This window comes from Eptesicus fuscus, chromosome 19 (genome assembly GCF_027574615.1).
Source record: "Eptesicus fuscus isolate TK198812 chromosome 19, DD_ASM_mEF_20220401, whole genome shotgun sequence".
Classification (NCBI taxonomy): Eukaryota; Metazoa; Chordata; class Mammalia; order Chiroptera; family Vespertilionidae; genus Eptesicus; species Eptesicus fuscus.
Window position 1 is genome coordinate 18,081,788 of NC_072491.1, and position 144,179 is coordinate 18,225,966.

Here is a 144,179-nt window from a genome sequence, read left to right on the forward strand (position 1 = left end):
AGTAGTGAGTGTTAGAACAAAAGGAATAGAAACTTTAATATATTCAATTTAGTTATTCCATGCTGATTTACAAAGGTATAGTCATAGCAATAGCATTAACAGAAACAGCTATTGCCCTAGCTGGTTTGGCTCAGTGGATAGAGCATCTGCCTGCAGACTCAGGGGTGCCGGATTCAATTCTAGTCAAGGGCACGTGCCCAGGTTGTGGGCTCGATCCCCAGTGGGGGGTTTGCAGGAGGCAGCCGATCAATGGTTCTCTCTCATGATTGATGTTTCTATCTCTCTTTCCCTCTTCTTTCCTCTCTGAAATCAATAAAATAAAAAAAATAGTAACAGCTATTACTTGTTGAGTACCTTTAAGAGTGAATATTAAATTCAGCTACCTACATGATCTCATTCATTCTCCCAATAATTCATTATGATAGGTACTGTATTTCCAACTTAAAATCCTCCAAAAATTTCACCTTTTGCAAGTATCACTTCATCCCATCTTTTTGATACTTTGATATCTGGAGATGCTTATATTTATCTAAGCTCTTCTATCTAGATACTTAAGTCTGGGCCTTTCTTACAATATAGCGCTTTTCTCTCTCTCTCTCTCTCTCTCTCTCTCTCTCTCTCTCTCTCTCTCTCTCTCTCTCTGTCAACTCAGCTGCATGAGTGTGGATTCAACTCATCCCCAAAGCCTGCTCTGCCCCTAAGAATCCAATTGTAGGGAACCTTCACATGAGCCTGAAGAAAACTATGCATCCTTGCTAATGACACCTGGGACACTCCACTTGGAGACTGTCTCTCCTTTTTCTTCCTCCATAGATTTGCTTATTCAGGACAGCCTTGATTCTTCCACCAGTCCCAGTATAATACTACCCTCTTCTGTGGCAAACAGGAGAGTGAAGAGGAAGAATTAAGTTAGTGTCAAGAAGCTGATCAGAACTGTCTTCTCACAGACCCAGCTCTGTGTACTCAGAAATTTCAGAGATAGAAATATCTCAGCCTTCAGCAGATGCAAGCACTTTCCAACATCCTGAACCTTAGCTACAGATTAAGACCTGGTTCCAGAACCAGAAAATGAAATGTAAGAGGTGGCAGAAATACAACTGGCCAAAGAATAGCAACTGTGTGACTCAGCTGAGCTCAGCAATGACAGAGGAGCTGGGCCTCTCTTCCCGTCACCAGTCAGGCTTCTGGAAACCCTTCAAGGTGGAGCAACCAGATCTGCAGTAACCTAACTTGGGACCATTCCTGGAACAGCCCATCTTGTAACTATCATTCCTGGAGTAGTTGGGCCTTGGAACAATCAGGCCTGGAACAATCAGTTCTACAGTTATGAAGAGAAATCCCTGCAGCAAAATCCTGCCAGTGATTTGGAGGCCACCTTAGAAACTGCTGGGGAAAGCTAAGCAGGACTGCAAACCCCTCTGAGTATTGTAGTACCCAGCAAACCATGGATTTATTCCCAGGTTACTCCATGAACATACAGTGAGATGATGGGTATGTTATTCAATCTCAGTTTTGGCAGTGGCCATATTACCTCTCCTAGGATTTTCTATGTAGGTATCTCTGCCTTGATATGCTGCTTCTCATGCCCGTGTTCCAATTTGGAGTAGTGGGGTGGGTATGACTGGAGTCTACTCAGAGGTTTCTGTAGCCTTGCTGCTATAGACAAATGATAAAAGATGTCTCTGGCTATACATAATTAGATACAATACTATTTTGGATAACTCTAGGATATAGAATCTTAACCTCAAAAATAGAAAGTGGAAGTACAAAAATGTGTGAAAGGATTATTCGTATTTTCTGGGATTGGGAAGCTTGTTAAAAACCTCACTTCAGGTGATGATTAAGCTATAATATGCTTCGCTGATCTCCTCGGCCCCTTTTGCTAATTTGTTTATTTATAAAGTATTCATAAAAGATGTTTTGTATTTTGCTGTACGTGATAATACCAGTTTGGCTGATTGGTTTATAAATTTAAATACAAAAAAAAACACAAGTCTATTTTAACAAATAAAATAAAATAAAAGCAAGGAAACTGAGGGTTAAGTAACTTGCCTAAATAGCTAGTAAGTGACAGGCTGGGATTTGAACCTAAATAAGTCTGACCTCAGCATCTATGCTCTGCCACCTCTCTGTAGATTTCACCAACCCTTTGATATTGATGCTTTTCCTTGTTAAATAATACACACACACACACACACACACACACACACACACACACACACACATTCTGCTTCTGGTTATAGGATGTTATGGGAAATTTTTCTTCAAACTACAAAGTTCAAGCTTCCAACTTGCAATGATATCCAGGGAAGAGCGGTCATCACTAGTTTGAGTAACAGTATTAGATGCTCCATGGCCATTTTTATCCCTACTGTTTTGCTCTCTATGTAGGTCACCATAAATGACTGTCTGTAGAACAGGAGGGAAAAAATAACATGACCATCACCTCTGCTCATTAAGACTCTGGTAAGTGTCAAGACGTTCTCTTCTGCCACCTGTCCCTCCGATGAGTCACTGGATCCTTGTTTCCTGAGGGTGGAAGCTACCAACTGGCTCTTCTCCTTGTTGTTTATCCTATATCCATTGCTCAGATTAGTGAAAGTTAAACACCACACAATGCTCTTAGAACCATTGTGAGAGAAATACAATTATATTATAAACTATAAAAATAAATTTTTATAGTTTATACTATCTATATAAAACCCTAATATGCAAATCGACCGAATGGTGGAACAACTGACAGAATGACTGGCCTCTATGACACACACTAACCACCAGGGGGCAGACGCTCAACGCAGGAGCTGCCCCTAGCCCGCAGGCAGCGGTGGCAGAGGGTGGGGCCGGCAAGTGGGCAGTGCCAGGCCAGCCAAGGCAGTTGCAAGCTGGGGCCCAGATTACCCTGCCAGTTGCCCCACAAATTGGCCCTGATCGCTGGCCAGGCCTAGGGATCCTATCCATGCACAAATTTCTTGCATTGGGCTTCTAGTAGTTTAAATAATAGTTAAAACTTTATACTTTTAGTAAAAAGTACCATATGTCACTCAGTCTTGGTCCCCTAAATGGTATTTAGCTATCTTATTACTTATATAACTACAAAGCAATTTATAAACTGAAATTGTAGAGGTGCCCCTTAAGAAGCTACTTTCTGAATCAGCCAGGGAGGAGTTTAGAAAGTTAGTATGCAGAGAAATGACCAGGAGATAGTACAAATGATAAAATCCAGAGGTGTAGATGCATTTTTTATTTTAATTTACAAGCAATAAAATGCACTCTTTTCAACATACGGTTCCATGAGTTTTGACAAATGCAGACTTGTGTAACAATCACCACAAACAAAATGCAAAACAGTTCCATTGAATTACCCCCAACCCCCAAATACCTTAGGTTACTACTTTGGAGTCAGACTTTCCCACTAGCCTTACTGCCTGGCTACCACTGATCTGCACTCTTTCCCTAGTTTTGCCTTTTCCAGAACATCATATAAATGGAATCACATGTTATATAGACTTTGAATCCAGCTTCTTTCACTTAGCATAGTGCATTTGAGATTAATCCATGTTGTTGCATGAATCAGTAGTTCATTCCTTTTTATTGATGCACAATATTCCATTGTATGAATATTTGATTATCAAATTCCCCAGTTGAGGGACATTGGATTATTGACAGGTTTTGGTAATTAGGAATAAAACTGTTATAATATTCACATAAAGGTTTTTATGTAACATCGTTTTTTATTTCACTTAAATGCCTATAAAGTGGGATTGCAGGGTTGTAATTTAAGTGTATGCTTTTCAGTAAAAAACAAAAACACACCTACAAAACTGTTTTCCAAAGTACCAGTTTGCATTCTCACCAACTTAGTAGAAAAGTTTCAGCTGCTCAACACCTTTTTGCATATGTGGTACAGTTTTTGATTTTAGCCGTTAGAATCTATGAGTAGTAATATCACATTGTAGTTTTAATTTGTGAAATCCTAATGATCAATGATGTTGAGCATGTTTTCATGTACATACTTACTATCTGCATACCTCCTTTGGTAAACTCTAGTATCTGTTCAAGTTTTTGGACCATGTTTTTAAAAATATATTTTATTGATTTTTTTACAGAGAGGAAGAGAGAGGGATAGAGAGTTAGAAACATCGATGATAGAGAAACATTGATCAGCTGCCTCTTGCACAACCCCCACTGGGGATGTGCCCGCAACCAAGGTACATGCCCCTGACCGGAATCGAACCTGGGACCTTTCAGTCCTCAGGCCGACGCTCTATCCACTGAGCCAAACTGGTTTCAGCAAGGACCATTTTTAAATTAGATTGTTTTCTTATTTTTGAATTTTCATTATATGTCTGGATCCTAGGTCTTTGTCAGATATGGTGTTTCCAAATATTTTCTCTAAGTCTATGGTTTCTATTTTAATTTTCTTATCAGTGTCATTTGCAGAGTAAAAATGTTTTTTGAAGTCCAATTTGTCAATAGTTTTCTTTTATAAATTGTGATTTTGATGTTGTATCTAAGAATTCCTGCCCTAATTTAAGGTAACAATGATTTTCTCATTTTCTAGTTTTACCATTTATATTTATGCCTATGATAAACTTGGTATAAGGTGTGGATTATAGTCCAGATGCATTGTTTTTGCATATTTCAATTGTTACAGCAAGATTTGTTGAAAAGACTATCTTTTTTCATTGATTTGCCTTCATACATTTGGCAAAAATCAATTTACCATCTACATATGGGTCTATTTTTGGACTCTGTATTCTGTTCCACTGATCTATGTGCCTGTTTTTTCATAAGTACCATACTCTCTTGATTACTGTACCTTTAAAATAAGCCTTGGAATCAGGTAGTGTTAATTCTCCAATTTTGTTTTTTTCCAAATGTTGGTGATTCTAGCTCCTTTGTCTTTTCATATACATTTTATAATCAACGTGTCAATATCTATAAAATATCCTATTAAAATTTAGATAGAAAAATGCATTAATCTATAAGTCAATTTGGGAAGAATTAATGTCTTAGTAAGATTGAATTTTCTAATCCACACACAATATATATCTTTATTGATTTGGATTATCTTTGACTCCTTTCATCAAAAAATTGTAATTTGCAGCATACAGATACTGCATATATTTTGCTAGATTTAAACCTAAACGTTTTTGTTTTTAATGTTGTAAGTAGTAGCTTTAAATTTTTCCATGTCCAATTGTTAATTGCTAGTAAATAGAAATAACTATTTTTTGCATATTGACCATGTATCCTATAACCTTGATTAATTCATTTAAATAGACAGTTTACTATCCAGTCTGTATGCATTTTATTTCTTTTTTCTTATTTTATTGCGCTGGCAAGGACTCCACAACAATGTTTAGTAGGATTGATGAGAGCAGACATCCTTACTTGTTGCTAACCCTAGGGGGCAAGGATTCAGTCTTTTGCTATTATGATGTTAGCTGTAGTATTTTTTTTTTTAATGCCCTTTATCAAGTTAAGAAAGTTTCCTTCCATTTCTAGTTTGCTGTTACTTTTTATCATGAGTAGTTGTTGAATTTCAACAAGTCTTTTTTTTTTTTTTTTGCATCTATTAAGAGGATCGTGGAGTTTTTCTTCCTTAGACTGTCAATATTGTGAATTATATTGATTCACTAGGGGCCCAGTGCATGAATTTGTGCACCTCGAAAGGAACTGTGGGCTGCGAGGCTTCAATGGGCACAGGGATGGGTCTCGGCCCATCCTCCAAGCCCCTGCCTGGCCCCTCCCACCGTGGCCCCAGTCTCCTGTCTGCCAGCATCCCTGCTCCCGCCCCTGCTGCTCCAATGCGCTGATGGTGTGGAGTGGTTGGGGCTGGTGCCAGCAGCAGGTGCAAGTGGTGGTTGCTGCCCCGATCGCCCCTCAGGAGCAGGGGAAGGTGGAGAAGCCCTCAGGGGTGATCAGGGCCGGCAGCACCTGCTGACAGCACTGAGTGATCGGGACTGGCACCAGGCACCAGCAGCAGGTGTGAGCAGGGTCATCATTGGCAGCGGGTGTGAGAGGAGGCTGCTGGCCCTTATCGCCCCTCAGGAGCAGGGAGAGGTGGAGAAGCCCTGAGGGGCAATCAGGGCCAGCAGCTGCCACTTGCACCCAATGACGGTGCTGAGTGATTGGGGTTAGCGCTGGGTCCCGGCAGCAGGTGTGAGTAGTGGCTCCGGCACTGGCAATGAGTGCGAGCGGGGCTGGCGCCGGCAGCAGGTGCAAGCACCAGGCGGGACTGTGGAGCATGGGAGCAAAGAATTACCAGAGGCTTGCCCCAATGACAGCAACTGGTGCCCCGCCTTGGTCTGGTGCCCCTGCTCACCCGCTCCACCATCCCACCGCAGCCAATGCCCGCCATGTTCTACACCCTGCTGCCTGCTGCTGACACCTGCCATGTTCCTCGCGTGCCCCCTGGTGGTCAGTGCATGTTATAGCAACCGGTTGTTCGGTCTATTTGCATATTAGCCTTTTATTATATAGAATTATTGCATGTCCAACTGGCCCTACATTCCTTGGATAAGCCCCATTTGGTCATGATGTATTATTCTTTTATATGTTGCTGCATTTGATAATTGAGGATTTTTGTTATCATGTTCATGAGATATATTGGCCTGTTGGGTTCTTTTCTTATCTTTGTCTAGTTTTGGTATTAGAATAATGCTGAGCTCATTAAAAATGTCGAGAAATGTTTCTTCCTCTTCTTTCTTCTGAAACAATTTGTGTGGAATTCATATCACTTCTTCCTTAATGTTTTGTATAATTTGCCAATGGTACAAGTTTTCTTTATTGGAAAGCATCTAACATATAAGTTCAATTTCTTTAATAGCTATAGGACAGTTAAGGTGATCTATTTCTGGAATGAGTTTTGGGAATTTGTGTCTTTCAAAAATTTTTCAACTTAACCTGTTGTAGGATTTGTACGTGTAGAGATATTCATCGTACATTTAATTCTTTAAATTTCCTTAGGGTCTGTAGAGGTATCTCCCATTTCATTCCTAATACTGGTAAATTGGGTTTTCTCTTTTCTTTGTTTTGGTCAGTCTTGCTAAAGATTGATCAGTTAGAATGATGTATTCCAACTGGATGCATTTTAAACAAGAATCCCCAATTATTCTGATATTAATAGCTGTAGATGTTTTGAAGAAATCCCAATCTATATCATAGGAGATACTCAGTAAGAGGCAGCAAATCCCAAATAGATTTATGTTTAAATAGAGCTCATGAATTGCCTCACTCTAACCCAGTGGTTCTCAACATTTCTAATGCCGTGACCCTTTAATACAGTTCCTTATGTTGTGGTGACCCCCAATCATAAAATTACTTTCGTTGCTACTTCATAACTGTAATTTTGCTACTGTTATGGTTGAGAACCGCTAGCAGGGTCGCCTAAGACCATCGGAAAACACAGATATTTACATTACATTACGATTCATAACAGTAGCAAAATTACAGTTATAAAGTAGCAACGAAAATAATTTTATGGTTGGGGGTCACCACAACATGAGGAACTGTATTAAAGGGTCGCGGCATTAGAAAGGTTGAGAACCACTGCTCTAACCTGTCTCACAACCTATGGCATCATTTTACTGTTACCTTAAAAACTCAATCATTAGAACAAGATTTACCTGGGAAACTCAGTAACCACTTCAAACGAGTCAATGGTGGGTTTTCATCTTCCCCAAACACATCTTTGTAAAGCGGTTTATATTTCAAATGGTTATTGACATTTTTAAGAGAATATATTAAATATCTTATTAATTTTCTTACTCAAAAGAAGTTACTATGGTTCATGTGATTCTGAATTTAAAATAAAATTATGGGAATTTCAGATGATATTAAATGTTTTCCAGATGTCTTTAAAATTGATTCATATACTCATGCTGACTTGAGAAAAACAAAATAGGGCTCAAGAAATGACTCAAGACTCTAAAGCTATTAAAATTCAAATGCTTTTTTGACCCCCGTATGGTAAATGCCAAGAGAAATGAGTTGGAAAATGCCCAATGCCCATCTTCTTTTGGAGGTTCCAAAACTTATGACTAAGTTATTTCAGTAAGTCTAGGACCAATTATTGCTGTTTCCATAATTTTTAAAGCCATTCTGACACTGAACTGGACTCAAAAGGATTAATCTGCATTTTATGCTATGGCTGTAATTGTCAAAATCTGACTTAATAAAATAAAGATGGTAAAATAAAAGCGGTCCTAATAAATATTTATCCAACTTTCACTTTTTACTTTAATAAAATTTTTTCCTATAAGTTCAAATTTACTTGAAGTCCTCTAAAATCAGATTTATTTTTCTACTCTTATCAATATCCCCAAAGAACCTGTATGCCTCTTTGGAAAACCCTTTCTCTAAAACACTACATGAAGTTAGGGCAATCATATATTTGAGTTTAGATGATACATTATAATGTCACCTACCTAAAATGAGTTTGAATCAAAGCTATCAATATGAAATCAAACATTCATTAGAGCAAGTACTAACTGACCAACACTATATGCATAGCAGTTGAGAGATAAAAGCAATCAATGCCTTCTGCTTTTAAAGTAATGGCACTATCCTAAGGTGGTGTATGCAAGCACTATCAAGTAACAAGACAGAGTTTCTAAAAGTACCATTACTTATCCTATATAATAAAAGCCTAATATGCTAAGTGTCCAGTCGTCCATTCAACCAATCAAAGCATAATATGCTAATGATATGCTAAGGCTGCTCAACCACTCGCTATGACGTGCACTGACCACCAGGGGGCAGACACTCCAACTGGTAGGTTAGCATGCTGCTAGGGTCCAGCCGATTGGGACTGAGCGAGATAGGCCAGACACACCTTGGAGCCCTCCTGCAGTCCCTCTCCGCCTGGCCAACCTCCCACGTCCCTCCCTAGCCCCGATTGTGTACTGGTGGGGTTCCTCGGCCTGGCCTGCACCCTCTTGCAATCTGGGACTCCTCAGGGGATGCCGGAGAGCTGGTTTCGGCCCAATCCCACAGGCCAGGCCGAGGGACCACACTGGTGCACAAATTCGTGCACCAGTAGGGTCCCTGGCACCTCCCTTCCCCCGGCCACCTGCCACTGCTGCCGCTGGCCAGGGCAGGGCCAGAATGGGGGGAGGGGCCATTGGCGGTTGGCCAGCCAGCCCCACCCCCTGGTTGAACTCTCGGTCAAAGGGACAATTTGCATATGAGGCTTTTATTATATAGGATAAGTGAAAGAAGAAAGCTGGGTATAAGCTAGACTCTTAGCAGCATAAGAACCAAAAGAGGTGAATGTGGGGGGTTCCAGTCAAGATGGTGGTGCAGGTAAATGCAGTTCTTGAAAACTCCCATGACTGCATCAAAATTATAGCTAAACTGCAGAACAACCTTCATTCAGAACCACCTGGAATGTAGCTGAACAGAAGTCCTACAACTAAGAACAAAAAGAAGAAGCCACATCAAGACTGGTAGGAAGGAAAAAATAAAAGTCTGTAGGAAAGGTGGAAATGCGGACCTAGCTGGCCCCCTACCCATGTATGGTGGTTAAAAATTGGGAGGGAGCCATAGCCTGTTCATTGGTTAGAGCATGGACCTGCAGACTGAAGGATTCCGGGTTCAATTCCAATCAAGGGCATTGTACCTCGATTTCAGGCTCAATCCCTGGCCCCAGTCAGGGCACCTGAGGGGGCAACCAATCAATGTGTCTCTCTCAGATTGATGTTTCTCTCTCTGTCTCTCCCCCTCTCTTCTACTCTCTCTAAAAATCAATGGAAAAAATATCCTCGGGTGAGGAATAATAAAAAAAAAATTATTATTATTATTATTATTATTATTATTATTATAATGGGAGGGAGCCCTAGCCGGTTTGGCTCACTGAATAGAGTGTAGGCTGCAGACTGAAAGGTCCCAGGTTTGATTCTGGTCAAGGGCACATGCCTGGGTTGCGGGCTTGATCCCCAGTGGTGTGCAGGAGGCAGCCAATCAGTGATTCTCTCTCATCATTGATGTTTCTATCTCTCTCTCCCTCTCCCTTTCTCTCTGAAATCAATAAAATATATATTTTTTTAAAAATTGGGAGGGATATCTTGGCTGCAGAAGTCCCCCTTGAGGAGTGAGGGGTCCCAGACCCACACCGGTCAGCCCAGGGTTCCGGTACCAGAAAGAGAAGGCCCGTAACTTTTGGCTGTAAAACCCAGTGAGAATTGTAGCTGAGGGAGATGGAGGGCTATTGATGTTATTAGATGTCAAATGGCATTCCATACAGATTCCTGATTTTAGACATCAACAGACAAGCAAAAATGGAAATAGCTGTTCAAAATTAAAACTATATATAGTAAAATCAGGAAACTGAAAAGATGCCCACTCTCATCATTGTTGGTTAACAGTGCATCCATCAGGGATTCCAGAACAATGAGATGAAGTGAAAATAGAGTTAGAAAGTATTAAATGCTATTGTTGTATAGATAATACAATTATATACTTAGAAAACTAGTGAAAATCAACTTCACAAAGTTCTAAAATTAATAGGTTTTTAGCAAAGCAACAGAATAAAAGATAAATATACTAAAACTAGAGGCCTGGTGCACAAAATTCGTGCACGAGAGGGGGTGTCCCTCAGCCCAGCCTGCACCCTCTCCAATCTGGGACCCCTTGAGGAATGTCCAATTGCCCATTTAGGCCCGAACCCAGTGGGATCAGGCCTAAATGGACAGTCAGAAATCCCTCTCACAATCCAGGACTGCTGGCTCCCAACTGCTCGCCTGCCTGTCTGCCTGATTGCCCCTAACCACTTCCGCCTGCCAGCCTGATCACCCCCTAACTACTCCCCTACCAGCCTGATCAACACCTAACTGCTCCCCTGCCGGCCTGATTGCCCCTAACTGCCCTCCCCTGCTGGCCTGGTCACCCCTAACTGCCCTCTCCTTCCAGCCTGGTCACCCCTAACAGCCGTCTCCTGCCGGCCTGGTTACCTCCAACTGCCCTCCCCTGCAGGCCTAGTCACCCCTAACTGCCCTCCCATGCTAGCCTGGTCGTCTTCAACTGCCCTCGCCTGCAGGTCTGGTTCCCCCAACTACCCTCCCCTGCAGGCCTGGTCTCCCCGCAACTGCCCTCCCTTGCAGGCCTGGTCCCCCCCAACTGCCCTTCCCTGACAGCTCGATTGCCCCTAACTGCCCTCCCCTGCTGGCCTTATCACCCACAACTGCCCTCCCCTACCAGCCATCTTGTGGTGGCCATCTTGTGTCCACATGGGGGTGACCATCTTGTGTGTTGGAGTGGTGGTCAATTTGCATATTACTCTTTTATTAGATAGGATTCCTGGAAGTGGGGGTGGGGAGGTGAAGTGGGGGCTGGGCAGTATAGACTAGTGTTTAAAAACAAAGGCTCTGGAATTAGACCATCTGGGTTCAAATCCTTCTCTACTATTTATAACTATATGACCTTAAGCATAACTGTTTCCTTCTCTGTAAAATGGATGGTAATAATAGGGCATATTACATAGGTTACTGCGAATTAAATAGGATAATGTATGTATAGCACTTAAATTATAGTACCTAGCACATGATAAACTCTTTTCAAGTAAAACAGTTTATATACGTTCTCAAAGTCATTTAAAAATCTTCAAAATAAGTCTATATGAAGACAGAATATGATCAGAAAACAAAAGCATAGTAGTTATTAACAGTGTTTTTTTTTTCCATATTTCATTTCCCAATACCAAATGTATGATTGGAAATAAAAACCATGCTGGCTGGTGTGGCTCAGTTGGTTGGTGTTGTCCTGTGCACCAAAATGTCACTGGTTCCTGGTCAGGGCACTGCCCAGGTTGTGAGCTCAATCTCAGGTGCAAGGCCTTTGGGAGGTGGCCAATGTTCTGCTCTCACATTGATGTTTCTCTCCCTTCCTCTCTCTACAAATCAATAAAAAATAGTTTTAAAAAACTTATAAATTCAAGTCGATAGATATTTGAATTTATAACCGTTTTTTAAAACTATTTTTAATGTGAAGGACAGAGATAAATAAGATGTGGCAGGCCAATTAATAAATTCCGTATTCCAGGGGGAAAATGGTGAGTGTCTGATTCCTGGAGAGGAGGAGGCAGTTTGAAAAGGACCATTTTATTGTTTACCTTGTGTCAAGCACGCACTCAAAGAGGAGGGAAAGAAAGAAGGGCAGGAGGAGAAGGAAGAAAGAGGAGGGTGGGGAGAGGAGTCCTGGGGGGACAAGAAGGGAAGGGTGAGGAGGGGAAAAGTGGTAGCTAGTATGTATTGAGTGCAGGCCCTATGCTAACTGCTTCATGTGAACTGTTTCATTTAATCCTATTAACCTTCAAAACAGAGGTTAAGTAACTTGTCCAAGAGCACAAAATTTGCAACTGGCAAAAAATTCAAGCCTAGTTCTTAACTACTAAGTTATTAATTATTTGGAGGAGATACTGATTAGATAGTGGAAGCTAAAGGGAAGAAAAAGATGGTCTTAACCCTGGCTGGTTTGGCTCAGTGGATAGAGCGTCAGCCTGCAGCCTGAAGGGTCCCAAGTTCGATTCCGATCAAGGGCGCATGCCTGGGTAGCGGGCTCGATCCCCAGTAGAGGGTATGCAGGAGGCAGCGGATCAATGATTCTCTCTCATCATTAATGTTTCTCTCTCTTTCTCTCCCTTTCCCTTCCTCTCTGAAATCAATAAAATATATTAAAAAAAAGAAAAGAAAAGAATCGTCTTGTGTCTAAAGGACAGAATCAGTAGTGATAAGAAATATGGATTTGAGTGGAGAAGTGGAATAAAATGAGGATACCCCTTTGTTTTTTGCAGTTGTGAAAGCACTATCCAAGACACTCTAAGTAAAAAAAAAAAAAGTCATTTAGATTACACTAAATCAATTTCACATTACAAAGGAATTGACCACTGATGGTCAATAACAACACTTAAAAGACAAGGTAACATTCTCAATCCTTTTACTCCATTGTCATTTCTGGGAAAGTAAAGTGAAACATGGGAGAAAACAAAAACACTTCCTTTTTTTAAAAATCAAGCTTTTTACTTTGGTAACTTTAGGAAGGTCCATGTTTGCCTCGGTTTGATAAGATCAAGTTTAGTAATGGGAAATAGCTTTAACCAATCAATATTTCCTTAGATTCATACACCAAGGAAAACCTTTCAGGACCCAGCAGCATGTTTTAGTCATGCCATGTTCAATTCGCTTTCAGAGATGCAGAGTCTGGCTGGTGATATTGCCAAGTCAATGCTTTCCTCTGGATACACACCTGATTAAAGGCTGCAGGATCAAAGAGCAAGCCACTTACAGCAAAGTGCTGTGGACTCAAAGCTCATCTGTGAATGGAATTACTTAAAACTATTTTAAAGGGTCATCACAAAGAGGGTGCTTATTTTTAGAAATGAGTTTTCTTTTGATACAAGGAAAAATGTTGTCCATTTCCCTTATGTTTATAACAACATTCCAATTTAATCTTCAGTTTAAAAATTCCTTAATTATTGCACAACAGTGTTTTGTTGATTGCACAACACCCACATCTCTGTTAGATACTAAAAATTTAGACTTTTCTATGTGTGTGTGCGTGCACACATGCCGTTATGTGTGTGTGCATGTACACACATTATTTTCCTTTATGGTAATAATATACATTAATTAATATACATTAAGCTATGGTTTACAATTTTAATTCTGCTCTCAGAGAAAAACTATAAACATGAAACAAATATAAAAACACTGTATTTTTACTAATTTCATTTTTACTTACCCAAATCTTTTTCTAGTAACAGCAGTGGGGCTTGTACTGTGCAGGTATCTATTCCATAACTTTATTCTTTGGAATTCCATGTCCCTTGTTGTCGACCTCTTAGAGTCACTGGCATGCATATATACATTGGTCTCCAAGTAAAAGTAACTAATAGGTGTTGGAATTATTCTTAGGGTGATGACTAGAATCTCCTACAGAAAAGCCTTTCAATCTAAATTTCCTTTGTTGGTTATCATAACTATCACAGAAAAATCTGGAAGAACATATGCCAAAACACACAACCACATGTTTTTTTGTCCAGTCAGACATAAGAACCCAGCATAATTATTCTTGAATTAAAATCAAAAGCAAGTTTATAAGAAGAGATCTATGTTCTTTTAAATACTGAGACCTCATCTAGTATTCAGTTGATAACAATCATTGTATTTACTTCACTTTTGTTTATACTGAAATTAAATGTTGAGAGACAAAAAAGTCTTACCAATTTAAATAAATAATGTGGGGGAAAACACTGCATACCATTTTATATCTTTATATGCCTTCGGCATTTCTATTTTGAGGAAATACATTGTTCCAATGTAGTGTAACTTTAATTTTCCTTGTCTTATATTGTTTTATAAAATTCAAGAGTGAACTTTTAAAAATAAACAAGCAAACAAACAAAACACAAAAGAAGTTTGTCTGCTCCTAGAAGACAGAACCAGAAAAACATTGGATAAATTTAAAAAAACACACACACATTAGTTTTGCTTCTCTACAATTTAGTCATTATAGTAGAATATAAGTTTCAAACACACAAAACCTCGAGTCTCCTGGTGCATCTTGTGTTACCATCTCTTATTCCACTGGAATTCCTATGTTGGAGAAGAGTGTTCTTAGGATAATTTAGCTGAAAAAAAAAAGAAAGAAAGAAAGAAGAAAGCTACAGTTCTTCCTTGCTGTCTATTCAAATATCCAGAGATGCCAAAGGAAAAGTTTTTTCACCTTTTTCCTCAGATGCTCTAGAAGAGAGCAATCTGTTTTGGTAATTTTCTTTTAACTCGATGAATGCTGTTTCCCCTAAATGTTCATTCTGTTTTCTAAGAGAATGCAGCAGCTTCTAAAAGAAATAATTTTGTCAGTATGGGGCATTATATACTTTCTAGTCAACTGTTGTTCCTGGAGTTCCTTAAGTCACATTGATGTTCAGATAAGAAAAGGTTGCTGGATGATCAAGTGGTAAACCTGAAAAGTAATGTCCAACTTGCAAGATTGTTTTGAGACTCACTTGAAATGATGTAAAAAATTACAGGTGAATGTTAAGGAAAAGTGGAAATGCTAAGCAAAAAAGAGGCATTATTACTGATTGTTAGTGAAACTTCATTTAAGTACCACAAGTCTTCAAAGAACAAAGTCCCCAAGTTAGACAACCAATAATGTTCTGTAATTGTGTCCTCTATGAAAACATAAACCAGGCTGATCATGTAGAGCTCTGGACCATTTCTGAATCAATTTGACTACTCACCTCCACCCAATATTTTCTAGGGCTGGTTATACTAACACCCCAAGAAATTTAATTTTTTTAAGTAAAAATAACAAAGTTCCAATACTCATGTGTCACAGCTTCTTAAGTTTAGTCCCTATCAGTGTAGTGTTTATAGTGATAGCAATACATATGCCACCACCGTGCTTACCTTTGATACACAAAGATAAAGCTCCTGGTCTGCCATGATAGGATTCATACTTCAAGCTGTTTTGTTTTGTTTTGAAGAGCAGTGATGATTTTAAGCTGATCTATGTGCACTCTTTTGTTGGTCTCCCTCACATTCAAAGGCATGCACTTAGGAAACGGCTGGCAAAGGTTCAAGGTGCAAATCTGTGGCTAGGAGTGGTGAAACACTGACTGGTGTATTCACAGATGGACCAACAGCTCTGACCTGATTAGCCAACTGAACAAAGACACAGCTAATCATGTGCTTCCTCTACGCAGACCATTTGTCTTTAAAACGAAGTGAAAAGCTGCAAACTCCCTAGTAGAGGAAGCCAGAGAGAATCATGGCAATGCCCTCTTTGCTAGACTGCTGCTTTTACTATTTCCCAAACATCACCTGTGGACCTGAATGTACAAATGGGTAATGAGAGTGGCTATCTCTTAGTATCGACAATCATGCCTACTATTTGGGGAGTACAAAGTTGAACAAATCATGGTTTCTGTGCTTAAAGGGCAATGCAGAAGGCAAGAAAAAAATGTCCACAAATAAATGCAATCCAATGGTATTTTATTCCCCTAGGAAAGCTGCCAGATTTCAAGTCCTGAGTAAGAGTGTCTTTCTGTGATCCAGTTTTGCTTCCCCTGCCATTCTGCACATCCGCTGCTGCATAGCACTGATCACATGGGATCTTAGATGTATACCTTTAAGCAATCGGACTTAATATACACAACCAAGTATACTTAGCTTATTTACCTGGAATTGTGCCTAAGTGCCCAAGCTGTTTGCCAGTTCAAAATGTCAACTTCTTCTCATGGCTCAATTGTCTTCACAACACTTAAAAACAAAATTAATCAATCTGGCACTGTTCTTCCAATCGCATCAGACTAAATGGAAGTCAGAACAAGAGTCACAATTTTAGAACCAAAATAGGAAATGGCCTTAATGTTATTTCTTACAGATTCTAACAGTCAAACAGTTTACTAAATCCATGAGATGAAAAATTAACAAAACCTAACAGTGTTTGTGCTACCTCTCCAGGAAGTTAACACTTTTCCAGGGGGATTGTTTGATCTCCGAGAGAATTAAAAATGCAGTGGAGTAAATTATGCATGGAAAACACACAAAACAGTTTAACAGCAGCCTATTTTCTAAGAGTCTAATTAATGACTCATTGGAAGTTTTAAACATTTAGCTCTAGCAGTTTGGCCCTGACCTTGATTACTTTTCTTACTGATGATCTTGACTGCTCAGTATTTTACTGACATTTACTGCTGAGGCAAATCTGATTTAGGATTTCAATTGCTCCTGTGTTAACAGTAGCACTAGAACCAAAGGGTTTACTTCCCAACTGACCTCTGCAAGATGCTTGAGGGTATTTGACTGTACTGTGTCTATACATCCACCAGCTGGAGAACAAGAGTGGTCATATTTAATTAAAAATTAATTATGTGGGGATCAACAGTAGGCTGGCAAACAACACAAGTTCAAAATATTGTGAATTGAGTCAATAATTTTGTATACTGTCCGGCTGTTTTCCTGACCACTGGAAGTAAAAAGGAAGAAAAACATCGGAAATCATTGGTATATGTCTCTGCCTCTCTCTGTTTACTTCCATTACCAAGAAAGAGCCAAGACCAAGAGGAAGACAAGGTTTGAGACTTTTCATAAATTGCAGTAACACGTTTTTAACAAATATTCAACTGACCTCACCATAATAAAGTATCTTATAACAGCACTTCATACTTATAAGTCTGTTTTCACATACAGTAGTACTTCTATTGTATTATGTTTGCGTGTCTGCATCTCAGACATCAACTGTGAACTCATGGAGGGAAGGACTGCGGCAGTCTTTTGTTTGTGTCTAATCTCAAGAAGTCAGGCACACAAAACAGTTAATATTGCCATTAGACAGATTCGGAATCAGAGAATAAGAAACACATAATTTTGTTCAAGATCACCTGATAATAACAGGATCAAAATTAAGGTTTTTGGACAAATACATTTACTTATCAACCTTTCCCCTTCAAGTCCACATTTTTTCCATTATACCATTTTGAACAAGATTCATTTATTCAATTATTTAATCTAATATGAGCCAGGCATTAGGAATTCAATAATAAATAAACCAGATGTCATTCATAAACAAATGAAAATGACAGTCTAGGATAGATATTAGTCAACTAATTATAAAATTAACAATGCAATTACAAGTGGGTGAATAATACAAAAGAGACTGACACTGTAATAGAGGAATATAGCCCAGTCTAGAGGTAAGGAAAACTTTTCCTTCAGGAAGAAAATATCAAGATTTCCTTGGTATCTGAGTTGAGTTCTGGAGTATAAATAAATAAACTAGAAGTACATCTATGCATGGGAAGTGGGATTAAAGGGAGAAAAAATTAATTCTCAGGAATTGGAAACAGAATTGTAAATATCAAAGCAGAGGATAGATTGTGGCTCTTTAAGGCAGTTTTCAAATGTGGATTGATACCAATTAATGGTATCAATTACAATTACATAGAATAATAAAAAATAATCACATATAGTAAGAGTGAATATTGTTTACAAACTTTTGTAACAGTTAAATGTATTTATTTTTATAGTATTGGGTCATGATGCAAAACATTTTTCTTACTCTGTAGCAGTCAAAATAGCTTAAAGCCACTGTTTTAAAGGACTTAGAGGCCATTGGGGCTCCAGGCTGGCATAAATTGAAGCTGATGCTGCAAGCTGATAACAGATAATGAGAATCATGTTAAGGATTTAGTCTTTAGGCTAAGAATAATGAAAAGCCATCTAAAGATTTTAAACAGGGGAGAAAAAATGGTAAAATTTAAACTTGAAATGATTAACTCTGTAATATGGAAAATAGGTGAGAATAAGGGGTCAAGAATAGTTAAAATGAGAATAATTCAAAAGCTATTGTACACATTAGGTGATGGGTAATAATTTGGGCAAGAATGATGCAGGATAGATTCAAAACACAAAATATAAAATAAGTTTAAAGAATACAAGTGCACACTGAAAATTTAATCTATATATATAAAAGTCTAATATGCAATTTGTCCCTGTGGGAGTCTGACCAGGAGACCAATCGCTTGCTATGACGTGCGCTGACCACCAAGGGGCGGCACGGAATGAAGGAAGGCCCCAGCTGGCAGCCAGGTAAGGGAGGCCCTGGCCAGCAGCCAGAAGGCGCCTACCCATGCCCCAATTTCGTACACCTGGCCTCTACTAATAGCATAAGTGACTAACAAGATGAAAAATATTATTAAAATAAGAAATTCAGGGAGAAACCAAGATGGCGGCATAAACACCTGAAATTGCTGCCTTGCACAACCACTTCAAAACTACAACTAAAAGACAAAATGGACATCATCCAGAACCACAAGAAGGCTGGCTGAGTGGAAATTCTACAACTAGAAGAAAAGAGAAAAGCACACTGAGACTCAGAGGAGCTGCGGAAGTAAAGTGCGGAGGTACGGAGGCGTGCACGAAAAGGGCTGGCAACTGAGTACATGGTTGTCTTTTTCAATCGGAGGGAGACACAAGCTCCCGACTGCTCTGAACTCCAGTTCTGGGCGAGACTCTGGGGGCTCAGACTCATACCAGGAGAAACTGGACTGTATGGCATTGGGTGGAACTCGAGGGCGGCTTTCTCTTAGAGGTGCTTGCAGCGATTACCGAGGGACACTGAGACCCAGGGACATCATAGGGCAGGGCTGAGGATCAGCCATAGCTGTTTGCTTCAACCTGTTGATTGCCTGAGACCCCACCCCACCCAATTTACAATCCCACCCCAGGTGTGTGCAGAGGCTTTTGCATATGAATGGCCTGGTCCTTTGAAATCTAAAATTACCTAACAAACTGCAGCTGAGTCAGAGAGACCCAGAACATCCAAAAGAAGGCCCAAGGCCCCACAGCAACTTGCATTGCTTCACAGCTGGGCCTCATCTGGGCACCTCCAAACCCCAAACAAAGAGGAATCTGCAGATCTCTCCATAGCTCCTACTGGGTGGCCTCAGGAGAGGCTAAATTAGCACCTCCTTGGAGATCCAAAAGCCAGTGTACCCAGTGGTCAGAGTGGGACCATCCAGATTACAACTCCTCAGATGCATAAGGGACACACTCAGGGGCAGACTCAGTGAGCACCAAAGTCCCACTGAAGCAAGTCTTGTCTCATAAGGGTGTCTCCAGCACAGAAGTTCTCCCATTGTAGACACAGCTGATTCTCACAGTCAATTGGCCTTGAGGTCAATTCCTCCCAGTGATACCAACAACAATCAAGGCTTACCTATAAGACTGTGCACACAGCCCACAAAGGGGTGCACCAAGAGTGTCCACCTCAGGTAACTGGGGAGGCTGAGCCACTGGGCCCTATAGGACACCTAGCACACAAAGCCACTCTATCAACACAGGGAAGCAGCCAAAATGCAGAGACAAAGAAACAGGTCACAAATGACAGAAATAGAGGAAAGCAAACTACTGGATATAGAGTTCAAAACCACGGTTATAAGGTTTTTCAAGAATTTTCTAGAAACTGCTGATAAATTTAGTGAGACCCTCAAGGATATGAAAAAGGACCAACTAGAAATTAAGCATACACTAACTGAAATAAAGAATAATACACAGAGATCAAACAGCAGACTAGAGGATTGTAAGAATCAAGTCAAAGATTTGAAATACAAAGAAGCAAAAAACACCCAACCAGAAAAGAAAAAAGAATCCAAAAATATGAAGATAGTGTAAGGAGCCTCTGGGACAACTTCAAGAATACCAACTTCCAAATGATGGGGGTGCCAGAAGAAGAGAGAGCAAGTTATTGAAAACCTATTTGAAGAAATAATGACAGAAAACTTCCCCCACCTGGTGAAAGAAATAGACTTACAAGTCCAGGAAGCGCACAGAACCCCAAACAAAAGGAATCCAAAGAGGACCATACCAAGACACATCATAATTAAAATGCCATGAGCAAAAGACAAAGAGAGAATATTAAAAGCATCAAGAGAAAAACAGTTAGTTACCTACAAGGGAGCACCCATATGATTGTCAGCTGATTTCTCAACAGAAACTATGCAGGCCAGAAAGGATTGGTAAGAAATATTCAAAGTGATGAATAGCAAGAACCTACAACCAAGATTACTCTCCCCAGCAAAGCTATCATTCAGACTTGAAGGTCAGATAAAGAGCTTCACAGATAAGAAAAAGCTAAAGGAGTTCATCACCACCAAACCAGTATTATATGAAATGCTGAAAGGTATTCTTTAAGAAGAGGAAGAAAAAGGTAAAGATAAAAATTATGAACAACAAACACATATCTATCAACAAGTGAATCTAAAAATCAAGTGAATAAAAAATCTGATGAACAGAATAAACTGGTTAATATAATAGAATCAGGGGCACAGAAAGGGAGTGGACTGACAATCCTCGGGAGGAAAGGGGTGTGGGGGGTGCAGGAAGAGACTGGACAAAAAATCATTCACCTATGGATGAGGACAGTGGAGGGCAGGTAAGGGCAGAGGGTGGAGTGGGAACTGGGTGGAGGGGAGGTATGGGGGGGAAAAAAGAGGAACAACTGTAATAATCTGAACAATAAAGATTTATTAAAAAAATAAAATAAGAAATTCAATGGACATTTAATAGCAAATTAAGACACAGAAGAGATCTTTAATGAACTAGAAGACAGGTATCAAGAGATTACCCCAAATGAAATGCAGCACAGATGACAGAGATAACAAACATATGACAAGGAGTAAGGTTTTTCTGGAATAGAAACTCAAAAACCTGAGAACCAAGAAGAAATATCCAAAGAAATGATTTTCCAGAATTGCTGAGACAAAAGCTATTTTTGGACACAGGAGGTCCAGTGAATTCCAAGCAGTACTCATTTTTTGAAAATTCACTTAGATATATATTGTAGTGACACTGCAGAACACCAATGTAAGGAAATCCTAAAAGCAACCTGAGAAAAAAAGTCTAATTACAAAAGGAATAAACAAGAAAAAATTATACAAAATGTCAAAATGTTAAGGTTGCAATATAAAGGAAGGACAGATTATGGACAAAAATAACTGTCTAGGAAGATGATAGCAGTAAAAGCCTTCCTCATATTATTGGCAGAGATATTAATTTTAAGACTTCAAAATATACATGTTGAAATTTGTAGAGTGACCTCTATAAGAATAAAAATACAATGTTTAGATGCCTAACTAGTCAGAGAGAAAAATGGAACCATAAGGGGTAAAAACCCAAATTGGAAAAGTAGAAAACTCATGATAATAGAAATAAACCCATATGTTAGTAATCATAATAAAAGAAAATAAATTTATCTCTCTAGTTACAGAAACATGACCATCAGACTGGTTCCTAAAACTCCAGACAAGCAAGAAGATAAAAACAATGTATTCATAAACACTTAAATGAATTAATTATGGTATAAGTCAGACAATGTTAATATTATGAAGAAGTGAAAAAGAATTAACTAAAGCCAAATACACCAACATGAATAAGTCAACATGGATGAATCTCAGTGTCTAGAAAAGCAAGGCAGAATATCAAGTACGATTTCAACTAAATACATGTCAAAAACATGCAAAATTAAACATTTTTTTAGGAATACATATATAGGATAAAACCACAATTACAAGGGAAAGAATTAACACAAAAATCATGGTAGTGGTTAAAAGCATAAACAACAAATGCTTGTGAATGCATAAAATCTTTTAAAAAAGAGACAACTCTTTAATGTAATGTTCATGAACTCTTCTTCTTAGATGTGTCCCAGACCCTGTAAAAAGCTGCTGTCATTTAGGAGGTTCTCACTATTTAATGGGAAAAAAACACACAAAAGAAAATTCATCAGTACATAATCTATGCTCTCTATATTTTACTGGGACAGTTTACCTGTTATCAAACTTTAAAAATGCATATTAATGGTGAACAAAATGTTGGCAAAGTGTAAAAATGGCCATTCTTCTTCTTCTTCTTTTTTTTTGTAATCCTCACCAAAAATATGACCCTATTGATTTCAGAAAGGGCGAGAAACACTGATGTGAGAAATATCCATCGGTTGCCTTCCATATGAGCTGGACCGGGAATCGAACCTGCAACCCAGGTATATGCCCTGACTAGGATTTGAACCTGTAACCTTTTGGTATACACGATGTAGCCCCAACTAATTGAGCCACCCGGCTAGGGCTGACCATTAATTTATATAGTTTTTTTCTGATTGATACTAGTAATTCATGCTGCATTATCTTTCAAAGACCAGCAGTATGTGAAAAGCTCAAGTGGTAGAAAGAGCAAACATTAATTATGCATATAATGGATAACCTTGAAGGAGCAGAGCATAAATAGAAAAACAATCAGATAGTCATCAGTTTTGTGTTTCAATACTTTGGTGTTTTTTATTTTTTTTTGTGTGTGAAGCAACTAGTATCCAATGGTAGATACTGATAGACTTAGTTTTGTGGATCAAGATCCTCATTTACAACTTAGTAAACATATATCCCTTCACCTATTGTAAATTTAGTCCTTAAGGATTCATAAGGCAATAATAATGTGAGGGGCAGTGTGATATAACTGAAAAGGCGTTTCCAATTCCATGCTTAAACATTAACTAGATATGGCCTTAAGTAATCATCTGAGTATGCTTTCTCATCAGTAGTATACAAATCTTAGCACCAAAATTTCAGTTTTCCAGGTACTCAAATGCTTGATTCCTTAGGGTTGTTTAGAGATAATAGATGTGAAAATGCCTAACACACAGTAAAGAATATTACCTTCCTATCATTCTTCCCTGTGGTTTTTACTAGTCCACTATGGCATATTAAGTAACTGTTCGACTTGCTTTTAACTACTGTTATCACGTAGAAATCTTTGCTATTAATGTAGCTTGGTTGAGCTATATATAATCTTAAGATAAAAAGTGAGGATTAATGATGTCTCGAAGAACTTTTTGCCCTTGGGTCACTGATAAAGAGGGATACAGGCATTTTATCATTCATCCCATTTCTACATATCCTGAGTAATATATGCAATTTTATGTTAACTATAGATCTATTTCTTATATATCTATACTTTTGATCCATGGAATTAGATCCTACACATGAGGTAAGGATTTGTTTCCAAGTAGTTACTCATATACCACTTTTGAGTACTTTCTCTCTGAACCTTGACCATTTTGTACTACAAATGATCCTCTAAACTGGGTATTTTCACAACACTGGTTAGAGATGAATAAAAAAGTAGCATTTGGCTTACCTTGACCAGTAATCCTACCATTAGCTTTAGCTTTGGGCTACAGTTGAGAACTACACTGCAAACCAGGTCTGAAACCACAGCACCTGGGCCAAATCAGACCTGTATTCTCTAAACTTAACTGAATGTCGAGGATGGTCTAATCAGATGTCAAATAAAATAATATCCATATATCTTTTATCTCCACACCATGCCTTGAAAGCAGAAACAGAAATTTCTGTTATGGAACTGGGTTTTAATTCAAGAGAAAAATCAAACCACTTATGTGTAAAGGAGACTCAATCAGGACTTTATATATACACTAGGGCCCAATGCACGAAGATTCGTGTGAGAATCGGCCTTCCTTCCCCTGGCTACCGGCAGCGCCTTCACTCTGGGCCAGAGCCTCCTTTCTGCCTTCCCACGCTGCCCAGAGGCCTGGAGAGGCTGGGGTGGTGTGGAATGCCTGCATCGTCACCATGGTGACAAGGAAAGCGTCCCACCCCACCCCCAGCGAATGCAAATTAACCCATCTTTGTTGGCTGGTGGGCATCGCGAAGGTACGGTCAATTAGCATGTTACTCTTTTATTAGGAAGATGTTAAATACCTTGGGTGTGCAATAAACTGTGTGCGTTGTTTAAAATATTAAAGGAGGCATTTACAAAATTCAGCTTATGCCCTGGCCAGGTGGCTATTTTGGAGGGTCATCCCATACACCAAAAGTTGCAGGTTCAATTCCCTGCCAGGGCACATATCTAGGTTGCATGTTTGATCCCCAGTTGGGGCGCATACAGGGGGCAGCTGATTGATGCTTTTCTCTTACATTGATGTATCTCTCTCTCTCTCAAATCAATAGAAACATAACCTCAGGTGAGGATTAAAAAAAATTCAACTTACACTATTTAGTACTTGTAGCTGCTTAGTGAATGACTAAGGAGCCACTTTAAGAAATTAAGAAACAGTAGCTTTATGTGTCACAGCCCCAAATACCCTTCAACAGACATACGGTTAAACAATGTGGTACATTAATACCAGGGAATACAACTTAGTAATACAAGGGAACACACTACTGATGTGTCTGACAGCTTGGATAGATTTCAAGGGCATTAAGATGAGTAGAGAAAGCTAATCTCAAAGGTGACATTGTATAATTCCATTTCTGTAATATTCTTGTAATGACGAAATTATAGAGATTGAGAACAAATTAGTGGTTGCCAGGGATTAGCTTGTATGGGAATGGTGGGGGTATGTGTGACTACAAAGAGGTAGCATGAAAGAGAGCTTCACAATGTTTGAGCTATGCACACACATTGTACAAATATCAGTATCCTGGTTGATATTATACTATAGTAACAAAAATTGAAAATATTGGGGGAAAGTAGGTTTAGGTTACAGGGGCTCTCTTTGTAGTGTTTTTGCAACTTCCTGTGAATCTACAATTATTTCAAAATAAAACGTTAAAAAACACATATACTTGTATATACAAGGAAGTTCACAAGATAATGAAACACAGCCAATTTTATTCAAATTCTCCAAAATTTATACTCAATATGTTGTTTCTGCAATGTATGTCACCCTTTATATAATGGCTTTATTATCTTCACTTTATAGTTTTGTTTTGTTTTTCTTTACAGTTCTTCAGTAGAAGCCAGAGTCTTGAGTTGCCCAGTTAGGAGCCTAAAATACAAAAAAAGAAAGGGTAAAAAAGAAAATAATTTTTGAAAAAACTTAGAAAAAGTGATACTAGCATTTCCTTTTCGCACTATTCCTGCCAAAGCATTTTCTAAAATTTTAACAACCTCTGCAATTGTTAAATGTCAGATGTTCCACTTAGAACAAAATATATCAAAATACCATCTGATATTTTTTACCAATTAATTATGAAGTATAACAATGAAAATATCAATAATATTATACAGAGAGAGGAACCAAGATGGCGGCATAGTTAAGCAGCTAATCTGCTGCCTCACACAACAATTTCGAGGGTACAACTAAGGGACAGAGCGTCTACCACCCAGAACCACGGGAAAGCTGGCTGAGTGGAAGATTTACAACTAGGAAAAGAAAGCAGCACAAACGCTGGGGAGCTGAGGTACGGAGGCGCGCGAATCGGGCTGACAGCGAGCGACTGGGCGCGCGGTTTTTCTTCAACCCGCAGGGAGACAAGCTCCCGATCGCTCTGAAATCCAGTTTCTGGGGACACTCGGGGGACCCATACACCTACGGGGAGAGGCTGGACTCTCGGCCATCGGGTCGGAAAGTGAGAGCACTTTTTTGCAGTGGTGCGCCCAGCAATCATTGTTTACTGTGCTGGAGTGCGGGGCGCAGGGACTTGGAAACGGGAAAGGCAGAGACGTCTGACGCCAGCCATCACCATTGGCCACGCCCCAGCCTAGTGACGCCCTGAGAACCCGCCCCGCCCTGAGACCCCACCCCGCACATTCTACAAACCCGCCCAGGCTCCACACAGCGGCTTTTGCATATAAATGGCCTGTTCTGTGGCAGCTCAACCAAATTAACTGCAGCTCCAGTCAGACTGCTCCAAAACCGCCCAAGCAAAGGAGGAGAAAACTAGTTCTTGCTGTAGCTCCTGCTGGGGGACACACAGTACATAAGGGTACACCAAGAGTGTCCACCTCAGGTAACTGGGAGGCTGACCCGTTGAACCAATAGGACACCTAGTACACAAAGCTACCCTACTAACTCAGGGAAGCAGAGAATATGAGAAGGCAAGGAAACAGATCACAAACCAAAGAAATGGAGGAGAACAAGCGACTGGACATAGAGTTCAAAACCACAGTTATAAGGTTTTTCAAGAATTTCATGGAAAAGGCCGATAAATTCAATGAGACCCTCGAGGATATGAAAAAGGACCAACTAGAAATTAAACATACACTGACTGAGATAAAAAATATTATACAGAGACCCAAAAGAAGACTAGAGGATTGCAAGAATCAACTCAAAGATTTGGAATACAAAGAGGCCAAGAACACTCCTCCAGAGAAGCATGAAGAGAAGAGAATTCAGAAAGTTGAAGATAGTGTAAGAAGCCTCTGGGACAACTTCAAGCGAACCAACATCAGAATTATGGGGGTACCAGAAGAAGAGAGAGAGCAAGATGCTGAAAACCTATTTGAAGAAATAATGAACGAAAACTTCCCCCACCTGATGAAAGAAATAGACTTACAAGTCCAGGAAGCACACGGAACCCCAAACAAAAGGAATCCAAAGAGGACCACACCAAGACACATCATAATTAAAATGCCAAGAGCAAAAGACAAAGAGAGAATCTTACAAGCAGCAAGAGAAAAACAGTTAGTTACCTACAAGGGAGCTCCCATACGATTATCAGCTAATTTCTCAACAGAAACCATGCAGGCCAGACGGGAGTGGCAAGAAATATTCAAAGTGATGAATAGCAGGAACCTACAACCAAGACTACTCTACCCAGCAAAGTTATCATTCAGAATTGAAGGGCAGATAAAGAGCTTCACAGATAAGAAAAAGCTAAAGGAGTTCATCACCACCAAACCAGTATTATATGAAATGCTGAAAGGTATTCTTTAAAAAGAGGAAAAAGAAGAAGAAAGATAAAAATTATGAACAACAAATACATATCTATCAACAAGTGAATCTAAAAGTCAAGTGAATTAAAAATCTGAGGAACAGAATAAACTGGTGAACTTAATAGAATCAGAGGCATAGAATGGGAGTGGATTGATAATTCTCAGGGGGAAAGGGGTGTCTGTGTGGAGAGTATGGGAAGAGACTGGACAAAAATCATACACCTATGGATAAGGACAGCGGGGGGGAGGTAGGGGCAGAGGGGGGTGGGAACTGGGTGGTGGGGAGATATGTGGGGAAAAAGGAGAAACAATTGTAATCTGAACAATAAAGATTCATTAAAAAAAATAATATTATACAATACAAATTGATCCCAAATCATACAAAAAATTCGTTATATAAAAGATATTTTTCAGGCTCAGTTATTCTACACTTGGTTGGAATAGGCATTGACAATAATTTCCTAATTCATCCTTCTCTTTTAAGGACTTCTAAGGACACAAACCTAAACTTCAACCAACTGAGGTCCTTGAATGTTCCAAAGCTGCTTCCTAAAAACTTCCCACTCTCCACTTACACATAAACACAATGGCTAGAGTTAAAAGTGGTTTAGAATGCCAAAATTACAAAGCCATGGAAGTTGTTTTAATGTGTAATATATAGGATCTCTATCAAAAAGGGGAATATATATTTTGACAAAGTTAAATCTGATAAAATCAAATTTTAGAAAAATTCTTTTCCATTTAGAAATTTCTTAAACAAAATGCTCATACCCGCAACAAACAGAAATGCAAAATCAGATACAACTGATATTACGATGTTCTCAAAGTAAGTCCATTTAACAATTATGTTACATTATTGCTAAACCCCATACAAAACAAAAAATGTGTGGTTCTTACCTCTGACCTACTATTCTGATTAAGTTTCTTCTCAATATTCATGGCCAACATCTGGCTTCTAAATGAAAGGCTTTTGGTCTTTTCAATCACTTGCTGATAGGGTGAGACTGCATTGTTACCCATAACCACATGACCCTAAAATAAGACAAAGGAAAATTGATCCTGTAATGTTAATGACCATTTCCCAGGTATGTCACAAGCATGACATGACAACAATAATTTTTATGTACTAGAGAGATGATAACATTTACCCAATTAAAAAAATAGGAGGCTGCTGTTGCCTTCAAAGAACTATTATACATTAAAACAAAACAAATTCTTAATTGAATAAAGTTTCCTAATGAATATTCAGGAAAAAGTATAAAGTAACCAGCAACTGCTATCTAGTTATGTAGGACAGTTAGCTTAATACTCACTAATTTGGAATCAATCTTGGCATCCAGTCTTGCATTTCTAATCAAATTGACAATCCACCTTTCTGCTTCTTCTGGAGTCATGTTCAGCTTATCTGCCAACATACTAATGAAAAAAGTAAAACAGCATTAATTGAGTCTAAAAACTTAGTTTTAAGCACATAGTCTTTGACCCACACTCTGCAAACAGATTTTTAGGTGTTCATGGGTTACCTTCTCTTAAATATTAATTCTTAATAGCTGCATTATTCATTTGTGTGATTATCTTGTACTGTGCATGACCTATTCTATTTCACCAACCAGACTGATTCTTTTGATTTTATTTAAAAAAAATTTTTGTTGTTGAGTATTACAAATTTCCCTCTTCTTTCCCCATTACATTCCTCCACCCAGTTCCTGCCCTACCCCAGGACTTCACCACCCTACTGTCTAAATCCATAGGTAATGCATATATGCATATAAGATCTTTGGTTAATCTCTTCCAACCCCTTCCCTCTGAGATTTGTCAGTCTGTCCCATGTTTCCATGCCTCTGATTCTATTTTAGTCATCAGTTTATTATGTTCATTAGATTTCTTATTCGTTTATTTTTATTTTCAGATGAAATTGTTGATAGATATGTATTTATTGCCATTTTATTATTCCTATTTTTTATCTTTTCTTCTTCATCTTAAAGAATAACTTTCAACATTTCATGAAGTACTAGTTTGGTGATAATGAACTTCTATAGTTTTTTATTGTCTGTGAAGCTCTTTGTCTGACCTTCAATTCTAAATGATAGCTCTGCTGGGTAATCTTGGTTGTAGGTCCTTGCTATTCATCACTTTGAATATTTCTTGCCACTCCCTTCTGGCTTGCTAAGTTTCTGTTGAGAAATCAGCTAAGATTCTTATGGGCTCCCTTATAGGTAACTAACTGCTTTTCTCTTGCTGCTTTTAAGATTCTCTTTGTCTTCAACCCTTGGCATTTTAATTATGATGTGTCTTGGTGTAGGCCTCTTTGGGTTCCTCTTGTTTGGGACACTCTGGGCTTCCTAGACTTGTAAGTCTACTTCTTTCACCAGGTAGGGGAAGTTTTCTGTCATTATTTCTTCAAATAAGTTTTCAATATCTTGCTCTCTCTTCTTCTTCTGGCACCCCCATAACGTGAATGTCGGTACACTTCAAGTTGTCCCAGAGGCTCCTCACACTATCTTCATATTTTTGGATTAATTTTTCTTTTTGTTTTTCTGATTGGGTGTTTTTTGCTTCCCCATATTCCAAATTGTTGATTTGTGTCTCAGAATCCTCTACTCTACTATTGAATCCCTGTAAATTATTCTTTATTTCAGTTAGTGTATGCTTAATTTCTGACTGGTCCTTTTTCATGTCTTTGACATTTTCACTAAGACCCTTGAAAGCCACACTAAGTCCCTTGAAGCTCTCATTGAAGATCCTTGAGTAACCTTATAACCATTGTTTTGACCTCTGTGTTCAGTAGTCTGCCTGCTTCCATTTCTTTCATTTGTGACATGTTTCTTTGTCTCTGCATTTTGGCTGTTTCCCTGTGTTTGTTTCTATGTTAGGTAGAGCTGTTATGTCTCCTGGAATTGGTAGAGTGGCCATGTATAATAATTGTTCTGTATGGCCCAGTGCCCCAGCCTCCCCAGTCACCTGAGCTGGGCACTCTAGGTGTGCTGTGCCCATGTGGGCTACGTACACAGTCTTATTGTAGTTGAGCCTTGAATGGCGTCACTGGGAGGAATTGGCCTTCAGGCCAATTGGCTGTGAGGACCAGTTTTGTCTACAATGGCTATGCAGGTGACATTCCTATGGAGCAGGTCTTGCTTCAGTGGGGCTTTGGTGCTCACTGAGTCTGCCCCTTGAGTGTGTTGCTTGTGGATGTATAGAGTTGTAATCTGGTATGGTCTGAGCTGTCCACCAGGTCACTGGCTCTGGGGCCTCCCGGCAGGTACAAAGTCAGCCCCTGCCTGAGCCACTCAGCAGGAGCTTCAGTAAGATCTGCAAATGGCTGCTATTTGTATTGGGCTAGGAAGTGCTCAGGTGAGGCCCAGCTGTGAGGTAAGGCAGGTCAGTGCTAGTGCTGGGTCTTGGGTCTCTTACTTACTGATAGGTGTGGGGCATGCTGACTCCAGCTGCTGCTTGTGTAAGATATTTTAGCAAAGTCTGAAGCCTGAACCAGGACAGGCCATTCATATGGAAAAGCAGCTACAAATAGCTTAGGTGGGGGTACAATTGGATGGGGCGGGGTCTCAGGGAATCACCACGATGGTGTGAACAGTGTGGGCCACACTGATGGAAACTCAGATGTAGCTGCCAGTCAGCTCTGCAACGGGGAAGGTCTCAGCACAGGAAATGACCCCTGTGAGCATCCCTGGCTAGGAGCAAACTGCCCCCAAGTTCCTTCCTTGATGCCAGACAGTCCAGTTCATCCTGTATGTCCCTGGATTCCCCTAAAGCTGTCATCCGGCACTGGAGCTCAGAGGAATTGGGACTGTGTAAGTTTGTGTGAGGGCTCTTTAAGAATACCTGGGACTCCAGCAGCTTCCATGTCACTCAGCCATAATCCCTGCTGGTTTTTACAGCCTAAAGTTATGGGGACTTCTCTTCCCATCTCTGGAACCCTGTGCTGAGAGTCTGGTATGGGGCTGGGACCCCCTGCTTCTCATGGGAGGCCTTGGAGATATCCCTCCTGATTAAAGAAATGCCACACATGGGTGTTGGACCAGCCCGTTCCATGCCTCCAACCCTACTACTAGTCTCAATGTGCTTTCTTTTTTACTTCTCTAGTTGTAGGACTTCCATTCAGCCAGCTTTCAGGTACTTCTAAATGATGGTTGTTCTGTAATTTTGATGTGGTTGTGGGAAGCGGTGAGTACTGGCGTTTAACTGCTGTCACCTTGGCTCTCTTCAGTAAAGATTTTGTATCAGTCTTCTAACATGCACCACCACTATGCATCCCACTGGTCCCACCCTCCATCACTTGAGATATTATCTGGTTCTTTCTTTGTCATCTCTATCCCATCTTCCTTTTTCTTTCTTTTATCCCAAATGGGCAGTAATAGTGAAGATGGAGCTTTATGTCTACATTTTTCAATGCCATGTGATCTTTTTGTGGAATGCAAAAATAGTAAAGATTTAAAAATAAAAATGTAATATCCTATTAAAGCTTAAAAAAACAAAAAGTTGCCTTAAGCTATTCTATGCCATACTTATCTTGTATTATTTAAAATTCTGTTTATCAATATCTAAAAGACAACACGTATCAAAATGCAGAATTTCTGAGAAAAATTATCTAATTCAATATGGATAGATTTTAAACAAAAATAATTTCCAAATTATTTAGATTACACTAAACATCTCAACCCTGTATATAGGTAGTAGTAGTAGGCATTTAAATGTTATATGTAAATCCCCTTTTAAAAATATGTTTTTTTTTATTAATTTGAGAGAGAGAGAGGAAGGGAGAGGGAGACAGAAACATCAATGGGAGAGAACCATTGATCGGCTGCCCCATGCACACCCCCTACCGGGGACCAAGCCCAAAATCCAGGCATGTGTCCTGACTGGGAATTGAACCAGCAACCTCTGGTGCATGGGACGATGCTCAATCTACCGAGCCACAGTGGCTAAGCCCTTATACACATCTTTTAGTTTACTAGCTTTCTACAAAAGTGACACAACAACATGATAGTGAATATGTTAAATAAGAAATACATATAGAACCAAAGGAGACCCCAAATTATCAAAGCAATCTTGAGAAAGACAAAACTGAAGGCATTACACTTCCTGATTTCAAACTACATTACAAAGCTATAAAATGAAACAGTATGGTATTGGCATTAAAAACAGACACAATGGAACAGAATGGAGAGCTTCTGCAGAGCAAAGGAAACTATAAAATGAAAAGGCTACCTACCAAATAGGAGAAAACATTACTAATAATTTGATTAAAAAATGGGCACAGGATCTGAAAAGATATTTTTCCAAAGAAGACATATAGATGGCCAACAAGTACATGACAAAGTGCTCAACATCACTAATAATCAGGGAAATTAAAATCAAAACTACGAGATATAACCTCACTTATTAAAATAGCTATTATAAACAAGACAAGACAAAAATGAACCCTTGTGCACTGTTGGTGGAAAATTAAATTGGTGCAACCACTATGGAAAACAGTATGAAGGTTCTTTATTTATTTATTTTTTCCAATTTTTTTTATTAAGGTATTATATGTGTACATATCTTACCATTGCCACCCCCCACCCCACTCCCATATATGCCCTCATCCCCCAGAGTTTTGCATCCATTGGTTATGCTTATATGCATGCATACAAGTCCTTTGATTGATCTCTTATCTCCCCCACCTCTCCCTAACTTTCCCCCTGTAATTTGACAGTCTGTTTGATGCTTTACTGTCTCTGTATCTTTTTGTTCAAGTTTATAATGTTCTTTATTATCCATAAATGAGTGAGATCATGTGGCATTTTTCTTTCATTGACTGGCTTATTTCACTTAACATAATGTTCTCCAATTCCATCCAGGTTGCTGCAAATGATGAGAATTCCTTCTTTTTTATGGCAGCATAGTATTCCATTGTGTAGATGTACCACAGTTTTCTGATCCAGTCATCTGCTGACGGGCACCTAGGCTGTTTCCAAATCTTAGCTATGGTGAATTGTGCTACTATGAACATAGGGGTGCATATATCCTTTCTGATTGGTGTTTCTAGTTTCTTCGGATATATTCCCTAAAGGTTCTTTAAATAACTTCAAATTGAGCTACCAAAAACACTAACATTAAAAGATAAATGCACACCCATGTTCACTACAGCATTATTTACAATAGCCAAGACATGGAAGCAATTTAAGTATCCACAGATAAATGGACAAAGAAAATGTGAGACACACATACACACGTACACACATGAATATTATTCAGTCATAAAACAGAGTAAGATCTTTCTATTTGCAACAACATGGATGGATCTCAATAGCACTATGCTACATGAAATAAGTGAAACAGAAAAAAATATACCATATGATCTCAACAAAAAAAATCAAAAAACAAGCTTTCAGATACAAAGAACAAATCCCAGAGGCAGGGAATGAGGGTTGGGGAAATGGTTAAGAAGGTACAAACTTCCAGTCATAAAATAAGTAAGTCACGGGACATAATATACAGCATGACAGTTAATAGTACTGTATTATATATTTAAAAGTTGCCAAGGCACTAAGTAGATCTTAAAAGTTCTTATCAGGAGAAAAAAAAATTATAACTGTGTGTGATTAACTAATTATTGTGAACAAATGTTAACTACATATTGTGGAGATCATTTCACAATGTAAACAATTATCAAATCATGCTGTTCACCTGAAAACTAATATTTTGTAATATCTTAATATAAAAACTAAAACGAAACAAAACTATCATTAAAATACCCTTGGAAAAATTATAAATTACTGTGATATTACATCCATAAAATAAAATCAGGGTTGGAAGATCTTGAGCCTATCTCAGTGTAGAGCAGAAAAACAAAGAGATGGAAAACAGGAGGGGGGGCAAAAAGCCTCAACCAGGAAGTTCAATATCAAACAATTGGAGTTCCAGAAAGAATAATCAGCGAACACAAAAGTAAAGAAATCATGAAAGAAAATTTCCCAGAAACGGAGAGCTGGAGTTTCCAAATTAAAAGGGTCCAGTATGAAGAATTAAAATAGACATACCCTAAGGCATGTCATTCTGAAACAAAGAAAAAACAAATCCTCCAAATTTCTAGAGAGGAAAACAGAAAGTTGAGGAATGAAAATGGCTTCTGACTTCTATAACAGGAAGCTAGAAAGCAATAAACAACGATTTTCAACCAGTGTAACGTAAGAATTTTTAAAACAGTGGCCTCTTATTTAGTCAGAGGCCACTGACCTCTTTACCCTTAGATTGTCAAATAAAAAAAAATGACAACAGCCAGCACAACAATAGCCATCCAGTGTGAGTGAATCAAAGTTATAACTATTTTTTGTCAGATTAGCCAAAAATATACTTTTTGGTGTGCCGTATAATTTTAGTAATTAGTTAACATATGCCATAAGATGAAAAAGGTTGAAAATAGCTGCAATAAAATAATGTCTCCAAAATTCTGGAGTAAAGTAGTTTTCAACCTGGAGTTCCATGTCTTGCAATACATTATTAAACTATGAGAATAAAATGTAGACATTTTTAGATGTAAGAAAATTTACCTTCAAAGCACCCTTCCTTATAAAGTTATTGGAGGATATCCTTTACCAAAATATGAGAGTAAACCAAGAAAGTGGAAGACAAAATAATGTCCAGGAAACTAAAGCTCTCTAACTGGAGATGAGGTGAAGGGTATCCCCAGGACAAATACATGACAAAGGAAGACAAAAATGCACCAGGACAGAGATAAACAAGTCCACTATTTTTCAGGAAGATAAAACTGATAAAATAATCTTGAGAAGAGACTTATAAACTGTCTAAGAGTTTGAAGTGGAATTAATGATAAAGATGTTAAGAAAAGCAAAACTGGGAGGGAGGGGTCAGCAATTATCAGCTCCAGAGAAAACAAATACTGAATAATACTAAAACACATTACAAATCTACTTTATTTGTAACAATTTGGTGCTGGTTTAAAAATCCACAGACAATTCTAACAGATTAAAGAATTCAGAAAAGAAAAGGTCCCATATACAAATGAGAATTTAACATGTAATATGAGTAGCTTTTCAAACCAGTAAGGGAAAAGATAGTGTTTCAATAAATCATGTTGGCTAGCCATTTAGGGAAAAAGGCAGTTGTCTTTCTCACTGTTTATTCCCAAATAAAACCTAGATGGATTTAAATAGAAGAAATAAAGCCATAAAGGTGCTAGAAGAAAACGTAGGCAAGTAGCATCCTATATAATAAAAGGCTAATATGCAAATTGTCCCCTTGACTGGGAGTTCGACCAGGGGCTAGGGCCAGCCGGCCAACGGCCCTGCCCCTGATCGCCCCCACCAATCCCTATCAGGGCGGGCTGGCCGGACCCCATCCATGCACGAGTTCATGCACCGGGCCTCTAGTATAAACATATTGTGAGAAAGGACTTTTAAATAAAACAAAATCCAGTACCATAAAGAAAAAGATTAATAACATTAATTACAAAAAAATGTAAAATAATTCCTGGAAAAAGGTGGTGGTGGTGGGGGGAGAATACACAGAATCTAAGTGCTATTAGGATTAAGATACTTATTAAAATAAGCACTTTACCCTCAGTTCAATTTCATAATTTAAACATGTTCATGCCTCTAGCACAAAACAAGATACTTTTCTTGTTCTGGGCAGTAATTAAGACCAGTGGTCTCACTTAAGACCCTAAGATATATGAATTTAGATGTAAAGAACCAATTAGGGTTTCACCAACTCTAGGTTGATTTTCTTTCTTTCTTTTTTTTTTTTTAAAGACTTAGAGTACTTTTTTTTCCCCCAAATATATTTTATTGACTTTTTACAGAGAGGAAGGGAGAGGGATAGAGAGTTGGAAACATCGATGATAGAGAAACATCGATCAGCTGCCTCTTGCACACTCCCTACTGGGTATGTGCCTGCAACCAAGGTACATGCCCTTGACTGGAATCGAACATGGGACCCTTGAGTGTGCAGGCCGATGCTCTATCCACTGAGCCAAACCGGTTAGGGCTCTAGGTTGATTTTCTATAAGGTTTTCAAAATGTAGACAGTCTCCCTCCCATACTCCACCCCCCACACCCCAATGCATCTTAACAGATAAGAATCTGGGTTCTATCATTTTAGATGCTTATTATATTACATCTTTAAGTAATCTGGCTTTTCAAATTTTATTTGATAAGCAAATGTATTTAAAATACTACTGATTTTAGCATTAAGCTATGAGAACCGCTGGCCTGTTATTTTTTTTTAATCCTCATCTGAGGATGTTTATTTGTGTTTTTTATTATTATTGATTTTAGAGAGGAGGGGGGAGACAGAGAGAAACATTAATGTGAGAGAGGAAATATCAATTTGCTGGCTGCCTCCACTACATGCCCCAACAAGGGATTGAACCTGCAACCTATGTATGTGCCGTGACCGAGAACTGAACCTGCCACTTTTTCTGGTGCATGGGATGACACTATAACCGAGTCACACTGCCAGGGCTCTGGCCTGCTTTTCACTGAACAGTGGCCACCAATTTAGTATATCCAAAGTACTCCAGTCTTTTATAAGGGTACGCTATGACAACTAATTAAAGAATAGGTGTTTAATGTAAACTATTTTTTTTACAATCCTATCTAATAAAAGAGTAATATGCAAATTGACCATCACCCCAACACACAAGATGGCCAGCAGGAGAGGGCAGTTGGGGGGGAGAGGGGAACCAGGCCTGAAGGGGAGGGCAGTTGGGGGCAACCAGGCCTTGCAGGGGAGGGCAGTTAGGGATGACCAGGCCGACAGGGGAGGGCAGTTAGGAGTGACCGGGCCAGCAAGGGAGGGCAGTTGGGGGCGACCTGGCTGGCAAGGGAGTGGTTGGGGGGTGATCAGGCTGGCAGGCTGAAGTGATTAGGGGCAATCAGGCAGGCGAGTGGTTGGGAGTCAGCAGTCCTGGATTGTGAGAGGAATCCCAGATTGGAGAGGGTGCAGGCTGGGCTGAGGGACACCCCCCACCCCGCACGAATTTCGTGCACCGGGCCTCTAGTATACAAAATAAATCTATTACCAGATTGTATATACAAAATAATTAGCCATTTACATGCAATAAACATTAATATTTCAAGAAAAACAATTTTAATTATAATACTACCCAAACTTTACTAACATAGTATAATGAGGAGAAAGAAATTTGAGAAATGATTAACTGCTGTGTGACAACTTAAAATTTTCACTCATTTTTCCAACATCTCATTAGTAAAAAATAAGTGTATTATTTTATAGTTAATGAAGAAATGCAACAATGACTTTTGAAACTATTTTATCTGCATATGGAAGTGTATCTTTCAATTTCTCTCTAATATTAGGAAGTATAATTATGAATATAAATTGCCATTTGGTAGTAACAACTTTAAGAAACATATTAAGATTAAAAAATGTTAATAAAATAAGCAAGGTAGAAATGACCTCAAGGAAATGCAAAAGCAGTTGGCAAATATTTTGTGAAAAGTCAAAACTAACCTTCTATAGGGAAATTATATTAATGTATGCTCCAACATGTTTATCACACAAATTCAAATTATTACTTCCATACTTTTGTTTTTATCTACAATTGAAAACGGGTCCAAGAATTATTCTAGAACAGCTTTTAAATTTCAGACACACACCATATCTAATAAACTATTCAGCTATACTAAATTAAATCCCACCACAATCTTTTTTGACATTCGTTGCATATTTTATGGTAAACAGATTCATAACTTAGCCTACAGAGTTGTATATAAAGGGATAAAAGCATTCTTAATATGCATTTTAATAGAGATATGTGCCTACAACCATTTAGTCAAGAAACTTATCAACAGAGAAATGTTCCAAATCACAAATGGAAATAACTGTTTAATAGACAACAATAATATTGTAAAACTCAATACTATTCTATTCAGCATTTGAAATTTGTCAGCTGGAGAAAAAAGGAGGCCAGAGACAAATCCTTCCCTTTCCCTGCTATTAAAAAAAAAAAAAAAAAAAAAGGACTGAATATCAAATAACTTTAGTAATTTGTCATAATTAGTATACAGTGAAAATAAGTCTACCTTGGTACTTAAAGATAAGCCATTTAGAGATATAAGGGTTTACTGAAACTTTAAATTACTTCACTGATTTTGCATTATATAAATTACATCCATGTCATCCTAATTACTCTGTATTTTTTTTCTAAAACATCTACCATAGTTTATAACTTAATCTTTATTTAATATCTGTTTCTTCCTCTGGATTTTAAGCTCTGAGGATGTGCTCCCTACTATCTTATCTTCTCAATGCCTGGTGGAAAGAGTTGCTCATTCACATTTGTAATATTTTCTTCTTGAATAACTTAGTTATACTGTTGTTAACTAATCTATATATATAAATAAAAGCCTAAGCTACTGAAAGACCGAACGACAGGTTGCTATGATGCGCACTGACCACCAGGTGGCAGACGCTCAATGCAGGAGCTGCCCCCTGATGGTCAGTGCATTCCCATGGCCAACATCCTGTGGTCCCTTCCCCCCAGCCAGCCCCCCAGATCGGCCTGAGTTGGGGGGGGGGGCTGGCTGGCCAACCTCCCGCAGTCCCTCCCCCCGGCCGGCCAGCCCCACCGATCAGCCCCAATCGCCGGCCAGGCCATGGGACCCCACCGGTGCACAAAACACTGGGCCTCTAGTATGCATATAAGATCTTTGGTTAATCTCTTCCCGCTCTCCCCTCTCCCCTCCCCTCTGAGATTCATCAGTCTTTTCCATGTTTCCATGCCTATGGTTTCCACTCCTGCTTTGAGTGTCTGTCCCCTGGTGGTCAGTGCGCATCATAGCTACCGAACGGTTGGCCGGTTGCTTAGGCTTTTATATATACAGATCACTACGCGTAGCATATTTACCTTCTTTATAAAGTTGAACACTACATTTTAAAGAAGTTTTTGCATATTCTTGAAAAGGCGAAATAATAGAAACGAAGAACAGATGAGTGGTAGCCAGAGGTTAAAGAAAGGTGGCAGTGGGGGTGGGGATGGCTATAAAAGAGCAACTTAAGGGATCCTTGTGGTGACAAAAATGTTCTGTATCTGAATGTTTCAATATCAATATGCTGGTTGTGATGTTGTTTTGCAAGATTGACAGAAACTGTATAAAGAACACAGGGGATCTCTATTTTTTACAAAATAGAGATCCCCTGTGAATCAATAATATCACAGAATAAAAAGTATAATGAAAAAAAGAGGATTTGCATCAAAATTATTTAGGAGCTATAAAAAATACAGACACTGAGATCTTCCTCCAGAGAATGTTTTCATTTCTTGGCTTTGGGCTCAGTTATCCATTATTTTTCCATCTTTTTTTTTCTTTCTTAAAAACAACTTCCCACTTGATCTAAAATGCAGTTAGGACTACCAATCACTAAGAACAATGATTCCCCAAGGTTAATTGTAAAAGAATCATGGGAAGCTTTAAACCCAGATTCTCAAGTTCTGATCCCAGAGATTCAGATTCAGAAGGTCCAGGTGAAGCCAGAAAACCTATTCTTTGTATGTTTAAAAACTTCCGGATTGGAGAACAATACATTAACCATTTTCTTAATGTATTCTTTAAAGGTAAACATTACCTCAATTGATCATTATCTTGGAGTTTGCCCTATTTATAAAAGCTTAACTTATTTTCAGCCATATTCTTAACATAACTGAAACACTTAACATTATTTTCAACCATATTCTCAACCCATTAAAAACATAAAGAGGCCTACCCCACCCCAGGACTGAGTCCTACTGAGTGGATGCCCCACGTTTTCTTGACTCTTACAACCTGAAATCTCATTGTTGCTCTTAGAAGAATATTTCTTTTGTCACATGCTACACTTTCTGCTCTGCCCCTACTTTCTTAATTCATTATATACTAAAGATATTAAACCACTGATTTTTCACTCCCTTATTCTAGAACAGATATTTTTAATGTTTATCATCTCATGCACACATAAACTATTTACTAAAATTCTACAGAACACCAAAAAAATATATTTTTTGCCAAACTAAAAAAAATAGGTAAATTTTGATTCATTCACACCAGATGGCTATTGTGCTGGTTGTCATTTTTTTATTTGTAAAGAGGTCAGTGCCCCTGACTAAATAGTCAGGTATTTCATGTTTTAAAAATTCTTGCAGCACACCAGTTAAAAATTGCTGCTCTAGCAGGTTGTAATTAGATGCCTAAAAAATTGCAACCTGATGCAGTGGGTCCCAATCCTGGATGTGCTTTGGAATAACCATTCTTAAGCTACAACACAGTAGCCCCATTACACATCATAGCATAGCATACTTAGGAAATTTGATCCAGAAAATTTGGGGTAGCTTCAGAGTCTGTATTTGTAAAATAAAACTCTACAGAGATTCTGTGACACAGAATGAAACAATAAGTTATGATTTTCATTTTTATCCTTTAGCTCAAGTGACACACTCCTGACAAATTCATCTAAATCTGTTACGTCTAAAAATATCAATTGTTCAACAATGAAAAAATAAAATTTCAGTGAGGTACAACACAATGAATGTCAGACACCTAGTAAGCAAAGGCTCTATCATTAACTAAGACTTAACCAGCCTTCAGTTTCCAGCTATAATCAAGAAGAAAGTGTACCCAATCAGTGCTTTGTAGAATTCTGTTTTCAGAACTGTTTCCAGGCTTAAATAGAGGTGCCTTAGCAGCCAAGATAGACGCTGAATAAAGGTACAGGCTAAACAGGAAGAAGGAGCTCTGATTTGATCTGCTTACACATATACAGTTAACTCAAACAATGCAGGGGTTGGGGGAAACAATCCTCTGCACAAAAATCTGTGTATAACTTTTTAATCCCCCCAAAATGAGCTCACCAAACTCTTATTCATAACATAAACAGTTGATTAACACATATTTTGTATGTTATATGCTGTATTCTTATAATAAACTGGAGAAAATGTTAATAAAATACTTTTTATTTATTGAAAAAAATTTGCATATAAGTGGACCCATGCATTTCAAACCTGTGTTGTTCAAGGTAAACTGTACGTAAATATATATATTCACAGATATTTAATATGGCATTTGAAAGCAAGTCCTACAGACACAAAATTTAAAAAGCTGGTTCTATAACTTGAAATCTGAGCCGCATTTAAAGTGCTCAAATGCCACATGTGGCTATTGGCTTACCATAGTGGACAATGCAAAAATAAAATATTTCCATCACTGTAGAAAGTTCTATTGAAAAGTCCTATTGTCAATGATTTAATAATTGTGTGTTGTTGGATTAGAAGCTCCCTATGATTTATTCCAGCTCTAAAATTAATCCCTAATATTTGAAGAAAATGCATTAACCTATCTATTCAAAATCATCTAAATTAGTAAAACATTCTACAGGTAGCAAAAAATGTTTAAACAACCTAAATAAAAAGGAAATACTATCACTGAAAGAGAGAAAAGATTTCTGGACTTTAGACAAGAAAAACTACTGAATGAGAGAAGGTATATGCCAATAATACCTCCAATAAGGGGTTAATATCCCAAATATATAAGAAACTCAAACAACACCAAAACCCCCAAACAATTCGACTAAAAAACAGGCAGAAAACCTAATAGACATTTCTCCAAAGAGGACATACAAAAAGACAATCAGCACCACTAATCACCATGGAAATAAAAATTAAAACCACAATGAGATATCACCTCATACCTGTCAGAACAGCTATCATTAATAAATCATTAATAGATCAACAAATAAATGCTGGCAAGGATGTGGAGAAAAAGAAACCCTTGTGTACTGTTGGTGGGAATGCAGATTAGTGCAGCCACTGTGGAAAACAGCATGGAGGGCCCTCAAAAAATTAAATAATCATATGACCCAGTAATCTTAATTCTGGGTATTTATCCAAAGAAATCCAAAACACAAAAAGATATATGCACACCTATGTTCACTGCAGCATTATTTATAATAGCCAAGATATGGAAGCAACCAAAGTTTCCAACAGATGAATGATAGAAATGTGGTTATATACAACAGTACAGAACTCAGCCATAAAAAGAAAATAATAATAATAAAATCTTACCATTTGCAACAACATGGATGGACCTAGAGGGTCATTATGCTAAGTGAAATAATACAGAGAAAGACAAATACTGTATGATTTCACTTATATGTGCAATCTAAGAAAAAAAAAAAAGGAACAAAAATGTAACAAACTCAGATACAAAGAACAAATTGGTAGTTAGTTACCAGACAGGCTGGGGGTTGTGGGAATAGGTGAAAAAGGTGAAGAGGTTAAGAAGTACAATTTGACAGTTATGAAATAGTCACAGGAATGTAAAGTACAGCATAGAAAATATAGCCAGTAATATTATAGTAACTATGTATGGTGCCGTGCAGGTACTAGATTTGTCAGAGTGATCACTTCATAAGGTATTATAAATTTCTAATCACTATGTTGTACACCTGAAACTAATATAATATTGTATGCCAACTGTAATTAAAAAAAAAAAAAAAAACACAAAAAAACTAGCCTGGCCAGTTTTCTCAGTAGTTAAGAGTGTTGGCCTGCCAACCAAAGGGTCTCGGGTTTGATTCCCAGTCAAGGGCACATACCTTGGTTGCAAGGTTGACCCCTCCTCCCGTTGGGGAGAGTGCAGCAGGCAACCAGTCTGTGTGTCTCTCTCACATGGATGTTTCTCTCTCTCTCCCCCCTTCTTCTTCCTCCCTTCCACACTTTCTAAAAATCAATAGAAAAAATATCCTCGGGTGAGGATTAAAATAAAATAAATAAATACATACATAAATAAAATAATAAAAAATAAAAAACGACACCGAGTCTGGACAGCATGGATTAGTGGCTGAGTGTCAACCTATGAACCAGGAGGTCATGATTCAATTCTCAGTCAGGGCACAGGCCCGTGTTGCGGGCTTGATCCCCAGTGTGGGGTGTGCAGGAGGCAGCCAATCAATGCCTCTCTCTCATCATTGATGTTTCTATCTTTCTCTTACTCTCTGAAATCAAGAAAAATATATTTTTAGAAAAATTCTTAGGTAATGATAATGTCACATAAAGTTTATTGAAGCAGTACCACTGTATTATTTTATTTGAGCTACACATCTCAAATAAATAGATAGGACAAATACTTTTATCTATTTTACTGGTAAGGATAGTAAACTGAATCATAAGCAGCACAATAATGAATACAAGGCCCCAGAGTTAATAAAAAGAACTAAAACTGGAAAAAAACTTTCTTATTCATGGTACTCTCAAAGCATACACCAAAGTGACAAAGCACTGTCATGGACAAAAATATGAACTCACTAATACCAAGGAAAGAAATGTATTCATTCAACAAATATTATGAATATCTACACTGTACAAAGTTAGTATAGTGGGTGCTAAAGATATCAAAAGGAAAATCTGCCCCAAACACCCAAGTGATCAAATTCTAATTAAATATGGGGAAATTTCAACAAGGAAAATAAAAATATTAGCATCCCTCTTTCACAAGCCTAATTATAAATCTTTTTAAAAAAAGCAAAAAAAAAAAAAAAAAGCAACGCTAGCATTCTGGGATCTATTTATTGTCCAGCAGAGTCCCACATATCGCAACCACAACATACTAGGAATGTGCAAGTATTCTTTAAGAGAATCAGATTTTTTAAAGTATAGATCTGCTAGCTATAGTAAAATACTAAAAAACCTGAAGTCAAAGCTTCAATTCCCATAGGAAAAGCCCCATGATCACACTATACTTCTAGCTCTGAATAACCACTTCAATGACAACCCACTAAAATTAGGCAAGCAAGTATGGATGCCTTTGCAAAAACAAAAGTCACTAAAGAAAAACTTTGGTCTACACACAATTCCTAAGAGGCAAACATTAAAGTAGTACGTTTTAAAATATTATGGAGTATTTACTGTTTGACTTCATCTGTGGCCAAAGGGCACTGGTTATTTTTCAAATTCTAATACATAAAATTAGTTTCTAATAGGTTATGTAAGTTTCACATTTCCCCCCAATACTTTTCTCACACAATAGAGAACATTTCAACTAAAATTCACCATAATTTTTTCCATGTTTCAACATTTTAAGATGTCAGTGGAGTTTACTATATAAGAATTCAAATATATAATCAAATAAAACAAACTCAATTAACTGAAATGATTACCAAATGTAGTCTTTCAAGAATATTTCCGATTTACTAAGGGCTAAAGCCTTATTTGAACTCCTGTTGAAAACCACTCTAAAACTATATTCTTCTCTTTTCTTCCTATTATAATAGTAGTCGTTTTAAAAAGTAACTGATAAATAGCATTGCCTTGAACTTATCATTTTCAAAAATCATGTTGTGCCACACACAGAAGCTAAAGATATTTTTGAGTCTCTTAACAACCCAGAATTCAAACAAAAGTTACAATTTTTAATAAATCTCTATCAGACTTGTTTCCTTTTTCTTTTAAAGAAAAAGGAAATAAAATTCAATCAACTAGAATACTATTAAGTGTACTTTACAATAAATGGAAATTTCTAGAAATTTAAAAGTCTAAAATACCAATTAAATCAGGATGTTCTTACTTAATGCTGATACACTGGTGGATGCGACAAAAAGTCTCAAATATGAAGAGACGAGCATTTTCAATAAAATCCTCAAGACAAGCCACCAAGAAGAAGTCATTCACAAGCACCTGTGTATAAAATGAAAAAGAAAAAAAAAAATTAATGGCACTTGACTCAAAAACTTTGTGTGCCTTACTCATTGTTCCATTTCACTAGAATTCTCTCATCTATGATCACAAGTTCTACACAACACTTTCTAGCACACTATAATGAAGCTGCTAATAATATAAGTTAAACAAGTAAATGCTATAAGAAAAAGACCTAAAGAACTGCAATGTTTCCTTGTTCCAGTGATGATTTGAACATTATTTGACAAATTAGCTTTGTATTGTCCATTATCCTACATAAATGCCCTACAGATAGCATATCTTTTCCAGTTATTTCAAATAGTTATGAGTGAAGCAAAGATATGCATATTTCTATGATAGCAAATAGATAGTAAATCTACAAAGGAAAAAAATTCAAGGGGTGGTATCATAATTAAGAGAACATTTTAATAGCAACCAAGTTCTCTTCTGTCTTAGCAAGGCCTAGATACTTAATATAACAGATATATACAAATATTTAATAATGCTATATGACGTTAGTAATATTGATGACTATATGAACACATATTACACTAGATTATAATTTAAATTTTGTCCTAAGTTTGAAAATCACCTCGGAAGGTATATTTACTTATAATTTTCTCTTTCTTAGAGGAAGGAATCTTAGTCCTTCAACATATTTTTGTGCTAATATTTGGGTTCAAAAATGAAATTGACATATAGTAACTTGTGAATTTGGTAAATGCATTTAATAGGTAAATTCTTAGTTTAATTTGTTAAACCTTCAAAACTAACTTAATTAAAAGAAAAACAACATACCCATAAACCTAACTCTTTCAGTTGCTCTGAAGGTACTTTAGTTTCCAATAACCAAGAGAAGACACTGTGGTTATAAAAATCACACTTTTAGCTTGACTGATTTATAGCAAATGTTAAATATATCAAATGTGAAAATTTCTAAAAATAGGCCCACTTACAAAACAAATTAGGAATCATAGTTGTGATATGCAATTCCAAACAACCTTGCCCACAGATATTAAATATTTCACATATTTACTTATTCAGGATAAGGCATGGAATTATGGGTATATGTGTGAATTTATAATACACCCAATGTTTAACAAGCTGTCCTATCTAAAAGGATACACACATGGCAACAACATTAAAAATGTTTTCATCCCAGCACATTTCTAAAAAATATGCCACTTTAAGATTAATATACATTCCTGATAGAATTACTTTAATAAAACACTGCAAGGTTAATTATTACAATACATAAAAATTTAAGAATGCTATTAATTTATAAGTAAAAATTCATACTTACAGATTCACATTCCCTCAGCTTTTTCTGAGCCCCATCAAAGTCAAAGTTAACATATAAACATTCAACAAACTCTGTAATTGGGTCTTTATATGTGTAAGACTCCTGTAAAATAAAGTCAAAGGTCAAACTGGATCTAATTCAACATTGTTTGGTAGATTGCCCCTAGACTATCCCAATCTTCCTATTTTCTCCTCCGTTCCCATTAATTTCCAGCAAATTACCTAGTATTTATCTTCTCAAAGCAATTGCTTGTATCCTGATTCCAGGCCACACCTTAAGCTTTTAATGCCTTCCAGACCAAGTTCTCTAAATTCTCATCCTAGAACCATTCCAAAAGCTTTCAAATTCCTCTGGAGCCAAAAGTATTCCTTAATAAATAGTGATGAACTTACCCAAGTATAACAATATTTATACCCTACTGAAGGGGAAATTATATTTTAAAATTTAATTTATTCTTATATCAAATAAATATTTAGATTCTTTTCTAACCCAGTGATTGCTGAGAAGCTCACTAAATGAACAAGTAGGGCCACAGCTTTTAACAACTTGGAAACTATTATTATATTCAATGTAAAGGCCATTACTCTGGAATTATGCAGACAGTGACCTCCCAACAAACAGTTCTAGGCTCCAGATTGTTCACTCTTTGCAATAAGAGAAACACTAATATACAATGTATATTAAATATCCACCTACCAGAAAACAGTATCATTCATACCACATCTAGCCTAAGTATATCTTGAGCTTAAAGATAGTAAATATTCATTTGGAATTCCTGGGCTCTTCTCCATGTATACTTACTTTCCTCCTACATTTAAAACATCTTTACCTTAAGAAGAGTAGTACTTGGGAAAAAAAAAAAAAAAAGGCTAAACCTAAAGTTCAGGTATGTTAAAAAAAAAATCAATACAGATTTAAGTTTTTACCTGTTGAATAACTTTGACTAGATCTTTTAGCACCTGCCGGCGTTTTCGAACATCTTTGTTTGTTATGACTGCTGTAGTTAGATAGCGAAGAATATGTGGACACATCGTCTGAATTGCATTAAGATACCTAAGGTAAAAATATAAAGGCTATTTAATATTAATAACTTACCTAGTTTTTCTAGACCTATAATCATATATTAAGTGCTTAAAAGGAAACTCAAACAGCCCATTAGATTGTATTGTTTAAGCAATCTAAGATTACAAACACTTAAGAATGAATACTATAAAGGCCATCTTCTCCAAGGAAATGCCAGCTGATATTCCCCAATTTGGAGGAAGACTCATTTAAAAGGTAAATAATCCTATTATCACTGTTGAGTAAAAGGTATTTTGGAAGACCCTATATATGCCATCAGTCTATTCCAAAAGACTAAGCAATGACTTTCAGTTATTCACCTAGTAGATCAAATGTGTGAAAAATTTTTATATGCAAACTACTCATCATAATCAGAAAAACAAGCATTTACACAAATTAAAATATTCAGGAAATGCAAGACTGGAAACTAAGTACCTCTGAGTGTCCAACACTATGACAAGCTTAGAAATATTTGTCAGTAGCCCTGACTGGTTTGGCTTGGTGGATAGAGCGTCAGCCTGCGGACTGAATGGTCCCGGAGTCGATTCCGGCTGGGGGCAACGTGCCTGGATTGTGGGCTCGATCCCCGGTGGGGGACATGCAGGAGGCAGCCAATCAATGATTCTCTCTCATCATTGATGTTTCTATCTCTCTCTCTCCCTCTCCCTCCCTCTGAAACCAATAAGGAAATAAAAAGAAATATTTGTCAGTAAAGCCCATTCCTCTTAGCTGAATATTCTAGCCCCAAAGTACCCATCCAGCTCCAGCTCCCACTAAACCATCATTGACTGCTTCCTGCTTTCCTTACTTACACCTCACTCCACATGGACTGCTCTCACAAATACAAAACTCTGAAACTTAAATTCTAGCCATCCCTTAAGGTCAAGCTCAGATGCCTGATCTTCCAAGTTGCCCTAGACTGTACTATTAATAAATCTTTATATATTTTATTGTAGATTCCCCATAAAATGTTGTTTGAACTCTTTAGAGGACCCTAGAATCTGACAATAACTCAAAATAATATCTAGTTCTACTCCCCCTTAAATTCCCTCCAAACAAGACAGGGTGTAAAAAGAATCAACACTTACTCAAGAATAAAACCATTTCTAGGAAAAGATAACTAAACAAATCAGCTAAAAGTTTTATTATCTGAAAAATTAAAGCTGAGATTCAGGCAAAAAATTTTAAACTACACTATTGGTTCAGAACAATTGTTAGTCTCTATACTATTGCCAGAGATTTCATGTACAAGTTCAGGAAAGCATGATTGCTATTCTTAGTATTAGTTTTGAAGTAGGTAATTTTAGTAGGCACTTAGGGAACTCATTCATAAATTTATTCATACAGTATTACAAAAACTTTAAGTTCATTGTATATGACATTAAACATTTATTTCTACTTTTCCTAACTTTAATATTATTGTACCACAGAGATCTTAATTTCTTTTTTTTGGAGGATGAGTTCCTTGGGAAATCATCTCTCTCTTTCTGTGAGTATATAGGAGAGGTTAGCAAAATGTATATAAAGTGCCAGATAATGAAGACTTTAGGGTTTGCAGGCCAAGAGAGCAAATTTGAGAACATTATGCATGGATATATATATATATATATATATATAAATATATATATATATATAAATTAAACCTCCAAAGTATTTTATTGAAAAATTAAAAATAGTTTAGTAGCAACTTTTTAAATACAGGTCTAATGAGAAGATATTTCTTTATTGAGGATAACTTTATTTAATTGGGTTCAAAAGTTAGAGACTCCTATCATGAAAATTTATTGCAACTGTTGATCTGTTAATGATGATCTGTATGACATAGTTAATACTTAAAAATGTTTTTCAAGAACATCAGTACCACCAAATAAGGCTATCAATGAACAAACATGTGCTTTTAATTTAGCATATTCATAACTTGGCAAAAATTTGCGCAATTCTGCTAAATTCTTCTTTTGATATTTCCTTCTAGTATAACATTATATTGTAAATGAATCACTTCCAATTCAACTGCACAGTTTAATGAATTTTAAAATATGGAAATTTCCTTTTGTAATTAAAATGAGGCCTAAAACTTTCTGGAATTGTATTTTGGGCTCAAAAAACATATCTGCTGAAATTTTGTGTGGAAATGAAGGTCTTATTTCTTTTAAAATTTTTTTAAATGTACTTTTATTGATTTCAGAGAGGAAGGGGAGAGGGAGAAACATCAACGATGAGAGAGAATCACTGATTGGCTGCCTCCTACATGTCCCCCACTAAGGTTGAGCCCACAACCCAGGCATGTGCCTTGACCAGAATTAACCCTTTGCACTTGCTTGCTTTTTTCTCCATTCCTTTATTCTACTTGGGATTTAATTTTTTAAATATCCCAGATTTTACAAAGTGCGGCAGTAGGATAAAAAACTGGAGTTTCTTTTCATACAAACTTATTTATTTGGATTTTTTTAAATATTTCAAATTATTGATACATTCAATAACCGTCACACTCAACATCCGAGTGCAAAAGCTTAAACCCAGGACCTTTCAGTCTGCAGGCCGACGCTTTATTCACTGACCCAAACCAATTAGGGCTCATTTTCTTTTAACTTTTGAAAGAAGAAAAAGTATAAAGTGGCTAGACACTTGTTAATTGTCATCAAAATGACTATCCTATATAATAAAAGCCTAATTGCTAAGTGTCTGGTCATCCGTTTAACCAATCAAAGCCTAATATACTAATGAGATACTAAGGCCGCTCAATGGCTCGCTATGACGTGCACTGACCCCAGGGGGCAGACGTTCCGACCGGTAAGTTAGCTTGCTGCTGGGGTCTGGGCCGATAGGGACTGAGTGAGACGGGCCAGCCATGTCCTTAAGCCCTCCCCAGCATGGTCCCTCCCTGGCTGGCCAACCTCCCGCGTCCCTCCCCGGCACCGGCCCCAGCCCCGATTGTGCACTGGTGGGGTTCCTCAGCCTAGCCTGAACCCTCTCTCAATCCTGGACCCCTGGGGAAATGTTGGAGAGCCAGTTTCGGCCCTATCCCGCAGGCTAGGCCAATGGACCCCACTAGTGCACGAATCTGTGCACCGAGCCTCTAGTTACTGGTACAGTATAAGTACTATTTCACTTTGTAATTTTAGGTTGAATTTTAGTAACATTATCTAGGCCAGTGATGGCGAACCTATGACACGTGTAGCCATTTCTGATGACACGCGGCCGCTGAGGTTTATTAAATACCATTATATAGAACAAGTATACATTTATGTTATTTAAACTATAAATATCGCGAAATAATGTTTTTTCCTCAAAGTGACACACTACCCGAGTTATGCTCAGTTTTTTGGCGAAGTTTGACACACCAAGCTCAAAAGGTTGCCCATCACTGATCTAGGCTATAACAAAAATTAATTTACAGAGCCATTCAGGGCATGATAATAGTGGTTGAGTGCTATTTTTCTTATTCAAAAAATTTCCAATCTCACCTCAAGCTCAAAAACGTCACAATTAAAGTTGTAATTGTGAAGCCATCCAATTGCTGTATAGTAGGGAAAAATCAAGATATTCTATTTCTGACAAAAACTCATGGATTGGTAACAGTTAACTCCATGAGAGTAAATAAGCTCACTGTGGAACCTAATGGTTCAATAAAACACCACAGATTCAAGTATTTTCCACAAAGTACATGGTGATAAACAATGCAATCAATAATCATAAGCTCTGAATACCTCACAAGTTTTGTAAATTTGATCAACTAAGCCTTTTTCTTCTCCATACATATTTACCAACAAAAGTTTTAGCACAACTTAGCCAATTCCATTTCAGGCTGTACTAAATTAGTATTTTCTTAACTTTAAAAATATTTCACCTATAGTTGTTCCACACAAGACTATCATAGAGACATGTTCTTCAGCCACTCCACCAGATTCCTCAAATTAACAACTAAACCATATTGGTAACATCCATTGACTCATCAAGAGCCAAGGAAAACCACTAAAAATCATATGCATTGTTTTTTAATTGATGGTTGATGTTGCTCCCAATATCTTCAACACTGAAACTGTTCTCACCAAAGGCTAATAATTTTAAACTTGTGTATTTTTTCTAGACATATTTCTTTAGCTGCTGCAATTGAACATGAAAAAGAATCACTATTGGAAAATGGCTTTCTTTACTTGACTAACAAAAGAGCTGCGCAGAAATTTACTTTGGTTAAAGCCTCATTTTCATTAATTTTTGTGAGGAAATTCTGCTGATATTGTTTTAAATTTCCCAATTTTTCTGACATTGCTTTGCTGTCAGTGGGAATATTATAATGAGTGCTTACAGTCTAGTAATGTGGATGTATATAGTATTCTTTTAGCATACCTACAGTGCAAATTCAATGCTTTGCTTTCTAATCTGAGACAAAATAATTCCTACCCCATTGTGCCTTAAAAGCACATTTGAAGTCCACTTTTTTTGCTTTGACAGGATGAGTATGCACTAGTAATAAAACAAAACAAAACATTGCAGTATGGGGATAAACAGCACTTGAAACACTGTCTAGGTATGCGGCATCTTTGGGACTATAGTGTACAGAGCAATAACTGTGAGGCAAGGAGAGTGCAACAATGTATGATCTCTGTTACAACTCAACTCTACCATACCCTTCAAAAGCTGCCAAAGACAACACAGCAAGAACCCCCTTATCCATGATTTTGGTTTGCACAGTTTCAGTTTACCTGTGGTCAATCATAATCCGAAAATATTAAATGAAAAATTCCAGAAATAATTCCTAAGTTTTAAATTGCAAGTTGTTCTAAGTATTGTGATAAAATCTCAAGCTGTCATGCTCCATCCTGCCCATAAAGTGCATCATTCCTTGGTCAAACACATCCACACTGTATACAGGGGTTGGTAAAAGTAGGTTTACAGTTGTTCATATGGAAAATACAGTAATTAATAATATAAGCATCAACTCTGTGTTTCATGTACTCACAACTGTAAACCTACTTTTGCCCACACCTGGATGTACCATACAGTACTTGCCTACCCATTAGACAATTAGTAGCCATCTCAGATCCAGTTGTGATATTGCAGTGCTTGCGTTCAGGTAACCCTTATTTTACTTAACAATGGTCCTAAAGCCATTCACATAGCTTTTATTACATATCGTTATAATTTTTCTATTTTATTATTTTCATTAATCTCTTACTGTACCTAAAATTTATAAATTAAACTTCATCATAGGTATGTATGTATAGGAAACATTATAAAGGGTTCAAATATTTATGGTTTCAGGTATTCACTTGGGGGTCTTGAAACATATCCCCCATGGATGGGGGAGTGGGGGCGGGACTAGTGTATATAGAATAATGAGTGTGGCTATGTTCAAATAAAAATTTATGAACACTAAAACTTTAATTTTGCCCAGCCAGTGTGGCTCATGAGTGTCAACCTATGAACCAGGATGTCAGGGTTCCCCTGCCAGGCAGGACATATGCCTGGATTTCAGGCTCAATCCCCAGCAAGGGAAGTGCAGAAGGCAGCCAATCAATGCTTCTCCCTCATCATTGATGTTTCTATCTCCCTCTCCCTCTTCCTTCCTCTCTGAAATCAATAAAAATGTTTAAAAATACTTTAATTTCATGTAATTTGCACATCACACAACATTCCTTTTCATTTCCCTCCAACAATTTAAAATGTAAAAGCCATAAAAGGCAGTAGGCCAGATGTATTAGTCCATGGTCTATAGTTTGCAGACCCCTGGTACACAGCATTAACATGGTCCTTGACTTCCAAAGATGGCAGAATTCCCTACCTTCCATGGCGCATTCACGCATGCATGTATGTATATAGGTCAGTACATAAAGGAGGGGAGTGGGGATTAAGGGTAATTCTTGTGAAGTTATCTTAGTTCACATTCTGGTATGATCAATAATTATATATTTAAGTTGAAATACAAGCAAAACCACAGAGGTGGTTAATAGCCTACACATGACCATTATGCTCTTTTTTCTACTTGCTTTCTTATCATCTCCTTACTTCACTGTCACTTGAAATTTACAGGCCAGATCAACTTTTATCTTCACTGGACTCTTCTAACTTCTCCAGGTCTCACTGACAGATGTTAAACCTACTATTTGTTTAGCATGTACAATTATCTGTACCTAGTTAAATGTTCTTACACTATTTCTTGTGTTATTTGTTTGGGTCATAAACCATGTAAGAACCATACTGACCCTATATTTGAAATCTAATTTTATTATTTTTTCTTTTAAATAAGAGCCTCTGCATTTATTGCGTTCTGAAGTTATATTACAATAGGTCAGTAAAACTATTTTAGTTTATTTTTTCTCTAGCACAACTCTGCTCCAATTGTGCAATTTTATAGAAGTTTTTCTACAGCTTTCTAATAGCAAGCCAGAATATTTAGTAATCAAAGGATAAGACAAAATATGCCCCCAAATAAAAAATATGTAAGCATCTATTATGTGCAGGATGTTAAAAGAAGAATAAAAATCCTGTCCTTGAATACACTTATAATCTTGTTGGGAAGATAAGGCAATTGTAGGATTTTCGTTTAAAGGCATTACGTAATTAAATACCAAATATGTGGTAGACACAATATACAGGACTTCATGAATAAAGTAAACCAGCACCGGAGCTTAAAAAACAGGCAGACTTTGGATAGGTACAAAGAAGAAAAAGGAATCTCCAGAAAGACAAGCTAAAAGAACAAAAGGGAGAATACTTGGTAGAACTTTAGAGGATAAATTTTTAGATGAAAATCTTAGCGTTCACCCTAAGCTCGTGGTCGGCAAACTGCGGCTCATGAGCCACATGCGGCTCTTTGGCCCGTTGAGTGTGTGGCTCTTCCACAAAATACCACGTCCTGGGCGAGTCTATTTTGAAGAAGTGGTGTTAGAAGTTTAAGTTTAAAAAATTTGGCTCTCAAAAGAAATTTCAACGTTGTACCGTTGATATTTGGCTCTGTTGACTAATGAGTTTGCCGACCACTGCCCTAAGCTATAGCAAGACACCTGCATCAAAAAGATCAGGAACAGTTAGAAAATACAGGGGGAAAAGGCAGAAAGGTTAGTCAAGGATAAATTCGGGACACTATCTAATAAAACTTGAAATTTTTATTTAGAAAACAAATTAAACACTCTTGTGCTAACTGAACTTTAAATCTTTTTTTCTTTTAAAATTGGAGAGTAACTAGGGCATTGTATTACAAATGCATTCTTTTCCCGAATAACATCTACATTTTGTGGCCAAGGCTCATCTCTAATAGCCTATGAACACTGCTCTATCTTACACCTGATACCTTATCTTATGTATTATGTTACATTTAAAAGTTCAACATTTTTCAAATGTGTTAATCATCTCCATTTTAGATTCATAATAATTATGACAGAAATGGTAATATATATGACGTAAGAGACTTTAACCTGCAGGTGCATCTAAACTTTCACTTCAAGGACACAAGTATAATTTATCTCCAAAGTATTTTTATATTAAAAAAAAACCCTGAAATAATAATCTATATAAATTATTAATTTAACACATACTCTATGAATGACATTAAATTGTATTAGTAGAAGACTATGACACTTTTTCCATTAATTTCTATTATCTATCAGAGACTACTGAAAAACACACAAAGGTCAATTACAAGCTACATAATTATTCCACTTAAAGAATATGCAATCCAGAAAAATGGATGAAACAATTATCTATCAAGCCAACTGGGTGTATTTTCATATGAAAAAAAGTTAGAATCACACAAAATCAAAATAAGCCATGAAAACATTACTAATGAGAAAGAAAATATAATGGTAACCTGACCCTATAGCAAGTGGAAACAGTAAGCACAATATCTTGGGGAAAACTGAAAGCTGTTAATACTACTGAGCAGTTTTTCCCCCATATTTTTCTAACAGGCTGTTTTGTTATAAAAAAAATAGGTACAAGGGTGGTTTTTTTTTTTTGGCAGATGAAAATGCTCAACAACTAATTTATGGTGATTGCTGCATCATTTGATAAAGTGACTAAAATCAGTGAATTATAAAAAAACAAAATCTTCTGGTAACCTTAGCACAAATAAAGATAGTGCCATCATACTATACTAGTAGTCACGGTTATTTTTCACCACTACACTTTTGCAGTTTTAAAAAAAGGATTTCAATTACATCCTTGATTGGGCAGTAAAACTTATTAATTTTTAACAACTCCAATTTTGCATGCTTATCTTTTTAATGTTCTGTATGACTAAATGGGAAGTATGTATAAAGCTCTTCTGCTATGTACTTTGGTGTCATGGTTCTTAAGTTGAAAAGTACTTATATAACTGAGTTAGTTGCAAACTGAGCTAGCTGCTTTTCTCACAGAATGCTATTTTAACTTGAAAAAAAGGACAAACCAAAGCTTTGAGCATTTGGAAGAAACTTTCTAAAAAATAAAGAAACTTTCTAAAAAATAAAGTGAGCCTATCCTTCAAATAAAACAAATGATAAAATCCGAGTTTTCAAAAAATAGAATTTTGGAAAATTTGCGTATGTCACCAAGAGCTTGACTATTTCCAATACTTGAAGCCTTTTCTAATAGAGTTAGTAGTGATATTAATGAACGTGATTTTTCGGTATTATGTAATGTCAACATGTGAGATATTTGGAATATCTGTTATCTCAGTGAACCAGTATTTCCAAAACAACCAATGCATAATGTTATAAATCATGCATGGGTAAAAGACCCATTAGAAGTGCAAGGCCAATCAATATATTTTAGAATACCTATTTAGTTTAGAATCCAAAATTTGAATATGGTTTCAGGTACTACATTACAGTAATCTTTACAAAACTACTACCTGCAGAGTTTTGTTATATTGTCAGAAACAATATTCTGAAAAAGGCTATTTAAAAACACCTCTCTTTCCCCAATACATTTGTGTGAGGTTAGGTTTTCTTCCTATCCTTCCCAACAAATTGAATGAAAACCAGGTGTGAAATTTAACGCTGGAACACAGGCAAAAATATTGCCACTATAATTTATAAAGCTTAGCTCTAACAATCCTAGAACATGATTTCAAATTTAAAAATCAAGATTTTAAGAAGGCTACAGATAATGAGGCGATTAACTAAGGGCAACAACTAAAATACTAAAGAATCCGATAAAAACATATATTGAGTATGGAAGGATAGATAACACAAAATTATCCTCAAGTATCTTAAATATTTTCTTAAAACAGACTTATTTTCAGTTGTTCCAACCAAATAAGAAATAATGGGCATGCTTGGACAGTATGGTTCAGTGGTTGAGCATTGACCCATGAACCAGTAGGTCACAGTTCGATTCCCAGTCAGGCCACGTACTCGGGTTGCGGGCTCAATCCCCAGTAGAGGGTGTGCAGAGAGCAGCTGATGGATGATTCTCTCTCACCACTGATGTTTTATCTCTCTTTCCCTGTCCCTTCCTCTCTTTGAAATCAATAAAACCATATTTTTTTAAAAAAAGGAAATAAAGGGCAGAAAATTCAGAGGCACTGATCTCAAATGTAAGAATAAATTTTTAAAAATGAGTTCTACCTAAAAGTAAAACAATAAAATTTCTTACCACCAAAAGCTGGATGATCAACCAAAGATAACATAAAAGAGATTCTCCTGGACTGTATATATTCCTTCCAAGTAATATGGCCTAGAGCCTTAATTTTAATGCTTTAATGCAGTGGTTCTCAACCTTTTTAATGCCGCGGACCCTTTAATACAGTTCCTCATTTTGTGGTGACCCCCAAACATAAAATTATTTTCGTTGCTACTTCATAACTGTAATTTTGCTACTGTTATGAATCATAATGTAAATATCTGTGTTTTCCGATGGTCTTAGGCTCTACAGCAGCGGTTCTCAACCTGTGGTTCTCAACCTTTTTAATGCCGCTAGCAGGGTTGCCTAAGACCATCGGAAAACACAGATATTTATTTACATTACAATTCATAACAGTAGCAAAATTACAGTTATGAAGTAGCAACGAAAACAATTTTATGGTTGGGGGTCACCACAACATGAGGAACTGTGTTAAAGGGTCGCTGCATTAAAAAGGTTGAGAACCACTGCTTTAATGTATAGATGGATTACCTGGGATCTTGTTAAAATGCATTTAGTCCAACCCAAGAAGGCAAATAATCCTTTCCACTAATATTTACAGGGTAAAATAAGATTGTTAGAGTAATAAATTTGACAGTGAAATAGTAGTCAAGTTTTCAGGTTAATTTAAATTGGCTAATTGAAGCAAGCGAATATTCTAGAAAAATTAATAATACTGGACAAAAAACAGTTCCTAAAGTGTTAACTAAAATTTTTATTGGTAGTTCATCTCATGATAAAATTGCATAACAGGTAATGAACCTAAAGCAGTCATATTATAGTGCAAAAAATAAAATTTAAAAGCTATCAAGACTACATTAAAATATTTTCAAAAGCCTCCTAATATTTAAATCAAAAAGGGGGGGGGTAGTAGAAGAATATCATGTAAGGAAAAATATCCTGTAAGTAAATTACATCTAGAAAATTTGTACTTTAGAAAAATAATTGTAATGCTAAAAGCAAGACACCCATGAAAAACACACATGGTGTCAAAACAAGCCAGAGGAAAATCATTTGGTCAAAAAATGAAAAAGGATCCCAAGTCAAATTTATAGGAAATATTCCTTTATTAACTTTTGATCGAGAATATGTTTGTATATTTTTAGAAAACAACTCCGAGACCATGTGGATTCCGGCAACAGAGAGGAATCGACAGGACTACTCCAGCCATGAAGACAGAAAAGCAGCAGTTCAGAGATGGAAGACGCTGATGTCGCCTTGCCATACTAGCAGTCAGCAGCTGTGCGTCACTGCAGGTTGCCCAGGACCAAACCAGAGAGGGTCGGACCTGCATTACCACCATTTCTCCACCATCCAGAACTGAAATATCATTGCTGACATGTGCACATAAGTAACTGTTTGACATTGAAATTGGGTCTCAAAAGAACTGTTGGCCCAGAAAGAAACTCACTACAGACTGATTCATTTGCCTTTCAGCATAACCATTATTGCTTGTCTCATTTTTGGTTCTTATAAGTGTATTTCTAGTAGCACATGATCTCACTCATCTAGGGGAAATGATGAACAACATAGACTGATGAACAAGAACAGACCCAGAAACAAGGAGGCATGTTTCAGACTGTCGGGCCTCAGAGGGAGGGTAGGAGAGGGTGGGGATATAGGGAAGAGATCAACCAAAGGACTTGTGTGCATGCATATGAGCCTAACCAGTGGTTAAGGACAACAGGGGGTTGGGGGCATGTGTGGGGAGGGGTGTGGGATGGGAACGGGAGGATGAGGACAAATATGTGATACCGTAATCAATAAAGAAATTAAAAAAAAAATGCATTTAGTTTCTCTAGGGCAGGGGTGGGGAACCTATTTTCTGCCACAAAGTCTATGTGGATATTTATAATATTCTCATTCTATATAAAATTATCAATGCAAAAATTAGCCTGCTATATCTGGGCAAACATTCAAATAACTCACCATAATGCCTTGGCAGGACCACACCAACGGCCAGCAGGTTGGACATTTCCCAACCTTATTCTAGGGTAAGGTCCAAGATTCTGCATGATACTTATGATGTTGGCTCAGGGACCAAACTTAAATAGCACTTTAGAGGGCTTAGAGTGCACTTTTTATCAAATTATTTCCTTAAGAGTTACATAAGCTTTTTCTTTCCTTTTTTTTTTTTTTTTTACCATTTTTTAAATTTTTATTTTTTCAATTACAATTGACATTTAGTATCTATATATATAAAGCCCTAAGCGACCAGTCGACTGTCCAACCGGTCGACCGAACGATTGGTTGCGATGACATGCACTGACCACCAGGGGGCAGATGCTCAATGCAGGAGCTGCCTCCTGGTGGTCAGTGTGCTCCCACAGCCAACCTCCTGAGGCTGGCCAACCTCTCACGGCCCCAATCGGCCCCGATCTCCAGCCAGGCAGAGGGACCCCACCTGTGCACGAATTGGTGCACCAGACTTCTAGAATTTTATATTAGTCTCAGATATATAGCATAGTGGTTAGACACATATAATTTACAAAGTGATCCCCCCACATATAAGCTTTTTCAATTAACAAGTACATGTACCACATGAAGAGGGGGGGAAAATGGCAACAAATTCAAATGCTAGGGAGAAGTACATTTTTGTTTTTTAAAAAACCTATATAATTTCATATAATTAAAACCAAAATTATGTAGTGAAATTAACTTACTGTGGCTGGTAAAGGAAGAGATCAATAATATTATCGCGCCCTTTGGGGTGATTGAAGAAAACAAACAGAGACCAATGAATGAGCCATGTTCGCTGCTGAAGAGACTGGAGAGGAGAACTCACAGACTAAAGGGTTAAAAAAGTACACATAGAAATATTAATATATGAGAAAGAGGCAAGGTAATGAACACTGCTCATCTCAGAATTTTAGTTAAAAATTGAAATTGTCTAAGGCATGTGCTAGGTAGGGTCATTATGACCAAAGTCCAATCTCCTAGACCACTACTCTCTATGATCCTCAACATTCAAAATTTCCTCATTTTCAGAGACAGGATCAATAATGTCCACTAAGCCATTTGTACAGAGGCTGTAAATCAGGCATCCTCAAACTACGGCCCGCGGGCCACATGAGGGTGTTTTTGCTGTTTTGTTTTTTTACTTCAAAATAAGATATGTGCAGTGTGCATAGCAATTTGTTCATAGTTTTTATTAAACTATAGTCCGGCTCTCCAACGGTCTGAGGGACAGTGAACTGGCCCCCTGTTTAAAAAGTTTGAGGACCCCTGCTGTAAATTATAGTTATTTCAGAAAATATTTTAAAAGTAAGAAATGAACTAAGCACCCCAAAAGAAGTAGTTTTATTAAGCATTATAGATGAAAACTGTCATCTTCTGCATAGGACTTTAAATAATAGGTGGCACTAACAGTATTGTGTAATTTTCACTGATACAGAGAAAAAAGGTACAGTTGCTAACAAAGATGAAAACAGAGTTCTTTTCTCTAAGAGCCAAAAGAAGCGACAGCTTCTTTAAAGGAGATTCAATGAAACTAGTCAACCCACTGTGATTTTTATGTCTAGCCAACAGAAGCTAAACTTAACATTTTAGTTTAGTTTGTCTTCTTCTTCTTCTTCTTTTTTAAGTACACAAAAAGTATGAAGGACACATAGAAATTCCAGAAAATAACCAAAAGTGTTGAACTCACATTATTATCTATGGTCTCTTTTAACCGTGTAAGGTCTTCCATGGCAGCATCCCAATTCTGCATTAAGATTTCAGAGGCCAGTTTTCCCCAGAGTGAACTCAAAGCATTTCTATCCGTTGCTGGAACCTATTTGAGATATCATAATTAATTATATTCTATACCCTAAATCCATCTAGTCTACTAAAAGATCAGTGGCTCTCTACCCAAAAATTCCAGTCATCTAAGTCTTTACTAGATCACACTGATTCAAACCACTTTCATTTAATTTAATTATACTAAAATAAAAAAAACTTCAGGTCTTTAATATTCAGCCTAGATCAGAAAATAAAGAGTAACATAAAACTAGGATACAGCACCAGTGTTTTTGTGTAATCCATTTCAGATAATTTACATACAACTAATAAAATTTTAGGCACCTACAACTTTGGAATCCATTAGATTCAGAGGCAATTTATTGCTAAAATCAGTGAAGTGAAGATGTGGGGTCTGATTTATAATTTAGAGGAATTATTTCCAGAACAAAAAATTTTTTCCAGATTATGACACAAATGGAAGGGGTAATGGAGAAAAAAAGGTCTACTGGTTAATGACAATTATTATCAAAGGAATATGTATTGAGCAATAAAAGTTTGTTTTCTCATATAATTCTAACAAAAACCCTAAAAGGTAAATAATAATGTTTTATTCACATTTTAAAGACAGAGAACTGATGTAAGCACAGTATAATTCATCCAAAATTTAAACTTCGAGCATGGAAGCTATGAATTTTATACTCTAGTCTTAACCTACAAAAGTGGACCGAGGGCCACCTTACCTTTTCTTGCCACTGTTAGAAGAGGGTCATAAACCCAAAACACCTATACAGACTATGCTAAATGACAAAAACGAGTAAAGGAGGACACTCAAAACAGAGCAAGGTAATTGGATAGAAAGACTCTGAACTGATCAGATGTGCTAAAGCAGCAGAAGCAAGTGAGGGTATTGCACAAAGAATATAACCCTAAGTTAAAATTTTGAATTTAATTTTTTCATTGAAGCATTTACATGGTAGTATAATTTTAACACATTATTAGTATATATTACAATTACATGTTACATAAAATTGCATGGGCAGGACTGGAAATCCAGCCACCAATAATTCTGGCTCTATCACTTAGTATAAAGAACTGAACCATCTTAACTTTAGCTTCCTCACCTACAAAATGGAGATAGTAACAGAACACACCTCAGCTGCTGTATAATCTAAATCAGGCGTCCTCAAACTACGGCCCACGGACCACATGTGGGTGTTTTTGCCGTTTTGTTTTTTTACTTCAAAATAAGATATGTGCAGTGTGCATAGCAATTTGTTCATAGTTTTTTTTAAACTATCGTCTGGCCCTCCAATGGTCTGAGGGACAGTGAACTGGCCCCCTGTTTAAAAAGTTTGAGGACCACTGATCTAAATGATATAATACATGTAAAGAGATTACAACATCATTTGATATAAAAACTCAGGAACTAGTATCCAATGATGAAACTAGAAATGATATCAGAGTACTATATTTGTCTAAATTATGAGGATCACAGTAATATCTAATTCAGACTCTGTCTATACTGAGATCCTTCCTTTGATGGCAGTAATAACTCAAATGTAGTCAATAACATTTAGCAAACTCTAAGAACATGCAAATAACAGACTAACTCTGTATATTAAATTTGGACATATATCTATGAAAACACTGAATATCCAGGACAACTTTATTTGTAATAGACAAAAACAAAATGATCCAAATGTTCATCAACAGCTGAATATATACGCAAATTATAGTATATTCATAAAATGGAGTACTACTCAGCAATATAAGAACCAAACTTCTGATATATACAAAATAATACAAGTGAATCTCAAAATCTTGCTCATCAAAATAAGCCAGGCACAAATTTACATATTTCATCCCACTTATGTGAAATTCTAGAGCAGGCATAACTAATCTACAGATGAAAGGCAGATCAATGGATAAACCAGGATAAGGTATGACTACAAAGAGGCACAAGTGTCTTTCTGAGGGGAAGAGAGATATTCTTTATCTTCATTTAGTGATACTTGCAAGGGTATATACAGTTGTCAAAACTCATTAGAATTTAAAAATTAATTTATAAAAATCCATAAATCACTGTTCAAGTTATAAAGGATAAAATGTTTGATCCTTACAAAGAAATATGAGTATTAAACTATTACATCAGCCCTGGACGGATAGCTCCGTGGTTAGAGAGTCAGCCTGTGGACTGAAGGGTCGAGGGTTCAATTCCCAGTCAAGGGCATTTATCTCGGTTGCAGTTTTGATCCCTGGCTCTGGTCAGGGTGCGTAGTGGAGGCAACCAATAGATGTTTCTCTCTCTCTTCCTCTCTCTGTCTCTCCCCCTTCTCTACCTTCCACTCTCTCTAAAAATCACTGGGAAAATATCCTCAGGTGAGGATTAAACAAAAACAAAATATTACATCAAATCTAAGATGCCATCATCTTTAAGGATACACTATTTTATGTTTGTTAAACCCAAACCACAACCAATTCAAGATACATTCCAATTTCAGAAAATGTATTAAACTGTGTATCTGAAAGTCAGTATGAAATAGACATCTTTTATACTGACATTATCAAACTGAGTAAATAAGATCCAAAATTTCGGTCAATATTCTAAAGCTTCCAAAAATTGTCATTACTCAAGCGTCTTAAGTCAAGGAAAAGTACTTTTAAATCAAATGGCATGTACTTAACAGTAGATAAATTCTAAATTGAGTGGGGGAAAAAACCCTATAAAAAGATGATCAATAACAGTCCTAGTATCTTAAAATCACATTTATTTCAAAGAGCTACTAAATGAGGAGAGGGGTTATAATTTGGAACCAAAGGTCATAGGGAGGGCAGATTTTTAAAAAAATAATTAAAATACAGTGTTAATGACTTCTAAAATAGAAAGAAATATTTAAAAAAATTTCTACCAAATATGCTTCACCATATCATTTCAAATTAATGCATTTCTTAGCACACAAATCAAAGAAGTTTTACCTCCAAATAGGGTTCATCTAAACATTCCTGATGTATTCTAAAAGCCACTAAGTCTTTTTAAAATAAAGGTGGATTCTAGGGTCACACAGCTTTAATTTATACAACACTGACCTACAATAGGTCACTCGGAGAGTCAAATTCTAATCTCAGATCATAGTTACAATGGCTCTTTCATAGCTTATGTTTCCCTAACCATAGATTTAAAAGAATAACCAATCACCAGAAAAGAATTCTGAAATGAAAAAAGGCTATTGCAAAAAAAAAAAATTTTTTAAATAAGCAAAACAGCATTCACCCCAAATCCAAAACATGATTTTTATCTTTGCTTGTAACAAAATTTCAAACAAATGCACAGATTTTTATAGTACTGCCTATCTCAATCAAAAGAAAAAGAGAAGTAAAATAATTTATATTTTATTAAAACTTAGCTTTGTTAGCCAACAGGAAGTAAAATAATTTATATTTTATTAAAACTTAGCTTTGTTAGCCAACAAGAGAAGTAAAATAATTTATATTTTATTAAAACTTAGCTTTGTTAGCCATCTATCTCAAATGTTTTGTGGCAATTTAAAAATTAATTGTACATAATTTCTAAGACCTATCCAATGTTGATTGCTCTTAATGCAAAATATTAATTTTGTGTTCAGATCATGGTATTCAGTTACTTAACCACATGTCATTTGACTTCCAACACAAGATTTGTTAGGCAATGTAAAAGTTTAAAAGTAATCCAGAAATTTTTAAGGTTGAAAACTAACTTGGATCTTAATATTTAAAAAGAGCAAACATAAAAACTCCCCAAATTTGTAAATATTTACCTATCACTTGTAGAAAATTTCAGACTTAATTATAAAACCATACTACATAAATCTAATAATACCATTAAAACTAGAATATGTTATATATGTTAGGATAAAAGCTTTTTGTAGCAGCACAGGGCGTTTTTAATCCCCAGAAGGTTCATGCATACTACTTTGGCTCAAGTCCATGTCATTACAGTTGGCTCTTCATACTAACCTGCTTTCAAGGGTGGATATGCTAGAAGAGTTTCAATATCTGGATTTCCAGCAGTTACCTTAAGTTTCCATGTCTTAGCAAAATGGCACATTCACTCACTGACCAGCAACAATAAATTTACTGTGCTAGAACTCTAACATGATACTAAATCTTCATTCTCAAAATTCACTCCCAGCATTAACAAATGATATGAATAACCAGCTCTTTTCATGTTCCTGTAATCATATCAGCCTTCTGATTTTACAATCCTGGTTTAAGCTGTTTACATTTCCAAAGTAATCAACTTTTGCTCTCCTAAATCCTTCATAATATTCAAAGTAAAACTGATGGAATTTTCTGATAAGTCACTACAAGTTTAGCATCACTGATTACCTTTAATGCACTCCCAAGCTAGCCACAGGTAACCTACAAATTAAGAATTTGCTTACAAATGGGAGCAAGAGAAAATTATTCCAAACCCATCTTGGAAATAAACTAAAAAATCTTTATTTCTTTAGAGAAAGGTATTTTTTAAAAATGAAGCTGTGAGCATGCCCATGCCTTTCCCTTTTCCTTCCCCCTCCACTCCCACCAGGCACATCACCATTAGTTTCCTCACTCCCAACCTCCAAGGGCCCTTCCTTTACCTCCATAACTTGTTTCCTAAGCCAATTTCTTCTAGGAATTACTTCTTCTACCTCTGTGATTTACCAAATAGATGTTCTCTTACAAAAAAAAAGAAGCTATCTAAGTACTTTTTTTAGGTGTAGAAATTATCTGAATTAATAACACTAATCCCAACCCCCTCCCCCCCCAAAAAAAATAGAAAATTTAATTTCCAAGAATACAATTAAAATAGCAGCCACAAGTCTTTTCTAGAGAAATCAGAGACTTAGGTATTGCTTACTAACCCGAAGTGAGTAACAAGTTATAATTTCTCAAATGAGAGGTTAAATACAGGGTATTCTGACAACTCCAGAAGGCATTTATTGATACAATTACTTAAGGAGAAGGCAGAGTGAGAAAAAAATCTGTCAATTTGAAGGTCTAATTTTTTTCTTTAGCTTCACACAATTCTTCCCTAACAAAAGCACTGAATTTAGGAACTTGTCAGACAAATAAAGATAACAGGGCAAGTTATGATTAGGAATTTGCTCGAAATAGTACCATTTAAACTCCACTCCCTGCATAAAGGAAAACCACTGAGCTTTTTATATTCTAACTAGAGGCCTGGTGCATGAATTCGTGCATGGGTGGGGGGTCCCTTGGCCTGGCAGACAATCAGGGCCAATCGGGGTGGCAGGCGGTTGGCCGGTAGGGGAAGGGGCCTGCGGGAGGTTGGCTGTGGGAGTGCATTGACCATCAGGGGGCAGCTCCTGTGTTGAGCGTCTGCCCCCTGGTGGTCAGTGCATGTCATAGTGACCGGTCGACTGGTCATTTGGTCACTAAGTCTTTTATATATATACTAGAGGCCCGGTGCACGAAATTCGTGCACAGAGGGGGATTGTCCCTCAGCCCAGCCTGTACCCTCTCCAATATGGGACCCCTTGAGGGATGTCCGACTGCCCGTTTAGGCCTGATCCAAGTGGGCAGTCGGATACCTAAACGGGCAGTCGGACATCCCTCTCACAATCCAGGACTGCTGGCTCCCAACTGCTTGCCTGCTGCCTTTGTGATTGCCCCTAACCGCTTCTGCCTGACAGCCTGATCACCCCATAACCACTCTGCTGCCAGCCTGTTTGCCCCCAACTTCTCTCCTCTGCCGGCCTGGTCACCCCTAACTGCCCTCTCCTGCAGGGTTGATCACCTCCAACTGCCCTCCCTTGCAGGCTTGGTCCCTCTCAACTGCTCTCCCTTGCAGGCAGGGTGCCTCCCAACTGCCCTCTCCTGCTGGCCATCTTGTGTCCATATGGGGGCAGGATCTTTGACCACATGGGGGCAGCTATATTGTGTGTTGCAGTGATGATCAATCTGCATATTACTCTTTTATTAGATAGGATAGAGGCCTGGTGCAGGAGTGGGGGCCAGCTGGTTTGCCCTGAAGGGCATCCCGGATCAGGTGGGGGTTCCCTTGGGGTGTGGGGCGGCCTGAGCGAGGGGCCTGTGGTGGTTTGCAGGCCGGCCACGCCCCCTGGCAACCCAAGCGGAGGCCCTGGTATCTGGAATTTATTTTCCTTCTACAATTGAAAATTGTAGTCTGGAGCGGAGCCAAGCCTGCTGCTCCCTCCGAGGCTGGCAGCCATTTCTGTTGGGGTTATAATTGAAACTTTGTTGCCTTAAGCGGGTGGGCCCGGCCAGGGTGTGCGGAAAGCTTTGCTTCCCCTGTTGCCAGCGGCAACCCTGGCCTGCTCTCTCAAGCTCCATTCTGCCGCCATTTGTTTGAATTTGTTTACCTTCTATAATTGAAACTTTGTAGCTTGAGTGGAGGCTTAGGCCTGGCAAGGGCAGGCGGAAAGCTTGGCTTCCTCTGTTACCTAGGAAACCTTGCTCTCTGTGGCTGTAGCCATCTTGGTTTGGGTTAATTTGCATACTCGCTCTGATTGGATGGTGGGCGTGGCTTGCGGGTGTGTCGGAGATATGGTCAATTTGCATATTTGTCTATTATTCGATAGGATATAGATAGCTGATTACAAAACTAAATGGAAATGCAGTTACTATTAAGGCAGATCATTCCTACAGTTGTTTAGAACAAGTTTAAGGAATACATACACACACACACACACACACACACACACACACACCAGAATAATGGATTTATTCAATAAATATTAAGCACTGACAATGTGCCACTCACTGTACAGCAATATCACTTCATGATAGAATTCTGCTAATGCTAAAATTCAATTATACATCAAATAACAAATCAGGGGTTCCCACTTTTGGGGGTTCCAAGAACAAGTTCATTCTCCCTCCAAATTTTGAGGCTCTGTATAGGGTTTCCTGTATCTATTTGTTTTTTTGTTGGGGAAAGCTGTTGTTTTTTAATTCTTTTACCAACAACTGTTGAAAACACAACAGACAGACCCAAATTTATAGATATATTTTGAGAATCTAAGGGAATCCTACAAAAGAGAGGACAAAGAAAAAAATTACTTACCAACACTCTAAAGAAGTAAAGATATTCTGCTGCTCCAGAGTAATTCCCACATTCATATTGGAATTTTGCATATCTGTAGAGTGTATCTAAATATTCTTGCCTAAACTAAAAAAAAAGAAAACAAAAAAGCTGAAGTTCTATTTTAAAAAAAATGTACTCCTTTAAATGCCGCAGAAGTCAATTCTGTCAAAGTATTCTAAAAGTTGCCATAAAAAATAAATACCCTCAAAACATAAATTTAAGAATTGGTAAATTTAACATTCATAGTTCTGGCCTCAAAGAATTATGAATTATAATGTACCTACTTTGTTAACAATTGATACAAACTTGAATTGCTGCTGAAGGTTTGATGTGTGTGTCTTAGCTGGTGACCAAGCTTAGACAACTATCAGATATATGTAAGGTTTTGTGATTCAGTACAAATAATATGTACAATAAACTATTCTCTGTGAAAACTGGTCCCAAAATTATGCCAACTTTTAGAGTTGATGCAAGAAAAAGTGAAGAAATATAAGAGAAAGGCTCCAAACTAGATCATTAATAAATCCACTAAACATTCAACATGGAAATCAGAAAAAGTATTCTGCACAGTGGTCAGCACACGTCTTGTTACAATAATTGTTAGATGAGCGAGAACACTTAAATGCAAGTAACAGAAGTGATAGTATGCAAAGTCTTATGCTTTGAGTTAACACAAGGGAAAAGTTGGGAGATGGCTAGAAAAGCATGTATCATTCCTTTACTTGTGAATTTGGGGATTTATGAAGGCCTTGATAATGTTAAGAGCTACTTTATTCCACAAGGCAGCCAAAGTATTACTTAATTTTATTACTCAAGGCATTTCTCATTCAAATTTAGTTCTGTCTTTACTTATTAGTTAATCCATCAGAAACATAAAACATTATTATCTGATTAGTCTAAAAAAATAAATCCAAAGTTTAGAACCTTCTGTTACCTAAAGGTAAGTATATTATTTTTCTATCATTACCAATTTTTAAAATCTGGTTTCAAAAACATACTAGATATTACACTTAATGAATGGATCTGAAAATTACATTCCTGTAGAACAAGGAACCTATCTATACAGCACTATTCTTTAATTACCCTTATAACATGACAACTATAAAAATTTTAAAGACACTACTTACACCATGCTTGTCCGCCAAGTAGTCAAACAGCATCCGACCATCCCTTAATAATAAGAACATTACTGTATTTCATAGTCCACAAAAAAAAATAAGCACTTGTAACTTATTATCCACATAAAGCCACTTTAAATACCTTAATACCCAAACACCAGAAGTAAAATAAGACTTCCAGAATAAAATAAACAGAACAGTAAATGTTTTGAAGAAATAGAAACTCAAGAATTGCAAGTTTCAAAATTCATTTCAGATTTTTTATTCCTAATTGAAAACCATGTGTTCTGTCATACCACATCCATGGTAATGCCCTTTTAGAAATGTTTTTAGGTAATAAAACCAGAACATTATGACTATTTTTATAGTGAGATCCAATAGTCAACTTAGGTGATAACTTACTGAAAATGATACATATGGTCCCAGACTTAAGATGGTTTGACTTACGAATTTTCAACTTTGCAATGGTGCAAAAATAATATACTTTAAATTTTGATCTTTTAATGGGCTAGCAATATGTAGTGTGTTAACTCTCTCATGATGGTGGGGAGCAGCAGTAAGTCACAGCTCCTAGTCAGCCTTGCGATCATGAGGATAAACAACTGACACTCTACAGTGTATTCACTATATTAGATAATTTTTTCCCATTGTAGGCTAATGAAAGCGTTCTGAATTTAATCACCATATGTGTGGCTATATGCTATGTTGGAAAGGTTAAGTGTATTAAAAGCATTTTTTACTTAGGATATTTTCAACTTACCATGGGTTTACCAGGACACAACCCCATCGTATATAGAGTTTCTATATTTGCTATCTTGAGTGTACATTTTAAATAGAGAATATATTGTTACAGAACAAAGATTGGAATATGTGGACCATACAAACTAGCAGGAATTAATCCTATATAAAAATTTTGTCCCCGTCCCAATTTGTTAGTATTTTTGCAAGGACTGTAATTTAGCAAATTTACAAGATTAATAAATCATGCCTAACTTACAGGACATGTAAGCTACACACCCTATGTAATTATTACCTATACCAAAGTGTCAAATAACCCAATTCAACTTTTTATTTTTTTATCTTTGCATAATTTGATATGTTGGCAGGATGGTAAAATGGTGACAAAGATTCCAAGGAACAAGTGGTAGATGGGTACCATTGCCTACCTGCTAGGCATTTTTAAATATAAAAAACATTTTTTAATGCTCCTCCCAGGATGTATGCTGTGGCATGTCTTTCAGGAGCATACTTTTACTTGAAGAGTTATTTAATGAGGGGTGGATATGTTATCACTAAAATTAACATGGGTATAATATAATTCAGAATATGAAATGTACGTGAAATTTCAACATAAAGATTAAATAGTTTACATGTTTAATTGGGTTACAAGTTTTTAACACACAATTCCATCCTTTCATTTATCTCTAATTTAGTGTATATTAAGCTACAAGGAGTTCTCTCTTTCTAATATTTGGTAAACAAATCCATATTCACCTTATTCATATCCTAAATCCCATTATATGCGAGTGTTTACATGACTAAATTTATAATTTAAATCCTAAATTTCCTGTTGTACCCTAATTTCTGGATTATTTCAGCTGTCCCTTTGTGGTTACTTACATGTGATTTGAAGGTCTACAATTACTCGTAAATATATGTAAGTAGTTAAGTATTACATATGTATATGTACATGCATACAAATAGCTATATATAAATACATATTATACATAATAGCTTTATAAAATATAGCTATCTCTGTGTATGTGTATATGGACACCTGTGTGTAGATATATATGTATGTAGTAAAATATGGTGTGGTATAGTAAAATACATTATAATATGGGATAGCAATAGTGTAGTATTTGCTGCTTTTCTAAAAAATATCTAGTAATACTTTCCCAAATCACAAGTGAAAATTCAGAGCCAACCTCTCTAAAATTCGACTTGGTAACATATCATAAGAACTAAAGGTACAACATGGCAAAATCTGTAATTTCTCAAGGGAATATATTGGTAGCTACGATTTACCAAAAGGCAATATTCAATTTAGTAGATTTTATTTTCAAACATTTTAAATAATTTAAAGGGCTCCAATTAGTGATATTAAGTCAGAGTAAGGCAAAACATTTTCTTGGAAACCAAACAATAAGTTTTTCTAGCTAAGGAGAAGTTAGGAATAAAATAACCTTATCAGCTCTACACTACCCTCCTTGGGCTGGGCATCAGGTTGGAAGGATATGGGAGAATGTAGCACACTGATAAAGTGAGCTCAGGTTTTCCTTACAGCTAACAACCCACGTGCTCTAGGTACTGCCTAGGCACAGCGTTTCTCCACCTCAGTACTACTGCCATTTCGGGTTGGGTAATTCTTTTTTGGAGGGTAGGATATTGTCCAATGTATTGTAGAATGTTTAGCAGCATCCTTGGCCGCTCTTTGCTAGGTGCCGATATCACTCCTCCTGTTGTGAAAACCAAAAATGGCTCCAGACATTGCCAAGGAGAGAGAACTGATGCAACATAATCAGATTTAGGTACATGGTAAAGAAGTTCTAAAAAGAATATTAACATTACGACTTTCTGGTCCCTACACAATAAGGATAAATGAAAAACAATATATAAAGGAATCAATCGAAGTTCAAGTATTAATCTGGAAAGAGAATTTTTATAATTCCACTTAAGGGAGAGGTTACCTGGTTGACTGCATTTGCCTTGTAGTTTCTGGATCTTCAAACATCTTCACAATTGGTTCTGTTTCTGCCTGAAGCTGTTTCAGCTGTGCAACAACTGTGGTTCTTTTCTCTCTCAAAGCTAATTAAAAATGCAAAGGAGTACTATAATGTTAAACTACAACTGCTCCCCAGGAGGATGTCTCTGGAAATTTTCATTTTACGTAAATTGTGCATATATGTATTTACCCTAATAGATTCATATGCCAATAACCACCAACTCAATAACTTCCCCAGATCAAATTTCTTCTTTCTAGCAATGATAAGGCACATAAAGGAAGGAATAATTTTACTCAAGAGAAACGGGAATAGAGAGGTACAGCCTGGGAGAGGGAAGGGAAGAAGGGAGGGGTGTCAAAGGAAAAATGATCTAATTCTACATTTCAGAGACTTCATTCCCAGTGTTTTTATATTTGTTCTCATTAAATTCTCTCAGGTGAATATATTATTCCAGAGTTTCTGAACAGAGGTTCAGAGCAGTCTACATATTATTACTACGTTTTCAGTTAAGTTTAATGGGTTTTAAATCCAGTCAGTAATCTTTTTGCTATAAATGTCTAGTTCTGTAATCTCTCAAACCCAATTCTGTAGTTTCTTTTTACTGCATCATGAAGAGTCAGAGAAAATTAACTTATAACCTACCTTGCTAGCATGTTTTAAAGTTTCAATAAGAACTTTTCATCACAAACTAAAATTTAAAGAGTGAATGTTATTGCAGGGAACTGTAAACTAAGCCAAAAGATGATTATGTTCAATGTAATAACTGCATTATATATTACGAAGTATACACTAGAACAGTATTTCTCAAAACAGAAGGGATCTGTGATGAAATTTTGAGAAATGTCAATTTAAACAAAGTAAATTGTTTCTGTACTGAAAGAGTTTTAGATTATTTTAAAATATTCTGTGCATAAAAGAAATGATACAGAATATTTCAGTATTTTCCAGACTTACAGACCACCATTTTTTAAGGAACATCAGAAAACAGGGATTTGAAAAACAGTGGACCAGTAATTCTCCAATGTGGACAGTGGGCCTCAGCCAACGGTTTCTAATTAGGCTGTAGAATTTGCATTTCTAACAAGCTCTTCCAGGAGAACTAAAAGCTGGTCCTGGGGACTATACTTTTGAAGACCATGGCTATACCCAGATGAAAAATAAACCCCTAAGGCACACAAAATGCTAATTGAAAAAGTTAGTCAACCCAAAAAATTGCCAAAGTCTCAGATAATTCTAAGGCAACAATCTGATTGATAACCACAACTCTGATGATACCATGAACTAAATACTATAAATATAAACTAAAGGTATTTTATGACCATTTCTTAAAGCATTTTCACATCTTTTATGGTAAGGAAATAATATGCTTTAGAAGACCTATAACCTTAGTATTACCTTTCATCCAAAGAACTTTTAAATAATTAAGACTTTTGGCTACAGCTTTTAATAAATCATAAAACTTTAATTCACACATCCTCTGTTCACAAGACAAGCTTCAGTTCTAATGACAAAACTTACCATGAGGAATATCATCAGAATAAAGGTTTTTGTATACATCCATAGCAAAGTCTACCATGTTGGTATCACTAAGAAGATCCAATTTTCCTTGTAATAATTCTTTTTCATTATAAATCTGCAAGAGACAATTACTTACTAATAAGTACACTGAAGTTCCTCCAAGTAAAATGATTAATAACAAGATAAGTTTACCTGGAAATATACTTCCTGAAATACAATTTTTTAAATAAAATATTACATACTATTAATTCACCCTCTTAGAAGACAACCTACAGAAACATAATAATCTTCTATTTACCTAATAATTTAAAAATGAAGGCAACTGCACACTACAGAGCCATTCCCACCTAATTCTAATTATCTTATTTTTTACATGTCCCTATAAGCGACCTTTTATCCTTTCTAGAACAAGACTATGCCTAAATAAACAACCACACCAACTCCACAGGTAGGCACATACGGCAATTAGAACTTAACTATTAAATTGATGTAACATTTTAGTATCTCAATATCCACATGTTTTCCCATCTCTATTTAAAGTAGCCTCTCCTTTATCCCCACATATTTTTTCACCAGTTACAGTCCTTTATAATGCTTCCCCACCCATACCACTGAAACATAATTAGGATCCAACTAGTGACCCGGTGCACGAAATTTGTGCACATTAAAAGGGGATTAATTAGAGGAAATAATTTAATATTGCTATTTGCCCTTTCTCTATAATAGAAGTATCAGAGATGAAAGAAAATTAGTAAAATGTATATGAAAACCTTCCTCCTGTTAGAGTCTGGGGCTCACCACGGGACCCAGAGTCAAGTCCCCGCCCACCCACATGCACCTCAAAATCGCATGAGACCCAGACCTGGCTGCCCACCACCCTCATCCCCCCAATTGGGCTAGATCCAGACCTGGCCAGTCCCACCTTTGTCAAGCCCTGCCGGGCAGGGGGCATAGCCTCAGGTCCCCTGGCCCAGCACCAGGATGGGGGGCGTGACCTGAGGTCCCCCAGCCCATACTGGGGCGGGGGGCATGGCCTGAGATCCCCTGTCAAGCCCTGCTGGGTGGGGGCACAGCCTGAGTTCCCCCAACCCAGCACTGGGGGTGCACCTTGAGGTCCCCCGTCAAGCCCTGCCGGGCAGGGGGGCGCAGCCTCAGGTCCCCTGGCCTGGTGCCGGGGTGGGGAGAGCGGCCTGAGGTCCCCTGTCAAGCCCTGCCGGGTGGGGGACTTGGCCTGAGGTCCCCTGTCAAGCACCAAGGGGGTGGGGGAAGGGCGTGGCCTCAGGTCCCTGCTGATTGCTCGTTAAGGCTCCTTATGGGAACAGCCATCTTTGTGATGGAGTGATGGTCAATTTGCATATTCCCTCTTTATTATATAGGATTCTCTAAGTCAGGATGTCGTATCAGTATTTGCTTTGCAGATAGTCCAAGAAATATAATGTAATCCATACTACAGGGACCAAATAAGCACTCTCATAAACATGAAATTAAGTGTATTAAGCAATATTTGGAGATTCTAACAATAGTATTCAGGGAAAGAGAAAGTAATAAAAATAAATTTTTAATCAAACAGTCATTAACATAAGGCTTCAGCAAAAGAAAAGGTTTTTATACTAAATTTAATGTTGCCAAGGGAGGTGGGAAGCAGCGACGATATGGGAAGGCTCCCACATTTTACACCATGAAAGGAAAAGATGAAACTGGTCAAATGGTATAGCCATGAGATCAAAACTGAATCTTCCAAACCACATAAAGAACTACTACAAAAGCCCTAGCTGGTTTGTCTCAGTGGATTGAGCATTGGCCTGCAGACTGAAGGGTTCCAAGTTCGATTCCAGTCAAGGGCACATCCCCGGGTTGCGGGCTTGATCCCCAGTAGGGAGTGTGCAGGAGGCAGCCGATCAATGGTTCTCTCTCATCATTGATGTTTCTATCTCCCTCTCCCTCTCCCTTCCTCTCTGAAATCAATAAAAATATATTAAAAAAAAAAAACTCCTACAAAATAGTGAGAGAGGATCCAATTGAAAATGGCTAAAAGATTAATATGCCTATATCAATAAAACTTAACCAAATACCCAAAAGACATTAGAAAGGTTCTAAACGTAATTTATCATAAAAGGAAATGCAAACTAAAACCACACTAAAAACTAAAACACTTGAGTCTTGGAATAGATGTGGAGTAGGGGTGGGGAACGTCTGGCCTGAGAAATCATTTGGTCTGGCCCTGCCAAGGCATTAGGGGTGAGTTATTTAAATGTTTGACCAAATATAGCAGGCTTATTTTTAAGTTCATAATTTTGTATGGCCCTCGAATGATGTTATAAATATCCAAATGGGCCGTGGCAGAAAAAAGGGTCCCTACCCCTGATGTAGAGTCACAAACATTTATTCTGACGGCAGGTGTACATCCACTTTGGAAAGCTATTTTTATCTCCTAAAGTTAAACATATATTTTGACCCAGCAATTCTGCTCCTAGGTTCCCAAGAGAAATGGCATTTCCAATAATGATCATAGCAACACTATTTGTAACAGCCAAGTCTCTCTCTATATAGGGAGTTCAATTGCCCACAATGATGTGCGCTGACCACCAGGGGGTGGCACGGAAAAAAGGAAGGCCCCGGCCGGCCCTGATTGCCGGCCAGGCCTAGGGACCCTAACCGTGCATGAATTTCATGCACCAGGCCTCTAGTATACACATAAAATGACTTAACATTCTGCACTGAAAATCAACAAACTACTACCATCCTAAAACTTGGAAGAACTTCACAATGTTGAATGAAAAAAAGTCACACAAAGCAGTACAAGATGGTGAATGCTTAATTCCATTTATATAAAATCAAAACCTGCCCTAGCCAGTGTGTCTAAGTGGTTAGAGCATTGGCCTGCAGACTGAAAGGTCCTGGGTTTGATTATAGTCAAGGGTAAGTACGTACCTTTGCAGGCTTTATTGGGGCACCTGTGGGAGGCAACCAATCGGTGTGTCTTTCTCATATGGATATTTCTGTTTCTCTACCCCCTCTCCCTTGCACTCTCTCTAAAAAAATAATTGGAAAAAAATATCCACAGGTGAGGATTAACGGGGGGGGCACACAGAAGACACAAATATGTATTTATTTACTCATTTATTAAATAATCATTCAAAGCCTTTATGCCAGACTCTATTTTATGTGCTGAGAACAGAGCAAAGAACCAAACAAAGTTCCCGCTCTCTCTAAACTTATATATTCTCCAACATTTCAAATTGTCCTCATGTATCCTGGTCACTGACTCTCCTAACCACCTATCCTTCAAAACTCAACTTAAAACCTCTCTTCCTCAAAGTCCTTTTGCCCAGATTAGAATCTCCTCAATTTTGAGAGCACTCTGCCAGTACTTTTCTGACATGTCACTTTTTGCCTTATACTTAATAGACCTTCATCTCCTCTAAAAGATAGGTACAATTTTAGTGGTGAGGTGTCTGGGTTTTACCTTGGATTTATCACATTTCCACAGTAGCCCTATACTAAGTAATTGCTCAATAAATATTCCAGCAACCTCTTGGGTGCATTATGGCCATCTCACCAACATTCTCTCCAAGGAAGAAAGTACTGAGGCACAGTTACTTTGCACTGATTCTCAGCCGCCATTTATAGTTGTTTTGCCCTATGATATACTAATTTACACTTACATATTCCTCCCTTTTATCTGCCTTGGAAAATGCAAGTATAAAGAATACATGAAAATGTGAAGTTTGGTTAGTTTAGAAACATTTCTACAAGTAGCTGGCAAAGGATCTCAAAATATGGTTATTTCTCTATTATTTATCCAGAAAAGAAAACAGAAGGCAGACTGGATTATTATAATCAAGCTCTAAAATATAGGTGTAAGTACATCCTATGTGAAGAAACACCAAGGCAAAACTATGTCCTTTCAAAATAAAGCTTTATAAGGAAAGGCATTCTTGAACATTTAAAAAATAAACTTGGGTATTTCCTACCATCAGCAACTTCAGAGCTGTCTATATGTGCTTAGGAAAGGATCATATGAATCTCAGGATCATAGGTTTAACGAACCATATACAAAAAATTTAAAAAGTTATCAGAACAAATTAATGTTTATTTGTAGGGCTTATTTGGTCTTACTGCTTTTGGGGACAATCTATTCCCCAAATCTGGAGTTCCCTAGATAGACTTATGTTTAAATCTGCTTCCAGAAACAGAATTCATTTATCTTTCTGGCCTATGTCCTAACGCTTTCATCACAGTAATACTACCTTCTGATTATTAAGATGCATCAATTTCCCAATAAACTCAAAGAATAACCTGAGCTCAATATTTCAAAACTCTTAGGACTGAGGCATTTTTAAAAACGAAGTACCAGGGCCACATAGTACTCATTCAGTATAACTTGAGTAGCTTAAAATGAACATCAACCACCAATTCAAATCACTCGAAGTGTGTGTGTATATATATATATAAATAAAACAGGGAAAGAACTTTTAGGTTAAAATGTGTCGGGTTTGCTGTTTTGGGTGGGAGGGAGTAGGGTCCCCATCCCCATCCGACAAACTATTGCTTCACTTGGTAGAACTGGCTCCTTACCGAAAGACCAGGAAAACTCAATGCAAAGAACGCACAACTTTGTGGCACTTAAAGTGCTGGGTATTTCATTTAAATGTCAGGAAATTAATCCAAACGACCCGGCAAGCAAGCACAACCCTTCCCACAGTTCCCGGATGGAAAATGAAAATCTCTACCCCTCCCACTGGCTTGGAGCAGTGGGTCCGAAGTCAAGCTCAAGCGAAACCAGCGGCGCAGCGTTCACTTCCTGAGGAGGAAGTCCCTGGGGCCTGCGCACCTCAAGAAGGGAAGCTGACACCGCTTTCTTCCCCGAGTTCCCACGGTCCCCTCGCCCCTCCTCAGGGCCGCGGGTCCGCGGGGCCGCGGGCCCAGTCCGCCCCGATGACGCTCAACTCCCAGGAGGTCCTGCCCGCCCGGCCGGGACCAAACTCGCGGCCGCCCCACACGTGTGTCAGGCAGGCCCGGGCTACCGCCGCCGCCCCGCGGGCCTGCCCCGCACCGCACGCGCTCCCACAGCTTCCCCGCACCTACGGCCCCGCTCACCTCCTTTACGGAGAGAAACTCAAGCAACGGAAAGACTAGATGCCGATCCAAAAAGTGAGCGATGCGAGTAGTCAAGTCGTACTCCGCCATCTTGCCAAGGAAAAGGAGAGGCTTAGCTCTCTACAACTTTATTGACAGCGCCGACAGACAGACAGGCCCCGTGGCGCGCATGCGCAGTCGTTATACTAACCCTGGTTAAGGGGCGGGGTTTATTCCCTAGTGCTCGGAGACCGACTGCGCACGCGCGGGTGCTCCGGCTTCTTTGGGACTAGGAGGATCGGCGGCAAGTTTCGTCTGTTTGAAATGCTGTCAGTGTCCTACGATCCATTAATTTTCTGACATTTAAATGATCGGCGGCAAGTTTCGTCTGTTTGAAAGGCTGTCAGTGTCCTACGATCCATTCCGTTAATAAATATTGAAGACTCAGAAATGCTGAAGCAATGTAGGCAGAGGACAAGATAATGAGGACCCCGCTCTCCAGAAAGTCACATGCAGGAAGGAATGTGAGCTTTAATTTGGCAGATAGCAACGGCTTTGTAAGCGTTTGTTAAATTGTTTCTAGATAGAAAACAAGAATTTCAGATTATAGGAAGAGCCATAACTTAGTGGGGATGGTCGGGTTGGGCCTTTTTAATGAGGATAGTTAGGGAAAACTCAAGGTAACAATTTACCTGAGGGTTGTGCTAAGACAAGGAAGTGACCCAAATTAGAGCCTGGGTAAAAACATGCCTAATGGAAGGCACAGCAAAAACAAAGGCCATGAGTCAGGAAAGGACTTGGTGTGTTTCAAAAACGAGTATCCTGTGTGAGTGAAGAGTAAGGTTAAAAATGGTGAGAAGGGCCAGGTCATGAGTCAGGTAAGGAACGTGGATTTTATTCTAAGTGCTCTGAATTCTCCTTTGCTAGTTTCTTCTCATCTTTCAGGCCTCTTCATTTTGGAGTGCCTTAGGATCTTACCTCTTATCTATCTAGGCCCTAATATCGTTCAACATCATGGTTTTAAATGAAATCTACACATTGACAACTCTCAAAGTATAGCCCCAACACAGTTAGTTAACCATGGACCCACATATAACCAACTGCTAACTTAACATCTCAACATTAACATACCCAAAACAAAACCTCCCCATTTAGCTCATCAAAACCTGTTCCTTCTGCACTCCTCCAACTCAGTGAATGCCAATTCTATCTGTCCTGGTGACCAGACCCAAAACCTCGAAGTCATTCTTGACTTTTTCTCTTACACTCTACATGGAATCCAACAAATCCTTTGGTTCTAACCTTTAAAGCATATCCAGATCCAATCAGTTCAAACCACCTCCAAAGTTAACCCCTAGTCTAAACCATCATCATCTCTTGCTTTGATTTTTGGAATGGCCTCTTCACTACTCACGTAGCTTCCCCTTTTTTTCTTCCTATGGTTTATTCTCCATACAGCAGCAAGAGTGACATTTTAAAAAATATTTTTTATTTATTTCAGAGAGGAAGAGGGAGAGAGATAAAAACATCAATGATGAGAGAGAATCATTGATTGGCTGCCTCCTGCATGCCTACTTCTGGGGATGGAGCCCGCAACCAAGCATGTGCCCTGACAGGGAATTGAACCCTGAACTCCTAGTTCACCTGGACCCATTACCTCTGTAACTTCATCTTCTCCATCTCTTCCTCTTGCTCACTCTCCCTCAATCCTAAGCAACCACTAATCTACTTTTGGTCTTGGTAGATTTTTCTACCAAGGGAGTTAAAGAGAGAAATAGCAAGAACTGAGGCTTCCAGTAAAAGTGACCTATGACAGAGGAAGGAAGGAAGCAGGTGAAAGTGTGGAAACCTGCCAAAAAGGATCAGCGAGCCATCTTTAAAAAATCAAAGAGGAATAAGATGTAATTTAATTTGACAAATATTTTTAACTTTTATCATATGAAAAGAACTAAGCTAGATATAAATGGGAATATGTTATTACTTGGAGCTAGTCCCTGGCCACAGAAGCTTTCTAATAGGTGACAATTACTCATTCATTCTATATAAGTTGAATACTTACGATGTGCTAGGCATTGTTCTAGGTCATGGTAATTCACCAGTAAAGAAAAGAAACTTGTATTCAAGTGGAAGGAGACAGATTTAAACATATAAACAAATATATACTTTATTATGTGGTGATAAGTGCTATGAAGAACAATATGCAAGTTAAAAATGAGAGAATTGTGGGGAATTTAATATATATGTATGTAATTTATATAAAGTGGTCAGGGAAGGCCTCTCTGATAAGGTAGAATTTGAAAAGAGACTTGAAGAAAGTGAGGGAGCCTATGGCTTTCAGAAGGAGGGAAATTCCCAGGTGAAGCAACATTAAGTGTAAAGGTGCTGAAGCAAAAGTGTGCTTGGTATCCTTGAGGAATAGCAAGGAGTTGAGAAATTCAAGAGCTGATTGAAGAAGAGGAAGTGTGGTAGAAGATGTCAGAGAGTGGTGGACCAGATAATGTAATGCTTTGTAGGTCATGGTAAGGACTTTGCCTTGTATTCCTAATGAGGTGGGCAGCTATTGGAGGATTTGGGGCAGAAAAGTCACATAATCAAAGTTATGTTTTTAAAAGACCACTTTAAGGAATTGAGGGTAGGGGGTTGGAGAATAAGCAGTAACAGATGCCAGTTAATAGACTATTGAAATAATTCAAGCAAGAGGTGATGGTGGCTTAGTGGTAGTAGTGAAAGAGTTGTGGTAGTAGTGAAAGAATTGTGGACAGTAGTGAAATTCTAAATGTATTTTGAATGAAGAGCTAGCAAAATTTGCTAATGGATTAGATGAGAAAGAGAAGAGTCAAAGATGATTCTAAGGTGTAGATGAACTGAGAGGCCATTTGCTAAGAAGAGGAAGGGTATGATAGATACATGTTTTAGAGAGGAGAGAAATCAAGAGTTTAGTTTTGGACATATTATGTTTGGGATGCCTATTAGGCATCTAAGTGGAGATATTGATTGGGCAGTGATGCATATGAATCTGGAATTCAAGAAAAAGGTAAGAACTGGAGATAGAAAACTAGATCTTGTCAATGTATTGATGAAATTTATACCCATGGGACTAGATGAGATCAGAGTGTAAATATGCTGGGAAAAGAGATGAGCAGGGCTAAATCTTAGGCACTTCAGTTTGTAGAGGTTGGGATAGTTCAGAGCAAGTAAGGAAGCCAGAGAAAGACTGGCCAGTAGATAGAGGAGAGAAGAGGAGGAGCAAGAGAAAGTGGTGTCCTAGGCACCAAAGGAGGAGGAGAGTGGTCCAAGCAGCAAGAAGCAATGAACTATGCCAGATGGTGCTGTTAGTTCAAGATGCCTATCAGCTTTGAAAATACTCAGTTTATTGATGACTTTGATAAGAACAGTTTCAGTGAGTGGTAGATGAAAATCTGCTTGGAGTGAGCTTAAAAGATGGGAGGAAAGGAAGTGAAATAATATATATAAATAGATCTTTTGAGGAATTTTTTAAAAAAGGGAAATAGTGAAATGTAGTGATAGATATGGGGTCTAGGGAGAGTGTCTTAAAATATGTGTGTATGCTGATAGATATGATACAATACATATTTAAGTAACTGTAATAAAAAGATAGAATATGAGATAGATAGGGGGAAGAGCATGGGTTCCAATCAGACTGGCCTCAAACAGACTAATTCTCAAGAGGATAGAAAAAATGGAGGAAGCTTGCAGATTGGATGTTTTTTGTATTGGGCCTGCTGACTTTTACAACAGATATGGAAGAAGGTTGTGCAGGTGGTTCAGGAACAATCTGGACACTGTAGAGACACAAAAATCAGGAAAATATAAGAAATATTTGAGAAAGACAACTTGGAAAGTTAGCTGAAGATTGAAGACTATCGGGGAGAATATACCAGAAAAGAAAGACCAGCACCAAATACTAAAATACCTGTGTGAGGAATTTGAAATTTACCTGAGGTCCCGAGGAACCTTAAAGTATTTTTGAGTACAAGAGTGAATAATTCAGTCTGTGTTTCTGATAGTTGCACTGATAGTGGATTGTGTTAGATGAAACGCAGCCAGGCTGTGGAAGACTGGAAAACTTGGATTTGATCAGATAAGCAATGGGAGCCTCTCATTAAATTCTTAAAAAAGAAAAAGACATGAAGACAGTGGTGTTTTGTCCTTTAAAATTAAACTGGAAGTGATTTACAAGATGGTTTAAAGTGGTGACAGATTGGAAACTCTGCTGATTTGCCTGGCTTTTCGTCTGGAATTTTCCTTGCTGGTTTGTGAAAATATCTTGTTTCTTTTTATAAGAGAAATTTAGCCCCAAATGTGGAAAATCTGACTTTTTGCTTTAGTCTCTTCCTAGTGTTTTAGTTTAAAAGAGAGATTACATTGGAAAGACAGGCAAGGGCTCACCTGGTAGTCTAGGTAGGAGCAAGGTAAAGACTTTGATTCTCATATACTAGTATCCCTCAAGTATTATTGAATGCTTTCCATTCGCTGATCACCATCTCAGGCTCTGGAGAAACAAAGAAAGGAAATGAATCCCAGCCCACGAGGAGATTAGAGTTTAATGGGGGTAGCAAGCATGTAACATGTAAACTAATTCATAGCCCAATGCGAGAGAGTCTATGCACAGAGTGCTCCTGGGATCTAGGGAAGGAAGTGACTTGCTACCAGAGAAAGTTGGAGCTGAATAGATGTTCACTTGCCTAAGAAAAGGGCAAAGTATGTTTCAAGCAGAGAGAAGAGCAGGTACACAGGCTTAGCCCTGAGAAGAGGCACAGTCATTGGCGACTCTGAGAAGGCCTTTGTGCCTGGAGGGTAGCGTGTGTGATGTCAAATGGCAAGACATGAGTCTGCACGTAGGGTCTATAGTTAAGGGTGCTGTGGACTCTGCTGAGAAGTTTGAATCCTACTCTGCAGGCCAGTTTTTATGGTGATTCTCTTAACATCTCATTTTGATCTACTGCTCTGTCTTTCTAGTTCAGGCTCTGATCATTTGTCACAAAGACAACTGTGGCAGTCTTCCAAAGGATCTCCCTGTCCCTGGTTCTGCACCTGTCTACTTGTCCTCTACCCTGCGGCCTGGGTGATCTGAATGCACATCTAACACTGTTATGAGTTGAATTATGCCCCACTCCCGGAATTCAGATGTTGAAGTCCCTGCCCCCCAGAACCTTAGAATGTAACTGCATTTGGAGGTAGGTTCTTTTAAGAGGCAATTAAGTTAAAATGAGGTCATTAAGTGGGCTTTTGTTCAATATGATTGATGTCCTAATAATAAGACATTAGGATATAAATATATACAGAGGAAAGACCATGTAGAGACACAAGGAGAAGATGGTCATGTACAAGCCAAGGAGAGAGGCTTTAGGAGAAACAACCCTGTAAACACCTTGATCTTGGACTTCTAGCCTCCAGAATTGTGAAAAAATAAAATGCTGTTGTTTAATCCACCAGATCTGCTATACTTTGTTATGGCAGCCCTAGCAAACTAATGTACTTTGCACCTCCTATTTCATATGGTATAAAGCAAAAACTTCTTAGCATACTCTGTGAAGTTCTTTAGGGATTTATCTATCCAGAATCCTACACTCCTTCCACGCTGAGCTCTGCTTACACAGGTCACCAAGCTCATGGTTTCTGCCTTGTTTTCCAGCAGCTCCTTCAGTCTAAAATGTCCTTCTACCCCTCCCACCCTGTTGACCATCTCTTCACTTTTTAAGACCCAGACCAAGCAAGCATCATCTTCCCTATTCTGTGTTTCCCATTAGCAGAGAGTATCTGAAGTAGTCACTCCCTCCTGCTCCACTCCGCTGGCAACAAACTTATCTCAGGGACTTAATGTTTGAGCCCATTTTTAAAAACATGTTTCCTCCTACTAGACTAAACATATTGAGTAGAATGACTATAAATATCTGTTATAGATCCAATTCCTATCTTAATTCCTAGCACATAAAAAGTACTCAAGAAATGCTGTAGAAATGAATAAATATGCATAGAATCTGGATGTCCAGACCTATACATCCTTGAGAGAAATTCATCCATATTTTGCAATAGTCTATTGTAGTGGATACATTTTAATTTTAATTTTTTAAAAATAATTTTAATTGATGTTTAGAGAGAGAGAGAGAGAGAGAGAGAGAGAGGACGGGAGAGGAACAGAGAGAGAGATAGAAACATCAATGAGACAGGAACATCATCAATAGGCTGCCTCCTGCACTCCCCCTACTGAGGATCAAGCCGCAACCCAGGCATGTGCCCTGACCTGGCATCAAACTGGAGACCTCTTGGTTCCTGGGTCAACACTCAACCGCTGAGCCACGCTAGCCGGGCTATAGTGGATACATTTTTAGATGCTCATGTCTGACTAGCTCTCCTAAATATTTCTAAATAACATTAGTTTTAATCCAGTCACTCTTTTATATACTGCATGAAGATGCCTATTGCATTTTAATATGTCTGCCTCTTTAGTTATAGTTCCAGTTGGTTTATTCAACGCACATTTATTCGATCCCTATTCTGTGCCAGACACAGTGCTAAATTCTGAGGTTAAGAAAACAACTAAAATGCTTTTCATACATAAAAGAATTCACAGTTAGGCAAAAGGGACAGATCCATAAACCAACCTTAGTGCAGTGGAGTAAGTGCCATGATAGAGACGTGCAGGAGGCATTAGTGGAGTGCTTTAGTTACACGGAAAGCACAGACACTTCTTACATCTAGGTGTTTGCTAACTTTCCCCCCAAAAAATAATTATTGCTTCTTGGAGAGTAGGTGACTTTTTCCTGACCCTGTGGTCTTGCTCTGGAGGGATCTTATTGGAACACCACCTTGTGCCTGTGTGAGAACTTCCAGAAGCCTCAGTCGTGCTGTCATCTCATGAAAGAATCACAGAGAGAAGGCGCCTTCAGAAGACTTAAATCCCCTTCTTTCTTCACTTATCACCTCATATAAAGCTGGGATTGACAGCTGATTCTACTCTATTCTGGGACCTTGTAGTATGCGAAGTGAAGGATGTTGGACAGAGGGATTCATCACTGCTCTTTCTCACCAGTCCCCAACGTCAGGACCTGGAATGTGGGAACCCCATTTTGGGGGGGAGAAAATAGCAATTCCCAGTAGTTGGGAGTATCTGAGGGGAATCTGAAAGAATTGTGATGAATCTAAGAGGTGACACACTCATATAAACAACTTGCTACCCCAGAACATAAAATACCTACATATCTGTTCAAATACTTCTAATTCTGTGTCTTTTATATAATATTCTGTGTCTGTGTTATCTGTCTTTAAAAATTCCTGCATTCCAAGTAAACACTGCCTGATTACCAGACCAACATGGTTAGTTAACATACTGATAGCAATACAGTGATACTGAAATGCACTACAGACTTCTAACAATGACAGTTATCATTTGAACACAATCTCTTGTGTCATAGCAACCAGCTTCAATTATCTGGCTAAAAAATCTTATTTAGTACTCATTTGAAAATTTTGATGTAAAAAGTGTGGGCTCTTTCATAAAGGCATTTAAAGTAAAATTTCCATGTTACTATAAGTTATGTACCTCAAGCCAATGCTAGGATCTACTGGATCGGAGGGAATGAAGCTAGTATTGTATGCAAATCAAGTTTCTTTTGATCTAGTCAACAAAGAAAAAGTAAATATTGAGATGATGTAGGGAGCCAGGCAGGATTTCAGCCTGGAACCCAAATAGGCAAACGGGGTTTTCCAGGGACTCCAGAGGCCTAAGGCAGAAGAGTTAACTAGGAAAAAGAGTAAGAGTTTTCATCCTATGACATAACCTTTGTCCCATTATAGTTACTTATATGTTTACATGTCTGTGTCTCCCACTCAACTGTGACTTCTACAAAGTCAGGAATGGGGTGTATTTATTTCTATACCCATGTACCTACCTTTTGGAGGAAGTAAAGAAACTTGAAAAAAGGCCTGTAGGTATCCCCGAAGAAGAATAACAACGGGGATTCATGGAAAGGCACATGAGAATTTTAACATTATCACACTAACCAGATGATACAAAACCATGGGGTATGGTTAGAGAAGTCTTCCCTGATGTTGCTATCTAGAATAGCTTCGCTCATTTCATTACCTTGTTTATTTCCCTCCCAGTGCTTATCACAGCCTATAATGATCTTATTTATATGTTTACTGGTTTACAATCTTCTCTCCTTAAGATAATTCTGTGAAGGCAGGAACCTAATCTGTGGTCTTGTTCATTACTCCCCAGTAACTATTTGTTGCATAATAATACTTTGCTTTGAATGAATGAATATATGCAATTTAGGGGGAAAAATATGTGTCCTGAAAATTTCTACATGATAGAAAAAAACTCACATACCAGGATACAGTGGACACAGGGGGAAGTAGAACTATTGAAAAAGGAAAGAACATGACTCCTGGTATTTGATCTCTGAAAAGGCACTCTCCACTTTTTATCCTCCTAAGTGGCAATGGAAAATTAACTCAATGCCAGGGAAGAAAGGGAACTGGCTTAGTGGTATTCTTATCTTTTATTGTGTGGTATTCTTATCTTTGAAGGCTTCTCTGAGTCCTGAAGGTAGGAAATGAGGGAGCCAAACACCATTTATTTAACTAAAGCAAGCATGTCAAACTCACGGCCCACAACGAATATTTTTGTGGCCCAGCCAATATAATCCTATATAATAATAGACAAATATGCAAATTGACCATACCTCCGACACACCCACAAGCCACGCCCACAAGCCACGCCCACCATCCAATCAGAGCGAGTATGCAAATTAACCCAAACCAAGATGGCTACAGCCACAGAGAGCAAGGTTCCCTAGGTAACAGAGGAAGCCAAGCTTTCTGCCAGCCGTTGCAGGCCTAAGCCTCCACTCAAGCTACAAAGTTTCAATTATAGAAGGTAAACAAATTCAAACAAATGGCAGCAGAAGGGAGCTTGAGAGAGCAGGCCAGGGTTGCCACTGGAAACAGGGGAAGCAAAGCTTTCTGCACACCCTGGCCGGGCCCACCTGCTTAAGGCAACAAAGTTTCAATTATAACCCCAACACAAATGGATTCGGGCCTCGGAGGGAGCCCCAGGCTTGGCTCTGCTCCAGGCTACAAAGTTTCAATTGTAGAAGGAAAATAAATTCCAGATACCAGGGTCTCCGCTTGCGTCCTAGGGGGCATGGCCCACCTGAAAACCACCACAGGCCCCTCGCTCAGGCCGCCCCATGCCCCAAGGGTACCCCACCCTGATCAGGGACACCCTTCAGGGCAAACCAGCTGGCCCCTACCCCTGTACCAGGCCTCTATCCTATCTTATAAAAGAGAACTATGCAGATAGATCATCACTGCAACACACAATATAGCTGCCCCCATGTGGTCAAAGATCCTGCCCCCATGTGGACACAAGATGGCCACCACAAGATGGCCAGCAGGAGAGGGCAGTTGGGAGGCACCTGGCCTGCAAGGGAGGGCAGTTGGGAGGCACCCTGCCTGCAAGGGAGGGCAGTTGAGAGGGACCAGGCTTGCAAGGGAGGGCAGTTGAGAGGGATCAGGCCTGCAAGGAAGGGCAGTTGGAGGTGATCAACACTGCAGGAGAGGGCAGTTAGGGGTGACCAGGCCAGCAGAGGAGGGAAGTTGGGGGCAAACAGGCTGGCATGGGAGTGATTAGGGGGTGATCAGGCTGGCAGGCAGAAGCAGTTAGGGGCAATCAGGAAGGCAGGCAAGCAGTTGGGAGCCAGCAGTCCTGGATTATGAGAGGGATGTCCGACTGCCCGTTTAACAGGCAGTCGGACATCCTTTGAGGGGTCCGAGATTGGAGAGGGTACAGGCTGGGCTGAGGGACAACCCCCCTCCGTGCACGAATTTCGTGCACCGGGCCTCTAGTGGTATATAAGAAATGTTTAATAAAAATGTCGTAACTTAATTTTTACAGTATCCTGTTATACATAATTATTAATAACGGAACTACAACGTTCACTAATGACTGATTACTATAATCGTGTTGCATTCATTTCCCTTATGCGCCTTACATGTAGGCGCACCATTTCTCTCCACTAGCAGCGAATATTTTAGCAGCAGATTGCCATGTCTTAGTCTTGGACTGACTTGTTTGGTGTGCGCAACAGGAAATGTTTCACTTTCGGAGAACAAGAAAAATAGGTTTATTTGCGTTATGCTTATTAATTTGTGCAGTTATTCAGTTTCTGGTAAGTTAATGTTCAAGAAAAAATATTAATTTTTATTAAAATGTTCTATGATTTTATGTTAATGATTAGTCATTTATTTCAGCCCTTTATATTCAGCATGTCTCTATCAAAATAAACCTACGTTTCTATAAAAATTGAAGTTTTTGCTTTTTGCAGCCCACATAGACTTAAACCTTGTTTATTTGGCTCATGTTAGCCTTTGTGCTTGACATGCTTGAACTAAAGTATTCTGTACCTATCATGTGACAAAAACTGAGTAGGACCACAAGATACAGCGATGCCTAAAAGAAAGGCTGTAAAGCAGCAACAGGTAAAAAGCGGAGGCCCTGTCTGTAGCAGCTGGCAAAGATCTGTGTACTTGCTGCTCTTTCTCATTCTTTTCTGTTTGAAGTTTAAAATAATTTCTTTTATAAATGAAAAAAAAATCATCTTTTCCCTTTCTGTGTCTTTTAAGATGTTGTTGTGTTTATTTGCCCTTATATCCCTTTGGTTTCGTCTTTGTTTCAGAACTGATTTTTTCCCTTTACTGTATTTCTAATTCTTTTCTGAGTTCTGTCACATCAATGCTGAGCTTTTCTAGCTCTGATTTATGATGTCCTTTCATGTCTTGCTTCATTTTCTTCATGTCTTTTAGGCTTGTTTTGAAATGGTAGATTGCAGTTTGGGGCCGTGTTGTGGGCACATCTTACTGGCCTGCTTTCCTTGTCTGTAGGGATGTTAGTTTGCTCCTTTTTAAAAAAAAAAAAATAATAATAATTTTGTGTGGGATTTTCCCTCGACATTCTCCTTGTGCTCATTTCTATGCAAATTAGTTTTTCTTCTGAACGTTTACCGGGAGGTGGGTGGAGAAAGGCTTTCCTTCTGGTGTTTATGCTTAGCAGTCAAAACCTTGGTGGCTTGTGCTCTGGGGTTCCCTGGTCGTGTTTCCAACCCCCTGAACCTTTACTTTGTCCCAGTTGTGCAGGGGTTGCTGAGATCTACTGCCCGCGCAGCTTCTCCTCCTCAGTGTGGGGTCGTATCCCAGTTCGGAGCACCAGCAAGTCACAGTTTTGGAGTTACAGTCCCTGCAGTCACTCGGGCTGCAGCACCAGGCGAGAGCGAACAAAGCGCTCGCTCCCACGCAGGCTGGGTGCTACCAACTGCTGAGCCTGGAGCACCCCCGCGGTCTTGGGGGCCAAGCGCACCTGCCGCACCTGAGCGGTGATCACCCGTCCTGCACAGACCCTCGGGGGTTTGGCTCCACCCACTTGTATTTTGGGGTCCCCTAGCTTTGCTGTTAATGTTGCCCAGGCGTTTTAGCTTCGCCATATAGTTGCTGTATTTTGTAGTTGTTATTTGCTTATTTTTGCTTTTTGTTTTGTAGGAATTCAGAGATTTAAACCTGGGCTTCCTCCATCTCTCCTGAATCGCTGTCAACTGCCTTTAAAGCTGGGAATAGCCTTGCACTAAGAAAACAGGATCTTCCACACAGGCATTTTGAACTAAGGAGTGGACCTAAATAGTTATTAAATGTATTGCCCCTTTTTATCCCTGTCAACACTCCCTATACACGTAGCAACTTATTTCTTTCCTAACCAGTTCTGCTCTGGTCAGCATTGCCCGAGCTCTCCATGACTGATTTAAGTCATCTCCCTAATCTGCAAATATGACCATGTCCCTCCCCTATTCCTAGGATATAAATCCTGAACTCCTTCCTTGACAGGTCATGCAAGACCCGCTATAATTGGGTTCTTTCTCTCTCTTTTGTCTGACCTCCTCCTGATGGTTAACCTTCAAACCCTGTGTATTAATACTACTGGAATGCTTGTGATCCCATATATATATGTGATACTGTTTCAAGACTCATTGCTTTTGTGCATCTTATTGCTTCTGCCTGAAATGCCTTTCTTCTTCTAATTCTTATTCAACTTTCTAGACTTAACTGCCTTCCTCTGGGATCTCACAGCATCTTGTACTTCTTGTCATAAACCAAGTAAAATATATATGATTGGCTAACGTGTCTGTCTCCTCCATTGACAGTACACTAGGAGCCATATCTTATTCACCTTTGTGCCCCTACATCATGTACAGTGATGTACATGTAGATAATATTAACATTTTCACTGCTTCTTGCTTCCACCTGTTGTGTGTGTGTGTGTGTGTGTGTGTGTGTGTGTGTGTTTGAATCATTTTAGCTGCTCTTGGTACCTTAGTTATGCCCTATTTTATTTACTGCCATGGTATGTTAAATGGAAAAATATCAAATTTCTCTCTCTGACTCAGACACTTCTTCTGAGCTTCTGATCATTCAGCTGCTTTGGTAACATCTACACTTGCTTGTCTCCAAGGAATCCAAAATCAAGATCTGGCTATCCTCTAGTGTTCCCTTCTTAATCAATGGCACCTTGTTAAATAGGCCAGAAAGTAGAAGTCATGCCAACTCATTCTGTTTTCTAAATTCCCCAAACATCAGATGGTCATATATATATATTCTTGACTTGTTAAGAAAATTGTGCATTAAAACATGGAAAAAATAAATCAGTATATTAACAATGGTTTGGTGGTTTCATGTCTCCCCGTTCTTTGAAAGTTTTCTGCAGAAAGGATGTGGAACTTACATAAGGAGAGAAAAGATGCTAATATCATTTTTTGGAGCAGCAGAAAATTTTCAGTCAAATTAGACATGCTCTGGCAGCAAAAACCCCCCTACCGTTAAGCTGTAGCACTCTGCTTCACCTGGTGGCAATCAAATTCCAGGAACAGACCTGAATCTACATTTTAAATAGTATCCTCAGCGAAGACTTCTATACCTAAAATTGAAGGAAACATTGTCTTTTAAGGTTCTCTGTCTTGATCTGGTTGGTGGATCATGGTTCTAACTTAAAAATTCCAGATTTTTGAAATTAGGAGAACAACAGAGACTTTCTACTAAGCCTTATTTTTCTAAATTAAAAACACCAACTCTTTTTACTGTGAAGTGATTTCATAACATAAAGGGCACTTCAAAATCCTGAAAGTATCCTATATAATAAAAGCCTAGGCGGCATTGTGGAAGTGTGACATCACAAGATGGCTGCCACAAGATGGCCAGCAGGGGAGGGCAGTTGGGTGTGACCAGGCCAGCAGGGGAGGGCAGTTAGGAGCGACCAGGCTGGCAGGAGAGGGCAGTTGGGGGTGACCAGGCCTGCAGGGGAGGGCAGTTAGGAGCGACCAGGCTGGCAGGAGAGGGCAGTTGGGGGTGACCAGGCCTGCAGGGGAGGGCAGTTGGGGGTGATCAGGCTAGCAGGGGAGCAGTTAGGCATCAATCAGGCTGGCAGGGGAGCGGTTAGGGGGCGATTAGGCTGGCAGGCAGAAGTGGTTAGGGGCAATCAGGCAGGCAGGCAGGCAGGCGAGTGGTTGGGAGCCAGCAGTCCCGGATTGTGAGAGGAATGTCCGACTGCCCCCAAGGAGTCCCAGATTGGAGAGGGTGCAGGCCAGGCTGAGGGACAACCGTCCCTCCCCCCATGCACGAATTTCGTGCACCAGGCCTTTAGCAATCCCAATAAACAGCAATCCTTAAATACATTTAACTTTTATTAAAAACTCACTAGGCACTTAATTTTCATTTTGCCATGAACTGATGGAAACTTCATTTAGGTAACTCTGGTTCAAGGATGGAGAAAATAACACTAAAATTTAAAATTACTCAGGGACAGTAAATGTCATAGACATTCATCCTCCGTAAGAAAACCACCTAATTTTCCAATACAATTATCTTGAGAGTAATGGAACATCCAGAGTTATGAGTCAAGTTAGGCTCTCTTTATGGGTTGAGTTTGTCCAGATGGCAGCACTTATTTAGCATTCAGTCTCAGGGACCCATCCAGACATTTCGATATTGAATCTCTGGAGTGTGGCCTAGGAATGTGCATTTTAAACATTATTCTTATCGAGGACTTCTATTCCTAAAATTGGAGGAAACATTGTCTTCTAAGGGTTCTCTATCTTGATCTGGTTGGTGGATCATGGATATAACTTAAAGATATATCAAGATGTATACTTAGGTTGTATACTTTAAGTTATATCACAATAAAAAGTAGGGAGAAAAAAATACTTGGAATTATATATTGGTTTACCAAAATAAATAAATCAGTTATTTAGTAAATCTTAATTAACACATCATAATTTGTTGCTGTTTTTTTTAAGCAAATTATTTTGCATTTTTAAAGCAAATTTAGGCACTGGTCATTTTAGAACAATATTTTACATACTTTTGATTTGAAATACAATTATTCTAGTTTATAGTCAAATTTATTTGAAAAACAAGCCACACCATTTTTTAATATATAAGTAAAATTCATTATTTTAGATTTTAAAAATTTTGTATTTCTTTAGGAAGTTGATGTTTCAAGTAAATGGTACTTTTAAAATCTATTGTTTTGTGAATGTAAAGAAATGAAAATTTCTGTACAAAGGAAGGAATGAAGGGAGGAAGGGAGGGAGGAAAGACAATGGAAGAAACCAAAGCTCTAAGGACAAGATATTCTTATTTATCCCCTCAAAACCAATCTCCTCAAATAGTTTAAGATATTTCACATGTTTTAATTGTTAGTTATATCTCTACCTATTTATTCTCCAATTTCCATGTAGAACAGCCTTCTTAATTGCATAATAGCTTATTGTAACACTTTATATTTGAAAATATTTTGTTGTTTCTACTAGTGTATATTTATAGGCTTTATTATTGCTATCATTATTTAAAATATACAACTGTTCCTGTGTTGGAAAGAGAGGAGGAGGGACTCACTGTGAGGGGCAGAGCACCTTTAAGAATTTGTGGCCTCTCATTTTAATGCCTAATTTATCACACACCTTCACAATTTTACTAGTGTCAGACGGAGGCCTGTTTTCTCTTGGAATGCTACATTCTTCTGGGGAAGTGTTCAGTCTTTAACACTGTATTGGAGTGTCTCCCGAGTATTTAGCATCTGGATAGAGCCCGTCATCTCAGTAATGAGAGATAGAGCAGGCCAGAACTGACTCTGTCCAGGGGAAAAGCAGGATCAACACCAAACCTACCATGGCTTTTCCCAGTGTTGCAAAAATAGTAGGTCAACAAGGCATCCATACGAAAAACTTCTGCAGCCTTGCATTTAATTTGAGCTATTGTCACCCAGCCTACATACGATTAGAAAATTATAATTGATGAAATGACTATAAAAATTTGGAGGATTATAAACTTTAATTTTCATAACAGTTGCTATTATGTTGTAAATTACTGTTATTGCAAACTATTTTTCTCACACATATATAACAGTATCTGTTTTCAATAACAGTGCTAAAAATATTAGAAGGATTTCTAAAATATAATTAGAAAAAAACATGTTTGCTCAGTATTACCAAGAGAGACAAACTTCTAAACTAGATGGACCATCTGACTTATATTTTATTCAGAAAATAACATTTTATTGTTTTTATCTATGTTTTTTATCACTCTCTCTTCCTCTCTGAAGTCAATAAAAATATATTTTATAAAATATATGGGAAAGTATAATTTTAGTAAGTGACTAAAAGAATATGAACTCCAAAGTCAGAATGCCTGGCCTCAAATCCCAGCTCTGCCTCCTACCAGTGCTATGATCTTAGGCAAGTCATTTAATAACTCTGTTCCTCAGCTTTTTCTTCTGTAAAATGGAATTTATAATAGTACCACGTTACAGAATTTTCTTTGCATTAGATGAGCTAATACTCATAAAGCAAGGTTCATCTACATTATAACATCTATATATATAAAACCCTAATATGCAAATAGATCAAATGGCGGAACAACCAGACAACCGAACAACCAAATGACCAGTCACTATGATGTGTACTGACCACCAGGGTGTGTGCAAGAAACATGGTGGATGTCAGCCATGGTTGGATGGTGAAGCAGGTAAGCAGGGGCGCCAGACCAAGGCAGGGCATAGGTCACTGTCATTGGGGGGAGCCTCTGGTGGTTACTAAAAATTCTTTGCTCCTGCATGCCGCGGTCCTGCCTGGTACTCGCACCTGCTGCCAGCACTGGCCCTTCTCCACCTCACCCTGCTCCTGGGGGGCAATCGGGGCCAGTAGCCGCCTCTTGCACCCATGCTGGCAACGGCCTCAATTGCTCTGCACTGTCAGCGGGTATGAGCGGGCCAGTGCCTTCAGCATGTGGGAGCAGTGGCAGCTGGAGTGGGGCTGCCGGCAGACAGGGGACGGGGAGGCGGTGGGAGGGTGGGAGGGGCCAGGTGAGGGCATGGAGGATGGGCTGAGACCCGCCCCTGTGCTAACCGCAGACTCACGGCCCATAGCTCCTTTCAAGGTGCAAGAATTTGTGCAGTGGGCACCTAGAATGACAAGATTTCCTTTCTTTTTAAGGCTGAATAATATTCCATTCTACATATAGACATGGTTTATGCATTCAACTGTCAATGACATGGTTTGCTTCCACTTCTTAGCTATTTTGAGTAATGCTGCTATGAACATGAAAGTGCAAATATCTCTTTGAGATCCTCCTTTCAATTCTTTTGGATATAAATCTAGAAGTGGGACTGCTGAATCATATGGAAATTCTATTTTAAATTTTTTGAGGAATTGCTATTTTGTTTTCCATATCACACCATTTTACAGTTCTATCAACAGTGCACAAAGATTCCAATTTCTCTGCATCCTTGCCAACACTTGTAATTCTGTGTGTTTTTTTTTGCTTTTGTTATTAGACATTTTAATAGGTATAAGATACCTCATTATGATTTTGATTTGCATTTCTTTAATGATTAGTTGCATTGAGCATCTTTTTTTTCTTTTTAAATCCTCACTTAAGTATATGTTTTACTGATTTTTAGAGAGAGGGGGAGAGAGAAAGAGAAACATCAATGCAACAGAGAAACATTGATTGGTTGCCTCTTGTATGTACCCCAATCAGGGATGGAACCCGCAACTTAGGTATGTGCCCTGACTAGGAATCAAACCAGCAACCTTTCAGTGAACTGGATGAAGCTCCAACCAACTGACTCACACTGGCCAGGGCTATGTTGAGCATCTTTTCATATGTTTGTTGGTCACTTGTGTATTATCTTTGGAGCAATATCTAGCCAAGCCCTTTGTCCATTTTTTGATTGAGTTATTTATTTTGTTTTGTTTTTGTTGTTGCATTGTAAGAGTTCTTTATATATTCTAGATATTAATTCCCAATATATTTTTTAACAAACATGGAATAATACTTATGCTTTGCACACAGTTTTATAAAATACTTTAAAATATATTTTACTGATTTTTTACAGAGAGGAAGAGAGAGGGATAGAGAGTTAGAAACATCGATGAGAGAGAAACATCGATCAGCTGCCTCTTGCACACCCACTACTGGGGATGTGCCCACAACCAAGGTACATGCCCTTGACCGGAATCGAACCTGGGACCCTTGAGTCCGCAGGCCAACGCTCTATCCACTGAGCCAAACCAGTTTCGGCTAAAATACTTTAAAAATGCATTTTATATATATTATTTACTATTACTTTGTCACATGATCTATATTCTGTTCTATGGTTATAGTCTACTTATTTTTTTATCCTCACCCAAGGTTATGTTTTATTGATTTTAGAGAGAGAGGAAGAGAGAGAAAGAGAGAGAGAGAGAGGAAGAGAGAGAAACATCGACGTAAGAGAAACATCCATAGGTTGCCTCCTGTATGTAACTATAGGTTTTGGTGTTTGGGATGATGCTCCAACCAACCAATCTCCCTGGCTAGGGAGGTTATAGTGTAACTGTTAATGAACCCTGTATTGTAGATATTTCATGCTATTTTCATTTTTTTGCTATTATAAAGAAAACTATACACTGATCTTATTTATTGATTTTATGATAGTTTCTGTATTAGTTTCCTGAGTCTGCTGTGAGAAATTACTACAAACTTGGTGGGTATGAACAACAGAAATTTATTCTCTCATAGTTCTAGAGGCTGAAAATTTGAAATCTGGCAGGGCCACGCTGCTCCCAGGAGTCTGAGAGATACGTTCCTTGCACTTTCTGGCTTCAGGTGGCTGTTGTCATTCCTTTATTAACCAGTTATTAATGTGGATTAATCATTAACTGGTTAATGATGTGGATTAATTATTGACCGGTCAATAATGTGGATTTTGTAATCAAAGAAAACATGATAATTTCAAGAGAAACATCAAAAGTGCTTTATTCAAAGTAATGTCCATCACTAGCACTTTTCTTCAAAATAAAGTAATGAATTAAAACTTCCCGCAAATGCTCTTTTTTTTGGTACGAAATTCGACATTTTTAAGCGTAAAAATGTCTATGATGTTAACACCTTCAGAAAATTTGACATATGGAGTTTTGAAACTTGTTGTCAATACAACAAAATAGCATACATATCAAAGCGCATATACACTGAGTGGCCAGATTATTATGATCTCTGAATGCATAATAATCTGGCCACTCAGTATATATATATTAGAGGCCCGGTGCATGAATTCGTGCATGGGTGGGGTCCAGCCAGCCTGGCCAGGGGGAGGGGACATGGGCGGTTGGCTGGCCTGCCTGCTGGTCGAACTCCTGGTCGAGGGGACAATTTGCATATTAGTCTTTTATTATATAGGATATACACTGAGTAGCCAGATTATTATGCGTTCAGAGATCATAATAATCTGGTCACTCAGTGTATATCAACATATGTGGAACCTCATTTATTGAAAAAAAAAAATCCGCATCAACCGGTACATCTAGTATGATAGAGGGAGGCACAGGCCTCTGAAGGAACACATGTTGGGGATGGGGTGGCATTAGAGGAGGTGGTAAAGCCTGAACTGAGTCTTTGAGGATGAATGTGAGTTGCTCTGACAAAACCCAGCTGAGTATTCTAGGCAGAGGGAAAATGTGCTAAGCATGCACAAATTCTTTGGTATGTTCAAGAGTTGTAGCTAATTACATGCTTGTGTCACAATCATGTAGTGAGTTTAGGAGCTGGGTGTAACTGGTGGGAACTAGAAACAGAGCAGGGGCTGCTGAGTGGGAGTGAAGAGCAGAATAGGAGTTGTCTGAGGAGACAAAGAGCATGTAGATAACAATAGAGATGCACACGGAGGGATCAAAATACCCCGACCTTCTTCTTCCTGCCATCCAGTCTTCCACCACTACCTCCACTGGGCAAACCTAAACAGAATTCAATTGGCAACGGAGCCAAGGAAATGAAGTCTTAGGAGCCAGCTTTCTGTCAGACAGAACAGAATAGGGAAAGGGTGAGAAATGAATCCCAGAACAAAGAGTACAAGAATATCAGTGTCATCTCTTACTCTCTACAGGGACTGCTCATGCTCTCTAGTCAGTAATATTAAAAGATTCTATTGTCTCCAATTGGGTTTCATCAGAAGCAGACCTTGAGATGGAGATTAGGGAATAGCAAGTTTACTGAGTGAGGATCAACACTTGTGGAGGAGGGTAATGAAGTATGATGGGGCAGAAGGAGAAGTGGAGCTGCAATGCAGTCCCCCCAAAACCTCAGCTGACCCCATGTGTAGCTGTGCAGCCAGGACAGCCCTTCTGAGCTGTCTCGAGTGGTGGCACTGGGATTGGACCTTTATACTCCTATGTTGATTGGTCATTGGATTCCAGTCATCCTGGCAAGGCAGTTTTCTTCAGCTGAGGAAGTCCCAATAGAAGGCTACCAGATGAGGATCATCTTCCAGTAGCATTACCAGAAGCTGGGGAAATAAGTCAAAATAATCTACTATAACTCACCCCTTGTGCCCTTTAATCTTTGCATGGTTTCCACAAGCAACTCTCCATGAGCCTTTCTTCCTGGGGGAAATTTGGAAAAGAAAGGTTGTGGGACAAACCAGAGTTCCCACTGCTGCAGCTGGTCACAGGATCACCACTAACACTTTCTGTCTCTCCCCTCTACTATGCTTTCTAGATTCTCCTCACCCTCACTCATCATCTCTACTGGTCTTAATGGCTTACCTGGTGGCATGACCCAGACTCTTTTCTCTGTGGTATGTGATCACTGCTCACCATGACCTTCTCTGGCTAGATTTGTCAATATTTCATCAGAATTGGATGAGGGTGTACTAAGGATCATCCAAGTGGATCACCTGAGCTCCACACATATTCCAACCAGCCCTACATTATCTTGATGAACAGGGTCAATTTTCCCTGCAAAAATGGTGACTACTTATCTTGCTGACTTGTCCCTGGACACAAGAAGTTAGAAATGTCTGGGCAGCAGCTATACTTTGCAGTTCAGTTGGACTCTTACTATGTCCCCCAGCAGAAATGGTCTCCCATTGGGAACCAGGATCTTTACACACACAGAGCTCAGAGTTCTATGCAAACAGTAACAAAGAAACATGAAAATTTCAGGGAAGATCAGTTTGTAGGGCACTTAAAAATTTAGAGGCAAGGAAGAGTAAGAAAAGATAGGAAAAAAGGAGGTGGCCAGTTACATAGGAGGAAAACAAGTGTAAAGCCAAAAGAAGGTTTGTCAAGAAGTACAGGTAGTTCTGATCAATTATTGTCAAACTAGAGGCCCAGTGCACAAAATTTGTGCACGGGGGTGGGAGTCGCTCAGCCTGGCCTGCACCCTCTCAAATCTGGGACCCCTTGGGGGATGTCTGACTGCCGGTTTAGGACAGTCGGACATCTCTCTCACAATACAGGACTGCTGGCTCCTAACCACTCACCTGCTTGCCTGCCTGATTGCCCCTAACCTCCTCTGCCTGCTGGCCTGATCACCCCTAACCACCTCTGTCTGCCAGCCTGATAGCCCCTAACTGCTCTCCCCTGATAGCCTGATCACCCCTAACTGCCCTCCCCTGCTGGCCTGATCGCCCCTAACCGCCTCTGCCTCAGCCCCCACCACCTCCTTCTGGCTTTGTGGAGGACCGGACCACCGGAAAATGTCCAGTTGACCCGGTCTAATTAGCATATTACCCTTTTATTAGTATAGATGCTGCTCTGAGAAAGGTACAATACAATAAAGACTGAGAGTAGATCACTGGATTTGGCAAGAATTAGTGACCTTGAAGAGTCAAGAAACAAAAGCCTGATTAGAGGGGGTTAAAAATAGAAATAGGAGGAAAGAAAGTACAGATGCTTTTAAGATGTTTTTCTATAAAAGGGAAGAAGAGAAAAACAAGCTAGCTTGAGGGAAAAGGCCCAAAGAATTTTTTAAAGGAAGCAGACATTATATAGCATGTTGATAGAAATGACCCAACAGAGTGGGAATGGTTGAGGAGGCCTAACTATTCTTTGTCATAGACGTTTAACAAAAAGTACTCAGTAAATGCTAACTGCTCTGATTATTTTATACTACTTTTAAAATCAAACTTAATAATTTTAAAATCATTTGCCAACCCTCTTGAATTTTGGAATTTTTGATTTCTAGCAAGTTTCCAGGTAATGTCAACAATATACCTAAATTTTAAGATCTCTGAATGCTGCTATAAAAAAAATAACAAAAAGCTTACTGTTTCTTATAACCATGTGAAAACAAAATTACATACTTCTTTTGGAGAGAAGGGTTTATGTAGGATAATTTATGCAGCTGATAGTGTTCAGATAAAAACTCTCCCTTTTTAAACATATCTATGATGACTGGGTAACTAATCAGGATGCCTGGGATTAGACCTAATACTTTGGTGAATCTAGGACAGAGACAAAGAGAGGGTACGGTGTATAATTTTTGTTATTTTGAACAAAAGAGAAAAAAGTGAACCTCTTTACTTGTGAAATTGTTCAATTTGTGTGTGAGGAAAAGCCACAACTATAATCAATCAGAGCCTTTGTCCAAGTAAAAGATTATAGAGAATTATTGTCAGATGCTGAATTTTTCCTTCCAGAGGAATAGCAACCCTATATAGACCTTGAAAATTTCAAGAGCAGTCTTCCAAAACCCCTATAAAATATTAAACTAATATACTTGCAATTTTAGTACAAATCAGGAAATGCAGAAATTGCAGTACTCATAGTTATATTAACTAAGTTCACAGGGCACACATGTAGGACTTTTTATTCCAAAGCAGCCTAGTGTGAGGAGTTAATATTTCTTTGGGGACTGAATATTTGTACTTTCCATCTTCTCTGAACTAAGATTAGAAAACAAAAAATAAGAGTTTGCATACTTCATTTAAAGTATAATTTCTTGGGATTGCCAAGATGTTTGGCTGACTTCTGATTTTGTATCAATATTAAAGGGAAAGTATTAAATGGGATATCTTCTTGAGGCAAATTCAAAGACCGTGTTATGTACTAGGGCTTTAAATTTTTTTAGATACTTACAATGCAGCAATTTTGTGACTAGTTTCCATAGCATGTTTCCATCAGTTAAAGAGAGAAAAATATTTAACTTCTAAGGGCAAATCTCCAGTTTTTCACTTTTTTTATGCTACAACATTGAACAGAAGAGAATTATGCAGACTATTTAACATTTGGTTTATTTATTTTTCCTCATTAAATCTTTTCTCAAGCTGTTTATTTTTTAAAATTGTCCAAATATTTTCTTGGGTTTAAATATTCTGAAAAGTATGCATATTGATTTGGGAGCTGATAAAATACTTCTGAGAGTCACGATGGCTTTTCTACTTGCCAATGTAAAAATGGGCATAATTAAAATATCCCTAAGTTCTACATTTTTCAATTAAGAAAAAAATGCATTCCTTTTAAAAAATAGGGCAAATCAATCAATGTGATTTTATCATATGGGGCCAGTCTAAGGAGTTATGGGGACCACACCTCAGACTTTGTCCACTCAAAGGATGAGAGAGGGGAGTATTTCTTTACTGATTCTTATCCCTTGTGGTGTTAATTCCCTCATACTCACAGGTTTTTATGAGAGTCACAATTCAGTTGAGTAGGTTCCCACAGGCAACACAGCAAAAATTTCCTAATGCAGAAGACAATAAATTGCAGTGGAGACAAGGTGCAGTCATGTAATACTTTTGTATACATGGTTGTCACAGTGACACCTGGGCTAGAAATATGTTAAGAGAGCATGAGGTAGGGCACAAGAGCTGTCTAAATACTCCTTCATGAAGAATTTTGGAAAAATCACAGGGCATAATCATCAATGGATGGTTAAGGTGATAGAAGAATACCCAATATTTATCAAAGTGACTATAAGTAAGAATGCCTAAGTCTAATCAGTCATGTTGTGTTAAGTAAAGAAAAGAGTCTGTAGCTAAAGAATATATCCCATGTTTTCAAGTCTGCATGGGGCCTATTTAGAGGAAAGCAAAAAGTACTATAGCAACTTTGTGTATGCCTCCAGTATGGAGACAAAACATTGTCTCCTCCGAACTGGTCAAATATTTAGTCTGTTTAGCAACATGGTCTTTAGTGAGGAAAGGCATCAGGCAATCATAGGTTTTAACATTAACTAAGAATATCACCTAACCTTATCTTCTCTGCTTCCAGGTTCACCAAGCAGCTTTCTGATTCTACTGCGGCTTCCTCATAAATTGGTCTATAGGGATAAAATGAACTCATTTTCAACCTGAGTAATTGTGTTTTCTACACATGGTAGTCATATTTATCATTGTAAATTTAAAAATTGGGCCATGGTTTGATACATGTCAGTCCTTTGCAACTGTGAGTAGTGTGAGATGAAGAAGACTGAGCATGGTTGGGATATTGTTTTAAAATATATCAAGCATGGATGTGACAAGGAAACGCAGAGCCTATGACAAGAAGAGGACTGCATTCAGTTCTAGTAAGAAAAGCAGCTGAGCGGCAGTGGAACAATAAATGGCTTGAAGGAGTAAAAGGTGTAGAGCAGTGATGGCGAACCTATGACACGCGTGTCAACACTGACAAGCGTAGCCATTTCTGATGACACGCGGCCGCTGAGGCTGCTGCATGCCGAGGATGAAACATTTGCTGCTCCTGAGGATGAAACATTTGCAAAATAATGTTTTTTCCTCAAAGTGACACACTACCCGAGTTATGCTCACTTGTTTGGCGAAGTTTGACACACCAAGCTCAAAAGGTTGCCCATCACTGGTGTAGAGAGTGCTGACTCTTTTTCCTGGCTTTGTGGGCGAAGTGAAGGGGGTTTGGGAGACAATATAGTTTTCAATTCATGGGAGATAGAATGTTCGAGAAAAGTTCAAAACTATAGCTTGGCTATTTTGACAGTAGAAGGGGCACTACAGGACACCGTAGATCAAATGATCCTAAATTTTCAATTGTGCGTGTGGTGTAATGGTGCCTTCTACCGCAGCAGAATCGCTTCTCCAAGTTGGTGGTTTGATTTGATCCATTGTCAAAAGTCTCTAGAGATGGGAAATAAATGTGACTGCAAAGCATTTGCTAAAAAAAAAAAAAAATTAATGTAAAACTTGACATTAACAATTTTCCAGCAAATACCTATGAAATAAGTGGTATATTTTGTATAAAATTTTAGAGTGGTTTCTTGATACAGTAAAATGTTTTTCTCTTATTAGTGATGCTTTTATAGTTGGCTTGATTCACTTGATATTGATGATCTACACTGTAATAAAATTTAAGCAGAGAAACTTAATACAGTCTGAATTAGAAACCACAGCTTCATAGGGACTTAATGTATCGTGTTGCAGCATAACATTCTAATATACATAATTTCCTAAATCGTGCATTGACTTCAGGGAGTACTTAAATATTCAGCTCAATTTCTCCTAAGTATCCAGAATATAGTTAACAATATAATGTCCTCTATGCAGAAGGTAGAAAAGCTCCCCTCCACACCCAGGCTTGCCAGCAGAGTCAGATGAGGAGGCAACTAATACCTGCATGATAAAAGCTCCCTGGCGGGTTTGTTTTCAGTACATTTTTGATGGGATGTAAGAGGAAGAAGAACCAACATTTTAAGAATGCCTACTATGTGCCAGCTCTTTTATTAAGTTTAACACACTTTAATTATTAAAACAAATCTGCATGTATAAGTAATTGTTATTCTTATTTCACTTTTAAGGAAACTGAGCTCAGAGATGCTGTTGAAATTAACACAGCTATGGTGAACTTAGAATGGAATACAGTCTTGTCTTCATTCTGTTCATATACTTGAACCAGTGTCTATGTCCAAATCTATGAATGTGATGACGGTGTACCTGCCATCATGGGTATTTTAGCATCATTCCTTCTTCAGACAATTTTTTTTTTCAGTGCTGTCAAAGTAGTCATGTATTTAAGAAAGGACAAAAATCTCTGCTGTTTTCTTGAAGACAAAAAAAAAAAAAAAAGAGGGGCATCAGTCTGGTCTTTGCTTTCTTAATGACAACAGGTGTGGTGGTTTCAGGAGGCAAGTTTAACATGCTCACCAACTGTAAACTCCTGATGGCAAAGGCCATGACTTTGAATTTCAATTTCAAATTTATACCTGGTTTTTAAGAATCTTGCCCAGAGTTAAAGCATGGTAGTAGTAGGTTATGTTTTAGTTGCTGAATTTTTGCTTCCTCTAAATACTGAAGACTCAAGCCCTGAATTATTTCAATTATTTCTGAAATAAACCAATGCTCACACTAATACAGTCCTTTATTTATTTGATATAAGTAAATGAGGAAAATGTTTGGCAAATGCTCACTTTTACAGTGAAGTGGTTTTGGCTTGTTGGATGAGTGGCTAAGGATTTGGATATGACTATTTTTAGTTGGCAGTGAGGAGAAGAAAAAATTCTCCATTTGCTTCTCAACATTGTTTAAGGAATATTTTGTGCTGTTATCCTGACAAACTTACAAATCAACATGAGTTTGAAATGGTGACCTACAGTTTTCAGTGGAAGATAATATTGGGTAAAAAGATAAGTATATTTTCAAAAAGGTAAAATTTGTCAGTAGGCAGAAAGAAAACTAAAGTATAAAATATGAACTCCATATAGCTTCACAGGCAAACAGATTATAAATCACTTTAGCAAGGAGTTAAATACATGAACAAACTTCAGATGAAGAACTGAGAAGTCACCTCATGAAAGGGTGTAAGATGCAGCCTCTAGAACAGCCCCCAATAGTCCCTGCCTCTTTATAATCTCACTGATGCATGAAGATTCATGCAAGAATGAGCCTTCCTTCCCTTGGCTGCTGGCACCGCCTTCGCTCTGGCCAGAGCCGCCTTTCTGCTCCTGCCTGGAGCCACCTTTCTCCTCCAGCCCGGAGCCGCCTTTCCGCCTTCCCACACTGCCCAGAGGTCCGGAGTGGCTGGGGTGGTGCAGAATGCCTGTGTCGTCACCATGGCGCCCACATATGCAAATTAACCCACCATCTTTGTTGGGTTAATTTGCATACTCATTCCTGATTGGCTGGTGGGCATCGTGAAGGTACGGCCAATTAGCATGTTACTCTTTTATTAGGTAGATTCTTGTGTAATTCCCTCCCATTGAGTGTAGGTTGGACTTAGTGACTCACTTTTTTTTTTTTTTTAAGTGACTCATGCTTAATGACAGAATAAAGTGGGACTAGTGATATATGTAATATAAGGCAGTGTGGTCTTTCTCTCAGATCATTCACTCTGGGGGAAGCCAGCTGTCCTTCTGTGAAAAACTCTATGTTGAGGTCCTAGCGGCATGAAACTGAGAACTCTTGCCAACAGCCACATGCGTGAGCTTAGAAGTGAATCTCCCAGCCCCATTCAAGTCTTAGGGTGACCATGGCCCCAGTTGACAGTTTGAGTGCCACCTCCTGAGAGATTGAACCAGAACCATCCAGCTAAGCTGCTCCCAGATTCCTGATCCTGAGGAACTGTGTAAGATAGTAAATGGTCATTATTTTAAACCACTAAATTTTGGGGCAATTTGTTGTGCAATAAGAGATAACTAATACAAGGGGGCAGGAATGATAGTGTCGCAATCTAGCCTGGAAAGGATTGGACCAGGGATTCATTTCACCAAGCGGACTAGCTGGGAATGTATCATGTTTAAGTAGGTCAGTTAAGGCAAAGAAAAACAAATATGGTGCAGGTTTTGAAGGTCAGCATGTCAAGGCTGGAGGATTGGAGAGCCAGCAACATAGACACACTTTGGTGAAGTGGGTACCTAAGAGTTTAACCCCAAAAGTTAGTAGAGGATGCAGGTGAATTTTACCTTAATAGAGAAAGCTACAGAGAAGCTAGAATCACCTCACAGATTGGGAGACTCTAAGACAGGGGTCCTCAAACTTTTTAAACAGGGGGCCAGTTCACTGTCTCTCAGATGGTTGGAAGGCCGGACTATAGTTTTTTAAAAAAACTATGAACAAATTCCTATGCACACTGCTAAGTCGGCTGCTAAGCAGGACAGGCAGTGGCAGCAAAAACACCTGGCAGGCCGGATAAATGTCCTCGGTGGGCCGCATGTGGCCCGCAGGCTGTAGTTTGAGGACCCCTGTTCTAAGACGTGTGATGTGGAAGTTGTCCTAGTTATCAGAGTTCAGTCAATTAAATAGGCTTGCTTGGGCTCTGGCCAGGCATCTCAATTGGTTAGAGAATCGTCCTGATATGCCAATATTATGTGTTCAAACCCTGGTCAAAGTACATACAAGAATCAACCAATGAATGCATAAAGAAGTGGAACAACAAATAGATCTCTCTCTTTCTAAAATCAATCAATCAATAAACAATTAAATAAATAGGCCTGGTTGCTATCCTCTAGGAAATTATATTTTTAAATGGACAAATTGACATGGGCAGGCATATAAAAGGGAGTAACTCTAAATTCTAAATGCATGTTCCTCTTCCTCCTCATCATTCTCTGCCTCCAGCATAGCTCAGGCTCTCAGCACCTCATGCCTAGCACTTAATTACTACCAGGTTGTTTCTTGTTCATTAGCCTTGTCTCCTCAGCCAGACTGTGAGCTGCTGAAGGAAAGGGTCATGTCTCATTCGATTATTCTCCTCCAACCACAAGTTCTTATTTGAAATATGAATATAAAATTTTGAATCACTATACAGGAAGCATGTCAAGTTGCCACCATCTTGATTCTAATGAGATTCAAAGCTCTCTGGGTTATTTGCTCCTACCCTTGTTTGCCTCTCTATACTATTGGTTACATTTTTTCTAATTTTTGCAAAGGTGTATTATCACTTCTTTTATATTAAGAGCATTATGATGTGGTGCAAGAAATGTCTGGGGGACATACTTCTATAGATAAGATAGACATGGACCCTGTCTTCCTGTGATTTTCTACCCATGTAGTCTGTACAATACTAGGAAAACATAATTGAACAATAATACAGTTAGGGTGAGGTAGCTCCTGAGAATGTTTGAAGGCATTACCCAAGATATGTCTTGATATTCCTCAATGGGAGATCCTTTTTGATATCTGACTCTATGCAGAAAGTGTAATTCCTAACAAAAAAAAAAAAAAAAGAGTTCATAAGATCTTTTTACACAGAACTCTTCAGGATAGGAGGATGCACTCACGTAAAAGAATACAAAGAACACAGAAGTTGGAAATACAGCATAGCATATTGAAGCAAAGTAAGACCTTAGAAAATAATTCCTAAACTTTGATATCTAAAAAATTTTATTTGAGGAAGCGTATTTAAAAAAGACCTTAACACATATATTAAACTAGAGGCCTGGTGCACGAAATTCGTGCACTCAGGGGTGGGGGAGGCCCTCAGCCTGGCCTGAACCCTCTTGCAGTCCAGGAACCCTTGGGGGATGTCTGACTGATGGGGAGCGGGCCTAAGCAGGCAGTTGGACATCCTAGCACTGCCACAGAGGCGGGAGAAGCTCCCGCCACCACTGCTGCGCTTGCCAGCTGTGAGCCCAGCTCAGGGCTTCTGGCTGAGTGGTGCTGTGGGAGCACATGACCACCAGGGGGAAGCTCCTGCATTCTGCATCTGCCTCCTGGTGGTCAGTGCACATCATAGCGACCGGTCGTTCTGCTGCAGTCGATTTGTATATTAGCCTTTTATTATATAGGACGATTCATTATAATTCTATAAAATGGCTCACTCCTTCTAATCTGTTAGGTGTCTATTTAAAAAGTTGTTTCTTGCCCTGACTGGTTTGGCTCAGTGGATGGAGCATCGGCCTGCTGACTGAAGGGTCCCAGGTTCGATTCCGGTCAAGGGCATGTACCTTGGTTGCGGGCACATCCCCAGTGGGGAGTGTACAGGAGGCAGGTGATCAATGTTTCTCTCTCATCGATGTTTCTACCTCTCTATCCCTCCCCTTCCTCTCTGTAAAAAATCAATAAAAAATTTTAAAAAGTTGTTTCTTGTAGGAATCCCTCCCATGTAGTCCCATAATTCTTTGTTCTATACATAGCATAAGTTTGAGTAATTTAATATTTAATTGTCCATTGCCATCCAATAAATTGTGGAACCTTTCTTGGTCAGTTTTGTTTCTCTAGCCTCTAACTCAGTGTCTCACACATGGCAAGTGCCCCCATATATTTCTGTAATGACAAAGGGATAAATACATGGAGGGAACGCAGGTTTTTTTTTTAAAGACCAGTTTTCATATATGTGCTTTCATCAAAAAGATAGAGAAAACATCAGAAAGAAATGAAATCAACACATAGGGTTACTGAAGCATGTCTGATGATAAAAATTCTGCTAGTACAAGCATTCATTATTTTTCATTCATTTCTTCATTTATTTATTACCTTCTTTCTGCATGCTAACCAATACCAGATTTTACCTCTCCTATTTAGCCTCTGGAGCCTTCCTGGGAGCTTCTTACTAGGTTTGGCCCTGGCATAAAAAGCTGACATTTCTGGACTCATTCTCTTTCCTATCTTTTGCTTTGAAGAGTGTCATATTGAATAGCTCCAGCTTGCACATTCATAGCAGGCTGAAAATTTTCAACTTAATTTTGTCAACAATAGTAGCCATTATGATGTATTAGCAAAGAAGCAAGATTGCAAAGCAGGGTTCAGGAAGATTCTTCTCTTGGGAGTTAATAGAATGGTTAGATAAAGTATAGGGATGGGGCCTCAGGCTGGGGATGAGCAGGGAGAATACAGGCAGACAAACCACCAGCTAGGAAACACATGAAGGGCCTGATCCTGACAATACTATAAATTGGATTAAAATATTGGGAATGAAAAGAAAGGGTTGGATGTGAAAGACTTTAAATAAGAATCTAAAAATTAAAAAAAGAAGAATCTAAAATCCATTTACTGTGAGCCTAGAGGGCAAGGACTTATCTTGATATTCTTAGCTCTTAGGCTTGTACTTTTAAGGGCTGAATCAATTAGCCAACTATAGGATTAAGTAACCGACAGGATGGGGAAGAGAAGGAAGGAAAAATCAACAGTGATTTAGTTTGGAAGGATACTTCAGAAAAAGGAGTATTCAGTTTGGTCATGTGGACTCTTTGTGATGGTGCAACATCCCAGAGGAGACATGGAGCCAGAAGTTAGCAATGTGGCTTTGAAATGTGAATGCAAGAGAAAGGTTAAGGTCGGGAGAATGGGAGTAAATGGGAGGATGGAAGTCATTGGGTCTGTGGAATTTTTAAGGGTGGGTAGAAGAAGGAATGGAAGGCAGAGTCAGCCTCCTCTTGAACTGGCATGATAATGATTGTTTTCTACCCTAGATGATGAGTTGTCACTGGGGAGAAAATATTTGTATCTATTTCAAGAATACAGTGTAGGTCTTATGAGCATGTTTGTGGAGTCAGCAGACCGGGTTTCCAGTTTATCTCTGTCCCAATCAAATTGTGACTTCTCATGTATTTAACTTCTCTAAGTTAAAATTCCTGATCTGTAAAAAGAAGATAATAAATGTAAAGCCAAGCTCTGTTACAGGAATGTATGAGGGATGATGTGCAGTAAATAGTGTGGAGCTTTAGTTTGCCTTCTCTAAACATGACCTCGTATGTAGGAGTGATTGTCTTCAGTGACTATGCTCTTTCATAGCACAGGACAAAGACTGAGAATTTAAACTTACTTAGTTGCCGCCAAAACAGGGGCATTTTCAAAGCACTCTCCAGAAACTGCATAAGTAGAAAATAAGAGGAAAATGCCTTTGACTTGACCAGATAATACTATATTCAACCACGAATGGAGTTGTTATATAAGAGGAAATATATTTGAGATAGTTCTTGCCTGGGTCATTCTGAGGTTTATAAAACTGAATTTTTAGACAGTTCACTTAAAGCATGTCTTTCTCATTAAAATTGAACCAAAAGGTGGCAGTATTCTATACAAATGTTCACCAGTCTATTAACTATTACCTGTATATTTTGTAAAATAAATGTCTACACAGTATACCCCATGAGAATCAGGGAAAACAAACAAACAAACCACAAACCCAGACTTCATTGAGAAAATTTGAGATTTCTATGAAAATATCTTTAAAATACTATGCATGAGTTCCCTATACATTTGGAGATTAAACCTTTATCAGAGATAACATTGGCTAATATGTTCTCCCATGCAATGGGCTTTCTTGTTCTTTTGTTGCTAGTTTCTTTTGCTGTGCAGAAGCTTTTTATTTTGATGTAGACCAATTTGTTTAATTTTTCCTTAGTTTCCATTGCCCTAGGAGCTGTATTGGTAAAGATATTGCTACAACATATGTCTGCTACTTGCTGCCTATGGATTCTTCTAAGATTTTTATGGTTTCCTGTCTTATGTTTAAGTCCTTTATCCATTTTGAGATTATTTTTGTGTATGGTGTAACTTGGTGGTCTAGTTTTATTTTTTTTGCATGTACCTGTCCAATTTTCTCAATACCATTTATTGAAAATACTGTCTTGACTCCATTGTATGCTCTTGCCTCCTTGTCAAATATTAATTGAGCATAATGGCTTGGGTTGATTTCTGGGTTCTCTGTTCTATTCCATTGGTCTATATGTCCATTCTTGTGCCAGTATCAGACAGTTTTGAGAACAATGGCTTGGTAATATAGCTTGATATCTGGTATTGTGATCCCTCCAACTTTGTTCTTCTTTCTCAAGATTGCTGTAGCTATTCGGAGTCTTTTTTTTTTATTCCAGCTGAACTTTTGGAGTTTGTTCTAGGTCTTTGAAATGCCGTTGGTATTTTAATGGGGATTGCATTGAATCCATAGATTGCTTTGGGTAGTATGGACATTTTAATGATGTTATAACAAAAGGAAGATAAACAATCCAATAAAAAAATGGGCAAAGGACCTAAATAGGTACTTATCGAAAGAGGACATACAGAAGGCCAAGAGACATATGAAAACATGCTCAAAGTCACTAATCATCCGAGAGATGCAAATCAAAACAACAATGAGGTACCATCTCACACCTGTCAGAATGGCTATCATCAACAAATCAACAAATGTCAAGTGCTGGCGAGGATGTGGAGAAAAAGGAACCCTCTTGCACTGCTGGTGGGAATGCAGACTGGTGTAGTCACTATGGAAAACAGTATGGCGTTTCTTCAAAAATTTAAAATGGAACTTTCATTTGACCCAGTAATACCACTTCTAGGAATATATCCTAAGAAAACAGAAACACCAATCAGAAAGGATATATGCATCCCTATGTTCATAGCAGCACAATTTACAATAGCTAAGATTTGGAAACAGCCTAAGTGCCCATCAGCAAATGAATGGATTAGAAAACTGTGGTACATCTTCACAATGGAATACTACACTGCTATAAAAAAAGAAGGAATTCTTACCATTTGCAACAGCATGGATGGAACTGGAAAGCATTATGCTAAGTGAAATAAGCCAGTCAGAGAAAGATAAATATCACATGATCTCACTCATTTGTGGAATATAATGAACAACATAAACTGATGAACAAAAATAGAACCAGAGACATAGAAGCATTGAACAGACTGTCCAACCTATGAGGGAAGGCGGGTGGTAAGAGATCAACCAAAGGACTATTATGCATGCATATGAGAATAACCAATGGACACAAGCAGTAGGGGGGTGAGGGCATGTACTGGCGGGTGGGAGCAGCCAGGGAGAGGTCAATGGAGGAAAAAGGAGACTTATGTAATACTTTAAACAATAAAGAATTTAAATTAAAAAAAAAAACATTAAAAGAAGAAAAATAAAAAAAGATACAATGCAGAACATAACCAGTGTGTTAGAATACTTGTGTTTCCACAAAGATTCCTATGATATACTAGATGTTGGAGACACAGAAGCCTGAGGCATCATTTCTACACTTAATTCATACATGGTTTTCTTCTTGCTTATTATACTGTCCATCTGAACATTTAAAAATTTATTAGGTTTTTTTTTTTTTTTTTTTTTACAATCTTTACTCCCCAACCTTCTCAGTGTGGCTTTCCAGATTACACAACAATTTATGTAGTCTATAGGAAAAGAGCACTGGCCTGCATTTTAAGATACCCAGGGTTTAATTCAGGCTATAAAATGGAAGAAATAAACATTAATTGAGCATCTACCATGCACTAAGCTAAGATTTAGTCTTCCTTAACTGGTAAAGGAGATCCAACAAGGTAAATATCAGCATTCCCACTTTATGCATATGAAAAATAGGCTCAGAGAAGTTAAATAATCCATTCAAAGTCATTGACTAGGATGTAAATATTTGAACTAACTTTGAAGTCCCCAGTTCTTTTCATTATATCATCTCCTATGATTATTAATATTTAGTTGGTTGTTATTTGATACTATATAGTCATGGAAAAGCTACCACAAGTTAAGAACAATTTTTAGGATATTGGGGTATTTTTATAGAGATCATTTGAATAATTCACAGCATGAGTTTGATATGAAGTATAGAGATCTGGAAGTATGTGTTCTCAGTGAGTGCATTTTAATAATATTGGAATAAATTAATTAGCTACATTGTGACATTGTTCAATTTCATACTTAAAGCTTAATATGAGGGGAAAAAACTGAATTATAACATAAGACCAGTATCCATACCTTATTTTTATGCATTAACCTCCATTATTTTGGGGGCGAGGAGCTAGATTTTCAATGTTGTTAAAGGATTTTAGATTCCCTTGTATTGTGTTTTTCCAGTCCAAGTTTTTAATAGACTCAGTCAAAATTCAATTGATGCCATGGGCTGACTTTTTTCCCCTTTCTTTTTTATTGAAACAACCTATTTCTCTGGAATATTTTAAGGCTGTTCTTACCATTTCCTGCTGGGTGGGACTTTTTGGCCATGCTGTTTGCTTAAACTATGAAGCCATTTCAAGTGGATGTGTTTTATCATCCTTTTTTCCCTTTAGGGGAGCCTCCCTCTAATTTGAGGTTGTTAATAACCTCACCAAAGTGACATTTCTAATATTTATTTATTTATTTTTCTCATTGGAAACACAGGATGAAGGACTGTGTTTTTTCAGCACCAGTGCTAATTCCAATCTACTAAGAGAAAAACTATGAGTTGTTGATTATGTATCTTTTCAATGAAATTGTGTGCTGTAAAAGGGAGTTATTTTAAATATAAATATAAATAAAGCTAATAATTTTAAAATACATGAATAAATGCCAATTTTAAAGCTAGTAATGCCTTTAAATATAGCTCATCTATTTGGAAGATGAAATACCAAAACACAGTTCCTAAAGCTGTTTTTGGAGAGGAAAAGTCATTGAAACCAAATCACTTAAATTAGTCTTTAGGCATATGTGTTATTACCTCCTTCTCATCATTATTGTCAGGACACTTCATTCATAACAAAAATGAGTACCCATTTACATTTCACCATATAATCAAAGCCGGTGACATGCTCTTTGGGAACTTATTAATGAAACAGAACAAAATGACAGGGACTGTATTGAGTCAACAAATACATTGGATTATTGAAGGTGAAGGATAAAATGGACATCCTTTCCCTTTCTCAGTTGCAAACTTGAATGCGGTTTTATGAAATTATTCCAATATTTCTTGCTTCATTAGGGAGGAGTTTCTTATTTTAAAATTCCCCTGAGAAGGTATCCTGACTTCAGTAAGTTACCATTAGCTGCATTCCGGCATAATGCTAATGAAAGCAGATGAAACCTTCTCCACCCTACCTCTTGCTCTAGCCAGATATCCATCTATGTGTCCTAATGTTCTAGATTCGCTGGGTCAAAGAGTGTGAAAAGATCAGGCATCCTGAAAAAAAAGTTCACAGTATACTATACTAATGTGAGTGAGCATTGTCTTCTCATACATTGTAACATACTCATTCCTTATTTTCAAATATTGTAGAGAAAATACTGGACTGATAGTCATTAAACTGAGGTTCTGGTTCTAACTTCGTTTCTAGTCTTGAGGCAACCCTTGGAAGTCACTTAGCCTCTCTTGGTCTCAGTTTCCCAACCAGAAAAATGAAGGACTTTTAGGCTATAGAGTTCTCTAAGATGCCTTCCAGATTTGAGACATTAACAAGGCCCACAACATCTGCATTTGGTGACAGAATAAACTGGAACAACTATAAATTTATTAAGTAAAATACTGAGCACTAAACAAGAGGGTCTGCGGTAATCTGCTAAGCGATATTTTGAAATTCTCTAAACTGCATGACCCTTTCTAAAAAATCAGAGCACCATACAATTTCCTTTATCCTATTAGCCTCTATGAGTAAAATTCCTAGTTAGAAAACAAACTGCTTATAATCCTTTGGAAATCATCTTAAGTGAGCATGCAATATACGGCTTACTTAATAGAATGGCTAAATATGTATTCTACACAAACACGCTAAGAGACTTACTACTTTGAAGAGGGAAAAAATCAAAACACATTTTTCTTTTAGAGAAGCCAAAATATTTCTGTCATCTATTTTTAAAATTAGAAATAGAGAATATTGCCTTTTGGTCAATGAATTTAATGACACAGATATTAGAGAAGAAACAAAAAATGAAAATGAAGGAAAAGAAAAAGAAGAAAAGGAAAAAAAGCAAAATATATTCACAGAGATAGAGAAATTGGCAAGTTAAGAATAGGGAGACAAGAAAAACATCAGAAAACCTCTCATAGAAGTTAAATAGAAAGCCAAAAATAGATGGGCACTCAACAAATGGAACATGACTCATTCTAAGAGAGGTTTTCATAGAGAAATAGCTTAATCAATGGCTTTTAATGAAACAGATTTCATAAATATATTAGTGTTAAGCAATGATGGGATGATAACCCTTTAGTACCTACCTCTGAGTCAACTGTAGAAGAATTCAGGAAGAATACATCAGAGATTCCCCAGTGTTAGTTTAGTTAATTAAAATTAACTTTTTCAATGGGTATTCACTATTGTGAAATGATAGGAACTAGAAGTTGATGACTCCTCTAGAAAGAGGCTGAGAAAAATTTAGGACAAAAAACACACACAACAAAGTAATTTTTAAAAAGTATTTGGTTCTCCAGGGGAAAAATAAATCAGTTACACATTTTCATGGGAGTGATTTATTTATAAGCCTTTTAAGTAGTGTATAACACCTCTTAACATCAATTTCTCTTTATATTATTAATTCAAAATAGAATATTTCGGATATTAAGAAATTAATTGCTCATTTTTAGGTATATGTGACATAATTGTTTTATTTTTAATAAAAATTGTGGCATAACTGTTATTTTTAAAAATCCCTGCCAATTAGTGGTATAGTAGATATGTATGAGTGAAATGCCATGATTAACCTAATATAATCTGGCCAACAATTTGTGTTTATATATAAAACAAGTGTCAAAATATTGATAACAACTGAATATGGGAGGTGGGTACATCAAGGCTCATTATATTTTCTATTTTTGAAATTTTCTATAACAAAAAATTAAAGCTTCTGTCCTTTAACTGAGTCAACCATGTATAAAACATTCACTTGTTCAGAAGTAGTTCAAATGAATAGATGACCTCAGTTTCAGGGCATGGTGAAAGACTCCTAGGGAATTTTTGTTACAGAAATGTCTTTGGTTCCTACTTTTTTTTTTTTACAATGAGTTCTACAACTTTATTTTTCAACCTCATCTAAATTTTATTTGCAGAACAGCTTAACTGTGTTTTTATAAATTTCCACTTCAGAAACACAGGAAGTCTTAAGAAATGGTTGAGAACCAGGTTCTTAGGGTACAGTTTTCCATTGTGTTTTATTTAACCTAAGTCCCTTCTAAAAGCAGAAGTGGAGGTATCTTTATGCCTTGGATAGAGATGTCTCAATTGTTCCACGAGAGGCCTGGAGAAAGAGTTGCATTTGGAAGCCTGCATTGGCTATCATCTGAGACTGGTGTCCTAGAAGTGTAGTGTACTTGTCTCCTGGAGGAGAACGCTTGCCTCTCTTACTCACACGCTGCTTTATTTGCAAGTTCAAGTCTCAGAGGGGACCACCTGTCTACCCAGCGGCAGAATGTATATGTGATTATTGCATCTGTTTCCAGGACAACTGAAATATGACTGATAAACTACACACCATAATCAAATTAAATTTGACTTAGAAAAAGTATATAAGGTTATTATAAAATGTATGCTAACACATCTTTTTTACCATACCGTCCTCTATTTTAAATGATAGCTTATGAAGTAGAATTTTCATAGAAACTATTCTCCCCAATAGTTTCTGGTGGTAGAAAGATTATTGCTGAATAAATCCTTAAAATGGTATAAGAGAACTACACTTGAAAGCAGATAGATGAGTGGCTTAAATACGTGTATGCTAAGCATATATGTATAAGGTAATGATATAGTTATGAAAAACTATGAGTCCCAGAAATCTGGCCCAAATCTGGCCCAAAAGAAATCTTGAACATAATAAAAATCAATTTATTTCTGTTTTAACATGATTTACTGTTTCAAAGATTTGTGTCTACTATCTTGTTGTTGAACTTGCATCAAAATAAACTTAACAATAGCTACCACTTATTCAGCATTTACTCATAATAATACCAGTCATAAGTATGGAGAAGTAATAATCAACACTCTTGCAGAGAACATTATTTGGTTGAAATGGAGATACAGTTGGGTTTCTGAAATGTGACTATCATAGCTAGGAAGCTATTGGATGTTTGGAGAAACTGAAAAATTGTGGGCCTGGCCAGTGTGGTTCAGTGGCGGAGTGTTGACCTATAAACCAGGAGGTCATGGTTTGATTCCCCCTCAGGGCACATACACATGTTGGGGGCTCATTCCCCAGGGCTGGTGGGGGGGAGTGCAGGAGGCAGCTGATCAGTGATTCTCTCTCATCATTGATGTTTCTATATCTCTCTCCCTCACACTTCCTCTCTGAAATTAATAAAAAAAATTTAAAAAATAAAAATTGTGGAATAATAATTCTTTAGGTAGGATACATTTAGCAAAACTTTATGTGGGGGGTCAAGGGTGAGAATTAAGGTCATTAAGGTCATTTAATAGCAACAATTAAAAAAAATTCCCTAGCAAAAATAATCAATAGTAATATATACTAAGGGAAAACAGCAATCATTGAAAAAGCACTTGAACAATTTTGGATTTTCATTATGTAAAGAATTTTATTTTCATTTAGGGATTTTAAAAGACAATCTTCCAAGTTTCACAGAGCAAGAGAACAACTTATGGAGGACATGTTCCACGGAAATTTTAAACAGTTTATTTTGCCATCTTTTAAGTCAGAGGAGGACTGGAAGGTCTGTTTTCCCATTTGTTGCTCTGAAGGTTTGAAGGAAGGGGAAGGTTATTTGGGAGAAAGCTGAAACAAAGTTCCAATGTTCTAAACTCTGTCTTTGGAAATGACTCATAGCTTCTAAAGTAGGACCGGCTAATAGTCTATGTGCAGATGTATGGAATGTTCAACAGCCTAGGAATGGTGATAGTCTAGTCTCTGTTCTGCCATTACCTGGCTGTGGATCTCAGACATTTCTGGCCCATGGTTTTCTCATCTGTCAGGTCTCAGTATGGGGTGCCAAATAACCTGTAATATTCCTTTCAAATCTAATTAGAATCAAACTGTATGGTACAATGTTTCTGGCTGACTCAACCCCTATCCAGAATTTCTTTCTCCCTAATCATTTTCCAGTGTTGGTCCAGGGCAACCATATGTCTCATTCTAACCAATTCACTGTTACTGACTGAGATTCCAGGAAAGCTTTAAAATGATGGATTGGGCTGAACTGTGCCTTTGGGACTTTTGAATCTATTCCATCTTGCCTGCAAAAAATGCAATGCCTAGAGGTGCAGCAGCCATCTTGTGACCATGAGGTAACAAGCTAAACAATAAGAAGAGCAGAAGAGAGATGGAAAGGATATATATACCTGATGGTTTCCTTGAGAATATGTGCCAACCTTGGACTGCCTATACCTGGATTTTTGCTACGTGAGAAAAATAAACTCATGATTTAAGCCACTGCAGTATGGCTTACCATTATCTACAGTAGAATTTATGCCTAAACTAGAGGCCGGGTGCATGAAATTCGTGCACGGGTGGGGTCCCTAGGCCTGGCCGGTGATCAGAGTCGATTGGGGCCTTTTGGCTGCTGACCAGGGCCTTCCTTCCTTGGCTGCCAGCTGCCAGCCGGGGCCTTCCTTCATTGTGCACTGCCCCCTGGTGGTCAGCGTACATCATAGCGAGCGATTGAACTTCAGGTCTCCTGGTCGAACTCCTGAGGGGACACTTTGCATATTAGCCATATATATATATATATATATATATATATATATATATACACTCAGAATAATTCTGCCTAATACAACAAATAAAACTAAAGTGTTCTAATTGAAGAAAGTTCCTTGTGAGGGATATAAAGATGAATATCGTGATTGCTTCTCCCAAGAAACTTCTACTTAAATAGAAGGCAAAAAACAAGCACTAAAAGGGCCACAATACCAGACAGAATGGATTAAGAAGACATACAGTACCGATGACATTTTAAGCAGAATAAAGACTTGATTTCAGGGAACAAATGTAGGGAAATCAGGCATAATAGAGCCTTAAGTAAATAAATATATGTATGTATCTTTAGAAGTTTTTGCTACCTTCTAATAATTACATTATTAATAATTAAATTGTTAACGTCAAATTAATAATTGGACATTAAGTTATGAACACTTGCTTAATTATGCTGCTTGCTCTAGAGATTATGCTCATTATCTCACTAAGATGTTACATTGTTTTATCTTGATAATCAAACTAAAATTTTAGCAATATTATCATTTTTATGAAAAATCCTTTAAGAGAATTCCATATTTTTTGGAATGAAAATGATTATAACCCATATAATCAGCTTCTGGCTTAGGTAATTACTCCTAGTTCTCTAATAATTCTCTGTTTGAAAAAATATGTATAAAACTCAATGCTTATCCTCGCTCTTCTTTTTTAAAATTTATTTTTAATTGATTTCAGAGAGGAAGGAAAAGGGAGAGATAGAAACTTCAATAATGAGAATCATCGGTCGGCTGCCTGTTGCCTGCCCCCTACTGGGGATTGAGCCCGAAACCCAGTTCTGCCCCGACTGAGAATTGAACCATGACCTCCTGGTTCATAGATAGATGCTCAACCACTGAGCCATGCCAGCCGAGTCTATCCTCCCTCTTTTTATATAATTTTTTTCTACTGTTCCTGCTGCTACCCTTACTCTACCCTACTGTCCAAATCTTTTCTCGGACTGTAATCTGCTAGATGATTCAATATAGATGAGATAACAAATAAAATGGCTTAAGATGCTACCAGCTCTTCCTTCATGTTTGCATTTTTATAACATCCAATCCAGTGATGATAAATCCTAATCTTATTTCAGGAAAGCTTTTAAAAACACCAACTTTGGATTTCAAGATAGCTGCAGAGTAGGTGGAAGCTACACTCACCTGCTCCTGGTGCCAAACCAGATTTATAGCTAAATTATAAAGCAATCAACCTGAATGACCAACTGAAGGCTAGCTGAACTGAAATATTTCTTTTTTTAAAAAAACTAAAATATTATAACCAAAGATTAACAGAAGAAGCTAAAGAGAGACTGGTAAGAAGGGCAGAGACGCAGAAAGGTCTGGCCATTGCACCCACCTTCGGTGTCTAAGAAGCCTGGAGGGTTATCTTGGCTGCAAAACTCCCTCTCCCAGGAGCATGTGGTCTCAACCCTAATGCAGGAATCCCCAACCCAGAGCAACAGAGACTGGAATAGCATCTAGTGGTGAAAATCAGTGGGGACTCAGCCCACCTGGGAGAGAACAGATTCTATTAGAGTCCCAGATGCCACCTTTCCAGGGGGGAAGTACTATTATTACAGCACCAGCCTGGGGAGTGCACTGCCTAGTCCTCCAACTACTGGCAACACCACTCTGTCATGCTTGGGTTCTGGCAGAGGGGTCTGCTCTCTGCACCCAGCAGGGACTATTGGGGTGCTATTTTTCTGGAGAAGTTCTTGGTGGTTCAGGTACAATGAATAAGACTGGTTTCTTCTAATAAGGAAACTCAAACAGTGATTAAATTGTGTAGTTTTGGAAAGGGTACCATTCTTCCCCACTTAGAGCACATAGCTGGCTCCCCCTGCCTCCACCTGTTGAATCACTTGGCCTCCCATTCCACAACCTGTGGCCCCATCCTGCTAAGTTCATTCCCGCAGGAGGATCAGAGTGCCTCACAGAACTGGGAATTTCAGAATTCATCTCCTGGGGAGGCCTTTGTCCCAGAATCAGACAGGTGGGTGCTGGGTTGTGTGACTATATCGTGGAGATGGGTGGGTCATTCCTATATGCCTTGCGAGATCAGCCAGATAAAGACACTACAAAGAAATAAAATTATAGGCCAATATCCCTGGTGAACATAGATCTCAGACTGCAGATTTTTGGTTTATTCTTTTTCTCTCCCAGATTCTTGGTTCATTCTGCTCTTTCTGTGGCCCAGCTCTCTCTACATCCCCAGCTATGGAGGAAAATACTATGGCAATCCAAGGTCACTATATACATATACACATATATACATATATTTGTGCACCTGATACTGTATCATCATATATACATATATACATATATGATGTACACATATATACATATATTTGTGCACCTGACACTGTATCAGCCCCCCATAAGAGGGCTGCCCTTATGTAAACAAAAATTTCCCTCTGGTGGGACACAGCCTCACAGGAACATTGCTACTCAGAGTTCTCTAGTTCCCAGACAGAACCAGGCTAAGAAGTTTTTTTGTTATAAGTACATAGCTTCTGGAGAGAGAAGCTATTGGCCCAGCGTGGTCAGGAGCCCATCCCTGATCTACTCACCTATGTTCCAAAAAGCAGGCTAATATGGCAGAAGCACAGTTCCAGTTGACTCACCCCTGTATGGGGAAGAAGATACTTCTTTAAAAAGGGGATCATTCATGAGTTGGCAAGTTAACTGGCAAGGTCAACTTGATCCCTCAAAGAGCTAACATTTGAATATGGGAGGTACGTTTAACATTCAAAAGTCTCTCACAATCCTTCTGTCAGTGGAACAAGCACGTATGAAAAAGAAGAGGTCATTTCTGACTGGTGTGCTCTAGGCAAACATCATGGAAATGGATAGAAGTTTTATAGACAATGTAGGGAAAGAGGCCAACCAGATAGGCAGAGGGATTATAGGGAACAAAGGCATGGAAGTGAGAATGGCAACTATATCAGACTGATTGGACCACAGGGTTTAAAATGTAGAATAAGATAAAGTTGAAACCAGACTGTGGAGCTATTTGAAAGTCAGGCTAAAGATATTCCTTTTAGAAAATGTAAGGCTTTTGAACAAGGGAAATATATAATTAGACTAATGTTTCAGGAAAATTGATTTCTTTCAAAGTGTCTAGTAATAATTAAAGAGGAGAAGATTTGAAAATAGATGAATAGATCAAATAAGAAGCAAGACATATCTAATCTAGGCTAATGGTGGTAAGAATAAAATATAAAGACAGAACACTGAGAACCTTGGGGATTCCAGGCAGCATGCCTGGGGCAAGGAGAGAGAAATTTGAATTAGGAAGCATATTCCGTGTTTTGGCCACATACAGTATGGTAAAGCCAGTCCTTTCTAACAAGCCGTTTCTTAAAGCACTCTATTATATTTATTTATTTCACTTTATTCATTCCATCTTTCACTCACTCAACAAATATCTATTGAGCACCTGATTTAATCAGATATTATAGGAGGAGGTGGTTCAGATACAATGAATAAGACTGGTTTCTTCTAATAAGGATATAGGCATGAAAACAATGAATGAGAAGACACTGTGAAAAGTGCCACATTACCTCATAGGGCTGCTGGGAAGATTAAATGAGATCACGTCTGTAAAATGCTTAGTTAGGCACAGTGCCTGGTACCTAGTAAGCGCTCAATAAATAGTAACTATTATTCCATATAAAAATCCCGTGAGAGCTAAAAGAAGAAGTGATGAACTGTTTTAGGATATTGAGGACAGCTTCGGAGGGGAAGTGAGATCATTAAATAGGCAAAGACCAAGATGGACATTATAGATGGAAGGACCCACATTAAGAAAAAGTGGTGTGTTCTGAAAAGATGGAGAAGTGTGGCTGATATAGAGAATGGGAGGTTTATTTAGGAGTGGCAGGTAGTTTGGGCCTCGATTTGAGATAGATTTCAATAGCCAGCAAAGTTTAGACAATCTATTAGGAAATCAGAAGCAATGATTGGATTTCAAACAGAGAAGGGATGAGCAGATTGGCTATTAAAAAAGATCACTCTGGGAATAGTTTGAAAGATGGCCTAGGGTTGGGAGGTCAGAAATAAGTCAGAGAAAAAAAATCATTAGTCTATTTGTGATGTTCAGGCAAGTCATGTGAGGTAAGAGCATGAATCAGATGGTTCCAGTGGGATGAAGCAGCAGAAAAAAATGATGATCTATTGGGAAAACTCAGCTGTTTTTCATCCTATGCAGGGAAAAACCAGTTCTTCTCTGTGTGTCTCTTTTACTACTCACACAGAACACTTCTGGTCACCAAATGTATGGCAGGTTTCCCCACACCAAGCAATTCTCTATGACACCAGCCTGGTGTCTTATAATTCAACTCAATTCTAACAGTATCTACCTGAAGATAGTGTCAGACCCCACAGGTTAAGGGCTCAGTCCCATAAAACTGTTCTCACCCCACTTAAAAAAAAGCCTCTATCATTGAAAGCATTACATATGTCCCCTTTTTTTCTTCCATTGACCCTTATAGCCTCCCCACCAGGCCTTTGCCACACTATTGTCTGTGTCCATGGGTTATGCCTATATGCATACAATTTCTTTGGTTGATCTCTTTCCAGCCATCCACCTACCCCCAACTCACCCCACTTTTGATGCCAATCTCAAGTAATAGGTCCCTAGGTTACCCACAACTTCTGTCTGATTTGGCCATAAGTTGGAGGTTCCTATGACTCCCTCCTCAAGTTCAATAAATTTGCTAGTGTGGCTTACAGAACTTACATTTACCAGTTTATTAAAAGATATAATAAAGGATACAACTGAACAGCAAGATGAAGAGATACATAGGGCAAGGTCTGGGAGGGTTCTGAGCACAGGAACTTCCTGTGGAGTTGGGTTACATCACCCTTCCGGAGTCAATGTGCTCACCACCCTGCAAGCTCTATTGGCGTTTTATGGAGGCTTCCTAACATAGGCATGATCAATTATTACCTCCATTTCCAGTTCCTCTCTCCTCTCTGGAGGATGGGGTGTGGACTGAAAATTCTAAGCTTCCAATCATGATTCGGTCTTCTGGAGACCAGCCATCCAGGAGCCCACCCAGAGTCATTTCCATAGAACAAAGGATGCTCTTAGTGCTCTTACCACTGAGGAATTTACAAAGGTTTTCATTTGCCTTTGACCCCCTCCCTGATATAGGGGGTCAAAGGCAAATATTAGAACAAGAGATGCTCTAAATGTTATCATTTGTAAAAAGACAAGGATTTCAGGAGCTCTGTGCCAGAACCTGGGGGCAGAGACCAATATATATTTTCTATTATTTCACAGATGATGATCATTTTTTTTTAAACTTTTACAACTTATTTTATAACTTTTACAAGTTATTTTTTCACTCCTTTTATGTGAAAACTCATCTTTATAATAAAAACCACCAAGAACTGTAAAATGTTGTATTTCATTTAAAAATAAACCACAGAAATTATATTTCATTTGCTACTATTTTAGTGTCTTTTAAAGTTAAGCTTTTTTTTTTTTTTACATAATTAACTTTACACATATTAGAAATAATACAGAGGCTCAGACGGTGTTGCTCAGTGGTTGAGCATTGACCCATGAACCAAGACGTCACTGGTTCGATACAATGTCAGGGCTTATGCCGGGGTTGCAGGCTCTATCCCCAGCGGGGGCATGCAGGGGGCAGCCAATCAATGATGTTTCTCTCTCATTGATGTTTCTATCTCTCTATTCCTCTCCCTTCTAAAAATCAATAATAATAGTAATATAGAAACAATACAGATAAATCCCTTGTATCCTTTTTCAGTTCCTCCCAGTGGTAACATCTTACAAAACCATAGTGTAATACAGTGATGGCGAACCTATGACACGCGTGTCAGCACTGACACACATAGCCATTTCTGATGACACGCGGCCGCATGCCAAGGATGAAACATTTGCTGCTCCTGAGGATGAAACATTTGCGACTAGAGTCTTGGAGTTAGTTTTTTCCTCAAAGTGACACACTACCCGAGTTATGCTCAGTTTTTGGGCGAAGTTTGACACACCAAGCTCAAAAGGTTGCCCATCACTAGTGTAATATAATACCCAGGATACTGACATTGATAGGATGTAAGGTCTATTTCTGGGTTCTCTATTCTTTTCCATTGTCCTATCCATCTTTTTTTCTATTAATACTGTACTGTTTTTATTACTATCGCTATATAATGGGCCCTAACATTGAGAAATGTGATTCCTCATACTTTCTTCTTCTTTTTAAAGATTGTTTTAGGTATTCTAGGGCCTCATTTTAGTGTCTTTTATAATACTTTATTTCTTTGAAAAAATTAGAAATCCAGGTATACTATATATGGTAAAACTTAATAACTCGAGTATTATGTTAATTATTAATGTCTCATTCATCAAGATTCTGAATAAGAATTTATTCTACTTTTAGTCCTTACTTTAAGCTAAAGTTACCACATAATAAATTACAAAAGCAAGTTATGGAAACTTCTCTGTGCACATCTAAAAACCATCTATTTCTATCCGACTATGCCATGAATATTTCACTTCTAACAATTCTAAGATATTCATTCTTTAAAATAATTTTAAATGCTAGAAGTTTTACTATGTTAAAGCAATGAGGTAGTCTGAAAATGTTCTATTTTATCAACCTTTAGCCGTATTTACCTATCTATAACCTTTATAAAGCAATAAATAACTGCAAGCACAGAACATGAACAAATCCCCAAACCAGCCTGTTGAAATGCAATTTCGTCTTTAAAGAATCTGCTGTGCCATTTACCTTTGGAGGAAAAAGGAGAAAAAGACAAACAAAAGCTTCAGCAAATTGATGCTCCAGATATTAAATGTTCTTATAGGCGGAGGATATATTTTTAATCATGAGAATGTATATTCTCACCAGTGGTGCTCTCCCATAATAGCCTGTTTTAATTAATTGGTCAGGATACATGAGATAAATCTGCAAACTGTTGAATACACTTGCCAATTATTGAATTTCAAAACTATTGACAATGTAACATTTTATGCAACCTTCTCTAATCCATGATACTCCTAATTTCTTTTTGAGGTAAAAAGGAGTTTTCATTTTTTTCCCCAGACAACTGATTAAAATATTTGTGCTGTCTTTAAGCAATAAAATAGGCTTTTAACAAGGTCATCTTTTATTTATTTATTTTTTTATTGGAAAATGAAAAGTCTAACCCTTTCAGAAATCACTGCAGCATATAATCAAAAGAAACAAATATAAAATAAAAACATCACCAGCATATGCAATACTTTTCTATTTAGCTAATGAAGTCTTCAAACAAGAAAAGGTTAAACATTTTTTTCAAAAGCTATATTGAGTTATAATTGATATGAAACAAACTGAACATATTTAAAGTATATTAAAAATACATGTTTTCCACTGGCCAGTGTGGCACAGTTGGTTGGGCGTCGTCCAATGCACCAAAAAGTTGTCAGTTTGATTCCCAGTCAGGGCACATGCCTGGGTTGTGGACTCTATCCCTGGTAGGGGGCGTGCAGGAGGCAGGCAATTGATGTCTCGCTCCCACATTGATGTTTCTCCCTCTCCCTCTCCCTTCCTCTCTCTCTAAAAATCAATAAAAAAATCATATATATACATATATATATGCTTTGACACATGCATACTCATGTGAAACAATCACCACACCAAGATAATAAATGTAACTATTACCTTCAAAAGTTTTCTTGTGCCTTTTGCATAATCCTTGCTACCTCACCAAACTCAGCCCTGACAACCACTCATCTGCTTTCTGTCACTACATATTTGTTTGCATTTTCTAGAATTTTATATAAATATAAATTAAATCATATAGCATATATTCTTTTTTGTTGGCTTATTTTACTCAACATAATTATTCTGAGATTTATCATGTTGCTGTATGTATTATAATAATAACTCAATATATTCTTGAAGTATGGAAATACCACAATTTATTTATCCATTTCCCTGTTGAAGGGAATTGGGATTGTTTCTAGCTTGGGGCTATTATAAACAAAAATGCTATGAATATTTAAAAATATTCTAAAAATCAATAAAAACATCTATTAAAAAAGAAAAAGGGAATAGTCAGCAAGTAACTTTAAACATGTGTAGGCCCATTTCTTAGCTCTCTAGTCTCTATTTAATTGATCTATTTGACTGTATGCCAATCTTAATTACCATAGTTTTATAATAAGTTTTGAAATCAGATAGTATTTGTTTTCTAACTTTGTTCCTCTTATTTAGTTGTTAACCCAGGAGTTATGGCAGAAAATAGCTATTTTTAAATAATGTCTTTTAGTTATTCTGGTCTGTCCTGAGAAAATGGAATAAAAAAAATCCAGTTCAAAAGGTGCTTTAAGGGATATGATCATGCTTTATCACTGCATTTGTATCTTGGACTTCGTTGAACATAAAACATGTTTCAATTATTATGGCTGAAATCCACATTAGTTCAGTTCTTGACAAATACTGTTGTAGTTTAGATAAGTGAAAAGTAAGTGCTGAGTGTAACTTCAGAAGACTTCTTTATCTTTCGAGTCCTTGTTACATTTGGAAAGGAGCTGGAATGAGTTTTCATGCAAATTTCTATTAAAAACTCAGCAGGACTAAGAACTATTGCCAAAAATGGCATAATATATTTATTGATAAGAAATATATCTAATCTTACTCAATTTCTTGCAAAATCCTCAGGAGTCTTTACCAGCTTTTCAGTCTGACTTGCTTCAGACCATTTAGAGATATGGTAAGTTGTTTCTATGATTTACTGAGTATTTACTATCACAACTCTGGAGGTTTATTTGTTTTGTTTTGTTTTTTCTTTTCTTTTTTCCAAAACTAATATTGTTGATATACTATACATCAATTAGGTTGGGAAATTTATGGATGGGAAACTTGCTTGAGACTAGATGGCATAATAACTGAGGGCTTGGGCTTTGGATTCAGGCAAACTGGTTTTAAATTCTGCTTTGTACTAGTTATCTGGTCTTGATTACGTTATTGAATATCTCTAAGTCCCAATTTAACATCTGAAAATTGGGGATAATATGGTGTCTGTTTCTTAGGATTATTACAAATATTGTTGGATTATTACAAATATCCTATCTAATAAATGGGAATGTGCTAATTGACTGTCACACCTTCACAAAGATGGCGGTGCCCACAGCCAATAAGGAGGGAATATACTAATTGACTACCACACCCTCAAAGATGGCAGTGCCCATAGCCACAAGATGGCTGCGCCCAGTCCCCTCAGCCCCACTGGGGCGGCAGGCACGCGGCATGGCTGGGCCCGCCCCCAGGTGGGTCTGGCTGCTCTGTGCCTGCCTCTGGAGTCCCCCAGTCCCCTCAGCCCCCCAGCCGCCCAGGGCTGGCCTGAGGCATAGGCAAGCCTTGGATGGTGGCTGCCCAACCACCCAGGGCCGCCTGAGGCTCAGGTAACTAGGGCCGGCTGAGGCTTGTGCTGCTGGCAGTGGCAGCAGCAGAGGTGTGATCCCATCTTCCCCTGATTGTCGGGTCGCCTCCTGCCCTTGAGGGCTCCTGGAGTGAGAGGGGGCAGGCCGGGCTGAGGGACCAACCCCTCCAGTGCATGAATTTTCATGCACCGGGCCTCTAGTTGTTAGATAATGTTTACAAAACATTATCTCTAAGTCAGTGGTTCTCTTAACTTGTCTGCATGCTAGCATCACCAAAATTTAGACATTAAATTTAAAAATCTCAAATGTCAGGCCACACACCATACCAATTAAATCACAATGTCTTGGGATGGAACATAAGATCCAGTAGGTCTTTTTGAAGCTCCCATGAGAATCCAATGTGCAGACAACTTGGGAACCACTGTCATAGGTGATTTATACAAATTATCACATTTAATTTTACAACAACTCTCTGAGTTGTGTTTTCATTCCTTATAAAAAGGAGAAAACTAAGGTTTGCATTGAGTTAATGAGCATCATCCAGCAATTTCCATGCAAAAGATTAAAACCTAGGGGCGTCTGACTTAAAAAATCCCTGCTTTTAACTATTTTGCTTTTTTATTGAAGCAAAGTTATTAGAGAATCCTAAATTTAATTAAAAATTGTAAACAAACATCAGAAGTTGTATTGCAAATATCTGAGACAGAGTTATAAATAAAGAAATAGGAGAATTGGGAACATTTTGTTGCCATTTGTGAGGGAGTTTACTATACCCTATTAATACAATCTTACAAAATCAATAAAATTATTGATCAAAGTTTCACCATCATATATCATGGAAATAACTTTAGTAGATTATACATTGGAGCCAAATATGTGCTTTATTCCCTTTCCTCCCCCACCCCCCAGTCTTGGCAGTAGTCAAACAAAATCCAAACCATTAGTAAGAGCTTCTACCTAATGTTTTTCTGAGAATAATTCCCAGATGTGCTGTATGTACAATGGCCAAGATAATCTGATGACTACTTTGAGGAACAATACTCTGCTATAAAATGCATTCCTGTGGGCATGTAATTTTTTTCTCTGCACCTAATTTAGGACATAGATGGACCAACATCACAGCTCTAGTGGAAACACTACAACAGGTTTTGGTATCTGAGGCAGATGGCTCTGGACAACAACATTAGCTATTACTCTTCCATTCTTGTAAACAAGTTATAAGAACCGAGCAAAAATGACACTTCTGCATACACAATGACATAATTATGGGTGTAGACTTAATCTTAGAGAAGAATCCCAAAAGAGTTTATGTCAGTACAAATTGTAAAGACACTGCCATAAGGGTATTTTTAGGATTTCTTTACTCCCACAGTAATTGCAGACAACTGAATGTCATTTGACAATAATTCTATTTGTGAGAACTTTCTGCTTGACTAGTAGGCAACTTGGTTCTTCAGTCCTAACTGGCACTTTGAGGCTAAGGACTCTCCAGACTTCACCAACTGAAACAAAAGTGGCCTGTATTCAGTGTAATATAGTGATGTAAACCAAGAAATGAATAATACTTTGACATTCTGAAAAGTGTTTTCTCACCAGATAGCTCCAATACTACTAGAAGTTATTTTCCAGTAGGCAATAAAGTACTGCAACAAAGCTGATTATTTTAATTTGAGATTTTTCTGTCTTTCAAAAAGAAGAGTTTTATTTTCCTTTCATAGTTAAAAAAATATTGTCAGCTATACAGGCTAGTGTAATGAAGAAAGAAATCATCTAAAATCTCACTAGGCAGTCAGAACCTCTAGGTATGTAGGTTTCCCACCCTCCCTTCTTTCCTATTATCTGTTTATCTCTCTTTTTGTCTATAAACAACACAATACATACACATTGGTGGAAAAATAAAATATAGAATCATTGTAAAATGTAAAGCAAAATTCCCTCCTCCATTCTTTTCCATTCCTAAATCAGTTTTTTTGAGGTTAGATGTCTATGCTTTTCTGTTATTTTTTTTTATTTATCAACTTTGGATATTATCTGTTGATTCCCAGCTATGGTAACTCGTGTTACTTTCTACTTGTTTTTCCTTCTTACCAATTTTAATGATAATCATATTATTACTTTGATTTATATTGGTTACTGACTTTAAATATTATACTGAAATTGCTATTCCCTGTTCCATCAACTGTCAAGTCTATCTCTTCACTTTTCATGCTAGTATGATGATACTAACATCACTATTTAAACTTCACCTCTCCTGACCATTTTTATTATTTATTTTTAAAATCTTTATTGTTGAAAGTATTACAACAATCTTTATTGTTGAAAGTGACCCCATATAGCTCACCCCTGCCCCCCTTCCCAAGCTTCCACCACCCTATTGTCTGTGTCTATGGGTTATGCATATATGCATTCAAATTCTTTGGTTGATCACTTCCCACCTACCCCCACCTTTCATCTGAGATTCAACAGTCTGTTCTATGCTTCTGTGTCTCTGGACCTATTTTGTTCAAAAGTTTATTTTGTTCATTAGGTTCCACATATGAGTGAGATCATGTGATACTTGTCTTTCTCTGTCTGGCTTATTCACTTAATCTAATACTCTCCAGGTCCCTCTATGCTGTCTCAAAGCTAAGAGATCCCTCTTTTTTATTGCTGCATAGTATTCCATGGTGTAAATGTACCACAACTTTTTTTATCCATTCATCTACTGATGGACACTTGATCCTGTCCATTCTTAAAAGCTTCAACTTCTGTACTTTTGTAGTGCCAAGATTTATAATATTTATATTTTGTTGTTTAAGGGTTCAAAATCAAGAGATCTGGTTCAAAATCATATTTTGCTTACATAAAAGCTATGTATTGCAATTCCACTAGGTCTCTAGCGAGTATGTGACTTGCCTTTCTCATTTTTTAAAAGGGTCTTTTGATGAATAAGAGTTTCTAATTTTGAACAAGTCCATTATATCATTTTTTTCTTTTATGATTATTGTTTTTTATGTATCATGAACTCTTTGCCTACTGCATGATAGCAAAGATATTCTTTATGCTTTCTTCTAGGGATTTTATAGTTTCAGCTTTTATTTTTAGGTTTTTCACTTTACCTTAGGTTAAAGTTTTTATATGTTATGATGTAGAGGTCAGAATACATAGATATCCAGTTCCAGCACCATTTGTTGAAAATATTTTCTTTTCCTCATTTAATTTCTGGCATCTCAGTTAATTGGCTGAATATATAGCTGGGTATATTTCTAAATTCTCTATTCTGTTCAATCCACCTATTTGCCTTTTCCTATGCCAACACACTGTCTTAATAACTGTGGCTTTATAGTAAGTCTTTGTAATAAGTCTCAAAACTAGGTAGTCTAACTTGTTTTCTTTTTCAAGATTATTTTGGCTATTTTAGGTGCTTTATGCATTTCCATATAACATTTCATGTTAGACTATCAATTTCCACCAAAGAGTAAAAGCATTCTGAGTTGGAAGTATATTGTGTCTTTTTTAAAAATTTAAATTCTATATTGTTTAAAGTATTACATATGTCTCCTTTTTCCCCCATTGACCTCTCCCTGGCCATTCCCACCCCCCAGTACATGAGTACTAGTATATTGATTCTATAGGTCACTTTCAGGTGGAATGACATTTTTACAATATTGTCTTGCAACAATGTGCATGGTGCATCTCTCTGTTTATGTCTTTCTTTCTGCAGGTTTGTGGTTTTCAAAGTAGAGATCTTTAATATCTTTTCTTAAATTTATTTTTAGGTAATTACTATTTTTGACACTATTCTAAAGGGTATTTATTTTGAAATGTAATTTTCAAATTTTTTTGTTGAAACAATGTAAAAATACTGATTTTATATCCTATAACCTGACTGAATTCACTTACTGAAGCCAACAGATTTTTTGGAAAATCAGATAGATTCATGTTGTTTGTGAATAAAGGCAGTTTCATTTCTGCTTTTCCAATCTTTATTCACCATTACCCAATTCTTTATATGTTATATCCATCTTTTCTTGCAGACTTTTAAACATATTTATCAGTTATTTTAAAGTCTTTCTATGCCAACTCTAACACCTAGTTCCTTTGTTAGTCTCTTTCTATCGACTATAAGTCACATTTTCCCATTTCTAGTAATTTTTTATTGTTATGCTGTTGGTAATTCATTGCAGAGTCTCTGGATCTTCCTCTGAAACTGTTGAGTTTTGTTTTAGCAGATAGTTAAATTACCGACATTACTTTCAATTTGGGGAAGCCTGGTTTTCCCTTTGTTAGGATAGGTTCATGTTCTAGTTTTGGTGAGATAGTCTTTATTCCTAACTTCATGGAAAGCCTAAGGTGTTTACCAAGCTCTTCTACCTTAGTTGGATTTTAACTTCAAAGCGTGTGTTACCCATGGTGGGCAGCAGCTAACATGTCTGTTTAGCTCTTGGAGCTCGTTTTCTGCGAGGCTCCTTAGATTCTCAGGGGCACAGTCACCAATCAAGGCAATCAACCAACATTTTGAGGGGAGTTTATATGCAGATTTTGGGGCTTCTTACTCAGTAGCCCCTTCCTTTTTGGGATTTTCTCCTAGGTTTTTAGCTGCTCAGGCAGTCCTAAACTCAGCTATCTAAATTCTTAGGCCAATAATACTGTGGCTTTCTTCTGCCACTCCATGTTATACAGGCTGAAGTGTGGGGAGGGCTATTTATAGGGTTAAATAGATGTATAAGAAATTTGATGAGGATATATTCCCAATCTTTCAAAACCTTTTCCATTTTCCTCAACAAATTTCTTCCCTCCCAACTCTGACTGAATAATTTGCAAGTCTCCTTTCTGTTATTGTCATAATTACACCATGCTTTAAATTTTTTCATTTATATTCATAATTAGCAAAAATTGGATTTCTTTTACAACTGGTGTCATGAAAATAGAATGGGATTGAGGATCAGGAGATCTATGTTTTATCACTGCTTTCCCACCAATCAGCTGTGTCATAATAGGCTTAGGGAATCACTAAACCATATGTTCCTCAATTTACTGTTTGAACAAAAGCTAAGAATGGACTAAATAGTGTCCAAAGACAATTCTAATTATATCTTACACACATACATACATACATTATTTCAGGTTCTGAGTTAAAAAAAAACAACCCACTACTCTAAAAAGTTTATAAAGATTTTTATATCTTATTAATCAATATATCATGTCACCAAATATAAGCAACAACTCTGACAAGAAAATTGCTAGAATATAAAAACATTAATTGTATTTACCACTTGATTCTTTTAGACTAAAGCAGGCAAAATTATCATCCTTTTTAAATGATGGTGAACAATGTTTGATAACTTCTTAAACTGATTATATATTTGGTATCCTTAATTCACAATATAAAGCAGGAAATGTTTCATTTTAATGGGAACTGTTTAATCATTAAGGTTTTGAAAGATATACCATAAAAGCCAAGTACTGTCCTTAGTCAGAAGCTCTATTATAAACATCTATAAACCTATTTTTACAAATTGCTTGACTTAAAAGGAAAATCCTAAGAACCTCAAAATGTGCAAGCCTGAAGAGTTTGCTTCTAAATACTGTCTTTTCTATGTATGACCAAACAAAATAACAGGACTCCCATGTTTTGTTTGACATTTCACTGAATTTAATTCAATTCAACCTAATTGCCAAAGAAATATGTGGGCATGAAAACTTAAAAATTAATACTGAACAATGATTCTAGGAACTCTGCAGTTGATTAAATATTACCTCACTTTGTGCCTATCTTTTCAATCTGCTTCATTAGAAACTGTTGATAGTAACAATACACTTTTAGCTAGACAGTCCATGTATATGGGGCTAATGACCTCCCTCTCTACACACAGATGTAGACAATTTCAGAGTCTATATTTTCATTCTTTAAGCACCACTTACATCATTGTTTGAAAGCCAACTGCCTTCCTCTTATTCTTTATCAGAGAAGAGAATAATGTCAAACTTAATACTATGAGGAATTTTAAGCTAGCTGCCTAGCCATTTCTTTTTCCAATCTTTAATTTCTTTTTATTTAAAAACTAGAGGCCCGATGCACAAAAATCATGCAAGAGTAGGCCTTCCTTCCCCCAGCTGCCGGCACGGGTTTCCCTCTGGCACCCGGGACCCAGGCTTCCCTCAGATCACTGGCAGGCACTTGGGACCTGGGCTTCGTCCGGAAGGTTGTCTGGAAGGACGTCCAGAAGGATGTCCGGTCTAATTAGCATATTATGCTTTTATTATTATAGGGTTTTATCCAAAATACGCATGCACAGACTTAACTTAAAGAGGTAAATATGGTAATTCTATAAAGCAACACCTGCCCTCTCCTTTATACATTCTCTATTACCTAATTCCCAGAAGCATTATGTTTTTTTCTATATAAAATTTACCTGAAAATTCTGAATTACATGGTTTATTGCTACATCTTGATTTTTAAATTTTAGATATTAACTCATGTCAACTCTCTCCAGATGAGGATTTAGCATTTGTTTTTGTTTGAAACCATTCACCCTATTGTTTCCAACTCTGATCTCTATGTCCTACCTATTACTCTCTATTCTCTTCCTCCTGATGTAGTTACAATCATGTTTAGTTAGATCAGCATTCGATGTTTGCATTCTTATAACTAGGTAAACAACATTTCCTGTTGAGCCACATGATACAATTAGATTAATTTTACTTTCTTCTTATTAGAGTTCATTGTCTTATTTTTTTCTTTGATTAGTGATTTTATACATAATATTTTGGTGTATATAAAAATCAAATTATAATATACTAGTGGCCTGGTGCACAAAATTCGTGCACATTAAAAGGGAATTAACTAGAGGAAATATTTTAATACTGCTATTTGCCCTTTTTTTATAATAGAAGAATTGATTTGTCACCATCTGACACTGGCCTCCCATTTAAAGTCAAGTCCTGGTTGTAGGTATCTGGCTCCCTCTTCCCTCATGTCAGAGTCTGGGCCAGTGCCTGCGGGGAGGCAGTGTCAATGCCTCCGGGGCCACGAGACCCAGAGTCAAGTCCCCGCCTACCTGTGCACACCTTGCAAATCGCGCAAGACCCAGACCTGCCGGTGCCCCTGGGGATGCAGCATCAAGCCCCTGCTGGTACTGCACGGGACTCCCCCAATGCACCTCCTAGTCAAGTCCCTGCCAGTGCCTGGTGCCCACAGGGACGCAGTGTCAAGCCCCCGCCCACCCTTGTGCGCCTGCCGCACATGCAGCCTCCTGGTGATCTGTCGTTAGGACGTGAGGGTGTCATGATCATAGGCTTTTTATAATATAGGATAATCAAATATATAATTTAATTTCAACCATTTTTAGTTGTTCATATCCCTCTAAATATATCCAAACATATTGAATCGGGTGGTTTTGTCTGAGCAGGATGCAAGGGTGGTTTATTTTACAGGTTCTTGTCTAGGGGGATTTGAAGAATGAAGCCATGGACAAAAGGTAGTATATAAAAAGGTGAAAATTTATTGGAAACAAGTGCAGACTCCCATGTAGGGAGGGGGGTCCAAAAGGAGGTAGCCCACTAAGCTCCTTTCCCTAAGGTTTATAAAGGCTGAAGTTCTTTGTTTCTTGGTGCTGCCTTCCGATTGGTAGAATATTAACTTCAAAGCTTAAAACCCACATAGTACCTCCCTCATTTTCTTCCCCTTCAGTGGTAGAATTCTCTATCTCCTGTGAAAATCTGTTTTCCTCTTGTTCCTATTTGTGGACATTTCTCTATCCTCTGTGAAGGTTTGTTTCCTTTTCCTCCCCATGCCCTGTGGCCTTTCCCTATCTTCTGTGAATGATGTCTTCCTTTCCCCTTATTCCGTGGCACCTTTTATTCTCTGTGAATGTACGCCTTTTGGCAGCTTCAAGCCCCCAACCAACTATACCTTCTTCCCCACGGACTCCCTAATTCCTAAAGCTCCCTAAGCCTGCCTATTTTACTCCTAAAAACTCTTTCCAATATTAAGTATTCTACCAATTCCATCTTTTTAAAAGAAATCTCTCCTGGAGTTGTTTGACTTTTTCCAATATCCTATATCTTTTCTATAGTCTGTATTTTGTCTTTCTTATGTCCTATATCTTTTCTTTCTTAATTTATGTTTTTGCTTAATGAAACTCATCCTCTAGCAGTTTACTGAAGGGTTCACAGAAGCCCACTTTTTGTGACTTTAAATGTCTGAAATGTCTATTTCCCCTCACAGTTGATTAATAATTTGTCAGGGTATAGAATTTTAGGTTAGAATTTCAGAGGGAAGGGGCGGGGGGGGGCGGGAAGAGATTAACCAAAGAACTTACATGTATAAATGGACACAGATAATAGTGTGCTGAAGGCTTGGGGTGGGGGGTGGGGTAATTAGGGGAAAAAGAAAGACAACTGTAATACTTCCAATAAAAATTAATTAGTTTAAAAAATCTCTGTACTTTAAAGTCAATGCTTTATTTATTTGTTTTTAGATTCCAGGGCTGCTATTGAGAAATCCAAAGCCATCCTGGATACCTGATACTTTTATAAACCTTCTCTTAGGAAATGGCTGGAATTTTCTCTTTATTTCCAGTGTTCAGAAAATGCATGATAACAGGCATTGGTATGATATATATTTTTCCAATTTGCCAAGAAGTATACATTCAGTAGGCCCTCTCCATCTACAAACTCATAACCTTTGGTTCTGGGAAATTTTTTTGGATTACTCTTTGTTGATTTCCTCTATTGTAGTTTCCATTTCTTTCTCTGGCCATCCTTTTATTGGGTATTGGACCTCCTAGATTGGTTCTTTATTTGCTCTTCGTTCCTCTCCTGTTTTCTATTTGTCTTTTCACTCTACTCTCTGAAAGGTTTCTGCAATTGCATTTTCCATCTTTTCTATGAGTATTTAACTCTTGCTACCATGTTTTTATATTCCAAGAGCTCTTCAAGAAAAATGATCATCCTTATTGTATGGAATTGAATAATTTATGTAGAGTCAGAAGTGAGGCAATGGCTTTTGGATTCAAAACCAAGACTGGATCAATGAGCCTAAGTGATCCTTTTCCCTCATGATTCCCTTTGTTAGTCTAAGGAATTAGCCTCTTAACTCAGAAACACTAAGACCTATTGGCACAAATGAAATGTGCTACCAAAATGCCTCAGTTCTCTTCCTCATCTCACGTTCATAAGATGTTTTAAAATGTATAATTCCCACATTGGCCTGGTACTTTAGATGTATCTGGAGTAGGCGTTGGAAGTGGAAACTGAGAGTCAAGTACCATTGTAATGATGACTTGGAAAGACTGATGATGTACCAACTAATGGGAAATGGAAACGACCTGTGGGGAGGAAAAGCTTGCAATAATATTTCTATTCTCCATGTTTGGTAATGGTAAAAACCAAAATGATAAAATAAAATATAGTCTTTCTTTGGTATTATGAATCTTTTTTTTTTTGGGGGGGGGGTGAAGTTTGTTTCTTAAGGCTAGATAATTAAATGAACATTTCCTGGAAACAGGAATCAAGGTAATGTCCGACTTTACAACTCAAAAATGTTTATTAATTTGACCAGTTTTCCCACTCCCAAACCTAGACTTCCCCTTCTGCTATAATCAAGTATTTACTGCTATCATTTGTATCCCACACTTCTACTCTGTCTCCTAGACCAACGCACACCTTATAAATTCTGAACTAATATTTACCAACTACCTAATATATGCCAGGCACTATTAGATACCTGTGGCATAAAAAATGAGCAAGATAGGCTGCTGGCCCACCCAAGGACGTGCTAGGGGCTGCTGGTGGTAGTGGAACCTGTGCTGTGTGTATGGAGGTGGGGAGGGGCGGTGGGCAGCACAGGTGACTTACAATGGTATAAAAGGTGCTAGCTCCTCCTTTCACAGTTGGCCTCTCTCCCCAGCCTGAACATGGATTGGGAGACTCAATATTGGAGTGTCAGTATTCTCCTGAACAACAGAAACTGTAGGATGTGTATTTTAGAGAGAGGTTGTGGGGACTGGAAAGTCTGAAATCCACAGGGGAGGTGGGCAGACTGGAAATTCCAGCAAGAGTCCATGTTGTCTTTGCAGTCAGAAGGCAATCTGAGAGAATTCCTTCCTCCTCATAGATTTTTCTTCTTCATTTCCTTTATCGGTTCAGTCTTCTCTTAATTATTCATTAGATTGTTTCTCGAATGTGTATGTACTGTCATCTCCCTAGTGCAAGTTCTCATAACCTCATATCTGGAAATCATCCCAACTGGCCTTGCTGTGTCAAGTTTTTCCAATACCAATCCATTCTAAAACAGTGACTTTTGTTAGAACACTGATGTAATCATGTCACTGCCCTGCTCAGAATCTTCAGCCAACTTTCTGTTGCCTCCTGAATAAAGGCTGAGCTATTAACTGAGACATTAAGGTTAATGTCTCTATTTTACTATTTATCTTGCTGGATAAACCTCACTGTTAAAAAAATGTAGAGGTTATTTCCAACTCTAGACTGTTTTTTAAAAAAATATTTTTTTATTGACTTCAAAGAGGAAGGGAGAGGGAGAGATAGAAACATCAGTGATGAGGGAGAATCATTGGCTGGCTGCCTCCTGCATGTTCTCCACTGGGGATCGAGCCCGCAACCCGAGCATGTGCCCTGACGAGAACTGAACCACGATCTCCTGATTCATAGGTTGACGCTCAACCACTGAGCTATGTCAGCCGTGCTAGACCACTTATTGGCCATCTATCTGTCTTGCATTACTTCAGGAAGTATTTGATTTTTAATTTCATGGGTCATGAAATCAACTTTTTGGTGTTTAAATGAAATTCTTCTTTATCTTTATGTATTTGCTTAAAGATTACTAGTACATCTATATTATTAGTTCTTTATTTTCCTCTCCTAAGGAAGTATCGCTATTTGCAAGATAGTTTTATACTTTTAAATCAGCTAGTCATTGCTATGTAACACATTATCTCAAACCTAATTTCTCAAAACAAGTTTTAATTGTTCATGATTCTGTGGGTCAGAAATGTAGGCAGGGAATGGCTAGATAGATTTTTATCTTTGACAAGAGTCACGGTGTCATTGGGGGTGCTGGGAAGACTAGTGGTCTAAAATGGTCTCACTCACATGGCTGGCAGTTACTTGTCAGATGTTCTTTACTTCTCCTAGAAAGTACATAATGTCTGTTTGTCTCACTTTCAGTGATGTTAGCAGTTATTAATGATTATTGTCTATTAAATATTAGGGATTGCAAAATAGTGATAATTCCATTATTTGTTTATTGTTTATTAGCTGGAAGTAAATCTTCTCAACATTATTTGCTTTCCCTAATGTATAGTTCATTTTCAAAATAATGATGATCAATGAAGTTTTTTTAAGAATCATTTTGAATTTATAAATTTAAATATGTTGGATTTGTATCAATCCATTGCAGTTAGTATCCTTATTGATATTTGAAGGCCCAAGTCAATAAGCCAAGTTGACATCTGAGCCTTTTAGATATGACCTTAGTAATCTTTGATAGTTTCCTTGCTTTCTGGTTTATATGATGTTCAAAGCTCATCAGTACATGTAGTGTTTCAGAGTTCCTTTTAGTGAGAAATGGCATTTAGAGATCACAATTTGTGTTTTAAGGGTGCTCACTGATACTGGGTTTATTGTTTCTGGAATTTTTTGGTAGACACAAAGTGTACATTTTCAAAAAGGTAATATGAGTTCATACTGATACTTCTACTTTAAATTTTGGACTAGAGAAATTTTCCTTAACCTCATATAACTTTTGTTTGTGTCTTCTATGCCAAAAATCTCAGTTCTCAATGAATTCAATGTAATTACTTATTTGCTTTATCATATTACTAGAGGCCCAGTGCATGAAAATCGTGTACTCAGGGGGTGGGGGTGGGGGTGGGGAGTCCCTCAGCCTGGCCTGCACCCTCTCACAGTCCAGGAGCTCTTAGGGGATGTCCAACTGACAGCTTAGGCCCACTGTCTGTCAGTTGGACATCCTTAGTGCTGCTGCAGAGGTGGTAGAGGCTCCCTCCACCACTGCTGCACTCATCAGTCGTGAGCCTGGCTTCTGGCTGAGCGGCGCTCCTCCTGTGAAAGTGCACTGACCACCAGGGGCAGCTCATGCATTGAGTGTCTGCCCCCTGGTGGTCAGTGTCCATCATAGTGACCGGTCATTTGGCCATTCAGTCAATTTGCATATTGGGCTTTTATCATATAGGATTACATACTAGAGGCCTGGTGCATGACATTTGTGCACTGGGGGTGGGGTGGGTCCCTCAGCCTGTCTTTCCCTTCTTTTTTTTTTTTTTAATATTCACTTTCAGTTTCTTTTTAGTTTTTTTTTTTATATATTTTATTGATTTTTTACAGAGAGGAAGAGAGAGGGATAGAGAGTTAGAAACATCGATGAGAGAGAAACATCGATCAGCTGCCTCCTGCACACCCCCCACTGGGGATGTGCCCGCAACCACAGTACATGCCCTTGACCGAAATCGAACCCAGGACCCTTGAGTCCGCAGGCCGACGCTCCATCCACTGAGCCAAACCAGTTTTGGCTGTCTTTCCCCTCTTGCAGTCTGGGAGCCCTTGGGGGATGTCCGACTGATGGCTTAGGCCCATTCCCGCCTAAGCTGCAGTTGGAAATCCTTAGTGCTCCTGCCACTGCCGTTTCACTCGCCAGCCATCAGCCCAGCTTCTGTATGTGGAGTTTCCAACTAACTTTTGAACTCATAATTCCCTGGGATTTTGCCACAACATTCATCAATCCAGTTCTTCTCTCAGGGATGCATGGGTGCCATTCAAAATATATATTTAAGGCCAGGCTTGCATGGCTCAGTGATTGAGCATTGACCTATGAGCTGGACAGGGCACAGGCCCTGGTTGCAGTTTGATCCCCAGTGTGGGGCATCCAGGAGGCAGCCGGTAAATGATTCTTTCTCATCACTGATATTTCTATCTCTCTCTCCCTCTCCTCTTCCTCTCTGAAATCAGTAAAAATATATATTTAAAAAAACACCAAAAAACATATTTCTAAGTAAAATCTTTTTGTCTTTTTCCCCCCTCTAAAAACATAATTTTAATTATAGAATGAGGAAAATTCAAGAATAAAAAATATATAATTGAGTTACATTCCAGGTACAAATTCTGATTACTCAAGTTGTCATATATTTACATCATTAAACAATCAATGTCCCAAGCATTTAACGTTGGCATTCCCTTTTTAAAATCTGCCAGTCTCTTTTTTAAATACCAATATCATTCGACACATTGACTTATCTTCTAATATTTATTGGAATTTATTTTAGATTTTTGGATCTATAGATACTTCTTGAATAATTTTCATTTTAAAGAAAGTAAGATGTCTGAATAGTCCATCAAAACTACAAACAATTCTCAGTAAAAGTTCACTTAGTTTTGTGTATTCAAACCCTTCCATGGTGTTCCTATATAAATTAAGCATATTTATAAACAATATAATTCTTCCTTCAACAAATTTTCAATGACAAATTTATTCAAAATTTGTGTTAGCCAGCTTTTGTTGTAGTAATAACAAACCCCAATATCTCTGTTGGTTACTTGCTCAACTTCATGAGGGTTGTGGCTCTGCTGGGTTTAGCTGAGTTTGGTTGAGCTAGACTTTGGCTCCACAAGTAATATTTTATTCCATAGTTTAGGCTGAGGGAGTAAGCCAGCATCTTGGACATACTGTTCTTATTACAGAGGAAAAATTAAAGAGAGTGGGTGCCAAAACATGCAAAATATGCAAGCACACTTAAAACTTCTATTGAGATATTCTATTAGCCAAAGAAAGTAATGTATAGGCCAAAATCAGGGGACAGGAAAGTAGACTGTGCTCAAAGAGAAGCATGGCAAAACATATGGGTGAAAGGAATATTTGTGAAATAATGCAATTTACCACAGCCTACTCTCTTGTTCACAAATGTTCATTTCCCCTCTGTATCCTAAAGATACTCCAAAGTCTCAATATCCTTGAAATTTAGGAACTTTTCTTTAAAGGTCTTTTTATTTTTTTAAAAAAATATTTTTTTATTGATTTCAGAGTGAGAGGGAGAGAGAGATAGAAACATCAATGATGAAAATCATTGATCGGCTGCCTCCTACACACCCCACACTGGGGATCGAGCCTGCAATCCGGGTATATGCCCTGACTGTGAATCAAATTGAACCATAACCTCCTGTTTATAGGTCGAAGATCAACCACTGAGCCACTCCAGCCAGGTGAAATTTAAGATTTGAGTATACATCAATTCCAAATGTAGTTCATCTTAAGCCAAAGTCCTATGAACTAAAAGACTAGTGATTTGCACCCACATGCTCATTTAAATGAGCATTTAAAATCATGGAACTCACAATACACACTCATTTAGAAACTGGGTAAAGGGAAGAACCCATTATTTACTGGTTTCCAGCAATTCTGAAATCCCACTAAGCAATAGTTGTAAGGTCTACTCAATGGAGTTTAGGGAACTTTGCTTAATCTTCAGTTTTGTTTTCTGGAGGTGACTTCATAGTCTATTGTTTTTCATGACTGTTGACTTTACCTTCCAAGAGGTCCTTCCTCTTTCAAAATCATCTTTGGAAGAAATTGCCCTATGGCTGCTGAGCAGCTTCCTCAGCCTGCCCATAGAAAGTTGAGGGCTTGAGGGTAGTTTTATTGTTCAAACAATCACAGCCTCTTTTAAATTCAGGCTGGAGGCAATTTTGGCATGACAACTCTCAAAAACATTGTTGGTTTCTTTGCTATCCTTGTTTTCTGTTAATGCCCCCTTTATTAATCAACTTTCATTGTCATAACAAACAATCTTCAAATCTCTGCAACTTACAACAACAAACAGTCATTTGTCACTCATATTATGGGGCTCTGCTGGGGTCTTTTGGGCACAGCTTCATTATGTCTTCTCTCTTTGAACCAAGACTGAGGAGTAGCCACTATTTGAAACATGCTTTTCTGACTATGGAAGGCAGGAAGAAGAGAAGGAGTATTAAACCATGCAAGTGCATTTAAAACTTCTGCCCAGATGTGCTATATGGCATATCTGCTCACACCCTAATGGTGAAAGCAAACCACATGGTCATGACAGTTAACCAAAGTTAATGGGTGCGAGGAGCAAATGCTAAGCATAGGACAGTAAGGAAAAGAATAACTATGAACAAATAAAATATATAACACAACAAATAATTACTGAAATGCAACTGTGTTCCCTCCAGCTGCTAAAGATACTTTAAAGAAAACAGTGTCTCTGAACTCAGAAAACTCAGTCCAGTCTCCACTCAGCTAAGTAAAGAGGCTGAGGGCAAGAGAGAGCTTGAGAAACCAAAATATTTCAGTATGGTTGCAGTGCAGAGACTAACCTGATCAAATGCACAAAACAAAGTTTGAAAATTTTATATGCAGACGATAAATATTGGCTTTAGAGTTATAAGTCCCATAAACAATCTCCTGATAGGAATACGGCTGCCCACTGGAAACTAAAAAAGAAGAGGAGGAAAACAAACAAAGCCTGTGCCTTTCAGAGTTGGAATACTCCAGAGAGCGTGGGCATTTACACTTGACACAGTGAGGGTGAAAGGCAGAATCGTTTTATTAAACTGCATTGTGGTTTGGCACTTATATCCTTCCAGCATGCTTTGTGGGAGGAATCCTCAGGGTTGAAAATTGAGTTGAATGCTGTTAACGTGGCAATTATTCTACTATTGAGGCAACCACTGGCAAGAGAAAAATGCCTTGAGGTTTATAGTTTATATATCTGATCAGAAAATACAGTCGCTTCTGTCAATTAACTAGATTAGCCAGATTTTTCTAAAAAAGAGATTGAAATACAATTTTACTCTATCACTTTTCAAGGGTGTGGCTTTGAGTTTGGTCTGGCAGGTGTGCATAAATCTGAAGAACATGCCAATTTTGTCTCTTAGCACAGTGTACTGCCCTGTGGAAGAGTCTAGCACATTTGCATCATGGGTAGGCCCCACTGTCCTTTTGAAATGGACGGCTGGGAATTGTTAACATACTGATGACAAGCATAAAAAAATAATAACACTTCTGGCTCAGTTTGTATTCAATGCATGTGTATTCTAACAGGAGGAATCTTTTAAGTGTCAGCCATAAACTGCTTTCAAAACAGGACTTGATAAAAATGTCTTTTCAGAGTAAGTGGAGATACAGAATTTTTAAATATTCACCTGTGATTAAGACACTATTCTCACTTCCCTTAACCACCTCTATGAGGTGCTTATCTCTGTAAGGACCAGCCATAAAAAGGTAAGTTATAGTCAGTAGAAGCAAAAATCTAAAAAGAATCATCAGGAGCGATCAAATGTTGATACAATATTAATGCACTACATGTGATCTTTTTATCGTCAAAATCATTGGACACATGATGATACATTTGCACCTCAACCCCATCACTGATTGTCACATTGTTATTGACTCTGCATCTCTGAACTTGTCATAGGCAAAAGTACTGAAAAGGCAAAATATGCCTTTGGTGTCTTTCACTCACCCAGGATTTCATTGCTTTTGCTACAAGTACCTCTTATTCTCCATCCTAGTATCAATAGGTACCATGTATTGGTTGCTTACTCAGCCTCTGGACACTGTGCTAGTCAATGTGTGTACATTACATAACAATAGTAGGTAGCTCAGCCAGTGTGGTGTGTAGGAGGCAGCTGATCAATGATTTTCATCACTGATGTTTCTATTTTTCTCTCCCTTCCTCTCTGAAATCAATAAAAATATATTTTTTTAAAAAAGGAAAAAAAAGAAAGTTACGTTCTTTGTCTGTATTTCTCTCCCTTAAAAAATAGTAGGTAAACATGTTTCTCTCACCTTAAGGTGAGTATGCTGAGACACCTCAAACATTAATTTTCTCAAACTCATAAGGCTAGTAAAATGGTAGGAAGCAAACCTCAAACCAGATCTTTTCGACTGTAAGAAAATTCACAGTTCTGACCACTCCACAAAACTGTTTTTGGATTTGTTTCTCACACACTGCAAGGCATGGTTAAGAGGGAAGTAAA

At 37.9% G+C, this 144,179-nt stretch overlaps 1 protein-coding gene, 1 long non-coding RNA gene and 1 pseudogene across 3 annotated transcripts; 1 reads left to right on the top strand and 2 right to left on the bottom strand.

Moving 5' to 3' along the window:
• Window positions 1-656: 656 nt before the first annotated feature.
• LOC114232085 (homeobox protein NANOGP8-like) lies at window positions 657-1,540 on the top strand (annotated as a pseudogene).
• Window positions 1,541-14,527: 12,987 nt separating this feature from the next.
• Window positions 14,528-24,077, bottom strand: LOC114232123 (uncharacterized). The gene is made up of 3 exons (XR_008554548.1): window positions 23,694-24,077; window positions 16,185-16,315; window positions 14,528-14,629 (listed from the first exon to the last, which is right to left on the bottom strand). It is a non-coding gene; the product is annotated as an uncharacterized LOC114232123 (long non-coding RNA).
• A 1,096-nt stretch (window positions 24,078-25,173) lies between these two features.
• EIF3E (eukaryotic translation initiation factor 3 subunit E) lies at window positions 25,174-78,285 on the bottom strand. 2 transcript variants are annotated; one of them, XM_008143395.3, is made up of 13 exons: window positions 78,160-78,285; window positions 73,060-73,174; window positions 71,506-71,623; window positions 68,825-68,867; window positions 67,677-67,781; window positions 60,534-60,659; window positions 59,551-59,675; window positions 47,149-47,275; window positions 46,223-46,324; window positions 44,810-44,919; window positions 28,550-28,652; window positions 28,134-28,268; window positions 25,174-25,347 (listed from the first exon to the last, which is right to left on the bottom strand). In XM_008143395.3, the coding sequence occupies exons 1-13, from the start codon at window positions 78,247-78,249 to the stop codon at window positions 25,309-25,311; spliced, it is 1,338 nt and encodes a 445-aa protein (XP_008141617.1). In that variant the 5' UTR covers window positions 78,250-78,285; the 3' UTR covers window positions 25,174-25,308. The 2 variants fall into 2 exon arrangements, with proteins under 2 accessions (XP_008141617.1, XP_028003875.1); XM_028148074.2 differs by lacking the exon at window positions 67,677-67,781.
• Between the last annotated feature and the right edge of the window lie 65,894 nt (window positions 78,286-144,179).

Coding starts and splice junctions, on each gene's coding strand:
- EIF3E (XM_008143395.3), bottom strand. CDS start 78,249: ATGGCGGAGTACGACTTGACTACTCGCATCGCTCACTTTTTGGATCGG. Junction 67,782..68,824: donor ACTTGGCGGACAAGCATGGT/GTAAGTAGTGTC, acceptor CTTTTTTTTTAG/TTTAGGCAAGAATATTTAGA. Junction 25,348..28,133: donor ATCAGAATAGTAGGTCAGAG/GTAAGAACCACA, acceptor TTTGTATTTTAG/GCTCCTAACTGGGCAACTCA.